Below are 133,320 nucleotides of genomic sequence, written 5' to 3' on the forward strand. Positions count from 1 at the left end.
GAAACATGAATTGTATGGCCCATCTGTGGTTGTGGCCCTAAACAACCACATAGACAATTTATGCCAGCAACCGGCTCTGATGTCCAGAGCAAATAGAACACATCAACTGGTTTAAAGCAGTTTGCTATTCTCTAGGACTGTATTAACACAGGTGTCCTGGTACGCTTTGCAAAAACCTACCACAACTGTCTTCCCCCTCCTGGACCAAGCACACAGCAGGTGAAATGACAGTTGCTCAAGATAACAATTTCAATTTGTAGAATGGACCTGTTTACCAGAAGCCACATGGGGAGTGTAACATACATACTGCCTTGTCTTACCTTTCACACACCTTCCAGTGTGTGATCTGCCATCAATCCAATAGCAGTATTTTTCACTTCCTGACAGACTTGAATAAGCGAGTACACATCCCCCCCGCCTCCTGCCCCATCAAGCTAGGTAGCAAGCTGACTATGAATTTCAGTAGATCAGCCCCGACATTCAACATTCCAATAAACCCCACTGGTGTGAGCATTGTCAGAACAATTACAAGCTTGGCAATTGGAGATCAATGTGTGGTGGACGTGGGCAGCAAAGGCTGTCTCCTTTTTGTAAACATTTAAGAATAAGCCTCTACTTTTAGACATTCAAGAGGCGCTAACTTGTCAATATTGTTTAAAAACACATTGGTTCGACATTGTGAAATCACAATGTGAATGAACAGGCAGCACTCAAGTGAATGCAGACATACATAATACATAAAATCTTTGTAGTTTTCAATGACATTTTTGTAAAATTTCTGCCCTTATTTCAATTCTATGTATTGCAGCATGATACACTACAGTTTGGTGGTATAGTAAGTGCTTACTGCACATAGATTATTTTGTGGGCAAAAGATGGAAAAGGGATGCTATAATGGCACTTCAGCATTCCTGTGCTCCAGTATTTAATTTACGTGACGCTGCTGACCACAGCATTTGACTTTGGTCGAATAAGTGCATTTATATTAATAATCGTTAAGTGGATCATTTTTATTTGTGTACACAATAGTACTGGAATAAACTGTGCCAGGTGACAGCTTGGTCTGCACTAGGGCTGTACTTGCCCTAGAGTTTCTTGCAGCACAGAATACATTTATAGAGCTGTGGGCGAAAGTGGACAGTCAAATAAAGCATAAAATTAAGGGGACTAAAAATATATTTATAAAAAAAATAATTTTAAATTTAAATTATGTCTGGTATTCATCATAATAATAAAGCACTAATGTGTAGGTGGTCCGAACAAGACTCGAATCCTTTGTAAAATCAGTTGCTTCTCCTCTGCAGCCAAGCAAATGATGTACAATGCAACCAATCAGGACATTGTAATCACAGAGGCGGTATCACAGTTAGATGTCGGCATTTTAAACTCAGAAATTTAAGGCAGCATTTGGCCATCTGCTGTTCCAAGACATGTTCCATAAAGAAGTAAATAAAAATGTGTCCATTTAAGGTGGCTAGTTTTGGCAGCAGCCAGGAAGCATTTCTCATAAATCTATGCAACAACCTTGAAAATCTGTTTTGAAACTATGGTGACCAGTGAGTCATTGGCAGGCAGACAGACCAGAGGTGGTTAAAAAAGTGTAGTAGACCTGTCATCTAGTTGGGTCTGAAACATATTGTATTATAATTGTGACATATATATTTGAGTAAGAGGTTAGATGTTTAGCAATTTGATAAGCTTTCCCTAAGTTTGCCAGTAGTCACCGCATTTACTATAGGGCTGGCTAATGTAGGTTAGCCAATAAACTGTGAAGTTAGGTGGGTTCAACGAACAGTTTTTATAATTTTGTCTTATTAAACAGAGGCTGGCTAACCAGGTGAAATTATTGTTTAAAAATGTATGCATTTACTTATTGTTACCTCTGTCTGTCAGACAGTAAGCCCTCAGTTTTTCATGTTTTTCAACACAGCCACGGAATTGCACTACTATTGTACTTGTATATATGCCACTCACACAACATCAGTTAGCAACTCCATACAGTAATAAATGGTCAGAGCCACTGAATTAAGTGGCAGTGACATGGGGAGTGCCAAAAAGTGTGATTAATTGAGTCCTCTAAAGCACTAAAAGCAAGTCAGGCCATTCCAAGATATTGTAGTTTTTGAGACTTTAGCAGTGAATAAATTACTATGGATCAGTTTTTCATGGTGAACAAAAAGTTCAGTTTGAAGCAATTATTTCAATTCTTGTCATGTTCATTTAAAATATGGTATGAACCTTGTGGGACTGTGGGTGGGACCAGAATGAAGCATTCAGGAATGCAGGTGGGAGTGGAATTGAATGGAGACAACCATTTTAGCATTATAACACAACGGTTCCTGTCGTGATGTCAACACAATGCTGCTTTATTGTCTTTTTGTGTGACATTTTGCTCTGTGTTGATGTGGAACAGAGGAACCAACCCCTCATTTCCCCCAAATGCATAGAGTAAGTATCATTTTCTTTGCATCATTGGTGGAAGATGGGAAGAACTGCCGCAGCACAATCCATTTTCTTGTCTCCAGTGTGGGTGGATCTGTGGGTAGGCCTCTTTTTTTTGCCATACTGACATTTCTCAGAACCATTTGAAGGGATCACAGGAAAGCACTGTCAACAGCAGGTCAATGACTTAATAAGAGGAAATGTATGGATGGAGCTGGCCACAATTTTGCCTGCTGCAGTGCGGCAGGTGTCATGGCTAAATCTAAAGCTATCAAGTTTGCTTTATGGATGAGTATTGCTGGATAAATGGGCTACAAAAGAAAAAAATGCTATGTGAGTAAAACTGGTTCTGGTGCATTCAGCAATTTTATTTATGATCTGCTTGGGTTTTAACACAATTCAACCTCAAGCTAGAGTCATGCTTTTGTGGAAGACTTTCACAAAAATCACTTGTGACTTTAAAATATAACATCCCATGGCAATATAGAAATTAATATTGTTAAGAAGTTTCTTTTTTTTAATTACTAGTTTTGGAACAACATTTTTGCACATAGAGGCAGAGGTTTGACAAAGTGATACTCTAGACAATTGTAGACTATTCTGTGCTTCCAACTTCATGGCAACAGTTTGGGGAAGACCCTTTCCTGTTTCAGCATTACACAGACCCCGGGCACACAATGAGATCCATACAGAAATGGTTCTGATGAAATCATGTGGGAGAACTTGACTGGCCTGCACAGAGTCCTGACCTCAACCTTGTCCAACACCTTTGGGATCAATTGAAAACTCAACTGTGAGCCAGGCCTAATCACCAAATCAGAGCCTCACTAATGCTCTTCTGGCTGAATGGCACAAATCCCTGAAGCAATGCTCCAACATATAGTAAAGGAAACCTTCCCAGTAGAGTGGGGGTCGTTTATAGCAGCAAAGGGTTGACCAAGTCTGTATTAATGCCCATCATTTTGGATGAGATGTTGGATGTCAGGTGTCCACATACTTTTGGCCATGTAGTGTATTTTGCCTCAAACACTAGTGAATCAGAGAAAATACAATAGCAGTTTGGACTGATAATTCTAAAATGCTACTCTAAGTAAAAAGCTGTATTAACACTAGAAATGCCAGAGCCAATGCCATCAGGCATTTGGACTTTAAAATGTTAATTACTCCACGCCATAATTTTTTCTCAAAAAACCTGACCAAATCTCAGTACAGCAGAATCTTTAACATGAGCAATACATTGTAAACATGGGGTATGTGATTTGGCTAGCTAGCTAAGGTCAGCTACAAACATTTTTTTCCCCATACACTTTTGATGCACACAAACATATCAATGCTTTAGTTAAGTATTGATACTATTTTTTTTTTATTCTTAATTGATCTGGTTCAAGTTATAGCATCCCAGCTGATGAATTTAAAAGAACCAGAAGATTCTTAATTATCTACCTTAAAGCAGATATGGAATTCTGTCCCTCAGGTGATTCAGCAGTCAGCCTCTTTTGGAATTTCTGGATCACACGTTCTGTTCTCAGTCAGTCCTCCCCACGCTACTTTTTTCTCTAAGAAACTGCCAATATTCGGATTCCTATCTATAAATGCGTATCTTCATCCTGTTCATTTGTCCATAAAACACTGCATTAAGCATCACTGAAATAGTTTGAAATGGAGCTGGTGTGTTTTTTAAATTGTTGGCATGGTGACATTGTCTAAGCTACCACACAGTGTGGAGGACCAGTGGCAACGTCCTGCAAGAAATTTCCCCCGTCTTTCCTGTGAGCACACTACTAATGAGCATGGGATAAAATTAGCATATACAACACTAATTAGCTGGTGATTGATATGTCAGTTGTGTGTGTGTGTGTGTGTGTGTGTGTGTGTGAAATAATGAATATATATAATGATGTCTTAAAATCATCCCCTGTATTAGCATCATAAGTAGCAGGAGTGAAAAGAAATGAAACATTAAAATGCAATAACCATGGTGGTATTGTAAGTTACAGCAGCCAATTAAATGGCTGTCTGGGATAATGACTGGGTGACCTTGGAAACCAAATGGGGAAAAAGGTTGTTTTTTCTTGTGGCTGACATTTGTAGAAATGTCACATATCCAGTGAGGTGTAGCCATGTATATTTGCTAGTATGTAAATGTAGTATCTAATAATATGTCCCCAAAGGACAAAGTCTAAACCATGACAAATAGCCACTCAGCTGTATTGGATATATTGGTGTGAATAAGATATACATCGGTACAACACATCTAATGAGGCCACCAATACATAATTATGTAAAATTATCTCTCTTAAAAGGTGCCATCATGCATAAAAATACTTTTTAAAAATTACATTAAAACATAAGAATCCAACCAGTTTAACAAATGTAAACATGACAATTAACAGACATCATCACCCACCAAAAATAACTACACAGTCCAGATAAAGTGCATACTGATAAGGTGAGATTAAATTTTTTTGACACACTTCTCCACTGCCACCTACTAGTCCTTCAGCCTGTCCCCTGAAAAAATGTGATGGAATGTGTCACAAATGAGAGTAAATCTCTTATCTTTGCTAACTGTAAGTCTGAACCGCCTAACTGATGGTATTGGCTCAAATTCCTTGTAAAGGACATGTAGAGATCTTATCAGCCAATCTGAGGATGGCGGTGTAACAGTCCTGAAGTTGCTGATAGCTCGGTATACCAATGGTTTTTAATGCCATTTTCTGCATGCATGTGATCTTGGCATTTGAGTGTGCAGGCACACTGCTGTATCATACAGGGATGCAATACTGAATGACACTGTGTGACAGATCTTAGGACAGGGTCCACCTGTACTCCCAGGTATTTGTAGTGCCTGCCAGATAGGATTGGTGTAGATTATGGTAGGGTGCGCACAGTAACTTCCTGAAGGTCAAATATCACTGTTTGTTTAGATGGCATTCTGTGACAAGAATGAGTATCACCCCACTGAACCAGTATTTTCACAATATCATAGTACTGTGGGGGTCAAAATTGTTGTTGCACATCAAAGCCAGAAGAACTACTTCAGACTGCACTACTGCACTCCCTCATCTGAGAGTAATTATATCAAGTTCTCAGATGAGGTACAGCTTTCATTAGTGTACATGATGAAGAGTACAGGAGAGCTCACACACCCTTTTTGTGCTCCTGTGTTAGTGATTAGGGAGGAGGAGAGTGAGTTTCCGACCTTTACTGACTATATCCTGTCTGTGCTAAAGGAGTAATACCAGTGGATGATGTGTGGGTTGATATTAAGCCATTGTATTTTCTGCAGAGGGAGATGTGGTTTGATTGTGTTTAAGGCAGAGCTGAAATCAATAAAGAGATTGATATGGAAGAGTGCGGCCACAGAGTCCTCTGTGCGCCACCCATTTCTATAGGTAAATCCAGTTTCCCCTACACTGAGGTCAGTAGTTGGTATGGAACTCCAGTGATGTTAATATCATAGGCCTATAGTCATTGTGCTCTTTGAGGCACGACTGTTTTTTCAGACCTTTTGAATGCAATGGCTATCATGTGAAAGCTGGGAATTTGGTTGCCAGACTGGAACTAACCCTTCCATGAAGGTTTTCAGGAGGTAGGGACTGATATTGTCTGGCCCAATGGCCTTCTGTGTTAAGATGTCAGAACACTTTAATCAATATAATGAAATGATAAAGCTTATAGCTCTACGCAGGCACTGTACCTCCACATGGGGCTTACATAGGAGGTGATTATCTGTATGTTGCCGGCTTGTGCGTTTACTGGAGCAAAATAGCACCTAAGAAATATAAAATATGTTTGAAAAGATGCAAATGTAAAAACTTTCTATTTTATTCATAACGTAGCATCATGATGGCATTGCTAATGTGATTATAAGGTTACAAAGCTCCGTTAATTTGTCTGTAGTTAGCAAGTCCACATCAAGATTTGCACTAGTGTTATCACTAGTGATTTTTAGGTAAATATCAAATTTATGTTTAAAAAATATCAATACACCTATGCCAAAGAATTTGCACATAGATTGGTAAAAATCCAAAACTATTCTCTCTGTAGGAATCCTCCTCTGATCCTCCCTTTCTCCCAAATCTAACAGTTAAAATTTGCTTTATCAGAGTTATTTTGACACTTAACAGCTGCTATTCATCAAAAGCTTTATCACACTGTGGGTTACTTACGTCAGTGGTTTTCTAGGGACAATGGCAATGTCAGATTTTACCTCAAGTTTCTATTTCAAAGGCCAGTAGCTTGAGCAGGGATAAGGAAAGCGGCATTAGGCAATGCAAAGCAATAATGATGATTTATTTATACAGTGTCTTCTCATGTGCCAAAAGTACTTTACAGTGAATGAGGGGAGAGGTAGGCCACCTAGACAACCTACGTTTTGCACTCATCAGAATGAACAGCATCAATTTTCTATCAGGTCATTCAGATGTACATCAGGCAAGGTAGATATGGAAGATTAATTTAATTGGGAAAAATGATGGGCTCAGTCCCATCTTGTAAGGTCTCCAGCCAGGCAAGAATACCGTGCACTGGAACAAGACTAGAAATGAAATGGTTTTATCAGGCTGTATTAACATAAGAAGAACAATTTAAATTGCATTAGTCTGGCCACCCACCATGGCAGAACCAATACCAAAGTTGAGATGGCCTAGAGTTGGGCGATTGTGCTGTCCTCACAAGTATTTTAAAAAAGCAATGTCAGTATCTTTTAAATAATTAGGCACTGCTTCATGTTTCCCAATAAATTCAACTGTGTTTTGCAGATAAAAGAAAACAAACTAAAATAAATGTCAGACGTATCGAGAGAGAAACGAGAGTAAGAGATCAGTTACACCAAAAGCATAGGGCTCTATTTTCTGGGTGTCACTTGGAAAGTGGCGAGCAGTTCTACTGGTGAAGTGGTATTTTTGTCAAGGGTTTTCATGTACAGTAGTTTGGTAGTTTGGTGACTCGCCATGCTCCGAAGTGGGAGGAGAGGTGTCATCGAGGGTGTGTCAGTAAAGATCAATTTTGTGGCTTTCCCAAGCAATGTGCACAGGGTTATAACCAATTCAAAAGCCAGTCAACAGTTTCCGTGGATCATATGCTGTCCAAAGATTTTCCATCTAGATGTTGTACCCAGTCTATATTGGACTCTCTAACATCTTATTAAATTCAGGTTGTCTTAAGTTAGAAGTTAAAGACATGGGGGACGCAGTGTTAATTTGCCAAAATAATTAAAGTAATTGCATTATGATCATTTGTCCTGAGGCACCCCCAGCCTGCCTCACAATATATAAATACATTTAGTTATAATTTTATCAATACATATATTTTTAGAGACATCTTTGTGTTATTTGCTAAAGCAGTATTTCTAAAAGTTTGCAATGTAGTTTTTACATGCAATATTTATTTTATGAACTTGGACTTCTATTGTCCAGTTCATAAAATCATTTTTATTAAAATCTTAATTCACAATGTAATTAATGTTGTATGCATACACACAAGTATATTCAGTTTTCCCAGGTCTCACGTTAAATTATTTACCATGGAAACCATTTCTGGACATGGTATTTTGAAAAGATGAGACTTCAGCCATCCCTGTGACTTGATAAAGTACCAACCTCTCCAACCATGGTAGTAGCCTGCCTCAAAAACCAGACAAATGAGGTAATAATTACTTTGGGCAACATCACTCACGTTCCGATAACAGGAGAGTATATCACTTCCCACCATATGGCCTCAGCACTCAAGCAACAGCCAATCAGAGGACTCGAATTTGCCATAGAGCATTCCTGCCATGATTAAATGGTTCCAAGGCCAACAGTAGCACAGATGATGTTGCTTTGACCGCACTGATATTCATCACACCCACAGATGAGCAACAGCAGCATCCGCTCTGTAGGTCCTCTGCAGAAATGACTTTTTTGTGTGTCCTTTTCACCCCCCTAGTCCAAGGAAAAATGCCCTGGCTAAGGCATAGAAGAAAATATATCTGAGAGCTCTTATTTTTTCCAGTTCAAGAAAATACAAGTTAAAATTATATATTTTCAGTGTTCTCTATTGTATACTGACATAGTAGTGTTCTTACATACCAGTATTCATGTTTAGGGAAGGAAACATTTTCTGAAAAATATTTTGGATTTATTCATCTTTTTTTTTAAAGAAAATAGTTTATTTTAGTTCACTGCTTTCTGAGAATGCGAAACATTCATTATTTACTGCAGAATATACCACAGCACCCTCTGCCCCAGTAGAAAGTATTGGCTGTCAGAAGCGGTCCACTAAAACTTACTCCTCAATGTGTCCTCAACCGTGCTACTGAAATTAATCCCCATAACCTCTAATTCAAATTCCAAACTCGCTTCTGAAACAGACGTGAGCATGAAAAGGATTAAAAAGTCAAAGCGCGGTTTTACACTGCAATATTTTGTCAGTGGCCAATATAAAATTAATGTTATTTTTGTGGCAAAGAAGCCTAAGCCATGAATAATAACAATCTATTAGAAATTAATGGAAAATATGGCTCGTAGCAATGCCTGTTTCTTCAGCCCTGACATAAAGGCCTTGAAAACGAATGAAGTCAGACTAATCCTGTTGAATGAATTATATAGTATAATAATAAGTGAGTTGAGTCAAGAATTCCATCTGACCAGCTTGCATTTGTCTTTTCTGTCTCTTAGCGATCCAATTCATTGTGAAATGTTCTCATATTTTTTCCCAATCCAAGTTTCTACTGAGGCTCGGAAATCAATAGAAAGCTGTATATATTTTGTGAGTTGTTACCCAGGGTATTGCCATTATTATTTTACTGATACCTGCAGCCGAAGCTAGAAGTAGATACAAAGCAATACAAATGTCTTGAGAATCAGGAGGTAGACTCATAATCCAGACCCACTTCCTCCCTATAATCTCCTCTGAATTATTTGCTTTGAAAACAGTAAATGTGCACAATCAATGGGTTCCTCGTTGTGAATTTTCTATTAAAGCTGCCAATGCTTTTGTAGAAATACCTTAAAGAATCTTCATTATTCCTGTATTTTTTCTCCCACAAAACAAGACCATTCAAGAAATGTTTGTTTTGAAGATTTTTCAGAAAATTATTTCAGAAGAGAAGTGTCAGTCAGATACCATAATCCATTCTTCTTGAGGTGGCAGGTGGAGGTGAAAATATATTGCACTTACGAGTGCCTTTCTACTGGAGATATTTCTGTCTCCCTCTAAATCTCTTTTCCCTCTGGGATGAACAGCCAAAAACAGCCATTAAAATATGCTGATACAACTCCAGGTAGCTGTCATTCATCACCAGTTACATGTTTTCCTGTTGTTTTTAATGCAGCAATGGCTGAGCTTGAAAACTATATTGGAATATCTTGGTCTGTCTAGCTGTACATTGTTAACAAAAGAAAAGTTAGTTATAACACTTGATTCATCTATATGTGTATATATATATATATATATATACTTTCATATATTTATGTAAACAAGTAAATTAACAAATCTTTGACATTCAGCAGAGCCAATTCATGTTTGTAAAACATTAATAGGCACCAGATAGTCAATTAACTGCCACATACAAAGATTCACTTTTTGAAAATTATTCACAAGCTGTCTGTAATATTAGAAAATAACACAAAAACGGGATATTATGTTTTCATGTTGCGAGCGAAATGTCAATGATTTGAATGTGAGTCAAATACAGAATTAAAGATTTGAATGAATCATTGTGCAGCTTCCTTACATATGCAGTCTTTACCAAAGCTGTGAGTTGCTTTCATCTAGCATGGAAACTTGGCAGCATTGTATGCTACAATTAATTACATGTCAAACTCAATCTTGCCTGAGCAGATCACCTTGTTGTGGGAATTTAGTTGTAGAAAATGACCATGTAGTTAAGATATCAGGAAAAGCCTTTGCCATGTTGTTACAGTTAAATGGGGCTTGATGTGGAAAACACTTGGAAAATCTTCAAAGAAAGCAGATGGCTGATAGACGCTCTCGGACATTGGCAGCCCTTAAGTAAGCCATCTCTCAATTAAAACAATTAAAGTGAGGTTGGATCGATTAAATCCCATTGCAGTAGTCATTAAGGAGGTCTGAAAAAAAATGTGCTGCCTTGCTTCTACATATTGCCTCATCTAAATATAGTATTGGCAAGTCTGGACAAAAATAACCAGCCAAAATTAAACTTGCAGCAAAGACTTTTTGTTCAGTGTGCTAGGGAAGAGGACGAGGTCCTTTGATCCTTATTGCCAAAAAATACCTCAAAAGTAGTCCTGCCAAAAAATATCTGCTAAGCTGCCTTTACAAAGCAGATTTCTTCTTTTAAAATTGGTTCATTAAATGTCACATAAATCCAGTGGAAAGACATATCAATCACATTAAGGAACCTTTATGCACCTTAGCAAACATGCTGTCAGAACTGTCATGTATTCCATACTTGTCATCGACAGTCCACAATGATTTACAAATTCATACAATTGATAGTAAATACTTAAAACCACAACTTAAATTGAGACAGGAGACAGTTCAATGTTTGGGGCAGTTTTGATATTTTCTCATTGTGATAAATATGATGGGCCTCAATTATCAGTCTCAATTTTATCCGTGAAATGTTTAGGCACACTTTTTTAAGGGAAGTGTTGGGTTTATTAATATTAAAGTGAATATGCATAAGAACGATTATCAGTGCTCAAAACCTTATATGTACAGCGACTCATGGTTACTTGGTATTTTCCAGAGCTAAACTGATACAAAGTAGCAGCTTATGTCAAAATTGAGAACGTGGTGCAAACATTATAACAACTTCAAACTGGCACATTGTGGAACTTGCAGATAATTCACGGGAATTCATGAAAGCAATGGCATGGGCTGTTTTGTTAGTAAAAAAAAAATCACCTAAGCACACTAATACTTCATCTGAGCATAGATTGGTATCTACAGTATATACGATAATCACTATAATACTAGGCATTGACTTGTCACCATTGATGATGTTTATTCTTTCATGTGATGTGATGGCGAGACTTCTGGGACATCCTGTAGTAATGGGTGTTTCTTTAATGTGTGATTTGTGTAAGATGTAGCTATAGATCATATGCTCTACCTCAGGGTTTGACTCTGGGGAGGCACTGTTGACAGCTGCACCGATGTTGCCAAGGCAATGTTGTGAACTGACTCGACACCCCATATTTAAGCAATAAGGTAACGAGAGGGCATGCTATATTTATGAATATAATCACGGCTAAAGGGGTTTGCCTAACAACACCATTTAGCCGTGACTACATTCACAATATAGCACTATCTAATGCATTATTGCTTAAATGTGTCTCAGCTTTTATTAAAAGGCATTTTCATACATTTTGGTTTGACCAGGAAGCAATTACAGCACTTTTTAAACACCTTCCTCCAATTTCAGGGCACCATACCATTTGAGAAAATAGTGTTTCTGATTAGTTATGTGTTCGATTGCTTCCTTAGTGCATGTATAAGAGAGCTCTCAGTGACTAGTTTTGATTTTAGGCCCTTGTAGTCTTGTAGACCCTTGTAGAACATGAGGTTTGAAGTTAGGCTGATAAAAGTCAAGGAAGCTCGAGAAATAAATAAAAACAGTAAGAGACATAGGCCAAATCTTTGGTTTACCAAAATAAACTGTTTGGAACATCATTAATAAGAGCGCACCAGTGAGCTCAGTAGGTCAAGGTAGGTCAAGGAAGAACTTGACAGTTTATTACTGAAGCATTCTTACCACAATGAAGAAAAACCACCAATCACCTGTCCAGCACATCTGAAATACTCTTCAGCAGTATTTCTACATGGTGAGAACAAAGTGTTTAAATACCCTTAAATAAAAGCTGAGAATCTGCACTTTAACCACAATTGAATTGTTTGATTACAAATCTAAAATTGTGATGTACAGAGCCAAATCAACAAAACTTGTCTTTGTCCAAAACATTATGACGCTCACTGTGTGTGTATATTCCTTTTGCTTTTCCTCCCAATACCAATACATATATTCAGTGTTATGGTTACTGCCATTAATTTCTCAGTTGTGTCTCAACAGCTAGTTATGTGAGGGCATTTGTACTGTTTAACCATGCTGCTTGTATTTGTTATCAATTTAATTCGGTGTTCATTCAAACATACTAATATCACATGTTCTTTGCAAAAGTCTAATAAATCAGATGTAAAATAGGAGTACAAAGATGTCTGACAAATAAATATATCAATTCTGTGAAAAATTGATTAAAAAAAAGGTTTGTCACGTCCAATGCCTTGTGCTTTGATAATGTTTTCTCATATCATATCTGAGATGTAATATACATATTTAAATGAAAGGAAAGTTGAAAAGAAAAAAAAAAATTAAGAAAAAAACACCTTTTGTATTTTCTTGGTAGGCATTTACATCATTCAATTTTAGAAAAAAGAAATCACTGCAGTGTGGTTTTTAAACATTTATATTCCATTGGAGCTTGAAATTAATCAAATGTTCTGTAGAAAGAAGCCCAGACGTATTTTAAAACTAACCAAAGGGGTGTCATATTTTTGGAGCTGTAGAGTATGAGATATTCCCGTATAAGAATAAATGCCTCGCTTCATGCTGTACGCTAATGAATGCAGACACATTAAATTTGGAACTTTTGTTAAAGGACTTTTTTATTGTGTAACCCAGCTCTTTTTCTAATGCCTTGCTCAAGTTTTTGAACTTTCAAGACTCTACTTTGATAATAGACAATACAGTTTATGACAGAGCAGCACACCCACACGGTGTCAAAATTTAACTCTTCTGTTTTCATGGTGAGGGGAAATTGGCACAGTTGTAAACAGATTTTATTGGTTGTTGGTTTGAGTGCAAAGTGGCCAATCAGTCTGGCTTTTCCCTGTAGCCAACTGCTAATTCCCTCCCCATCCACCCAACAGGAGGAAACGGTCCCATCCGATGTATCTAACTGCTGTACTCTGTGCTAATTTGTGTTTTGTGTAGCTGTATATTCAGTGTTACTGCTCACTGATTATTTGTTTTTCTCCCCAATATCTCAGTAACACAACTGAGAATGATCAAAATATACATAATTGGCTAAGGGACTGCGCACAAGTTTATAGTTCTTTTTTATTCTTCTTTATTCCATTACTGCTGCTACCATAAGGACTATAAACTTGTGCACAGTCTCTTTTGGCCAATTATATTTATTTTACACTGGACTAACACTAGTAAATACAGCCTATGATGGTACTGGGTTTTCAGTGTTGCTGTTTCTAAATGAATCAGAATGAACATGATAAAGTTAAAAATAAAAACTCGGATGGACAATATATCTTAGATATAGCCATTTTTGCACCTCATCAATAGCAATCACTATGTGTGCACTCAACCCATGCTTGCTTTCTTTAATAATACATTTACTGTAAAAAATAAAAATTAAAATTAAAAATAAAAATCCATCCAACTAGTACTGTGTTTGCTGCCTGCAGCTGATTTTCAGCAGTTTTACTTGCAAGACTGTGCTGTCCTGTTCTCTACCCCACTTTAGCTGAATGTGCTTATAGTAAGTCACCCTGGATATCTGTCAGTGAAAGTCCATGCATTTTAAAACTAGCAATTTTTGTGGAAGAATAAAATGTTATCAGTGTGTGGGACAAAATTACCAATACGTTTGCTTTGCACAAGACCAAAAATAGAGGCCTTTATCTCCATTTTCATTAATGCATGGATTTGGAAAGCCCAGAAATACTAAGGCCCATCCCATCCCTGCAGCATCCTCTGTTGATTCAGCAGAGCACATACTTTTGAACAAAACATGTGCAGCTTGGCTCTACTTCTCTGGTTCTGTTGGAATGCATTTAAATATGAAATAAAGTGCTGGGATGGGGCCCACATTGTCTTGTGCATGCTTGCTTTACTGTATGTTTTACTGCACCTGTTTCTCTGGAAGGCCTCATTATCATCCGCAAAAGGCATTTACGGTTTCATTTTGAGTCTGATTTTTGTTTTTCCCCAATATAATTTTATTATTTTGCCAGTTATATTCAAGAATAAAGGCTGTAGATGTTGTATATCAAGGGGTTCAAGGGCTTTTTTATGTTTTACCTGACATGCAGCCAAGCTGTTAAGCATGATTTGCAACATCCCGACTGCAGCAGAGAGGGACAGTGGGACAGGGAGGCAGTGGAACCTGTTTGGTGACCCGTGGGGGAAAGCTGGCCAGAGCACAACAGAGAGGCCCTGGGCCCAGCGCTAGAGCTCTGCTATGGAATATAAACAGAATCCAGAACAGTCTCATCCACGCCTGATCTGTGGAGAAGCATAACTTCTGGGATTTCCTTTGGAAACGTGAATTGTTTGGCTATCAGCAATTTTCCCCAGGTAAATGATACAAGGACATAGCTGGGGTGGTGTTGGGGCTTCCAATGAAAGTATCCTTCCCAAAGTTTCGGAACAGTTTGTCAAAAGGGAACAAATCAATTTTGTGCTTAGCCTACCCCTTGTGAAATGAATTCCTGCAGATGTGACTGCAGCGGTGTACTGTATTCCATATATGCCACATATAATTTTAAGCTATTTAACTAAATCCAGTTAAGGCCAGGTGATGGAACTGGAAGGGGTGGATTCCAGGCAAAATGGTCCAGCTGTTATATGTTCTACCTGAGCAGAGATGCTGTAATTAATCAATGAGAATCTCACAATGTTTACTTTAATCAGAGGGGATAAGCACCAAGGCTATCTGGGATCCCCAAATCTGTAGGGTTTATGAGATAAGCAGGAGAGCAGCTGCTTACTCCCAGTGAAATGATTAAAGCTTGCTGTTATTACCCCCCCCCCCCCCCATAAAAAACCAGGCCTCACTCAACATAAATAGTTTTTGGAAGACAGAGCTTTGAGGTCTTATGGGGTGCATATCACAGGAAAAAAGGTTTTGCACTATCATAGCACATAAGTGAAAAATAAGTAATATTTGAGAACGTTTGGTGTTAAATGGGGCTGCCTGCAGGATTATAAACTGGCCTCAGCAGATGTTAATTTCAGAAAAACATGTGTCAGGGCCTTAGCCTGATGTAAACATTACCAGTGAATAGGATTTATTGGGCTTTGAAGACACTTTGTGCTGTCAGCAGTAAGAGGCTCAATTTGCACACATCGGTCATACAAGCTCACCAAAACATTGCCTGGACATCACAGTGTCTGCAGTGGAGGCAAAGGAGGGATGGTTATGCAGGTGACAGAATGAGACAGAAGGCGAGAGGTGGGAAAAACTGTAAAATGAAATAAGAGAAAGAGGATTAATTTGCCGTTCTCAACAGGTAGCGTAATCACATCTGTGGAATGTGTTCCATCACCATGGAAGGGGGCCCGAGGTTAACAAGTCGGCTTCCCATCTGTCTGCTCCCCAGGGCGGAGTGAGAGAACCCGCTGCCGCTCCACCGATAACAACGGCTGCATCTGCATTCCGCATCCCACCAGACACTCGGGCAGAGGACGGATTCAAAACCGAACCCTCTTGCCCTACCTTTTAAAAATGATTTCATACGACAGCAAACACAACAAATAATAGTCTTGCGGTGTCTCGGAACATTCAGGGGAGGGAATAACACATTTTAAATTCAGTGTCTTTGGCTCCGTCTCCTCTCTCAGAAAGCCTCCTAGGACAGTTTGTGAAGGTTTTTTTTTATTTTTATATTTTATACCCACAGCACTGTCACTATTTTCAGCTGCTGTCTAGAAAAGCAATGGACACGGTAGATCACAATTCTGTCAGCTGAAGGAAAAGGGCGGCACTCTCAGTCCTTGGTTAAAACAGCCCACAGTAATCACTGATATTACCAGACTGAAAACCTCAGAGCTTTAAAAGCAGTTGCAACTGCTTAGTCTGTGCACACTTGCATTGTAGCATGATTTTAAAATCCATAAGGCATAATATACGATTACAAATATGACACAAGCTCAGGCTCACACCAGTCTGAGCCATATTATGAGGCAGGTAATGGACAAAAAAAGGAGTCAACGTGTCTGTCTATGCTGACAGTGTTAAAGTGCACTGGCTCTGTTGCGGGGCGAACCCTCCTCAGGAGAGAAATGACTTTACTGTCTGCACCTTGTCAGCGAGGGCTGGATGTGCTTGGAGTATAAATGACGCCACTTGCTCTTTCATAACGCCAAGTCAGACCGTTGGGTCACCTCACTTGTCCTCAGCGCTTCAAACAGCCTGGCCCCAATCATAACGTGTAAAGTGCAATATAACCTGTACTTATGCTTCTAATGCTGGGAGCACAAACATAGAAAGACTGTCTCTGCACATATCAGAAGTAATCTGCAAAAGCCACATGATGGCAAATTTAAACCCATTGAAGAGTAGGTTTTTTGGAATGTATTTCCAAAATTTTAGGTCAGTGTTCTCAAACTCTGTAGCTTACAATTACCAAAAGTGATTCTCAAATTCATTTCAAGTGTAATTGGTGGTAAGGTGTATGACTTGATAGGTGCATACAAGTATTTGCATATGCACAAAATATTTGCTGTAAATATCAATAACCAAAGGCCACCTTACTTTAGTCAAGATCACAGCATTAAGCAAGGAAGCAAGGGTGCTGTTTTAGTCCAATATTGTTCAACTTGTACATTATTGCACTGACAGAACTGCTGGATCATTCAGCTGCCCCAGGCCTCATTTTCGTTGACACTGAGGTAAAATACTCTTATTCCCAACCAAAGAAGGTCTTCAACAATACCTGGACATTCTCGAAAAATACTCTAGAGATGGGCAATAGAGGTTAAAGGAGCAGTTAATCCAAAAATGAAATGAAGCTATGATTCCACTTACCCCCAAGTATCTATCCAGCAAGATAGAAAGTTTTGCTGACATTCCACAAGTTTTCCAGATATCCAATGGAGCTCTCCCCAGTGCGATGAACCTCAATGGGAGAGTTTTTGTGGTGCTCAAAGCACCAAAAATTCAAGCAACTCAACAGCAACATCTCTTTCCAGATATAATGCCACTGTTACTCATGAACATCCACAGACCTTGTTGTGCACAATTTTATCGAAAACTACTGTTTGGGAGCGAGGATTATTTGAACATGTTTTTTACTGAGCCATTTCCCAAGCCTCTGTGATGCTCACATCTGGAGTTATAATGCCTTAAACCTCCTGAATTGGTGAGGATTGGCCAGACTTATATGGAGTCAATTAGTATAATGAATAGAAATCATACATTCTGTATTCTCTTATTTATCACAATGACTAGCCTATCTTAAACCTGACAGTTTACTGATTTAAAATGACCTTATGCCATGAAAAGCAGGGCTGAGCACCATGGTATTATCAAAATTCTAATGAGACCAAACATGAATGTGATAGGCTGTAATTCAGCACAGTTAAATTAAATACCTCTACAAGATGGAAATTTACTCCTGCTTTTAACAACAGATGTGATGGTTGTAAATTCCAAATGCCAGGCCACAATAACCAGTTCTACACAGATATTAGGTCTTTCACAGTTAATGATTTCTACTGAATGTCACGGATTGGCAAACTTAAAATGGGAAAAAGGAAATCCTGACCATTATAACAATCTGCGTGCCGACACCCTGTAAACAGCTTTGTCTTCTGCTGTCTCTTCAGAGACTAATAGACTGTATGTCTAGATTAAGGAGTCAGCTTGACTTTTAATTTCCCCAAGGACATTTCCTTTGATGTTTCTTGAAGAGAGAACAGGTGGCATTGTTAGAAATAACATAATAGTGTATGGGCCTTGATCAAGTTTTCCCTATCCAATTACACTGTTTCTTTCTAAGGCCATATTCTAAACACTAGATATGACTCCACATTCTACTAGAGCACACCAACTGTGTATATCCATGCAAAATCACAACCAAAACCAGTATTCTGGAGTGTATTGTCAACATTGTTAAAATAATGTTGAAACAATGTTTTAAAACAAAATTGACATAGTGAACCAGAATATTGGCTTGCTTTGGTTGAGACTCACTGCAGATATACACAGTTGTGCTTGATTCTCAGGTGGGGCATTGCTTTTGTACCCTTGAGCAAGGTACTTAACCTTACTTGTTTCAGAAAATATCTAGATCTAAATAATAATAATAATAAAATATCTGCAAATCATTCTGTACAAAAGTGTCTGCTAAATGTTTAAAATGTAAATGTAATGCTCACATTTCCAGACCCAGCCCTACAATTCACATAATAAGCAATGTATTCTGGAACTGGAGTAATACTGTAATGCATTTTGTCTCATTTTTAATCAGTGTTTTCATTATTTTCATGTTGTGCAGTTATATGTTATTCCGGGCGTTCATGACTATGTATTCTGTAAGGGTTTAAATTTAATTCTATTTAATTTTGTATTTTCCCCATGTTTTCAATTGATTGGGCCTATATATTCTGATACAACATCATAGTTTCTGCTTAGATACATATCATTGCACGTCCAAGAGTTCGTAGTGTACATGCTTTGAATGTCACAGCCCCAACCTCTTTGAATACTGTGACTTTTTTCATCCATTATGCCAGTGTATAAAGGTAAAACGGGTCTTATTTTCCTTGCTCATTGGAGACTCAGGCTAAAATAATCATATTTCTGGGAAGAGTGCAGGAAAAATGAACCTTGGAGCAAACAAAAGGTGAAAACGATCCCCTCGTTTTGCATCAGGTTCCTCAAAAGCGAACTCTTTCTGACTGTCGCATGTCTGCCAGCCAGGGCTCCAGATGGCAGAGGGCTTTCCACTAGCGACAAGCGAATCATCAGTACCATAACAGGGTTGGCTTTCGCAATTGGTCAGTGTTGTAAGACAGTTGGCTTTTGGGGATTTTGGCACAATTGAATGATCAGAACTCAGAGTTAGCTGCAGGGAGTTTTGGCACAAGGCCAGAAGGAGATCAGCCTCAATGTGCTGAAATCAGTGAACAGAATTTCCAATGCCTTAGAAAGCCATGCATGACCAGGGGCCAGAGGTAGTGTGTGTGTGTGTGTGTGAGTGGTGTGTGTGTTGTGTGTGCGCGCGTGCGTCGATTAATGAGCTTGTCAATGCAGCTATGCCATTGTAACATTGCCCAGTACAGGCAGGCATTCTACATGAACTCTGCTTTGTTACCCAATTTTGCAAATCCATTTACTGAGAATCTCCAGGAATTGAAGTCCTCTACTGCTTCCTGCAGACCTTCCTCCATTCTGTCTCTTTCCATCTGAAAAAAGTAATTAGTTTAAAAAAATGTATTTAATTTATTTAAAGACTTAAATAATAAGCTATTATAAGATTCAAAGTTTATTTCATGTAGTCTAAGGATATTTTGTAACAGTAGCAAACCAAATTTCAATAAAGGTAAATATGTATTGCTTAAATCAGTGAAAAGTGTATTAAGGTCCCAAGAGTTAATAGTTTTTATTGACTAAATTATGCTACTGTAAACTGCATGTCTCCAAGATGGAAGTATTTGTTCATTAATGTACATGCTACAAAAATGTGCAAAAGGTACAACTGAAAAAACAAAAAGTGCTATTTCACAAAAAGAAAGCACAAGCTGCACAAATGTTTCAATATCATTCAGACCATCAGTGCCCCCTAATGATGAGTTACTAAAAAAAGTTGGTCCTGGCAGGGTTCCCACTCTTTTCAAGACATCATTTTCCAATGAGACCAATGCCTGTAATACAGATCATGATTACAGGGATTGGTTGACTGCGATTATGGGGGCGTTCTGAGATTTGACCTTTTATGCTGCACTAACATTGTTCCGATACCACAAGATTTTGACCACTGATAACCAAGAATTTCTTTAAAAATTTGATGAATCCAAAGATGTGCAAGAAAGTGGAGTAAGGCCAAAATTTTCAAAAAATGTGATTGAAACAAATACACAAAAAATTTGGAATGTCCCGAGTACTGAAAAGAATACATTTATGTGTGTCTAGTCATGTGTTCACCGGCACATGTGGAGCAGAGGACAAAAGCTATTCTGCCCTGGAGCAAAATATGAACCAGCCTGAAAATCAGGGGAATGGCATGGACAAAAGGCTACTAGAGTTAGCTATGTCTTGCTAATCTCAGTGTACCTTTGCTTTCTAAATATACAAGACCATAAATCAACTGAGTATATATTTGTGTGGGAGAGAATGCATGCACAGATCTCAAGTAAAATTAAGATGGATTGTAAGAGTAATGTTAGTAATAGAGTATAAATTAGCTATGCGGTCTAGGTGGTTGTAGCTAACAAACAAGCTACGTGTTATAATTTGAACATATAATTAATAATTCATCTTGGGAGACTGAATTTTCCCAAGCTAGCTAACTTAGTATATCAAGTATCGATAGCTAAGGACGTTGACTTATATCCAATATTATTTTTTGCTAGCTAGTTAGCCAAGTTAAGGTAAAACCACAAATATAACGTCGTTATGAAAGCAAACTAGCTAGCCAACGTTATCGATAACATTACATTATGAAAGCAAATTACATAGCTAGCTAACGTTAGCTAGCTAGCTATAAATGAGTATAACCAACCAGAGATAATCTAAAGCCGCGTTTCGACTAGGGTCTAAATTTAGTTCCGGGGGCTTTATTTTACCCCCAAAAAAGTTCCTGCTCGGGGGGTAGTACTTTCCAAAAGTACCGGAACCTTTGGGGTGGGGCGCAAGCGCTGAAAATTTCTGATTGGTCGACTACTTGCAGTGTTTTATTTCTAACCGCCATGTTTAAAAATCTGCAGCCGCAAACCGATTTATTTTCATAATAACTTCAAATCAAACTTGTATGTTATGCGGCGCAGTAGCCTAGTTTTGGTTATAGCCTGCCAACGTCTTGGAATTATAACGTGTGCCCTTCTGTTCTTTTCTTGCTTTAGTATTTGTTTTATAAAATGCTAAGCATTCGTGCTGGGACAGCATATTACGTACCAAAACATTAAAACGGATTAATTCGGTTGCTGAATATTTTCTTCCGGATTGTGTTTGTTAGCCCGTTGTAATTGACTCAAAACGTTTGATACAGTTATGTGAGGTATGCGGTAGTTCTGCGTAATTCACATTGGTGATACAGTAAAAGCAAACTGGAAATCACCTTCCGCACTTTTTGTCAGGGTAAAATAAAAGGTAATTCTAGTAATCGTCCCTTTAGCTTTTTCAGACTGCCGTAATTTTACTCTGCCATTCTTCAATTCCACAAAAAGACCAGGAAGACTATGGACTAATTTATGGTGCATGGTTCGCATCTGGAGGGCACACTTCGCTGCTGTAACTGTAGCAGTAACTTCGAAGGAAAGCAAACGGTGGCTGTACCACTGCTAATTTTAATTTTCACGCAAGTCCGAGTTTTCATTCTATTCTTGTCATTTTGCGATTATAATTGACGATGAGAAAGTAATCAAACAGCAAATTGTTTACAATGTGTGCATGTTTTCTGCTGTTGTTGCTAGTTATATTGGAAATGTGAATGCATTCTGTCGCCTCGGATGTCAAGACATGAAAGTGAATGTTCGCATAAAAACATAACGAATGTGTTTGAGAGGATATATAAAACAGTTACAATCTGACTATTAGCCTGTTATATCCTATTTGTTGCATAACAACGGTCCAAGTTCAACTACCAACGACAGTTTTGCTTGACAACGGTAAAATATGCCCAAACGGCTGCAGAAGAATATTTCAATTCCAGGTGATTAAATCGATAAAAATCAATAAATACAAAAGTAACCATATATAGTCATTGTTGGTAACCCGTTGTATATAAGTGGAATAAACCCCTCCGGGCTGTCCCAGTTATTAGAAAATAATGTAGGCTACTTTGGTGGTAGTATGGGGTTACAGAAGAAATCATAGGACAGATGGACCGACGACAACGTCGCTTTTTCATACGTCAGTGGGCTAATTTGCCTAATCTTTGCGGGACTTTAGACCGCGGTGGAAACACAGACAACCATGGGCTGAAGGAACCTTTTAGTTCCTTGAAAAGTAGTTCCTGGGACTAAAAGTTCCGGGTACTTTTGGTGGAAACGCGGCTTAATAGTCCTTAAAAGGCACTCTAATAAGTGAACCTAACGTTAGTCAAATATTCGCGTTGTCTTGCCTGTAAGCCAGCGGCACAAACTGTGGGTCATTTGGGGACCCATGGAGTTACCCATGGGTGGCCAAATATGATTTAGAATGAGCTATCACAGCAATCTGACTGACAGTAGGGAGGGTAAAACGGAGCTTTAGAATGTCACCAGCAGTGTATGCGCGTGAGCTCGACAATACATTTCTCACAGAAAAGGTAGTTTGTCACCTTTTTTTTGTTCATTACAGTGGTGATAGAAGTGACAATAATTAAGTGGTGCTGTGCTGTTAGCCTTTACTGATCACCGTACAAAGGTTAATGTGAAGTAGCTAGCACAATAAAAAGCACTAACCCATAAAAATGTACTTTGAATGACACTTGCTCGATCAAACGGTAAATCTGAAAAACATTCGATTATAGTCAGCGGCACCGAAATTTTCATTCACACCCTCAATATACGGCAAAAGTACCAGTAGAACATTGAATTAAACCTTTTAAAGTTATATATTTTCTGAAACGTTATTGATTCCGCTTGGCCACAGTGAGTGAAACTACGTGATCTGAGCGTATAGTTTCTATGTAAATTACGTCAGAAGGATTCAGCCTTGTTGTTTGCTACCTAAACTTCACAGCACACTTGTAGCAGGACAATGTGTCCAGTCCAGAGACTGTCAGATTTTTTTACGGGGCGCGGAAAGGGGAGTGGTTACTGTACTTGTGACGCACTAAGTCGATAATAATCTCAACCGGCTGAAAATAGGATGATAAATTTAAAACGCATATTTCTCCAAAAATTAAGAACGGACATATTTAATACTTTACGTTGTGTTTCTTCAATGCCTCTTGTGCAAATAGCACATAAAACCGAGAAAGTGTGAAAACCACCATGTTACTCCTTTAATAGTGTCTTGACATGAACTGTAATGTCAGGTTCATGTTTGTAGGCCACTGTAGCCTATATGCAATTACTTGTTCTTGAAACTTACAAACTATTTTGCAGCTTAAAATGGGCTGACCATGTGAGATCTGTAACTGGCTATGGAACAATTTGTGGGCTCAACAAAATGTAGTGATTATGAAAAGGCTTCAGTAGTCACTGTCGCCTTTAACGATGGAGAAGCCAGATAAGCTGTCCCAAATTTCGTCATGCCTCCCCATTCTCTCTTTTCCTCCACATACTGCTGGGTAGGAGATAAATGGTAGTGGGGAAGTGGAGTAAAGGAGGTGAGGAATGAAAAGTACTGACGCACCCTATGTCTCACTGAAACGTGGCTGAAAGCAGATGAGAACTTTTCTTTAAATGAATAATCTGCCTTGTTTCATATATAGTCAAATCTGTCTTTGCCAAAGAGGGGGTGGTGTTGCTACAAATTACAATGACCTAATTCACACGATTCCAAACGTGTATTAAATTAGATTCCTTTGAAGTGCTAGTCGTGAACCTTTCTCAACTTGATGATGGTAGGAACTGCCTTTTTTTTCTCAGCCCATAACCCAGACCTCCTGGACAATACTCCGTCTTTATTCATGACATACAGAATTTCTTTCTCACTCAGATATAAGCTATGGCAAAGTGGTGATGTTATGTGATGTAATTTTGCATGAAAATGCAGATGACCTTATATCTGCATTGATGAATAACATTTGAGTAAGTCCTCAGTCGGTCGGTCATTCACACTCATTATTGCAGTCATACTCTAGATCTTTTCTGAAGACTTGGTGTTGATGGTAGTGAGGTTGTAATTCACCATGTACAACTGATGTAGATGATCCATTTAAAAGTAAAAAAAAGTTATTGAAGAGACTCGCCCCATGGTATACTGACCATATGCGGGCTCTTAAATCAAAGTCTTGTCAACTGGAACTAGTGTTGAGCAATTCACGTTTTTTTGAGTTTGGTTCAATTTCGATTTGGTTTTGGAAATTTAATTTTTTTTTTTTTTCAATTCATTTTTTTTTTGTGTGTGTTTTTGTTTAGTTGTTTTTTTTTCTGAAATATGAATACCATCAAATAATGTCATTTGAAAGTATTTTGTCATATTTTTTTATTTTAAGAGTAGGCTTAAAACCTACCTCTTAAGTCAACCCTTCAGTTAGCCATTCATAGCTACAGAATATCCTGTTAAATGGTCAAGTTAAGGAGTTTATATATTTAGATGCAGATAACTAGACTACTGAGTGGACTGGGGCAGACTAGCAATACTGCCACTCAAGCCAGCAGGACCCAGATGTTCACTTATAAACCTAGCCCAGGGCAGTGTACTCTCAAAACAGATGCGCTGAAAAAACTTTTTTTTTTCTTTTTTAACACACCTCTGTGTTCAGAGTGTGAGTCCCTTTTTTGGAGCAGGCATAAACACGGTGTGCCACTGTGCAGGAGTTCTGCAACACAGTAATTAAAGCGCTTCATCCTGTACACACACATCATTGATACTAGAAAATTGGTGGAGCAAGTATTAAGAATACCTGTATTAAGAACTCAGCTCTCTGCTGTGTTCCAGAAACTGCTCATGTGCTCTCTCTATATAATCAAGCAGTTCCCGGTGGTGGTGTAGCTTCCTTTTTCCTGTATAAAGGGATAAAAGCATTGATTAAAATGTAAAGTCTTCCTTTGAATTTTGCTAATTGAAAATTAATTTAGTATCTACTGTTTATAACACACAACAGTTATGGGAAGATTAGACTATATTTGAATATCGTCTGGTCTGAACTGTACTTTATAATTATACTGATCCATAGACAATGTACAATCTAGTGCTACTGGGACTCCCTTCCATTGGTACTAGTACCAACTAGTTATCAGGATTAGTAAATGGTCTCTTGAGAGTGGGTAGTGTGTCTTTTGGAGCCCACGGTGAATGAAAACATGTGATGTATGTCACGAGTGAACCCATGAAAACTAAATACCTGAGCCTGATATCTGTGTTTACAAAATTATTTTATTATTTCTGAGCATAATTTTCATGCCTGTAAGACTTTTAGAAAGGGGGTCTCCATAATGTACCTTCTAGCTAGATGTCCTCATGACATATAAAGAAGTGTGTGTGTGTGTGCGTGTGTGTGTGTGTGTCTGAATTAAAATTTACTGACAACTTGACTTGCAGTTATTTTGACTTTACTGCTACTATTTTTGTACCAGTTTAACTGAACTACTAAATAAAGCAATAATCTTCACTCATGTTCCATGTCTTCCTTCACCAAAAATTGAGCTAAGTGATTGTTGCAACCTATAATTAATCTGATTTGATTTTAAAAAGCAGTATTTTAGCATTCATCAGTGAGAATAATCCCCGTGTGAATATTTTCGTCTGATGTCTGACATTCATACAGGAACGAGTATATATACATTTTATAACTTATCGTATATGCTATCAAGATCACATGTTGACAGAATTAAACACACACACACACACGTAGTATTGAAACCAGAATTCAAAAAAAGCAGTCTTGAATTAAGAAATTTGATGTAGCATTTATAATTAAAAGGGAGAACACTGAATATGGTGCATCATAATCATGATTTCACAGACTCATATTTGAAATGGCATACACATACTTATTGAAACAAGCAGATGTTTAATCAAAATTACTTCATCAATTGATGGTGCATTTGCATTCCAAATTCAAATGAGGAAATGTTGCACTTGTTCACTATTTATTTATATGTTTTTGTCATTCAATGTGATTCTTTTTCTCTTTTCATTGACCCAGTATGACTTGTTTTGTGTAGGGCATATATTTAATTAGATCAGATTAATGTCAATATGTTTGTTTCAGTGAAATGAGGTCTGATTTTCAAATGAGGTCCATTTTCCACAAATCCAAGATAGCCCAAAGCCAAAAGGACACATTAATATAGTGCATTATTCAGAATATTCCCTGCTCATACAAAAATACATTCATAATACTGGTAAGAGGATTAGCAGTTCTGTAATATATAGTCTATATGTCTACAGGCTAAAATCCAGAGGTGATGTATTTTAAATGGATATTAAAAATTCACATCTGAAGTACTTCTTTGCTAATAATATCTCTTTCTAATATAATGAATAGACTAATTTGTCTACATTGCTGACTGTTTCTGTACATGGGTTGTGTAGTCACCCTGTCAGCTACTACTAAAGTATTAAGTGTTACCTTCAGTCAGATCTATTCTCAGTATAGCCCAGCCAATTTAAAGGTATATGCAAAACAAAAGGGGCCGATAGGCTGTGTGTGTGAGCATTCTCTGGGGGGGAGGGGGGGGGGGGGGGAGTCTGCAGGTTGATGATGATATTCCCTTCAGGCAATGTCTCAAATAGTCATTACTCTCTTGCCTCTGCATTCATCTCATCGCACATTATCACCAATCTTTCCTTGTGCACTTAGAATGTGCAGTTGCCATGGTCACCATTATGGCAATAGTACACTGATAGTCCATGAATCCGGCCTGTCCATGACCCTGCAGGAGAACTCTTGGGGCACAGAATTTTCATTGTAATACTTAATTTTTCTGATTTGAGGTACGGGCTTCAAAGGGCCTCTGAACTTTCACTGGATTCTACTTCAAAGAACCTTGAGCACCAGAAGAGGGCACTTCAATCTTTTAGTGTTGTGTGGTCCAGTCTGAATAATGCATGTTGAGGAAGCATTGTTTGTTTCCTTTTGTGCGTGTTTTTCTGAACAAATCATTCTGATTAATCTAAAATGTGAAGGACCTGCATTCAAGTTCAGATCCGCAGTCCTTGATGATGGACATTTCGAAATGTACTGCCTTTTTCAACACCTGGCATATTGAGAAAATGTGGAACATACCTTGCATATGCCAAAGCATTTAATGAGGTCATACTTTATACTGTTTCTGTTCAAAAGGCCTGTGAAAGCACAAATGACACCCTTGTGATAATGGTCCCCTTTACTTTAGTTCTGTTCATTTCAAAATTTGCTGAAATTTTTGATTAGTCTGCACTTTGCAGTTGAGAATTGATGGAGTGGAAAACTTTCCTTTAAACTGATCATTGGTCTCTGCCTGTTTTCATTCATTTCATTCAATATTGTGACTCCTGTAAATATTCTCTGAGTATAAGTTCAATGCATATACCTGTGTTTCTGCTTAACTTGTGCCAGAAATTCATTCAAAAATCAGCCCTTGTTAATTGCATCCACATTAGTAAATTCACTGGAATACATAATCAGCCAAACTTACCTCTGTCTGTTTGCACAATCCTCCCTTAAATGCATATGCATTATGGAGAGAAGCACACCTTGCTATGACACATAGATGACATGCATACTGAGCTTCCAGCCCTGTGCACCTGTTTGATACATAAGACATAACTCATTTTAGCCCAGAAACATATATCAGCAGCTGAAACTAAGTTTGATTTCGTAAATCTGGCTCAATATATTTGAAAAACATATTTTGCTAAATGATGCTGCTCTAGAATGATGAGGACAACAATGGTAATGTTTAGTCTACATTAATTAGCAAAATCATTGGAGTGAGGAGATTGTGTACTGTACTAAATTTACAAAATAATATGCAGTGTGTGTGAGGGTGAGAGTGAGATGGAGAGAGAGAGCAACCAAAAGTGGTTTAAGGAAAGGGTCTTAAGTGCCAACCATAATGTCTGTATGCAGGACTCTAAAAGGCATTCCTCATTTTCTCTCGGTTCACTGGCTCAGTCCTCTCTGCCTCAGTTGTAATGGCCATAATGTCAGAAAAAAATGAACAAAATAGAAGGAGACAAGTGCAGGATCAGCACCCTAGTCTCTCTAAAAACCTGTGTCCTGTCACATTAGGTAGTTAGTACCCTAAGCTAGTTGCCCTGCATTAATGCAACATTTCTAATAATTGGCTAGCAACTGAAGAAAACATACAGCACAAATTATGGAAACACTGCATTTCTAATCAGATTTAGACAAATAATGCAATATTTTGCAACTCTTCCTGGCCTAATAAATGTAATCTGTAATGAATGCAATATCAACATAAAACAAAAATTAAGAATAAAAAGAATACTTAGGGGTTTGCCAAAGTATGCTCTGTGCCATATGTAAAAGAATACGTTTCACTCAAATAATTACAAGTCATTATGAATACTTGAAATGTTGAATTCAAGAAAATATGTTCATTTTATATCCAAGATGCCAAAAATATAATGCTCTCTCAGTTTGAATAGGCACAAAACCACTGCCTGCTTTGTAAACTATGGAATTGTTGGGATACCTTTATCATGGTATGTTTTAAATAGTAGAGAAAATCTTTTATATCCCTCGAGGCCTTTCCAGCTTTCCCTGTCCTGTACTTGTCAAAGGAGATATTATTACAGAAGGGCAGTGAAGCATATTTTCTGGGCTTTGCAGCAAAATGTGGCATAGATCTGATATTTTTTAGGCCCACTTATGCTTATAAATGTAATGTAAATATAATGTATAGTTTGACTTAAGTGATGACCAAAATTAACATGTAAACTGTATTTGTGATAAAAGAAGTACTTGTAGGGAAATAGTAGTTTAGATTGGGGTAGGGTTGTAAGGGGTGACAATGGCTGGTTGTGTACTACTACTTCTAAGCTTTGTGATGCACCAGTTTTAAAAAGGCCAACAGAATGCTGACCAACAAAGGTTATAGTGATGTTATTTATGTCAGATCGCACATACCACTGCATACCATTGTGTGCAGTTTGGGGAACCTCACTATAATAAAGATGTAGAAGCTCTGCAAAAGGTTTAAAGAAGGCCAGCCCAAATTGGTTCCTGGTTTAAAAAGTAAAAGTTATGAGGAAATATACTTTGTCTCCTTTTATTGAGCTTAAAGAGACTAGGGGGGATTTGATTGAGGTTTTTAAATCCATAAGAGGGATTAACAAAGAGAAGTTCAATAGATTTTTCTGTTTGAGTTCTGTCAGCAGTACAAGGGGGCATAGGTGGAAATAAGTGAAAGGTAAATTTCACAGAAATATCAGGAAGTATTTCTTCACAAAGAGTTGTCATGTGGGGAATATCTTGCCAGGTCATGTATTTAAGGCAAAGACCCTAGGGGTGGTCAGAAAATACTTTGAATTAGACGACAAAACCGGAAACCTTCCTTCAAATTAACTTCAAGGAAATAAGGACAAGTCTAGAATAACCAATATTGGACAATAAAGGAATTATCATGCAAAGACACAAAAGCAATGGCTCAATAGAAGGTATATGGTTTTTTTTTTTTTTTTTTTTTTTTGACAGCTGGATTCACCTGGGCTTACAACAACTCACAATAACTTTTGAGACTCAACACTATCAGAAGATCCAGAAAGCAATTTTCTCTATGGTAAGTGAGAAGTCACCTGACTCAGCAGACTTTTTCACCTTTTTCCACCTTTATGTATGAGAGGTTATTTAATTTTTTAATTAATCTTAGTCTCTCTTGAACTCTGCTTTTATGTCTCGCTTGAATTGTATACTCATTTAAAATGATTACAGGTTTAATGTGAAGCAATCAGCTACATTGATTTGGAGTTTTTACACTGATGTTCAAGAGGGTAGACCACAATCTTTCATAGTTTAAATGCTTTTTCTATTTCAGCAGTGATTATGCAGGCCTAATACTACATTTTATCTCCTTTTTCTTCTTAGTTCCTCTGTGGAATCACTCAAAAGGATTTGTAAGCTCTTTTACTGCAAATCACTCATAAAATCAACTAAAATATGGTCTTTTCCTTGGTTTTCACAGTTATGCTGATGATAATACAAAGTCAGAGCATGATTCATGTAATTCTTTCCTTTATAAGATAGTCCAACTAAAAGTAAGACTAATCACTCCTGATGATGTAGTTGGGAAGAACTCTGCTCTGCAATGAAGTACATTAGTATTCATGCTTTCAGCTATTTGCCGTTATCTTCATTTATAAATCAATCACGGGTACATGTGTGGGTATTTGTCCTTGTCAATCAGGCAAGTTAGTATGTCAATGCAGAGTTGCTATCTTTTAGTCTTTATCTTGAGACAGTGCCACAGACATTTCTGTGCTTTCCTGGCCTCAAGCCCCCATGGTTCAATGCCTTAACATCTATACGATGTTGGCGAAATGCTTGATAGGAGTTGGACAATGCAAAAATATCCAGTTTTGCCAAGTGCGGGAATTTAAATAGGTGCATTTCAGAATTTATGAAAATGAATCAGCATTATATCTGGAGCAACTTATAAGTGAATACATAAAATTTTGGTAAATAACAGAAATTAAGTCATCAAGATCACAACTGGTGGTGGAAATTTATATATAGGCCTACAACATAAGGAACTGGCATAGGAAGTATAACAGTGAGAATGAGAATAAAGTGCTTTAAATCACAAATGGGTTTGAGGATATAGTGTTAGATTTAACATAGACAGGACTTTTGGTACATATGTGCTCTTTATTTCAAGCTTTGACCCATGTCTGTACTGTATATAATTTTGGAGATGATAGGGTTTATTTAAGATGGGGGGTTCTTACAAAAATCCATGGGTTTAAGGGGGTTTAAACCATTTGTAGATTACATTTTGAAGTTGGGTTTGTGTGGAAAAACTCATACAATACATAAAAAACACATGCACATGTTATAGTATTGCACCGCCTCTGTTACAGAGTATGTTGTACATACAGTACCCCAGGCAGTCCATAACTGTGGACTAATGTGGGCATGGTTATGATTTCCATTTGAATCATTCAACCATTCAATTTTAAGGTTCTGCAAGGGTTTAAAACAATTACCCATGAAATGTATTTAAGAAAGTCAGTCTACAAAGAAACTTAATTTTAAATTCTTACTTGTATTTTGCAAATGTCAGCCAAGAAAGTACTGTGATGATGCACATCTTTCATCCCCACAAATCTCACAATGGCACCAAATGAAATAGAATGTTTTTGAAGTTTCGTTAGAGTAAGTCACAGTCTCTTACTTGAAGAGTACTTTAACATGAGTTTAGCTGGTATTGCAATGATGAAATACATACACTTAAAAAGGGCGCTGGTCATTTTAAACAGGCAAGGCATACCATTTGAAACATGTATGCATATATCATAGCTCTTGCCAAAGCATTCTTTCCAGACAGAATACAGTTAGTAGTTATTTTGAGGCTATTGCAGATAAAAAAGTGACTTGCTGTCAAATGGAGGAATCTCTCAGTGAAATGTTATTTCTTTGTGTGAATTTGAGGAGCAGCACAAAATTTCAGTCCCTGTGATATTTTGGAGAAATGTGTCATCACATCAGTCAATGACAGAATGTGCATCTCCTTGCAAGCCTGCCAGCCTGTGCCATACAGCCACTACAGATGATTCAGAATGTTGTTGCCCAACTTGTCTTCTTCTTTCTCATCCAAGTTCTCACATGTCACACCACTGGCTACCAGTCGACGCCAGGATCGGGTTCTAACTCTTGACCCTGGCCTACACTGCAGCCAACAGGACAGCCCCTGCCTACCTATAGAGCATGATCCACTTTGCTCTGCTGCAGCAGAGCGATTTGCATAGCATCTAATGATACTATGTACTGTAAAACACAAAAACTTGAATTGAGACAAGCTTGCATTATTTGTCCACCTGCACAATTGTGTATTGTCACGTTCATATAGATCACCGCATAACAGATGCCACGAGTGACTGCTCAGAATTTGTTCGACGTTGCAGAAGGTGCCTGTGAAAGCATATCCCTCCTACTATGCACTAGCTCCTTACCACTTGCACTCATGCAGAGATTAACCCCCTGTCTGAAGTAAATGTTGGTGCTATCTAGCTTGGTTAATTTTCCCTGATGAAATCATGTAAAAGGAGAACTATGGATCTGTCTCTGACTATTGTCAGTTCATTTGTTTGTTTGTTTATTATTTTGTCTGCTACAAAGTGACCTAGAATTGTGAATATCTTCAACCAGACGGCCAAAACTAGACTTGGTCTTTGAAGCTCACCTCCTGGTCTTGTTGAGAGACATTGCTCATTAGCTCCAGTACGGTTGGCTCCAGTAAAGGTGTTTCAGCCACCTGTTCGTCCATCCATCCATCCATTATCAATGCCCGCTTATCCTGGGCAGGGTCGTGGGGGTGCTGGAGACGCAGGAATAATAATAAATAATAATACATTTATTTTATATAGCGCTTTTCATGGTCTCAAAGATGCTTTACAATACATGAATACATACAATTAATCATACAATCATACAAAAAAAAAAAAAAAACTCACTACTGAGTCACTGTATCTCACACGCTCAGCAGACGGCCATATAAGGGTTTCCGTTTTTCCATACTGCACAGTCTCTGGCTCCAGTTTTTACAACATGGCACCGCCCATAAATTTCACTTCAATTGGTGACATCACCGTGACTTTTTTCTACAGTCTGTGCCTACAACACTCCCTCTCACATGTTATTGCTGATGGCTCAACCAATAAAAACAGCTCAGTGATTTGTATGAAATAAATACACATTTCCTTGTAAACAGAACAGTCTGTGCAACTATTCAGTGGAAACATGCTAGCATTTTACTTTTTCAGAGATATTAGGCTGCCAGTGTAATCGGTGATGTAGTGAAAAACACTGTTTACATTTGAAGAGAGCGTGTTGATATGCTACGATTCTGATTTAGAATCCAGTGGGCATCCACATAAAATTCACAAACAGCCAGCATTCATCATCTCATACACCTGGGATATGCACCAAACAAAAGTCTGCACATGTATCATGAATCCCATATTGGTTTTTCTCAGGTACATTTTTTCTTCCTTTCTTTCTCTTGTTCCTTGATGTTTTCTATTCTTTACTATCAGTTGTTTAGTGTTTGGTTTGGGTCAAATTGACCAGTGAATTTTGAGAGATGTATTTAAGAATCAGTGACTGAGCCAGTAGGAATTGATTCTTGTTTTGTTTTTTACTCATCATCTGTATTTGCTTTGTCTTTTTACGTGTGAGTTCTTTGAATATAATAAGATAAAGATTAAAAATAATTGAGTGTCAGATCAAGACAATAAATATCAATAATCTAATGCAGGGGTGGCCAGCTCCGGTCCTGGGGAGCCGCAGGGTCTGCGGGTTTTTGTTTTGACCTTAAATACAACAACCACTTACACAAAATAAACCAGGTGAGGTGAGTTAACTATGTAATCAACTGCTTTAATTGATCAATTAAGTGCCGAGTAAAAACAAAAGCCAGCAGACCCTGCGGCTCTCCAGGACCTGGGTTGGACACCCCTGATCTAATGCATGAGAACATTTTTTTAATTTTTCACAAATTAACATGATTATGAATTGTTAATAACAGTTTCACAGTGCTAATGAGCAAACAGTACACAAAAGGTTAAGGGAAACTTTATCAAAACACAATTGCCATTTGTTTCAATATAAAATCAGTGGGCTGCACAGGGGCGTACTGTGGATGAAAAACATGCAGTGCCATGAAAAGTCTTTGCCCCATTCCTGATATCCTCTAGTATTATGTGTCACAATGAATGGTTTCAGATCTTTAGACAAAATACAATACTAGAAACTGAGTAAACAAAACACATTTTAAAATTATTATTTAATTTGTTTAATGAAAAAAGGTATCAAACACCCATATTATCCAAGTGAAAAAGTAATTGCACCCTTAGTTCCTCCATCAACCAAATAACTGAATTTAATTGATAATCAGATTTAGCTGATTGAACACAGCCAAGCTTGATTGCAGTTTGCCCTGTTGAATTTAAACCTCCCTCATATCGAACCTTACCGTCAGAGTAAAGTAGTCACTACAAAGATTTGTTAAAATACATCAGGCTGGAAAGGGTAACAAAGCCATTTTTAAGGCTCTGAAACTCTGGGATGGAACCAAATGGAGAATACTTGGAATGGTGGTGCTGGTTGCCTGCCAAAATTTCTTCAAGGGCGCAGTGACAACTCATCCAGGAAGTCGCAAAAGATTCCACAAGAACATTCAAAGAACTGCAGACTTCTCTAGCCTCAGCTAAGTTCAGTGTTCATGACTGCACAATAAGAAAGAGACTGGGCAAAAATGGGATTCATGAGAGAAAGGAAAGAGAGAAATTGTGACCAGTCAAGCATAATGGTTATGGAACTGAGAAACGCAGGCTTGATTCCCAGGGTGGGGCACTGATGTTTTACTGTTGAGAGAGGTACTCAATGAAAATCGCTTCAGTAAGTGTCCAACTGTATAAATGGATGGTATGTGAAACTTTAAGCTGTAAGGTCTGGATATCAGCATCTGCTAAATACCTGAATGTAACATACAGTAATAAGATCTGGATCTACCTTCAGAGCACATTTGCCACTTCACTTTGGTAAAAACAGTAACCAAAACATTAACACTTTTTCTGAGAAAATGTCCTGCCTAGCAAGCAACTCAAATTGTGAATACAACCAATGTGGTGCACAGTGCATCTATCCCATTTTATTGACTTTTACATATGGATATCTTTATAAGTACTACTGTAGATTAGTCACAACACCCTTTCAGGGGAGAAACCTGCTTAAAAACTGGCATTGATAAAGTTACTTATTGCGATCATCATTTGAATTATTTGGTGACACTGGGTCAATAATATGCCTCCAAAATATCTCCACTCTGACCAGTATAATCAGTGCCTCTTTACTACCTTCAGATAAGTATACATTTTGTGTATGTGAGTAGCAGTGTTATTAAATATGCTCTAGCATCACCTGGGTGCTGAACATAAAAATGTGCAATCATTAACCCTCTTCATGGTAAGCATATAAAAGCATAACCATTTGTCTTTGTTTGGTGTTCGCTTGATCTTGAGTCATGCATTACAGTTTGAAATTATTGTAACTTTCATATTGTAAAAATTATTGTAATTGACAATCAACTTTGCAAGTGATGAGCTCCGGTGTGGATTTGTTTCAATCACTCAGTAGAATGATATATTGTTAAAGATGATACTGCACCTGCCAGACACTCAGTGTGGCTGATTTGAGTGTCTGGCTCTGCAATTCAGCAAAGAGGAAATTTGAGGTGTACTACATTTGACTTGCCAATTTTTCTAAAAGATTTCCCTTATTTATTATCAATGTTATTAGCCATGTCGCTCATTTAACTACTGTTATATTTGGAAAGGTTGATTTAAAAAAGGTTTTCATCTTAGTATTTCCCTAAGCACTATCCCAGATCCTTTATCCTCCAAAAGCAGAAGGAAATTGTGCATGAGATAATTTAAATGCATTTTGTATTTGTAAGTTATTTTCTCTGAATAAGAACCGCTGTTTTGCACATCAAAGGAAATGTCACATAATTCAATAGTGCCCCAGTTTATTGGAATACTCATTTTTAATATGAATAAATGCTTCAAAATAACTCTGTAGTACTTGAAATAAAATTGTCTGCCGTAAATTGCAAAGAAAGCTAAAACGATATTCACATAAGTATGGGCCACCATGTAAACAAAGATTTTTCAAGCAAGGGTGGTGAATGATGTATTGTCCCACAGCATCATCAAACCCATTAAAACATCTGTTCAATGAGACAGTATTGCAATAACAGGAGAAAATATGGGAACACCATAAAAAGGAGTCACACAGGCTTCAGCAAAACAAGCAAGGTAAAGGGACTTTGGAATTCTCTGCAAGCCTTTGAGTAGGGATGCATTCTGCATGCAAAGCTTCACCGGCTTGCAACATGCATATAAATATGTCACAAGGATATAATCACCTTGCTTGAAAGTAGGATGATGGGAGACTTGGCGAAAGTCAAATGCTGACTTGTGAGTTGCAGGTGCATGAGCACTGACATGAAAAAGGTACTGGTGTGTGTGTGTGCATGTTTGTGTGCAGAGGTGGGTGTGAGGTTATCTATACCTGCTTATCCTGAGCAGGGTCACTGGAGCCTATCCCAGCGTGCATTGAGCGAGAGGCAGGAATACACCCTGGACAGGTTGCCAATCTATTGAGGGTACACACACCATTCACTCACACCTATGGGCAATTTTGAGTCTCCAATTAGCCCAATTGCATGTCCTTGGACTGTGGGAGGAAACCGGAGTACCTGAGGAGAACACGCGAACTCCACACAGAAATGCCCCAAGCTGAGATTTGAACCCACAAGCTTCATGCTGTGAGGCGACAGTGCTACCCAGTGCAGTACCATGCCGCTCCCACCCAGGATACACTAAGATGTTTAGCTATTGAATCCATCCTATTCACAGATATCCCATGTATCACATCACACAAACTTTGTGGCCAACAACTGCTGGACAAAACAACTGAGTTAACCTCCAGAGCAACCATTTTACATCATCAACCCAAAGTACATTGCACGTCTAAAATAATGGCAATCTCCATTGGTCAAAATTTCTATAAAAGGCTTAAAATTTCTATTAAACATTTTTTTTAAATAACTGAAATCTTTTGTGTGGTTTTTACAACATATTTCCATAGTTGAGGGCATTTACAACATGTTAAACAAATCTCACCTACAAATCTTAACAGGTGAGGTTTCCTTTAACCTTTCCTCTGTCTTAACTGGTTTACATAGAAGGAGACTGCAAGTGCTTCGCCAGTAGTCTAGATCAGTATATGGATCGCTGTCCATCTTGGTAGATGTGGACATGCCTCTGACTTTTGTAGTCTGCATAGATGCAATTGTGTATCTTGCTACGACACTAGTGCATAGGCGAGTGACTATGGAGTGCAGATATCTTGAGTTCTTTGCGTATGTTAGGACTTTAAAACTAGGTGTGCAGTGGTAAAAGTCAGAGGCAGAGGCAGGTTAAAGTGCATGCAGCTTATTAAGTCTCCTCAAATCATCCCACTTTTCCCTTTATATACCCAAGGATCAAAGGAAACCCCAAGTCATTAAATAAAGAAACAATCATAACAAAACAGTACATCAATGATCCTGCTTGTGCTACCTCAGCAGATTAACATTTGTAGCTGAGACACCAACTTGTTCCCCATGCCATTGGCTTTCCAACAATACCAAACATGAATGCACTATATTATGTAGAACCTTAAGGTGTGCATAATGCTGATTCAGTTGGATGTTTCGCAACTGAGCACCACCTCTTTACCACACCCTGCTTAGCCGCTTAATCCAAAATAATCCACACATTGCAATTTAGTGGTCATTGCGATCAACCGCTAGCACAGCAAAATGAATGCAATTTGTCTTCAATTTTAATATTATTTCCATTTAGTTTTAAAGCTATACGGCCTGGGGAGGGTGTAGACTACCACATGCCTCCTCTGATACATGTGGTGTCACCAGCTGTTTCTTTTCACCTGACAGCAAGGAGTTTCACTGGGAGAGCGTAACACGTTAGGAGGTTCACGCTATCTCCCCCAGATCCCCTCCCCTGCTGAACAGGCGCCCCGACCAGTAGGAATCAGGACTCCTACCCTAAACGGCTTCCCACCCACAAACTTGTGTGCCAATTGTGTTCATAGGAACGTCTGACCAAGTCAGAAGTACCGCTGCTGGGGATTGAACCCCGGCAATGGTACTTCTACGGTGGTAGGCGAGTGCTTACCTCTACACTAGTGGCACGATCTTCTGCGTGGGGCCCCTGGTTGTGGCTGTACAGTGAGCTAGTGAATAAGTCCAAGTATACCAAAGAAAAAAGACAAGCTGACAGGGCTCCTTCAAGAACTAGAGTTAACCTTGGCATTGGTAGCGCCAGCTGAGTTTAGCCAAGGGGCTTGAAAGTGACGCAGAGTTGGCTTTTTTTCTGTTGGACCTGTAAGTAACGTTACTGGCAGCGTGAAGCTCATAACAATTATCTATAACTATCGAGATAGCTATGTTAGGTGGGGTAACTTACTCTGCGTTAGTGGGTGGGGTTTAAGACGGTGAAGGAGACTTCTTTGAATGTAAATACAAGCTATGAAATCCCACATAGTAGGCCTTTAAAGCCAACATTTTCATTTCTGTTTAGTTTCAGGTTTTCACACAAGCTTAGTTTTGTTCATATTTTAATTTTCTTGCCTGATAGCAGTATCATTCCATTTTAAGAAAGATACCAATTATTTGCAGGGAGCAAATAAGATACATTTTTTTTATCTCACCTTCTGTTTTATGCACGTTACTGTCAGATTGCTAATTATTTTGCTTCACACCAAAGTCAAATGATAATGAATATTTATAAATTCTTCATGGAGTTAATTTATTCTGTAGATTAGGTTGTATGCTATCACCCTGCAAGGACATCAAGTACTGTTCCCTGCCACTAGAAAGTAAGAATGCAGATGGCTGGTGTTGCTTTTTAATTCCATATGTTGAGATTCCCAACATCAGAATGGAGTTAACTTCATTTAGTCAACTTTCTTCACCAATTTTCTTTATACATAATCTATAATCAAGATGCTGAATGTTATACAATGGAAATGAAAAATACTTTACTTTTACAACATTCCACTATTCACAGCTTAATTATATCACCAACTATTTATTCAACACAGTAATTACATGCTTCAACATATATAAAGTTCTACCAAACCTTTATATACAGTATGCTGATTCAAATTATACACAGCATCATATCTAGAAAGGAAGGAAGAAACAATATATTATAAAATAAAATGACTGGTCTGCTCTCCAGTTTCCTTAATAATTTGCTAATTAATTGTTAGACACGAAAAAGCATTCCCCTTTTCACATAGTACCACTATTGAAGGGTATAAATTGAAATTTTCAAATACATTTCAGCGGGCAATTTACAGACTGTGGTAACAGCCTGGGGGTGGGAGAAGGGACATAGGGTCTTAGCCCATTGTATAAATAAATTAAAGCTTTTCTTAACGTTTGCACAGCAGTAGATGGGGAGTTTTGTTTTTTTGAATATATTTAACAAGTGTAGTCATTATTTAATACTGTGTAATCTTTATACACTACAGCAGGTATAAATAGTTGTTATTATTGTAGTGCTGCTGCTGTTTTCACTTTTCTTTTTTTCAAAATGAATTAATGGTGAAAAAAACTTTGCTGAGAAATGTAATTACTGAACAGAAACTAAAAAAAGTGTTTGGGAACTTTATTGAATCTAATATTTACTTTCCAGGGGGCTGTATCACAAAAGTAACTCATCTTAGTTAAGCCAAGTCCAAGTTAGCCAGGTCAACAAATCCTAGCCATGGCAATCACGGATAATAGGTATCACAACACTGGTTATACACTCTCTCTGAAATCATTTTGCAGTATTACCAGCCAGTTTTTAGTGGTTTTTAGCCACTTCACATTTAGTTAATCTATTTACAGTGTTTGGGTCGATTACCTCAATTCACACTGTCATTCTACCGCAATCATGGGCTTATTCTGCAAGCAGTTTGTTAGTCAATTGTTGTTCTTTTTAAAACACAAGCTTGCTTGAGCAGCCATATCACCAAAGCATATAAATAACCCAATGTTTATTGAAGGCAGTGTATGAATGGTGAGTTTGTTTGCTTGCTTGACAGCCATCCCATCAAAAACCAAATACCATCTGTTATAGAACCAAATTTGAAAATCAGTTCTAAAACTTTCATTCAAAAATCAAATACTCTCTGTTGTAGAACCAAATTTCCCTTACACATAGTCTTACAATATCTGATTCTTATTTCATTTTTAAATGTAATTATTAATAGTACCAATTGGACTTCAGCTAGATGGTTTTGTGTACAGTTAAGCTACAGGATAATGCCATATTTTTACCATATTCATGTAACCGTATTTCAAATAATACTAATAATAATAATAATAATAATAATAATAATAATAATAATAATAATAATATCATACCAGGGAGTCAGGAGGCTTGATGTTGTTGAGTGCTTTGCTGTGGCATTTTTCTGCTAAAGCTTGTTCTTCCACCAAAGCTTAAATATACAGTACATCTGGTGATTTTTGAAATGTTGTTCTAAGTCACAGCTGCAGTCAGCATTTCAGTTTTCCTACCCAAGTAAAATTTCATCGTCTGAGAACTGTCAGCTGCAGTCAAACATTTTGTATGTACAGCTCATCAAATTTCAAAAGTTAATTGTTAGTTAACTCATTTTCATCCGATGAAGGCACACTTTATGAAATGTGGGGACATTGTTGCAAATCGCTGGTGGCTACTCCCATTCAGAGCATTAAGGGGCTCTATTTTGCTACAATATATCCAAAGAAGTTGACATGTCCCAGCCTTGGCTGGGGTTTTCAGCTGCGTTTATGTTTCGTTTCATTGCCTATAGTAAAAGAAGCCTAGTATTTTCCTGAAATATGCAAACAATCATCACATTTAGAGTTTCATTTATATATCACAATTTAAAAATAATTTGTCACCATATGTTCAACTGCATACCCTTGCCTAAACCCCCACAAAGACCCTAGGGAAAGGCAAGAAAAACTCCATAGATGATGCCATATGCCACACAATAGGGAAAAAAACTTTGGAGGTACCAGACTCAATAAGAGTACTCATATTACCCTGGCTGGCTGGACCCAACCTGGTCATAGGCAAGTGATTTTTTTATTTTTTAACTGACCATCTTACTTATGTAAGTGAAACTTAATGTTGACTTGATGAGAATGGATTTCAACTCCTTATGCTGCATTTTAGTGGAATGAAAGACAGGCAAGGTGTTGTGTTTGTTATTTTATTTGTTTCTTAATTATTAAACATTTTCTGATGTGGCTGGTACTGCATAATAAAATGGAGGATATGCTTTTTTTTATTATACAACTGAAAGTTCTAATAATGCCCTTCATCAATTTTTTGAAAAACTTTAGTTATCCTTGTTTTGTCCTTACATTATGATACCACATGAAAATGGTCTACCTTTCCAAAGAATAATCAAAATACATAAGCCTAGAGATATGATAAAATCAAAAACCTTCCCAGTGCCTGGAACTGTCTTCACGTTAATTTATTTGGGAGACTGCCTGTCCAACTCAATTGATCACACCTTACATTGGTCACAGAACTCTTGTGTGTCAGTTACTCTCAAAACAGGTCAATACATCCTAGGGAATCAAAAAAACAATCTGATTTATATGATTCCATCCTTATCTTTAATGCACCATATCAGATATGATAAGAATTTCCTCATGCCATGTTTAATAAATATAAACTAGCTCATTCTGACATCTCTCAAACAACAAATTGTTGGATCTTTACATTACATTACATTACATTCATTTGGCAGACGCTTTTATCCAAAGCGACGTACAAAAAAGTGCATTTTCATGATCGTAGACAACTGCTGAACACGGGTTCAGTAAGGTACAATTATTTATTTTGTACAGCTATTTATAGCCGAGAACAATGAACACTATTCTGGTCTAACATCTGCAAAGCCAACTAGGCAATCCAACTAGGATCTGTGCTAATTCCATATAATTCTACTAAAAATGTTCATTTAAAATGGTTCTGCTATTTGAAAATACCAGATGCTCAGGAGATGCTCTTTTTTATATGAAATGTGACTGAGGGATTGTTCACATATTACTTTCACAAAGCAGTTTCTATATTTTGAAGCATCATCAACATATCCTTCATGCCACTCTGTAGAATGACATAACAGGACACTTAATGGAACATGTACCCAGTGTTCCCTTTGTCATGACACGATATGGTGTCAACCTCCTGCAGAGCATCAAATTAGCTTGTATGCAGGGCCGGCGAGGCGAGATTGGGGGTGGTGGATTTGGGGGGGGGGGGGGGTGCATGGCATGTAAGCAGCAATTGGCAAGGGAAGGGGTTTCAGTGACTTTCATTATCATTATCACAATGCATTCCATTTTCCTTTATTTAATTTATTTATTTTTTTGGAATTCAAGCAAACAAGCCTTATGAAATAAGGATCAACATTTATACTCATGACGATAAAAGACAAGAAACAGATAAAGATATGGGCTGAAAATGTTGGTGCCTGGGCTGGAGTCTATTCCTTTTTTGAAGGGAGACTGTGCTTTCTCATTGAGGGGAATCTGTTTGCCTGTCTCCAACATTACAATTACAACTGGTTTAATACAATGAATAAAGTAACATATACTCCAAGTGGGACAAATAAGTTTAAATATGCAGTTTATTAACTTAGGAATGTCATCCTAGTTGACCTCTGCAGTATTGGGAATATAGTCATTGCTGGATTTAACATTTAACAGAACCCCAAACTCTTAGCAAGAAGATGCTTTAATGTTAACAGCTGTCTGACAAAGCAGTCATAACCCACTGTGCCAATCACTTTTCATTATAAGAACCACTTCCTTCCACTTCTGTGTTGAGCAATGAATAATTATGAGAATCTTTTGTATATTGAAACTATATTGAGATACAGCCCAGAATAAATCCGACACTACATGTTAACATGGTCTGAATTTTCAGTTTTTATAGTTTTTAATTGCTTAATTTTGATTGCATATGACATTAAAGACCAATTAATTGAATCCCAATCTCTTGTCTTTACTTAATTATTTGAATGCCACATGCTGTGTGAACCTAAATAACTGATTTACTCTTTATTTTTTTGTTTCCATTACTGTTGATTCCTTTTTGAGGAATTATTTTTCACTAATTCTATTATCCATTTTCGAGTGTGGAAATAAGCAGTAGCAATAACCAAAGCACATCTTGAATGTGTATTTTTTCTGACATACTGTTACGATTAATGGCAAAAAGCTCACTGGATGATTTTAATAAACTTAATTACAGAATGAAATAAATAACTGAAAGCATTTTCTTTCAAACCTCTGTAATATTCAAATAACATGCCTGTTTAACTCCTCAGAAGACCATGTGATATATCAGCATGGTGCCCAGTTTCATATTTTCCATGGTAAGGTTGAATGGAGAATGACTTGTCATAAGCTGTAGAGATATGGGCTTGTCCCTGCCTGGTGGCTCTTAAATATGCAGTGCAGGCACATATTCCAAGTAATTATGACACCTGTGATTGTCTGCTGAGCTGCATATGGTGGGACAGTCACACCAAGGATGAATAATTCAGCCAATGTAATCGCCTGCAGTTAAATGGAATCCAAACTCTCAGCTCTGTAAAATGCAAGAAAATGGAATGCATTCTATTTTCAACAAACGCATTAGAAAGATTCTTGTTAATACATAAGTCATCACGTATAGAACCAGCCTAAGGTCGGGATTCAATCAAAGTTCCGCAGTCGCTTCAAGGGCAAATGTGATTCAATCACACAAAAACAAAACTTTACAGATTGATTTGATAAAGTTACCTTTTTTTGTCATTGTGAGAAAAACTGCAGATGTTGCTTACTGATGGGTAAACAACATATTTAGTTTCCAAGGGAAGATATACTGACAGTCACTGGAAACAAACAGTTTCAGTTACAGTTGTTTGAACAATCTGAAGCCCTCCCTAGTAATAAATTAGTTCTATACACAGAATAGGCCTATCCATTGCCAGTCATTTTATGTTATGTGGGTTTTCATTTTCAATGCATGAAATTATAGAACAAGAAGTCTCTCTTCTGTATTCTTGGAAAAAGTGATGGTTGCTTGACTGTTAAAATATTGACAAATTACATCTTTCCTTCTGCTACATTTCAGACTGAAATATAAATGTGTGCTGTGTAATGATCCCTAGTTAATTTTCAGTTGATCAGAGAAGCAGAAAAAATGGCTACATTAAAAACAACGCAAAGGTTTTTTTTTTTTTTTTTTCAATTATGAGTGATCCCAGGAGAGGTTAAGTAGTCTATGATTGTGTTAATGGTTTGTTCTGAAATATGACTAAAAAGTCATATTCACTAAAAAAGAATACACAAAGACTCCTTGATGTGGATGTGCAATGTGACAAAAACATTGTGATCATTTTTTGCAGTATATTGCTTGATTTCTGTATAAAATATGAGCACTGACTCCTACCAGTTTAAAATCACATATACATGCTGTGCAAAAAAAAAATAAAAAGGCCCAATTTTGTTTAATTCAGACCATCGTCTTGGGCTCTGTGACGTCTGGTAATGGTATTTTTACATTACTTTTTTTACAATTATCATGTCTGACATTAAACTACCTCATCGAGTTTCTTGGGGATGTAAAAGTATGTTAAGAACAGATGGTATGCAGGCTGTTCATATTATGTTGTAGTTATATGCTAATTATTAAGTTTATTTATATTTCACTTTGTCACGTACTATAAGTCAGTGCAGTTATCAACCTTTTTGATTTAGTCTCAGTTGGGTTTCTGTAGTCTTTCAATGCATCTCAGCAACAGTTGCTTGGAAACCACTTACAAGTTGCAATCACTTCCTCAGTTGGCACTCATTTTGTTTTTTTTATTTTTTGATGCATGAAGGGATTCAATTGGTCTATATGTAATTAAACTCCTACTGTTTTATACCTTTCTAAAAGAAACTGATTAGTTCCATTACACGAACATTGATCTCATGCTTTCAATAATTATTGCAAAAGCAGATGGCCCCACTGTGGGAGGGTGCTACACTAAGAAAATTAATTATCTAATTATTTAATTAGTAGTCAACCAGAAATGTACTGGTTCTTTCATGAAGTCAGTACACCACTTCTTGCATTTAAAAAGTTAAACTACTAGTAAAATATGATGTTTTTGGGGCTGCAATAATTTATGACTGTATTTGTATTCACTTGCATTCAAGTAGCATTCTATTAGAGAATTATTTCCCATTCATATTGAAGAAAAAAATTATTTCCATATGCTGATTTCTTTTATCTGTGTAGGTCTATCCATTTGCATGTATGGGACATTTAAGGATGAACAATATATAAATGCAATATGATATATGATATACGAAATTATGGGCCCTGTGCTGTCTTCCAAGGCCTCAGTGTAAGTTGTCCAAAAATAATTATAGCATTAATGAGACATCGTGATATGATTTTTATTGCCATCACAGTGGTCCTTATTTTCAAACTAATCAATGTTTCTTCCAGAAACATGTTTTTATTTATTAACCTTGACACTGACTGACTGGCACCTGTATGCTTCTTGACACACTTTTTTTTTTTGGGGGGGGGGGCTTTGCCCACCACCACCTGCAAAGAAATACTAAACACAAAACATTGATGATAAGGTAATTAATAAATGAAAACATAAACAGTAACTGAAGGGAATGGTTATGACCCCTATATGAGCATGGCTTATTTGCAATTTAGGCGTTTAGCACTTATCCGGTGAGTCTTACACATCTTACATTCTTTTATATAAAGTCAGGACAACTCACATACTGTTGGCTAAGCAGCAGGGTCATCCTGGTCAGCTGTCATTACATTTGTGTACAGAAAACACAGGAAATTCTTCTGTATAATTACCTTAAAAGGAAACACATTGCCATATGCAAGTATTGCAAAATAGCAATACCTGAAACTGCTGGGACAACATACAACTTTTACCAGCATTTGAAACGGAAACACAATGAGTGGTACAATGAGAGACGTTACCCAGTTCGCTATAGTTTGCTAGGACACACTGCCTCATGGGTAGCTGTGCAACTTGTGACCATAGCTAGGACTCCCAGTACAATAGCATTAATATTGAGCAACAAAATATGATTTAACAATGTAGTAACCTAGGCGTAAATTAATTTAGCTGATGGCTAGGCTATTTCAGGCTTTACATAGAATAGGCGGTAGGCCTACGTCTGACTCTAAATTAGTCGATAGTCTATACAATGTAGTTAACACTAAGTTGGAACACTCCATACTGCATGAATGACAAAGCATTAACTTCCATAGAGACATCCCCAAATGAATTTGCCTTTGTAATTTGGGTAGAGGTTTATTTTAGGCAATCTTAAATTGTGTGTGTGTGTGTGTGTGTGTGTGTGTGTTTTAGATTTAGGGAGTACAAGGCAGGACAGCAGACAAAGGATGTATGATTTACATTCCCCACGACAAAAAAAATAATAATTGCATCAAGCAATTGTTAAGTACTTGATAACTGGCTGTAGTATGCCACTTTCAATCATTGATAATGAGCACTTGAGACGATTTCTTAGAGTACTGGACCCTTAAGTATGTCCCTACTGGCAGGCAGACAATATCTGAAAAACATACCCCTGGTTTAGTTGGGGTGATGAAACAAACCATCATGGGGAAGCTATAGAATCAAATGTCAGTTTCAGTTACTGCAGATACTGCACTGGGTCGCACCTTGTGCTCTTTTTTAGGTATAACTGCTCACAGTTACAAGACAACAAATGGTGGCTTTGAATTGGAGTCTTTCCTTTTAGACTGCTGGCATTTCACTGGTTGGCACAGTGCAGAGAACTGATGAATACGCTATCACAAACGAGATTGACAACATTATTACAGATAATGCTGCCAATATGAAATGCACTTTCGAAGTCAAGATGCCACAGCAGTCTGAGGTATACACCATGAACACGTGGGAGGATGTGTTGCCTGTGGAGGAGAACACAGATCTACTGAGAAACAGACAGTGACTATATTGTGCTCATTCCTTACACTCCTTATTACGCCTTATTAATGATTGGATGAAGGAACTTCAGACCATTTTACTAGCCATTGCATAAATTTAGCATCCTGCTACATAGCACCACTCCATTCAAAGACAAGTTTGAGGCAGTGTTTGGCTCAGGAAAATCAATTGATTCCATTCAGCCTGTGAATTAAATCAACTGAATCAACTGTTCTTTGTCTGATTCTTAGACCATTTTCTGAGGTCACGGAACTGACTGAAGAACATAAGTCAGTCACTGGTTCCAACAGTTTTAGACCTGAACACTCATCTGCTCAAGATGGAATTTAGCAGAAATATGTGCTGCCCATTAGCCAGGAATCTTCAAGAGTCTCTTTTAAAAATATGCTCAGGAATATTTGTGAAAACAAAAATGGGAGATAATGTGGGAGAAAAGTTATTTTAGTATTACGTGTACTTCCTTGCTGCTATGATGTTTGGCCTCAACTGAGTTGATTATGCAACCAACAGAATGTACAAAGGATGTTCAATGGAAATGGAACATTGCAGAAAAAGTTCAGAGATGATCTGAAGAAGACACTCACAGGTCAGTTTATCTTTTTTGTCTTCTAGCTAATGATGGTCGATTACTAACAACCTCTGTTGAGGTGGATTTAGATGCTTACGTCTGCCCTGTGCTATGAATGTATTTTACGCGTATAACCCGGTAGAAAATATGGGTTACTAAATATTTTTTGTTAAAAAAAAAAATAATAATAAAAAACAAGTTAACCCTCTCTTGGCCTATCAGAAGTGCAAAATAGGGAAGTCCCGCCTTTAATTGATTTTTGAGTGACATCTCTGGCATACGTGACCTGCGTGATCAGCAGTGTAGCGAGGCTGAAAAGGCAGGAAATGTTCGTTGAATAGATCGTGCTGAGTTAAGATGATAATTTGATCAGAACATGATATAAATGGCTAAAACTTATCCAGTTCATTGTAGGAAGGTTTATGCCCGGAGTTGAGCTGCAGGGAGTCCGTCTGAAGTGGAGTTTTCACATTCTTTTATTCTTGGTGAGTGAGTTCGCTTTAGCTTGCTAACATGTCCACTCTTTAATGTGAAGGAGGCTAGCTCCGGTTTGCAGCGCTACGTTAAATTCGTACTCAGTTCATGGAACAGGTGAATTAAGTTGTTGATTTGTGCTGCCGCAGTATAAATATTGGTACATGTATTCAGTAGAACGTGTGTTATGTTTACCATTCGATAATTTCGTCGAATTAACAGAGCTGTTCTTCGTGGTTTTGTAACTTAAACTATGCTAGGCGAACGCCACATTAAAAAAAAAAAAAAAAAAAAAACCGTAGCTACGGCATTTATTTAGGTTAAAACCTGAACATGTTTCATGTTGGTGACTAACTTACATGTTAATATAAATTTGAAGTTGAATAAGCTAATTTAGTTAAGCACTTATTTTAGCTACATAAGATATATTTTTTTCAGGTTATTTCATGTGTTAAAATGAACTTCCAATTCATTTTACAGTTGAATAGTGTACTGTGCAGTTAAAGCGTATGGCATTTTGGGCTGTTTCGTGAACTTATTGAACTGGAGTAGAACAGATAAAGGGCCTATAATGTTATTACCCAAGTATTATGTTGTATATAACAGAAGACTGTAAGCCCTGTTTTGTAATTCAGGTCAAGTCTTTTGTAGACCCTTGTCTTTTGAGGAGACTGTCACCCTGGTCTTTGACTCGATCTTCTGAGGAGGGAAAGGAGTACACTGTTGAAGAAATCAGTCTATGGCTGATCCGCGATTAGTGATGGCGAGCCACCCGGCTTGATCTTCATTGACAACTGAACGCAGAGGACAGAAACATCATCTGCTGGATCGACTGAACTTCTCATTGTCACAACGTTGTGGTAGGACTGTATCCATAGATATTCACACTTACATTCATCCTAAGGGTGCACCAAAGAAAAAGACTTTCAAACAAACGTACACACTTGTGAAAAACGCTTGTTTATTATTTTCTTTTCTTTAAAAGGAGTTTATTGATGTGCACTCATTATTGTCGAAAATTGGTATGAGCCTTGTTTTCTGATTTCACTAAAGTGAACAATTTGGCGGCATGGATGTAGCAAAGGCAAAAAAGTTTAAGACTATGAAAACATAACCTCTTGAGACTTCTTAAAGGTTTTATTTTTTTATATCTAAATCTATCTTATAGCTCTGACGAGCTCTTGATACAAGGAATAGCAGTTTGCAAGAGCTAAAAAGTTGTTTTAGATGTACTTTAAAACCATAAAAGGTGTGTTAACCCTTGTATTGTTTGTAAATATTGAAGCAAAATAGGCCTGTATTTTGAGTTATGGTGGGGTGAGAACAATTAAAAGAGCACATGGTCCATCTAGAAGTTCTATCTTAAAGAATAGAGGACTATATAACCAAAAGTGATACTCAAGAATAGTTAGGCTACATATTGCGCTTTAAAAGGGACACTCTTCTGCTAAATTAACTCAGTTACCATGACAAAATAGTACTTAGTTAGAATTTTTTATCTTTTTATTTAACAATATAATTTGAGCTGGGTCCACATTCAAAGCCCTCTCTCTCTGTCTCTCTCACACTCAATGACAGAGTTCACATGCATTGTCCATGCAAAAAAAAAAAGGAAAAAGTGAGAAAAATGGTTTTAAAGATTCTGTTCTGTTACATTCTTAATTCTACTGAGAAATATGAAAAATACAGAAATTTCTGAACTAACTTAGATGCTTGATTAATGTATTTTTTATTAGCTAGTTTTATCTTTATTCATTTCTGGACACTGCAGCAGCTTGTGAAACTGCTCCTCTCGTTACAATCATAATCGTCATTAGAATGCAGCCCTCTTTGTCAGCTGTAGCAACTGTAGCCTAACTCTCAGTTTTGCTAGCTTACTACATTCACAAAACCTTAAAAATAAACACTTTCCCTTTTGTTTTCATGTGAAAAAAATCACCATGTTGTAGTATGGAAATGGAAGTAGTTGAATCACTTTTGGCAATTTGCCAACATTTTGCGGCCGTTATAACTAGCTCTAGATTAAAAAAAAAAAAAATGGTAGGCACGTACGTAGCTCAACTGGAACAGGTTCGGCTTCGGCTCAAACACTGTTTATTTTCAGATAACGTTACATATTTAACACATTTATTTGTTACTTGTCCGATCAGACAACTGCATGAGGCATTGCACTTGCCCGAACAGAGTTAGGATCCGCCAGTTGTCATCACCGAAAGATAGTTAACGCCAGTGCTTGAGATGGGCAGGAGCTGTTGGGACTTGTATATGAGTACCGACTCTTCTTTTGATTACCAACATTAATTTATTTTAAACAGTATGTATTTTGAGGAGTAGGTACCGGCACTTATTTTGGTCCAATTAAAACACTAGTTAACACTATGGTATTTTTGTAATATTTGAAGCGTCGCTACCTACTTTTTCCTTGTCTTTCGGTGGCTGAAGAAAAAAAAGTGACGCTTTGACAGACCGTGCGACCTTCGCACGCTGCAAGTCATCCGACCACCTCAGAAAGGAACAAACACGGTGCGCGCGGCCTAGGCTCTTTAGGAAAATAAATGTGGACGCGACAGTATGGATTTGAAAGCGCATTTAGGCAGAAATATTTAGAAAGTTTAACTTTTTTAATTTATGAATTTAATATATAGGCTATATATATATTTTATTTTATTTTTTATATTTTTTATATTTTTTATTATGGTGTGGCGGCAAGGATTTTGCCGTGGGGCCACGCCACGGCAAAACCTTACCAGCGGAAACGTTGGGTACAAATGCCTGGGTTTATTTAAGCCATTTACCAAGTCTCTGTGATGCTCACATCTGGAGTTGTAAATCCTTAAATAGGAAACCTCCATAAATGGGAGAGAATTTGTCAGGGCTTTGGTGGGGCTAAAGGGAATGGGAGATGACACTAAAATTGGGTTATCACATGTTAAATCAAAGACACAACTATTATTAAAGGTGCAGTATGCACATTTGGAGAAACAAGCAGGCAAGGTCTAGATTTACTACTCATTCCCCTCAGCTCTCCCTCCAAAGCCCCTCCCTTCAAACACATGCATGCCTGCTGCCTGAAATAAGAGTACTGGAGAGGGAGGACATACGTGCCCCATTCTATCATAAGAATTCTTAAATGTTCCGGGCTGCTGTTCGGCTAATCTTGTTAAGATTCTGTGATAGTGTTCAGGTGGACCCTGTGGTCTGGTATCAAATTTGGACCTTGCCAGTGTTGGCAATGACCAGCAGCCCCACAGGGCAGTACTGTAACATCACTCAGAGATAGAGGGATCTTAGTCAGCAGGACTGATGCATGATGTGTTGCATCATGCAGCAATGACCACTATATACACTTCAGCGTGGCCCAAAGCATTAAACAGTTGCAGGACCTGTTTATAATCAGTGCCCTTCTTTTATTTGATTTACAGTAGTAAATAGTATTAGCTGTCCTTTCTGTTGATGCCTGTATATTTGTATTCAGATTCACACTTTTAGGAGAGAATACATGAATGTTTTACTTCATTTATTATTTATCTGTTCATAGTTTCCTGTGCTTATTTCATACCATTAAATCAGTTGGGAGTCATTTTAGTGTATTTCCACAGCATTGCACGACCAATTGCAGCAGTGCTTTTTCTTGGAATCTGAATTTCAGTCAGCTTATGACAGGAACCGAGAAATGCAATTACCAAAAGTAAACACACCTGTTCCACCAAGAAAGAAATTAAGAAATGTCTCGAGCAAGTGGCCTTCCCCTCAAGGTGAGCTGTAGGAGATGACTGCAGAAACTGAGATTTCTCAAGGCATAATCCAAATTTGTATGTATTTGGTGCCTCAGCCTGGGAACTCAGAGACTTGTTCTTCCTCCAACTTTATTTCCCCTCTCCGCTTAATATTTAAGTGCTGTATGATAAAGCATTCATATTGCCCTTAATAGTTATTCATGCAGCAGAACAGCTGGTATTGGTAGTGTATTGACGGTTTTGTTTTTTGTTTGTTAAAAAACATCAAAAAGAGGGGTTTAATAGCTTTATCATTTAATGATTATGCTAGCTAGCATGGTTCAGCACATGCTAGGATATTAATGAATGAGATGATATGAAAACATTGACATTATTGTTACAGTTTTATCCAGAAAAAATCAAAACTAGTTTTGTTCAAATGGTTTAGTTTAAAAAAGTGTATTGAATTGAGTAAGTGTTTCCAAATTAGCTATCCATTGCCTAATGATGAATTGGCCTTGTTTTCTATTCATTAAAGGTACAATGTGTAGGATTTAGTGGCATCTAGGAGTGAGGTTGCAGATTGCAATGAACTGAATACCCCCCCTCACCTCCCTTCACCCTTCCCTTTGACGTAGGAGAAGCTACGGTGGCCTGTAAGGTCCAAAAATTATGTCATCATCTACAACAGCATCGAGTAGCCAAGTGTCCGGTGATGAGGTTCCTTGATATATTTATAAATTGTATTTAGTTATTTAGTTTGCAAAACTGTAGTACATATCTTACAAGTAAGATAGCAATTATGATTGTTAATTGTTCCGCATTGTAGTAGCGTTTTATTGCTAACGTTAGCTAACGTTAGCTGCTTTGCATGGTAAATCATAGAAAGATATGATGCGTCACAAAAACTATTATACTACTAACTAATGCTTACATTACAGTGTGAAATATCCTCATTATAAAATACCACTAACCTATTTAAAGACACTCAATCTAAAAAATAACGTATACAACTGAAATATTTTGAGTAATACATAGCAATGATGAAATCTTATCTGTTTTCACTAGAGACAGTAAATCAATGATATATTTCTATCCTTCTGTCTTACACCAGAAAACGGTGTCAGCTAGGTCTGTCAGCAAACATATGGCTTCGCTATTCCCAGAAGTCCTCAATAATAATAGTATTTTCCAAGAAATTACGAAAAATCATTGACAACGTTTCGTTGGGTGCAGCGTCTTTTACTGCTACCACAGAGTGAATGCGTAAGTGAATGCGATAAGGATAAAACGTTCGATTACGCTGACCAATAAAACGCTATTCCAAAAGCAAAATCAGACATGTTATACATCACTAGAAAGCTTATACTCTCACCTACTGAATAAATGTATTGTCAATCAAGCCAGACTGTACTAAAAAGGGCCGTAAACAACGTGTGTTATTACGCACAGCTATTTTGGAAGGTACCCAGGCATCACAAATGCGCATACATTTCACAAACGGATTGTCCAAGACAATATATGACCGCTTAGTCTCTTCTTTCTTCTTCTTCGTCTTCCAACTGGTGCATTCGCGCCACCCACCAAAAGTAAAAACATGGAGAAAAAAAAAAGCAAAAGGCCCTCTCTAGAGCCATTTGTCCATTCTGGGCTACTGTAGAAACATGGAGGTGCAACATGGCGGCCTCCGTGGAAGAGGACCCGCTCCCTATGTACATATAAAAGGCTCATTCTAAGGTAACGAAAACACAGCAATTCTTATTTTCTTGGGATTATACACTAATTAGAACATATTTATGAGTATTATGTTCCATTTCTGCCAAGTCCGTTCCGCTAGATGCCACTAAATTCTACACACTGCACCTTTAATTCAGTTTAAATTTCTTACCTGAATTGAAATGTAATTGACTAATAAGTCTGCTAAGCATTTTAATTATTTCTTCATTTTTGTAGCCAGCATGATAAAAAGCACTAATCAAAAAATGAATAGCCAGCCCATGTTAGTAGCCAGCTCACACACAGTAAAGTTAGTAATCTGACTGCTCTTCAACTACAAGAATGACGCTTTCTTAAGCTTCTGCAGTTTGTCATGTTTTTTATACTATACATTGGAGGGGCTGCTGCTCTTGATAAGTGGTAAAGAAGGATTCATCAAGGTGTTGCGCTGCTTTATGAAATGTAAACAGTACAAAGCATGACTGTGTTGTTAGCTATACATTAGCAAGTCTGCTGAGCAGTATTTGAACTATTAAATCTGAAATCTACAGTATGATTTTCATAATATTTTCTAATGTAATCATAATTATAAACATAATAATTACATTGTTAAATATATTATGCAGCAATGATTTCATACATTCCAAGTAGTTCACCCACTGAAACCCATGGGGCTAAGACATGGACATTTCTGGAATAGTAATGACTATTGCCTAATATTAGGAATAGTATTTGCTCAGTTTTCTTGCTGCAGTGTATGTGCTTTTGCATGAAGAATTTCCTGCAAAATTTCACGAATGACTGCCTTTCAAAATCTTAAAAATATGGTTTTCCAGTTAACTGAATGTTTTTGTGGGCGTGAGAGGGCAACGGAACCTTGGGTTGAAATAGAAAAAGCCTAATCTACAATTCTTTCAGAATTGCTCAGCCAACCCCATGCACTAATCTGCTGAAATCTAGTGTTAATTTTACTCTAAATCGATGTTTACTTTCTTCAGTGGTGGCAGAACTCTTTCCCTTGAGTTGGCGGCTGCTGTGGGATTTCAGCTGCTTGTGCTCCATTCCAGTGCTGATGGCGCACTATTCTTGAAGGCCTGCTTGATGCACCCGGGCAAACTGCTCTGGTAATTGCAACAATTTATATAAATGGGGAACTGCTGAGCAAGCCCCCCCCCCCCCCCCCCCCCCCCTCCAGAATGGCTATCAGATCTGACAGGCTTAATGTGTGTTAAAACGCTCCCAGTTATATTAATGTCCTGTTGCTTGACCGGTGCTGCTTCATATTTTCTCCAAAATCCCGACCCCTGACTCGTATGTTGTGCATAGGACACTGCAAGGCCACGTGCCACGAGGGGAAAAAAAAAAAAAGAGCAAGAGACAGATGATGTACAGCATTGTGTGAATGCATATTTACCGAGAGCTTCTGGTTTCACTTCAGATGTGTGCACCAGAGGGACATGTAGTGCTATTAATTGATTTTCTCAGGGTTCTCCCTTCCCCTGATAGGTTTGGATAGAAATTAATTGGATTTGCTGTTTCATTGTGTATTACATACTAGTATCTCATCAAATTTAAGGGTTGGGCTAGCACTTAGGCTATCTTGTAAGAGTTGCAAATTTCTGCTGCTTCTGTTAAATTTTAAAATGGTAATTAACAAGCAAAATAATTTTATTTTGTACAATTTAAATAACACTTACTTGACTTTTTGTATCTCACTCTCTGTTTCTATGGAGACAGTAATAATAATGTAGGTTTGCGTTTTTTATAAGCCTGAATGAAAAATAATGGAAAAGTACCTTTGTCCTTAGTAGGAAGACAAGGTATCTGGGTACCTTGTCTTCCCAACCTGAGCAAACTAAGGCTGCTCTTTTTAGGGATTATTAAAATTACGGCTTCCTTATAAGGCTTTGTAATTTACTTTTCACTTAGACTGTATTTCATTTACATGTTCTGTTTTTATTCACCTGCATTGCATCTTAGTGCTTCCTTATCTGAATGATTTTGTTTGCCATTTGCTGCTTTCATCTCTTGTTTTTGAAGTTCTTTGAACTCCAAATCTGAATAGCGCTATAAAGCAGTTTTGTTGCTATTGTCTTTATTACTAGCTGTTTTTGTGAGCATTAGAGTTGTTTGTTTTTTTATTTGCTTCCAAATAGTATATCAAAGGTTAAATGTTCCATCCATACATTATCTAACCCACTTGTTTTTCTGGTCAGGGGCACGGGGGGGCTGGAGCCTATCCCAGCATCACAGGGCGCAAACACCATTCACTTACACACTCATACCAACCAGCAATCTAGACTCTCCAATTAGTCTAACCTGCATTTCTTTTTGACTGTGGGAGAAAACTCAGGCAGACACGTGCTTTGACGTGCAAACTCAACACACAAAGGCCCCTCCTAATAAGATATAAGTAAGATTGTACTGGGATCAAATTTTTTTATTTAAAGCCGTATTCTATATCTGTTCACTCAGGCAAATATTGCCATGGCAAAATATTGCAAGTGCTACAGTTGTTATTGCAGAAGGGAAATAACAGAAAGTGTCAGCATTTATTAAAGTCTTCTAAATGGCACTCTTTGTGGAACTCAATTAATAATGAGTCATTAAAATAATTGTTACCCAGCTGCTTTATTAAGGTGAAATCTGTAAATGTCAAAACATAAAAATCACTGGCCTGGATTTAATGTCCTTTATTTTGAATAACGCTTAAATGCAAGTAAACTGTGTTTCTTTACAAACACAGTTTGGAGAGTACATTTTGGTAATTGCTGAACTCATCAAACTGTTTTTGTGAAGAGAAAAACTAGCACTTGAGTTTAATTGACCATAGTGGATCCAGCCAGTTTCGCATAGATGTTTTAACCAAAATTGTCCAGGTTATGAGCAATTTTGTTTGCTACATTTGTATTTTCAGATTATTAGATTGTAAAGGTACCCCTGTCTTTATTTTGGAAGTAGCCAATTGGTCAAGGTTCCAACAAGAGAACGCTTTGCCCTTTAAGGTGTATGATCACATGTGTTCTTAACTGAACATTCTAATAATGATGTAACAATCATTACTGGTAATTGAAAGCAATGGAGATCTAGAACATTGATTTTTGAAAAAAGTGAACGGCTAACTTGCTAGTAGTCTCGTTGCTTCTCTGTAACATCACCTGCCTTCAAAGTGCCAAATTCGTTGCCTTTTAAGTTTCCTTGTTAGGACGCTATCGTTGGAGTATGCTGACTTTGTTGGCAACGAGACAGCTGCCTTCCGTTTAAGACATAGCCACTGCTTCCGCAACATCATTGGAGCTGATAGCAGAAAAAAATTTAACTACATGCAAGGCTCATTTTATTTGCAGATATGGCTTTTCTCATTTATGCTGAGAGCAAAAAAATTATGCGCAATATATTTTTTAAATTATTTGTTATATCATTAATATAACCCTGGACTACACACTGGAGTCACTGCTGTCGGCATCTGGATGAGATAAGATAATAATTAATAGTGGTCATTAATAGCCAGCAGTAACTCAGCGGGAAGGACACTGACAGTAGTTTCTGTGAAAACAGCTTCAAATACGGGATTTTGACTCAATGATTGGAGGAATGCAATGCTAGTGTGCCAGTTTCCTAAATTATTTAATGTGACTTGGCCCTGTGTTTTTTCACTCTACCATCTGAATAGCATACGGTCATTATAACTTTGTGTTGCATGAAGAGTGTCAAATGTCAATCATTTATAGTGGAAATAATCTGCAATTCAACTGTGGTATACTTCAGAATTGTAACTGCACTGCATCCAGTGCTTTGGGTGTCTGAAACACATATCATGAATAAAATGCATTATTATTATTATTATTATTGTTATTATTATTTTGTTCATGAAATTGTATTCACAAACAAGATTGTTTATTCTTTTATATTGTGAAATAAACTATACTTTTAATTATTTGGCTAAACGTTTTTCTGACCCACAAACATACAGTACATTAATGGGACAAACGTGAAAATAGATCTGGAAAGGTTTGTAAGATTCAATATCCATTTAATAGTCTGAAATATTTATCATTTTTGTCTGTATTTATGGTTCTTGGTATAAATGTCTGTTTGTAAATGCAAATGTTACGCTGCTAGACAAATTTCCCTATGAGGATAATGAAGTATTCTGTTTATCTATTTATCAATATATCTGCAGTATGTAACAAACAATATGTATTTTAAGTTGCAAATATACAAGAATTTGTACATTTAGTGAAATGAACTGGACAGCCAAGTATAACCATATAAAGACATATAATTTCTGCAGTAGGCTATATGTTTTCATCAGCTGTTTAAAACATTCATGTAAGTCATGTCTTTTATCATGCATGTTTTAATTAATGACTTATACACAGTGCTTTGTAGGCCTGCACAGCATGGCATTTTTGCACGTTTTTGTTGAGATTTCATCTTATTGTACTGTGTTGTGATTAACTGATAATAACAATAATGCATATAAATCTACAACCATAAGATAATTAAATATAGAGAGACATATGGTACATACACATGCTATCATTTCAACTTTGCAGTGAGCTGAGTTAATTTATTTGTGAAGAGATGCTTAAATATATCACTTACTCCTGCCCTGCAGGCCACCTGAAATGGGGGTTTTGAAAAGATCACAGGCCTCCTGAGTTTAGATTCCAAATCAGTGATCAATAAAATGATTGAAAAGTCACAGGTGGTGAAAAGTTAATGATGATCATGAGGATGTTAATCTTGGATTAGAAATCTAAACTTTGCATTGATTGTCTTCAGTTTGATAACTGATGTATTATCTATGAAATTAATATGTTGTGGTGTGATGATCCAGAGAAAGGGAGCTACTCTTGATTGTTCATCCTGTGATATTCATGTGTATCTAATTATTTGGTGTTCAACGATGTACTGAAGTTTGGTGAAAGCCTGTTGAAATAAGTTAATGTTTTTAAATAATTCTTTTTTTAATGTGTAATAAACAGCAGAATTTTCTGAATTGACTGGCCATAAAAATAGCCTGTACAGGACTATATAGATATAGGCTAATTCATTTAACTGGATGCTGCCTGCTGACTCTTATTTTGTCGTACATGACAACAGTTGCTAAAAAGGGTGGGACTTGTAGACCTCCCAAATGTTAAGTTAGCTCACTGAAAATATCCTGCATGTGCAGTTGCCAAACTGTACATACACTATATGACCAAAAGTATCTGGACACCCCTTGGTCTGGCCCTGTTTTTCTTAGTTTGGGCTAGGCCCCTCAGTTCCAGTGAAGGCTCTTCTTAATGCTTCAGCATAATCATATTCTAGACGATTCTGTGCTTCTCCAACAATTAGGAGAAGGCCCTTTCCTGTTTCAATGCCCCCGGACACAGAGCAAGGTTCATATAGAAATGGTTTTGTCAAGAATAGTGTGGAAGAACTTGACTGGCCTGCACTGAGCCCCGACCTCAACCCCATTCAAACCTTTGCGATCATGTGGAAAGCCGACTGCGAGCCAGTCCTAATTGCCCAATCAGTTCCCAACTTCACTAATGCTCTTCTGGCTGAAGTCCCGGCAGCAATGCTCGAACACTTAGTATAAAGCCTTCTCAGAAGAGTGGGGATTGTTATAGCTACAAAGGCTATACCAATTCCATATTACTGCCCTTAATTTTGGATGCAATGTTGGATTTCAGGTGTCCACATACTTTTGGCCATGTAGTATAGTGGGTTCAGCGTGAATTCCCTTGCATAAATGAGAGTAAATTGTTGTTGTTGTTGTTGTTTATTTATATATGTTATGGAACTGTACATGCATGGATGAGTGTGTGTGCATTTATCTATTCATGATGCATTGTGTTTTTATGCTAGGTGTGCCTGATATTTTTGTGCAAAAACTGTTAAAAGCAAGTGCTCATAAACGAGTAGACATTTCTTTTTTGTAAAAATGAACCTGTTTTTCATCTGTATTTTTGCCTGAAATTTTGTATTTATCACAAATGTATAATTAGAGGTTGGAAAAAATGCTGTCTGTCTTCGAATATGGCTTGTTTGTGAGAGTTGAAAATGAACTGGAGAAAGTGTTTATCTGAATGCACCAAGCACAGCTCAAGCAAATAGCCCTCACAGTGGTTATAAGTTTTATGTACATCCAGCCATGGCAATTTCCTTTCCATTTTCATAGGTCCACCTGGGTACCTTGTACATTCTATTTGGAAAATGCAATTTTATTTCCATTTACTTTGCAGTGTATTTTCAATGGGATTTAGGCTATTTTTTGACATAATTTACACTTCTCTCATTTTAATATTTGGTCATTCTCAGTGGTTGAAATCCTTAGCTCAATGAGTATTAGCTCAATATTCTCTCCTAGGGAACTCAGAAATGCTTTTGCACAGAATTCCTGGCCATGGGACCACATCTGCTTTGCGTATAGTGGAAATCACAAGAGCTTTGGAATCGCTAGCCCATCTGAACGCACCCTCCCATTGAGCACAGTCTTGGTCTGATCAAGGTACGTGGTGCTCTGTCTCAGCAAGCAGCACTGTGCCTTCAAGAAGGACATGATCATGGCGCTAAACTGTCAATCTAACAGTCAGGAGGTTCTTTTGAAAGATGTGAGTATAATTTTCTGATACAATTCCCTGAAGTGCATAATAGCAGAAAATAATTAGTTAGGGCTATTAGTTTCAGCTGATGTGGTTATTATAGCTACCATATGTTTATTATTACCTGTTGTATTATTCTAATGTTGACTAAATGTATCCAATGAGAAATAATCTAAACACATTCATATAAAATGGAAAATATATACAGTAAATAACTGTTGCCTAAGTATGTATTTCTTTTTGTAAATGTCATGAGTGGAAAATCAGGAATCTGGAAAAAGACGGTTTATTATGATTAATTATGATGGCCATTTGCACGTTCAGTCTCTTTTAAATATACTGTAATGCAATCATTATGAGAGAAGAAAATATGAAAAGTTTTATTGCAATTTTTCTGTGTGTGTGGGTGTGTGTGTGTTTGTGTGTGAGAGAGAGAGAGACAGACAGAGAGAGAGAGAGTGTGTGTGCGTGTGTGTTCGTGTCGTGTGTGGGTGTGGCTAATGACTTTAACAAAGATGACTGGTATTTTTGAAATGCATCCAAGCAGCAGGATATAAAGTGATAGATGTCAGCTTGGGGACTGAAAGCTCCTTTTTAAAGAAAACTTGGCTCTCGCATGGCAGCATGCTTTGTATTCAGTGGTCAAGCTGTCAAAGCATTAACAAATAAAGCTGTTAATAAATTAATACATTTCAAATATTCATGTTTACACCTCAATCTCCTAGCTGTGATGATGCTCTGAATAGCAAAACAAAACCTGAAGACCTTATGGAATTCATAACCTTAAAGGAATTAAACATATAAATGCGATATCCTGGTTAAACAGGCTGACTCACAGTAGAGTGGAAAGAAAAAGAGGCTCGTGGCATCAGAGGTTCTGAAGTAGTGTGGAAAATGTCTGCATGTGTGTGAATCTCATAACAACACAGAAACTATGCAAGTGTAATTTTAGATTTCATACCCTGGAAATGTAGGTTTCTTACAGTATGTGTGAAATTTAAAATTTGATTGCATTATGCCCACACACACACACAAACCAATATAAAGCCACCAAGTATCATCATGAATGAGCCGACAGAAAGCATTTCCCATCATTTGAAGCACATCCTGAAGTTTTACTCTCAATTTGTTATATCGAGTGGGAAGCAGTACTGTAGATTTTGACAGTATAAACTGCTATGATGGAAAAAGCATCTGTGACATGAAGTTACATTCAAAATCCCCTGCAAAATGAATGAGAAAAATGAGAATAGCAAGTAATATTTACCAAGGCTGCAGACAGCTTTAAGATTAATGGTCTTTTATAAGAAGTAGCCACATAAACTATTTATTTATGTAAAAATATGTATATTGGAATATTGATTTTGGCCTGCAACTCCCTGGGTTTTAAATCAGTTTATTAAACTTAAAAGACACAAGGTTTCGGACACTGAGTTCCTCAATCAGACATTTGTGGCAACACACTATCAGCAGCTGTTAGGTTCAGTGAACTGTGGGAGATGCAGGCTAAAATGTTTTTTTCTATATTTTTACAGTTTCTGTTGAGCACTATTTGCAGACCTGTAGAGTTATACATCAGTGTTGCAGTGCTACCATAATTTTGGTCTATTTGTATTTATTTATGAGGCGCAAAAATCGGTGCCTGTGTTGTGTAGGGAGGGGCTTGTTAGGGCTGGCTAAAAAGTGAGAAAAAGCAATATAACAACATGCCCCTCCCTACAGAGAATAGTAATTCCTAGAGATCCCTCAACTCCCTCTATAATTCATTGCCGGGGAAACAGCATGCAATATTTAAGCCATAAACTGTCTGTATATTTTCACTGGAAGTCACCTACACTCTTCTGCAGAATTCAAATTCCATGCTGAGTGAAGTTTGTTCCTCATTCAAGTTTCCATCCCTAAACCAGTCCTAGAATGAATGTGCCTGGAGTTGCATTTTTCCAGACCTGGATAAAAATCTCAAACTGTTTTTCTCCCTATATTCTCTCTTTGCCTCATTAATCTTTCCAGGGCCTAGAATTGTGCCAAGGCATCCGCCACCATCCCCCATGCTCACACACGCACACACACACACACACACAGACACACACACAAACACATCACTCAGCTGAGCAAGTGAAAAAATCCCTGCATGGCTAAAACTTTTCCAAAGGCTTATACTATGCAATGCATCATTATTATTGTAGAGTACAGCCTTGAGAGTTTTGTACTTCGCACAGCCATTATTTGTACAAGTACTGCCAGTCACCTGCAGTTGTGCAGATGAGGACAAAGGCTAAGAAGCTGATGTTGTCTGGACAACCTTTGTGTGGGTTCAAAGTCAGGGTGAACAAGAGGCTGAAAAATCTCAAGGCTATAGACATTCTAGCCATATCCACCTTGCACTTATTTCAATTTTATTGGTTTAACTGTTCCTTCTTAGATAAATAATGTGTGAATGCCTAATAAGTTTGACCTCACTGATGGTCCTTTGCATGTTGTATGAATCGTTTTCTGCAATTGTGCTTTGTGCAATATCTATCATTTTAAATGTCTATTAAATGTACAGTCAAGTTTCCATCTTGACAACAATAGGTTTCTATTTCCCTTTGGGAATGAAAAGTGATTGACTGACAGAGAAATCTTGTTTCTAAACAGAAGTCCTGGAGCATCCATCCTGCACATCATTACCAGAAAGAAAATGTTCATTAGTGCCTTTCTTCACATGTACTTTCCAAACCCTTATTTTCACAGGATGAACTGAATATTCTCACTTTATTTCATCTACCTGCGTGGAATGCCTCCTTCAGGAAGATCTTGAAGGATCTAAACCATGCTCCACTTCATGCTCTTATACATCTTCTCAGTGTCATCCTCTGAGACCCCCACACACTTTTCCCCTGCTTTGAACTTTGTGTGGCTGGTGCCTCTGCTGTCAGTGCAATATTGTGTCAGATTACCAAGCTGTTGCCAATCTTGCCAGTTATCAATTGTATTGCATGTCTGTGTCTGCATTATAATGGATGCTGGTGAAAATAATAAATTGAATATGTGTACAATATATAATAGTGGTTTGTTTTGTCATGCTCATGATAATCAAGTACTAGCATGCTAAGGAATGCAGGTAGAATTCTGTGGAATGTTAAGCAAAAGTACGGCAAGCTTGCTTTGAGCCACCCAAAGTGTGCTCTATAATTTTTTCCTATGACACATGAGATGTATATGCAATGAGCAAATTGTAGTGCTACTCATATTAGCTCAGTTCAATTTTTCTGTTATCACTCTATTTCATGTTTCATTTAATCCTTCCATCTACAAACCGTCATACCTCAATGGCAGATTAATCCATCTTGGTGGTGTTCTTCCTTTGAATTAAAAAAAAATGCTATAACCATGGGTTTATAAACGAGATGGAGGTTTTAAAAAATTGTCACACTATAAATTATACTATACTGATAACTTAACCTCAATGTGCATTCATCATGTCACTGAATAAAATGAATAAAAGGTCATAAACTATTGCTTTTTTTAGTTTAGCAATATGGGAAAACACACTCCACAATCCATCAAAGCAGCCTTAGAATGATGCTCTGCTGATGGCTCAATAGACATCAATAATACGTGTCACAAGATCATATGAGGCAGGAAAAACTTAATCATGTGACCATGGTTTATGAATCACCTATGCTAACCTGACCCAAGATTGTTGTTTTAATATGTAAGCATAATATGTATGTTAATACAAAATTTCTCCTTCAGTTAAATTAAAAATAATCAATCCTCGGTGTATGCAGAAATAGCATTCCTAATAGCTAGAAAGGCATGACTGATCTAGAAAACAAGCTAGGCAAATGTACTTCTCATCAAACAAAACAAAACCTTTCCTTGTTAAATCCAGAATAAATACTACTGTTAATCAGTAATACTCTATTGCAGCCATTTTGTTAATGTCTTCATGCTGTCATTGTGTTCTGTATATAGTTTTTTCCCTGATGTTTACAGGGTTATATATCTACAAAATGCTCAGCAAGGCATGTTGTTTGTGTAATACAGTGCAGGTATTATAAGGTGACTCGTTACTGAAATTAATGCATATCTGTTGCCATTCTTGTATTCCATTTAATTTGTTTCCCCTTTATGGATCATTAATTGAGAAACTATTAAGCAAGATAAATTTAGGAATTAGATCCAGAAAGTCATAACAAAGCTGTATTAACCAATTATTCCTGCAGTGTCAGTGGAAGGTTACTACTGTACTTCATTCTAGTTATTACACAAGGTAAAGAAGGAGAGATCAATCTCATGTGATGCACATCAGATCAATTTACCTACTTAATGCATGCATGAAATTCAACTTTGAAAAAATGTTCAATATGTATTAAATTGCTAATATTAATCACTTACGGCCCACTACATTAAGTTCCTACAGGGCCTAGAGGAACTAATGTCAGAATTGGTTGAGGCCTTGAGTCCATACACTGCAGTAACATCAAGGAAAGTAAAATAGCTAAATTTCTCAAAAGGGGTCTGCTTATGAAGATTAGTAGCTAAGTGCCCTGTGTTTCCTTGCTTCTTCTGGAAGGTTGAAGTTGGGACGGAGAAAAAGAACAGGTACCGGGGCTACCAGCTGGGAGCGACCGTATTGAGCCTGCTCCTCCTGTCACTGACCCTCTGTGTGTTCAGCATGAAGCAGTTCTGGTCTACCACCCCCGGACGGGTAAGATATATTTCACTCATCCGTTATTTCCACTGTGATGAGATTTTAAAAAATGAGATTAATCTCTGATCCGAAGAAATCGCAACCACCCACACAAGATAAAACAGACCAAATAGCTACCAAATTCAACTTTGTTCCTAGGGCTGCTGATATCCAGGTCATGCATGGTTATGCAGAATAGAAACACATAAAGCTTGCTGTACCTCATGAAGGCTATCCATATGTGGCATTTATCAGGATTTCATTTCAAATTCATGATTACATTGCAGATTCAAATGGACAATTTAGTAAAAGTGTCTGCAGTTAGCAAATGTAGTATTTTAATGAAAAGGCTCAATTGCATGTGACACACACACAAGGAAGGAGTGGAAACATTTGCTAAATATTCTAAAGTGTCAGGTATATTCACAGACTGACATATATAAAGATGCAGTAGGCAATGTTCTGAACAGTCGCAGTGAACATTTTTCACTATCATATCGTCCATTGGCCCTGCACGCAGAGAAAGAGACACCCGCCCACCCCGGACATCTCACGTGCATCCACGTTTCTAGCTATGACTCCTCAGCCAGCAGGATTTTAGGATTACGGACTGGCATAGCTACACTAAAAATGTCAGCTTCAAAAGTCCAGGTAAATCAACTGAATTATTTTTGCTGTTGCAGTTGAACAATAACACAATAAAACATTTTCTATTTAGTCAGCTGGCCCAGTAGCTAATGAAGGGATGGTTTTGCCAAATTCAGTCTAAAGTTAGCTATCAACTTGATGGGTTGCGATAGCTAACAATAGCAAAATATATTATACATGTAAATTGTTGAACAAGGCTACGTCTACCCCAGACTAAAAGTTACCCAATACATCTTGCACCAATTCTGTGCTCTGCTGGTCATTTTAGCTTTCTGGACATTTGGACTGTTTTGACAGCAACATTCACAAATAGCTGAAAGTGCAAGGTAAATCTTAGTGTTGATTGGCTATGAATTGAACCAACCCATCTCTTTGATTGGTTCACGTTGTACCCCTTTATTCTGAAAGCAAGAGCTCGGGGTGCATCCCTGATTTTACAATGCAGAATTTGAGGGTATAAACACAGTGTATGGTGCTGGATTTCTCTCACAGTAAGCCCGTTCTGTGATTGCTACCAATTCAGCATGACTGTTCCCTGATGTCTTTCTAAAAATAGTTACCTACTGCAGGTTTAACTCATTCCATATAGCTTATTCTTATTATTTTGTCAATTCAAATAAGTAAATATGTGGTGAGTATGGAAACATTATTGCATATCCCGCATAGCACAGGCAGTTCTCAATGAACCAAACCTGCCAGGAGTGAGAACAGTGTCACTCAACCTTTAAGCAAAATATTTTGCCTTGACAGCATGCACATACAATGCAATGCGACTGCTTGGTTAAATAAGCTTAATTAACAGTTGCCAAGCAATTTGGTTTGTGGCGAGGCATCCGCAAGAGTCTCCTGTCTTATTCATTATTAGATCTGTCAGTCCTGTCCTTATTGTATGCATCTAGGCACCAGCTCAGTAAAATTGTTGACACTGTTCCAACCAGTTTCCACTGCCTGTGGACGTGTAATTGCTATTGGCCGTTTTGACACTTGGATTTCATACCAATTTATCAGCTTCACCCGAATTCAAATCATTCTCCCCTAATAATTGGAGCGTCTTCCCGGCTTGGTCATTCATCTCGCGATTTGAGCACCGCTCAAGTGCTGTTTTTCTGCACTTCATTTCGTCAAACCACATTTGGGCATTAAACAAACCGACTCAAGACCAGAGCTGAACTCAATCAATAGTTCCAAATACAAACAGCATTATTAAGTCTGTGTGCTCTCTCCATTTTCTCCCTTCTCGTGAAAGCTGTCTGAATGAGCTCTTCCATCTCTTAGCCTTTGATAAAAGCTCAGAAAAAAAAGACAGAAATTAGAAAATGAATTGATTGGGTCTTTTTGTGAGATAAATTCATTATTTCTCTTGCCCTGGCAGCGTGAAGTGATAAATTACGTTGTTCAATGTGTTTTTGGGCTTGAGCATGAATTGTGTTTTTGGAGCTGTGATTTGTAATATGAAAAGCCAGGATACTGTCCTGTTCTGCCTCATATGACGCATGAATACTTGTGATTGTGCATCAATACATTTGGCAGCATATTTATTTTACTTGCAAATATTCTGCCATCCTGTGATTTAATTAGGCTTGTGACTTGTGTTGCAGGTTCAGATCTGTAGTGAAGCACTGTTGGTGCTTAAACTGCATTTCTAAAGTATTAATTAAATATCTTGCAGTATAATTTTCCTACCATGAAACTCTCACCTCGATCACATATAGGTTTGAATAACACTGTATGTAGTGAAATGGTTGGCACTCTTTGGGTGGAATGGTTGGGATTTTTAAAGTAATAAAACACCTGTAACCATGTGTAGGAAAAGTGTTAGGAAGTACGTTTATTAATAATTGTTTAAAGGGGGACTGCACCCACAAAATATTTTTTCCCCATTATTCTATAAGCCCATCATGAATATGTCCCCCCCAATTTCTTATTTTTTTATCATCAGCTGTTGTCTAGACAGAGCAATTCCAAGTCTCTGAAAGCAATATTCTCCAGCTTTCTGCTGTTATTTCAACACCCACATGCGATGCTCTACAACTTGATTTGTTGGGTGTTACCTGGGGTAGAGAGGGGCAGTGTGGGCATACATATTCAAATTATTTCAGCCATATCAGCAGCGCTGCTCTTTTCACACCTAATTATTATGACCGGGATCTCCGTTCCGAACTGATGGGGACAACCAAGAAAAAACAAGAGAAGGACAGTGTGGTACCATTTGTGTTGGTTGACTGATAGTCTGAAAAGAAGATATTATAACTTAGCTGCTCTAAATTAAGCTGCCTTTAACTAAGCTGTTTAAATTATTTAATGATAGCATAATAACATTAGTTAAAAGTAGCTTAGTTAAAAGCAGCGAAGTTAACATAACGTTACCTAGCTTACGTTGTTTCTTTAGGATGTGATGTGATGTGTAATGTTGCTTGCTATGCAGTTACACGTCACATCACACCCTGAAGAAACGAACATACAAATTGCCGTTTCTGACAAAGCCTCTTACTGCTAATGAAACTAATCAGTAGCCTACTTAACGGTGACAAAATGGCTAATTTACTACAAATATAGATGTGAATTTATCCAGGATCCCAGAGTTTTCCAGCTTTAGCCTCATGTTTAATGGCCTGAATCCACTTTTTCTCCTCATTGGCCTGGTCTTTTTACACAAGAAGACATAAAACTTAAAATTGGGTTGTCATTTGTGCAACCCAACACACAACAACATTTTGGCATTTTTATAATCTCTGTTATCCAGTGACTGCTAATACTAACCCTATGGAGCGCAACAGTTTGTTTTCTCCTATCTTGGGGGTGTGGCCTATTCTTGCCCTGTCTCTATGCTTGCATGTGCGTAGGTGGGGACAGCAGACAGTAGACTATTTGCATTTCCCACCCTTTTTTCTGAAAAAGGCAAAGGGGAAGGAATTGCGGTGGCTCTTGGGTACCCCAGGCTTGACTCACCCTCGAAACTAGCCAGATAACGTGCTTCGCATCATCTGGCTAGTCTAAATATGCAGAAATGGTGGTTCTGCTCTATAGGATGAACAGATTTTTTCAGCATATTAGGGCCAAATAACATGGAAAAATATAAAAAAATACCTTTTAGGTGCAGGTCCCCTTTAACAAATCTGCCATGCCTGCCATAGGTCAGCAAACATGGTGTGAGAACAACCAAATACCAAATACATCATCTTAGTATACACAGTATACACTAGGCTGCTGATATCTCCAGCAACTAAGTGGCATATTTCCCAGATAAAAATAAACACTAGTAATAGTTTATCTTCATTAATACAATAATAATGTTCTATTAATAATACAATACAAAATTGTGGCAACGCATTGCTGCCACACTGAAAAAAGATTTTACACTCAGTATATCGTTATTACAGGAGGCTTTTTTGTTATAACAAGAAACTTATAATGATAAACTTTTCTTGTGAACAGAGAATCATTTCTCATTATAAGGACAAACCAGTATACGGCTTTATGAGAAAAGGACCCCATCATAATGAGAAACTTTCTTATCACATCATGAGAAAACTATCGAAAAGGATATACAGAATTAATTCGCTGAAGGTCAATAATTTGGGAAATGGCTCGTATGCATGGCTTTCCTCTTCCTGAAATAGTCTTATGGTAGGTACCTTCACACCAAGAACAATAACTGTTACGATAACTATAATGATTTTGGCAATAAATTCATATCAAGCAATCAGAATGCATATGTTCCCACTACATTAACTATAAATGCAGCAAAAAATAACTATAACTATAAATGTGGATTGCTCACTTTTTTAATGCAGGCACTATGATAAAGTATCTTCAGGAAATCATAAACCATTCTAAAGTGAAAAATCCTTGTGCCGCATCTTTCACTGGCAGTTGAACATTCCATGACAGACATCCCAGCTTCCTGCATACATTACTCACCTACAGTATGGTATTTTATTCAAACAGTTTGAACGAGAGTTTTTAAGTTGTCCCGCTTGACAGTAGTGATCCTGATTTATAAAATTGCCACAATAAAAGCTACTATCTGGGCATGCATTGGTAGACACCTGGATATGAGGTTCCTTTAATGGACCCAAATTTGCCAATTGTGCTTTTTTGTATAGTTTAGAAGTAAATAAGTACAGTAGTATGAGATCGATGAAATAGTTGTCCTCCATCTTCCGAATGATGCTTCTCAGAACAATACTGACTGTAGAATATTATGGATTGTGGGACAACATCGTAAAGTGTGTACTTGTGAAATTGTGTATGTATGGTTATAGTTGTTGTTACTGTTTATAGTTACAATGCCAGGTGTGAAGGTAGCTTTAGACTAGTGTTGTACATTTTGTGCTTCAAAATATATGGTATATTGGATTTCCGCATATTGGTTACCTTATTCCCTGTAAGCGCTCATGTTGCATGACGTCTGCAGGATGAAATCACATTCATCGCTAGTATTTAGAGTGTTTGCGCACTGGTCTGCATTGCTGGGATCGCTGTTTGATGGTAGCCAGGGCTACATGCCAAATAACAACACACATGCCTTAAACTTAAATGGATATACAGTCGCCAATGCATTGTGTTCCACAACAGTCAATAGAATGTAGGCTGTCAAAGTACAGCGATAGTATATGAGGTGAATTAGTGCTCTGTATATTCACACTTCGGGCACATCGGGATTCTGGAATTACAGTAAGTTGTTATGTTGGTATACTATGACTTTCATGTTATGTTGCTGATTACATATTAATTAGTGTCTCAATGCGAACCACAATGTCAGGTTCATGTTTGTACACGCTAGTGTAGCCTATATGCAACTACTTCTAGGCTATTTGAAACTTGCAACTTATTTTGCGGCTTTAAATGGGCTGACCACATCTAAGATCTGCTATAGGCTATGGGACAATTTGTGAGCTCACAAAATATAGCACTTATGATACAGATATTTCATCAATAATCAACATTGACTTTAATGAAGGAGAAGCAGATAAGCTGCCCCAATTTTCTTCGCGCCTCTTTGTTCTCTACATTCATCCACTCATCTCCACCCCTCTTGCAGGCAGCAGGCAGCCATTTTTCTCCAAGCATTCATGGTTTAAAGATAAATTAAATTAGAGGTTAAACCTGAGATATCAATTTTTCATATTTTTGTGAAATTATAGTTTAAACACTATCCTAATCAAACTTATTCTAATTCATAGTAAGCACTGGGTTAGGGACTATACAAATATAGCACATTCAATAGTTATTGGTCTGCAGGTGTAATGTTATGAGAAAAAAAAATGTGCCAGTATTCTCACAACTGTGTTCCGCAAAAACACAGCATTCGAACGGTCATATCTCCAGGAATATTTTCTCAATCTCATCAAGTGACACCTTGTTTTGTAGCTCTCACTGTCTGCTTTAACTAGAGATACAAATTGTCTTGACAATTTACTGTTAGTTAGACATAGGCTAATTGGATAATTAATGTAATATATTTCATAAAAACTGTCATGTTTGAAATAATAAATGCTTGGATATAAACCATGGTGTTCACTGCATTTCCATTGACATTAAGCATTCATCAGTTGATCTTATCCAGAGCAACTTACACAGCTTATACAGTAAAAATAGTTACAACCCACCATCAATGGGAGAGCAAGAAAGCGGTCCGTTCTTTCAAGTAGTTAGTTCTCCGATCACGACCATAATGTACACAGTCAATCAATAACATCCTATGAGTAGAAGTTTATGTGCATTTTATTCTTCTTAAAACATTCACTTTATTATTCTTTGTATTGTGTTGTAGTGATCTTAAACAAAAATATACAGAAGCCTTTCTGTTTTTTTTATAATTATTTTATTAAAGTCAAAATATTTAAAACGAAAAAACATCTAATTAATCAAAAACACACACAGCAAACATGCACATGAGTGTTATTACGTGAAAGGTATCAAGTAGACAACAAGCACAGATATCATTACTATATTATGTAAAGTTACTATGTATATTATATTATTTCATGTAAGTGAAAAATGCAGTGCGGTACATGTATTTAATTTGCGTTGAAAAAGTCTGTTATGAACTGACACGTTGATACAGTAAGTTTTGTCATAATATGGTTGGCATGCATTAAAAATTTTATCTATGTTGATGTACGTTTCTGTAATATTAACACTGACAATTTCGAAACCATTTGTACAATCAGAGTATGTACTAGAATACACAAGTTAGACCATGTCAGAGTAGCCTTAAAGAGAGAAAATCAATTGGGAAGAATGACAGTGGTCAGTCATTGCAGTTGCAGGTTCCCAGAGGCGGTTGCTTGGACAATTATTTTTTACATACAATCCATTTATAAAGCTGAATATTTGCTAACACAAGCAGGTTAAGTACCTTGTTCAAGGGTACAACCGCAGCACTCTACTGGGGAATCAAACATGCAACCACATAAATTGCAAGCCCAGTTCACTAATCATAAGCCACCGCAGCCACCCTCAGCAACTCACAATGAGTAGTTCAGCTGCTCCCCAGAAAGGTGCTTTGCTCTCTGGGATTTCATAGGGTTGGATGGCTTTAGGTCTTTGTGCTTTGTCCTTGCTAAACATTGTATCACAGAGAGCAGACATCTTTTTTAACTTTAATAAAGTGTGATCAGAGCCATGTGGTGCCTAATTTTCTGTGATATCTGTCAGTGGACTGTAAAAATGATGAGTTACCTATGCGCTTTAGGGCTTACTGAGGCTTTCAGTCTACTTATAATTGGGAGTTTAAGGCATGTTCTCTGGGTTCTTACTGTAATCAAAATAGATTCAAATGTTCCGCGGTCTGGTGGTCACTCAAAGAAAAAGAACGGTTTAATGGAAGAAATATTGAAAAAAATGTCTCACATTTGATGTCAGGAGGAGGCTTTTACGAGCACTTTGTGGTAAAGGGTGGAAAAAGGTGAGTGGGCTCCAATATTGTGACTTGTGTGTGCAATAAGACCACTGTTGCTGTTGTTTTCACAGAACATTTAACATAATTTTCTGCTTAGTGTATTCATCCTCTCTGGAAATATTTATCCTTTCACCTCCATTTTAAACTCCTGAATTACAATATTAAGCTCTTGGCTTGTTGCCCAGTTTTGAATGATTGACCTTCCTAGCAAATTAAAGTCAATGCTTCAAGATTGTTCGTGGAAGTCTGCCCCCCTCCCCCCCCACTGCGGTGACAAGATCTTGCAGAGTGGTCCCCAGTATCCCACTTTGCATAAACCTCAACCGAAAGGTAATTTGTTCAGTGAATTGTATTTCAATATGACATGGTTGCCAACTGGGACCTTCTTTTAATTACTTGCAAACATATAGCGTTACAGACGCTTGGGGACGATTTAGAGTTTGCCATCATTTATCTCTTTGGCATGTGTCAAATTGCCTGTAAAAGGTTGGTACCCACCTCCTCCTGGCTCAAAGTACCTTTTTTTTGCTTGCTACAATCATAGTCTTAACAAGGGGGAATTCTGTTTTTTTGCTTCTATCATTGTTCTGATTTCTCACAATCTAGTGTATGGCTTAATATATACATGTTTGAGCAGCTGTGTCTATGTGGGTGTCTGTCTAAAACCAGGTTTTGCCAGAAAAATACATTTTTCTCCACAGTATGTGTGTGTATCTTGAGGCTTAGTAGCAGATAAATCAGTCATTCATCTGCTGTAAGATTTGTTGGAGGATGTTATTTCCACTTTTTCCTCCATCTCTGTGAAGACTGAGTCTTACTAGTTCCCAGCTAGTTGTCCCCAGAAACCAGTTCAAAGCACCTGACTTGCTTGTTCAGAATAAAGCAGATAGCTCCAGTTTTTATGCAGTCCCAGGTTTTATGTAGCTAATCATTTATAATAGCTCATGATCCATGCAATGCAATAATTTCCATTGTGTAGCTGTTTTTACAAATGGGCTCTTATACTTAAGGACATTAGTTAACTTAACTAAACTGTTCAGTTCGGTGAACATTATCTAATGAATTTCCCGAAGTGGTTAGGACAGCAGAATCATTGCCTATTTTCCGACCCACAACTGAATCTTGGTTCCCCTAGCACTCCCATTGCTTTGTATTAATTCAGGTTATGATATATTTATGGATTTTTATGTTTTTTGTCTTTTCCTTCTTTGGGCTTTTTATGGATGTTGCCCATATGTATTTAGAGTTTGCATTTTTTGGGTCTTGGTTAGCATAGTTAGTTTGTTCTAGTGATGTAGTGATGCTGCATATTTCCTCACTGGTCTGGGAATGTTAAAGTTGTTTGGGTTTAGCACTATTGTTCCTATTAATCAGGGGAATGCACTTATGTTCCTTTTACTCTATGTTGTATTGCTCTAGATGAGTGTCTGCTAAATTAATGTAATGTCAACCCGCTTTTTTATTAACTATAATGATAACTGACTTTTTCTATGTTATTTTTAAATGCATTGTTTGCAGACCATACTTAAATGATGGTATTTTCAGTGTATGGGATTTTCTTGGCAGTTTTCCAAATTATCAGGGTGGATACAAAATTATGTGCAGTTTTATGGCACTGCTTTGGTTTTTGTGGCCAAAAACATCATTGTGTTCTTATCAGATTCCTTGAGCTTATACTTTTGGACCAGTATGTGTTCCAGTCACATTTTTGGCGGCATGTTTCATCTTGATCTGAAGCAGTTACTCAGTGCCAACGTGAATCATCTTTTTAAAATCCTTTCTAAATGTCAGTCTATTGTTAGTTAAGGCTCCCAAACACAAAACGAATTGCATTCTGGGGGCAGAGCACAGGTGTGCTGCAATGTGATTTTAGAAGTTAGATTCTTGAAGTTAGTGCTCCACAGATCAGCAATCCACCTGTTGCGTGATGCCAAATTCAGGCATTTTCTTTCAATTCAGTCCCTACATTTATTCACTAAATTAATTGTAGATTATTTGAGTGGCATAGTCAGGAATTAGAATCCCCCCCCCCCGACTATGCTACTCAAATAATCTAAAATTAATTTAGGGGGTTTGAAATACCAATTTATGAAACATTCAATTGTTGACTGTTAATAATCATCTGCGAGCATTTGTATTTGCAGGGGCTCTCCTGTTTCTTTTCAATCAAATTGAACATGTTTCTCCGCATAACTCTGGCATTTCAGGGGGGTTCACCAAACCCCAGCCCCCCCACACCCACCCCCCAGCCATATCTCTAGTATATATTTAATAAAATGTTGAATACTTGTGTTCTAGAGGTTTATGGTCGAGTGCCCATGATGGCGGTCCTGAGACAGTTCAATTAATGATTGTGATCTCTGGCACTTCTTAATCAGCTCTGAGAGTAATCAGTCATGACATGCTTCATTATTGAGTTACAGATGTGCTCTCTAGTTTATCATTGGTATGCATGAAAATGCATCGCAGACAGAGACTGCCACTGTGGGTTGAATAGAAATGTTTATATATTTCATATTATCTTTACACTTGGATATGAATACAGATGATCCCTGCTGACATTTCCTTGCTTAATATCCACCCAATTTTATGTGGTCTTTTATATTAACACCACTGGTCATAGGGTTCTATGGTAAATCGACTGTGATTTCAATAACCCAGCTCTCCTAATGTCCCAAAATACTGCCTGCCTGTGGTGGAGATGTTAACAGCACTAATCTGTAGCAAGATGTGAATGTAATAACGACTTATTGTAGAGATAAACTGTATAAAGAGTAGTTTAGCTTAGAGGATAAACAAAATGCAATCTCTTCTGTTTTTAAGCAAACTCTTGGTAATAATAAAAATGAATGAAGATTGTTTGAATGAAGCCCTATCATGTAATCAAACAGCTAGTTCCTCATCCCCATGGGGAGCCATCGTTGTCTGTACATAATCACCCCCGATTTTACATTGCAAGCCTGTTCATTAAGTTTAAGCTCTGTTTACACTTCTGTTGGTCGGCTGAAACAAAACTCTCAGCATTCTCCCAGGCTTAGTTTCTCGGCCTGCCACGGAGAAAACAACTAGAAAAAAATAAGCAGTTTATAAGGGATCTTGGATGGACTCTGTTTGCCTTACAAATCTGGTGCAGAGTCGCATTGCAAGGCAGTGGGGTCCTGCCACCACGGTCGTGTCCTCTCAACTGCAAAATGAAAACGCCGCAAGATATTGTGGGTGAACTCATCCTGTCAGGAGGAAGAGTTTCGCCAGCACAGAAGAGGAAAGGAAATTAACATGTTTTCATTGATATCCTACTTCTCAACCCCAGTGCCTTTGGTCCACAAATTTCTGTGTGAGAAATCAATGGACTAGACCGTCAGTGCCCGGGCTGGCAAACCGCCTTTGAGCACTGCTGCCAAGCTCCTCTTGTTTCTTTTTGCTTCTGGACAGTGTGCAAGGCACAGCAGAGCTGTGAGCTGGGTACTTTGACTACATGTTTTTCAGTTTCAACATTTCCTCAGGCACAGAAAATATACAATTGTCTGTGACTTTGTTGGCAACAACTTGTCTAAATCTTCTCCCTTTGGGTAAATTGTGAGCAATGTTTGTTACAGGATGAATACTGTAGGCCCATAGAGTAAGCCACTTTTATTCCTTTCTCTGGATTTGTTTTAGTTGTCAAGTTTTCACTCAACACTTAAATAACAAATATTGTCACAATGCACTACTCAAGAATCCCACAAGGTCAGGAACTGTTTTTGTACGTGATGGTTGTTACTCACAACTCCATCAATGTATAAATAAACTCTCGTTACTATGGAGAACAAATGTCAAGTGTACGCTAGCTTTTTAAAACTAATCCGCTTACATTAGCGGCAATTGTCCAGTCTAGGGTGGCAACGCGTAGTGTAGTATATTTCAGGAACTGGGCTTGTAACTGAAAGGTGGGCACTGGCATTGTGTCCTTAACCTGAATTACTTCAGCAAAATATACAGCTGTATAAATGGATTAAATATATGTATGTCCGAACAACAACTAAACCTTTTAAAATGGCCACAGACTCAATACCAATTCAGTATAATTTGAATGCCACAGCATTCCTAACCATTGTTACTGACCATGTGTTTCTCTTTATGGCCACAGTCTGCCCTCTTTTAAATGGATACCTCCTGCAGGATAATGCACCATGTCTCAAGCTGGTTCCCCAAGCATGCCAGTGACTACAGTTTACTCCAATTGCCTGCACAGTCCCCAGATCTCAATCCTATAGAGCATCTTTGGGATGAGGTTGAATGGGAGGTTCACAGCATGATAGTGTGGCCGCAAAATGTGTAGGAACTGTAGGATGCCATCAAGTTGCCATAGACCAAAATTGGTGAAATGTTTCTAGCACCTTGTTGAATCTATGTCACAAGGAATTCAGGTCGTTCTGGAGGCTAAATGGGTCCTATAAGGTACTAGATAGGTGTACCTAATGAAACCATGCACATTATTATTGGAGGTGTCTCTATGGCATAAGTAGCATACCCCCAAAGTAGGTGCAAATATAATATTTGGAAACTGACTCAAGGATGACCTCATTTACCAGTTTTTAAACAAAACATCGCCTCTGAGGTTTTTTGAACATGGAAATCATGTGTGCCGTTGGTTTTTTATTTTTAATAGTGTTCATTTGATCTCAGGTGGTTTTGTGGCCAATTAACTTTCATCCTGTGCTGTGCTTTACAAAAAAAAGCATGTGGTCAAAAACCACGTGTTCCAAAAACCATTAAAGTAATAACTATAAAAATAATCCAGTTATAAGATGAGAGTGGAAAAAGGTAACCTATGCTCTTTCAAGCCGCATGTAATGTTTGCATATATGTGAAAATTGTAGTTCATATTTTAAAAAGGTGATAATGTGAAGATAATGTGAAGACAAATTACTCAATGTGTCCTATTTTCTTTTCACATGTGGAAATTTTAATTTGCATGTGAATATTTTAATTCACATGTTAAAAGGTTAAATTCTCATGTGAAGTTGTGATTTTCACGTGTGATTTTTTTCTATAAGGGTATTGGCCAAGAAAATGTCATATTTCATATTTTTGTCATGTTTTTATTTCAAATAATAGCTGGTGTTCATTCCTTTCAAAAGTCTGCAGATGTGTCTTGTCATTCCCACAGTCAGGTTTTCAGTCATAACCATCTTATTTTTGTATTCTAAAGATACTAGAGCCTCAAGATTTTCAAAAGAGTCAGAATAGACAGCTTGTGAACTGAGAACCTGACACCTTTGATCTTTACATCTCAGAAATAAAAGATGCAAACAACACTGCAGTTAGAATAATTTGATTTCTTACCGTAAAAATCCCCATGGGCTTACTTGTGAATGTATTCCAGATGCATTGACAAGTTGGAAAAATATGACCCATTTGACATTTTTTAAAATGGGTTCAAAACAGGGATGCTGTTGGTAGATATGTGCATATACACATTTGTTGTTTGGTACAGTGGATGTAAAGAAGACGCATAGATGCCTTGCTTCAATGCGGAAAAAAGAAAACATGTACAATGACAGCAGCCCCTTTTGGATGTGGATTATTTCATCCCTTTCTAACTAAGTTCGTTGTACTTTCCATGAATTGTTTTATTTTGTATGTGTCAGTCAGATATTCCTTGCATTTTACACATTTTACGCATATTGTCTTGTATTTTCACGGTGTAAGGGTGGCAGTTTCAGTGATTACAATTTTCCTCATCCAGAAAGAACATGTCTCTAAACGCTATATAACTTTATTTTGTACTGTTCTGGAATGGAGGTTCTGTGAGTGGTTTTACAGAAAATGCTAATGTTTTTGGGATTAAACATTCTTTTTTTTCTGCCATTTTTCTCCCAGTGTGAATCACGGTCCTGGTCAATGTACTGTCCTCTGTTGGTCTGGGGAGGGTGTAGACTACCACATGCCTCCTCCGATACATGTGGAGTCGCCAGCCGCTTCTTTTTTCACCTCACTGGGAGAGCATAACGCGTGCAGAGGTTCGCGCTATCTCCCCCAGATCCCCTCCCTGCTAAACAGGTGCCCCAACCAGTAGGAGTCGAGCCGGAAGTACCGCCGGGGATTGAACCCGGGTCTCTGCGGTGGTAGGCGAGTGCTTATATACTAAACATTCTTTCAGGTATAAATGTGTTTAAGAAACAGAAAAGGGTTAAAAGGGTTTATGAATCCTTATAAATGTACAATACTCTGGACCTTTCTGTATAAATGACATATTTACTTAATTAGTTTTGTATTTGCTAATAATGAGTAATACATTGACAGCATATTACAGAGTACCTAAAGTAGTTTTCATTAATTTTTCAGTTTTGGTGGATTTGGCGTCATCTGTGGTGGTTGGTGGTCATAAAAGTTAGTTTCAAATGGAACGCCAAATACCAGAGTGCCATTTGAAACTAAGCTATTAGGAGTACATTGAGCACTTATTTTTCTTATAAGGTAATCCAACAGTAACATATTTTGGAGTAAGAAGAGTGCCCAGAGACACTCACTCTTTTGCATTCAGCATGCATGTTCCATTGGAATTGTAACACCTGACACCACCAGCGGAAAATAGCAGGGGGAATTTCAGAATGGAAACACATTGGATAGATATTTCTGTGAATATGCCAGTGTGAAAAGTAATCACATATGGCATTTTTTATATGAAAAAAAGGATTGTCACTTTAATGTTTATATTAATTTATGACTTCACATGTGGATTGTATGTGTTGTATGTGTGGATAGTATGTGCTGTAAGTAAACTGATATTTGTCGCAAGTAAGTTTTTTGCGTAGTCTATTTATAATTATCACTTGCCCCCGTAAGGCACTGTTGAATTGTTGAAACAATGAACACTTTGTTGTTTATTTCTGGATTCTGGGAATTAGCAATTACATGAAACTGAAAGGTGAGTGTGCCAGCTGGCATTTGATTTGTCAACGCTGATAAATGTTCAGCATTCTATAAATATAAGATTACAAAGACTGAGATTGAGAAGCTGTAGAGAGAAGAGGTATTCTGTGTCTAGCTTGAAGCCCTTGTAAGGACCACACAGTGCAGATACTTTTACGTCCCTGTGCATTCAATGCGTCTGGTTTTTGGAAGATCTCCCTGCAGCTAACACTTTATGGTGTTCACTGGGGCTCTCATCCCCACAGGCTGGCCATTATGATAATGAAAGGAGAGAAACACAGGAGGTAGCTATTGCTTGTCTGTACAGTTTGTGTTTTATCATTATTATTCTTGTATAATTTAGCTCAGCTTTTGTCCAGCATTTTTCAGCCTCCTCTTATTTATATTTTTACAATGGTATCACTTACCCTCTTAAAGTCTATTGGGACATTCTAATTGACTCATTTGTCCTTGACTTCCATTAATGCTGCTATGTTCTTAGTGTTCAAGGTTCTATTCAATGACCGATGAGTCTTTTACAATTAGTCATGCTTTTCGTAGTTTTGCTTTCTCTTGTTCATATGCTGTTCCAGTGTCGGAAATACATTTCCTGGTGTACACCTAAAGCAGGGGTGGACAGTGAGGGCCGATCCATTTCAGGATTTCACTCCAACTTTTGCCCAAAACTATTTAATTAGCCCCAATCATTTATATTGCCAGATATTTTTTTAGTAAAATCATGAACTGTAGCTGCAGACTGTCCATGTATCTGTGGTGAGAATGTTTTTGTGGTCTGAAATTGGAGTGAACCAGTGCTGGTGTATAGAGCTGTGGGGTTGGAACAAAAACCAGGGCACACATCGGCCCTCCAGGACTGGAGTTGAGCACCCCTGAAAGGCATACTATGCTGGATTCTTTATTTTAAAATATTATAAAATATCTATGCTAAGGTATGTCTATGATGCACTGGCAATCTCAGTCTTTACAGACTTTAACCAAATTTGTGCACCTTTTATCTGTATTTGTTATTCTAAAATGTGTTCAGGACATTTCTGGGCATGGCACTCTTCTGTGTGGGGAGGGGTGGCGTGGCTACAGAGCCTGCGGTTTGGGATCAGATTGCCACAAAGTTGCTAGTATGCTGCAATGGCAGATACTAAGGGGCCTAGAGACAATGAAGTAAATAAGACAAGCCGACAGGGCTTGTTCAAAAACTAGAGTGGAATGGAATTACTTTTCTTCGGTGGCATCGGCTGACGTTCACCAAGGAGATGAAAAGCGACGCGGACGTGGCTTGTTTTCTGTTGGACCTGTAAGTAACGTTACTTTTAGCTAGTTACCTTACAAAGCCCCCCCCCATGGAAACTGCTGTTACTGTTTATAGTTGCAACATAGCTAGCTCAGTAATCTACATATATTTCAATCAGAGCAAATGAATTTGATACAGCGTGCATGCTATCTAGCTAACAATACATGTAACCAATTTCACTAACAAAGCTAGCAAAGTTGCTAACAACTTTGAAACGGATAACTTGAAAAAGTAATTCACTTTACAAGTGTATTAGCTAGCTATGATTGACCTATGGCCTGCCTATAATACCTATTCCACACGTGATTCTGTGTTTATATCCCAATTCTAGCTAAATGTCCAGGGGGGTATTTCAGGAAGCAGGATTACTGAGTCAGTTGGATAACTGGGCAGAATAAAATCCAGAACAGCTCTTATTCAGTCCATGTTCCAGATTTGGGAGGGCTCTGAGTTTTACTCAGTGCAGTTATCCCGCTAACTCAGTAATCCTGCTTCATGAAACATGGCCTAGAATAGCTAAATACCAAACGAAGAAAAGCACAAAATAGCCGCACCGGTACTACGGAGTAGCTACCATACAATGTTCCTACGTGCTAAGGGCTGCACTCAGTGTAAAGATCGTTACAACACTGCATAATTACTGTTACCATCTAAATGGAAACGTTCATGTTGCTAAAAATGCTATTTTCAATATCTCCAACCACCTCACCTCTTTGCTTGACATTTTGCTTGTAGTACTCAAGGGTGTGTCCTCAACAGAGGTGTGGGTGGGGTTGAGACCTAAGGAGGTGTGAGTGGGGTTTACAAACACAGAGTCTACAAGGGCCACACAATCCTACATAATATACCATTAAGATGGTGGCTAAACATTTGAGATGTACCGTACCATACCATACACGGTGGCATGGAGACATAACTCCTGGAGGACCGTTTGTTTTTACGTATGAAGAAGCTCCCACCTTTTCCTTCTTGCCAGAAGTCTGTGGTCTTTTTTTTTTGACATGTGATGAAACCATACCTTTCAGCTGCACCTCTTTTGCAGTTTTGTCTTTATCCAATAATAAATACAGGTTTCCAGATATGCATCAGTTTCTCAAACAGTTCTGTTCCAACTGATTTACCTCCTGAACTCCCTTCCCCATCCCCTCTTTCCTTCCACAAGAATATCTGGTGCAGCTGAATCTCCAGATTCTTCAGAAAGCAATAAAGAATAAAAGATGTCTCCACGTAGGAAATAGAAATGCATTACTCAAAACCCATTCAGGAGGCAAAATCATTTAAGCTTAATTAAGAAACAATGACACATGAGTAATATCTAATATATTTACCTAATTTCTTGCAGTTTTAAACATGTACCTTTGTCGTTTAACATTTCTTTTGGCCTTATCATCCTAATTGATTTATTTACCTATTTTGTATTGTTTTTAGAATGAAAGTCCATGTTAATTTCTTTCCATTTCTGTTAATGCATGTCTAGGTGTCCCCACTGTGAAAACATTGTCTCTGCTAAATCGCACAGAAGACCAAGCTGTGTCAGACTTCAAAGTGCTAGGCCAGCTCCTGTACTTGACTAATTTTGCATAGACTTTTAAAATGAATGTGGTGGTAGTGCAGTATAATGGTAAGGGAAGTACAGTGGTAGCATTGAGGTTGCAGCTTGATTCCACCGTGGGATGTAGCTGTTGTACCCATGAGCCAGCTGTGTTACCTGAATCGCTTCTGTGAATATCCAGCTGAATATGTAAGGAATCTTATGCTGCTGTAAAAAATAACTTCTGAGTTAATGTAAGAGTTGCTCTGGATAAGAGCGCCTGCCGAAAAAGCACCTTGTTGAGACCTGTAAAAAAAACCCAATATTTTTTTTATCTGATGCTGGGCACTAAGCCTCTGGCCTTGGGTTACATCTGCAGAAGAGGAAGATCCCTTCTTCACATGCACTATCCATTGATCATGATACCTGTCTTCCTCACAGCAAAAACCCAGAGAACTTCATTTTAGCAAAAGACGAAGTCACACATTCACTGCATCCTGAATGTAGTTATTTATTATCTTTGTCACTTGAAATAAAGAAGGCTTACACCAAGAAAGCAAAAAATAGTTTTGAACATCACTTTTTCTTCATTTGAACATACTAGTGCCTATACAGCTTTAAACCCACGCAGCAAAATGCCCGGTGTTAATTCAACACTTAATAGATAACACACATCTTAGAGTGGGACCAAATGTTGTCTGTTAAGACTTATATGTTAAGAGTTCCATTTGAGCTAGTGGGTTTTCTCCTGTGACAGGGCACTGCCTTCTGAATGGATGATTTAATAACAATTTAGGAGGTAACTACCAATACCTTTCATTTGAGCTTGTGTAAATTGGTAAACCCTGCTTATTGCAATTAACCGAAGAGGATCCATAACACAAAACAGTCATTTATAAATAACTGATAAAAGGCATACATATGTTAAGTCTATATTTTCAAACACATTTATTCTGATGAGTTCACTGTCCAACTCTAAATCAGTGTATTCATACCTGGCTCACAACATAGACTTTAATAGTAAGATTAATTTTGGATCTGCACAGATATTATTGAAATTGCAATCTGAGAACTGGCCTAAAATCTGCATTTGTTTTCATTGGCTGTTGTTTTATCCAGTTATTTTGTTATAACACAAAAAGACATAACTAAACCTTTTAATTGTGTTGAGATCTCCAGTGTATCACAGTTTCTTAGAAAATTGAAGAACAACCAGAAAGCAGTTAGAAAGTCCTTATATTTTAACTACCCTTGTACCTTTGGCATGGTGACCATAAAAAATTATATAAAATTATATAACTGATCTTTTGTAGCCCTTTTTAATGCTAAGGGACTATCCTTTTTAAAAGGTCACCATTAATTAAATTCTCTCAGCTTTGTGTAGGTGTAGTGATTCATTTCACTGAAAATAGCCAAAAGGCAAGTCTAACTTTATGGAGCCATTGTGCTAAAATGAAATTCCTGTACGGTATTGTGAGAAGGCAAAGATGTACATTCTAGCTTTGGGTGTTTTTTAAATGTTCTTCAAGCTATATGTCATTTTCGTTAAATTGGTTTGGGAAAGTGTATTGGTTCGGTAAATTTGTTTTTATGTTAGACAACATTGCACATGCAGTGCCCTCCAAAATGTTTGGGACAAAGATAGTTTTTCTTGATTTTGCATTAAAGGGTATTTTTTATACATTTTGTTTCAGAGAGGGCACTGTATAATGCTAATTTATGCTGAAAGTCTGATGTACAGGGTAGGGAATTACTTCATTTTAGGGAAACCCCAACTGTAAATATTGTAAAATCAATTTGGGAAAACAAACATGTTTAGCAATATCATTCACACAAATTTTTATGACAAACATCAAGTGAAACTGACAACACACAACCTCTAAACCTCTGTGCCCTAAATAGAAACCCTTCTCTCAAAAATTTCCAGAATAGACATCATTTGAAAAGCCTTTGTCAAACAAGTATTTGGCTGATTGTGACCTAATTGTGGTTTATTTTCAGAGAAAATGTAGGGATAGAATGCTGTTTGTAGAATGCAGTAAGTGAGCCAGGTTTAGACCTACCAATAAAACTCCCACCCAAGCCATGCAAGATGGAGCTGTTGACATTCTGCTGTTTTATATAATTCCCAGGACCTCAGTATCTACTGCACATTTGCAGATGTATCTCATGCAGTGCAGCTCATGTTCTCAATGGAAGACAGCAAAAGCATAATTCAAATGCTGCATGTCTTAATTAGATGAAAATGGAACATTAAATCAGGAACAATAAATAGCCAATGCATGTCGTAACCCAGGTGCCCTAAAGAATATACATTTATTTTCAATTAATCCATTTTAATCTAGATATTTCATTTTGTATAATTACTTTCAGAGTCACCCGTTTCATCCTTTTTATAGTGCAGTATACGCAAATTGAAGTGTCCAAATGGCATGGCATTTCCACTTAAAGCTCATACGAGTGTCATTTTTTTGTCATTTTCAATAAATTAAGTCTTTGCAACGACTTACAAAGTAATTTCAAACAACGTAGTCATTTGAACTACGTAGTAAGTCAAAGTTGCTAATTTAACTGTTGTTCTTATACAGTTCTTTGGTTGTTACGTAAACACAATAATCTCTGGGAACGAAAACAACATGCAAGTATGCTTTGATGTGTTCTTGATATTCTGGGTTCTGTCAAGTACATAAGTACACATCAGAGGATTTTAGTATGTACTATGGTATGGTTTACTATGGTTTAGTATGTATTATGGTTTAACCAATATTTATTTTAAGTGTAAGCCCAGTGAAATGTCATGGAGATATCTGAAACTATGTAAACGACATTAGTCATGCTCAGTAAATACAATTTAAGGAAAGGGGTCAGTCTGCTTCCTGAACACCTTAAGCTGTGGGGGGCAGTTCAAGTTAACAACACAGGGGAGAGTAACTGCTCTCTCAGCTCTGTCTGCAAGAGAAACAATATCAACCACTGTGACCGAATGGGTTGTCGGGATCGTCACTGTTTGGCTATGCCACAGTTCCAAGGGGCAAATGCAAGTCTGTTTCCTGCTTTGCTCGTGCAGCCCACGGGGACCGGCGTAGAGGTCATGGCTTTGAACCTGAACAGAGCGCACTCTCCGTGTCGGTAGCCTGTGGCTCAGCTGGGTCTTGCATGCTTATGCCAATGACACCCCCGGTGTGCCATTGTCCTTGGGCCGCTCTCGGGTCGCTCTTTCGGTGAGAGCCGGCCGCATGCGTCTGCTTGTTAACCACAGTTCCTTGTGGTGACATCCTTCCCACGGGCAATGAAAACAGATTAGTGAAATATCACTGCCATCCCTTCTGGAGAGCCTCACATGCCCACTCATTATTCCTGTCCTTGTGTCGACAGGCTGATGTACCACAAACAGCACAAAAGGCAATTAAGAGGCTGTAAACATCGTACCTGTCTCTGTGGCTATGTCTGCCTGGTCCACCTTATATTGTGTCACTGAAGCAATAAAACCTTCTGAAACCACTCTAATCTAAACTGTAATGAGCAATGTTCTCAGCTCTCAGCAAAATCACAGAAAGGTTACCATGCTTACAGTTAAGAAGGAAAAGTTGTGAGTACACATATGGAGAGCAACTGATAGAAGTAATACTATAGATAAAATACTACTCCTGTGCTGTGTCATACATTTTGCTTTCTTCACAAACTGTTCCCATAATCCAAAAACAAGAAAACAAAATTGTGGCAACAACAACAATTGTTCGAGACAGACTCATTCTGCTAACGTGCTGGCTTTCAGCATTACCTACTCTGGTTAGCAACAAGCAGAATATTTTTCCCCAAATTGCTCTCCTTTCTCACGTCTTAACCCAGGTGGCCATGTGACACGAGGATACAGCCATTTTCAGGGCAGAAAATTACTGTCGCGTGTCTTTCCTTTTATTTTTAACCTTTCATTTGGGGCTTGTTGTTACAGCGCCCTGAAATCAATTACAGGAGGGACTAGTGGAGTTCAGAAGGGCTTCAGGAAGCATTTTCCTGATAAGGTTTTTGTTCTCTCTATCAAACGTGTTCCATTGTGCACCAAACTGGCTCCCAAGGGAGATGAGTGGTTAGTGATTGCAGATGTAGGAGGAGGGAAAGATGATAGAAATCAGTTTTCTGGGGGGTCAATATAACAACTTGTGTCACTGAACTGCACTGAAGTGCTTCAGTTTTGCACCGCAGATCTGCCACCACCTTCACCTACCTATAAAGGGAGAAGGGCTTCAGACAACAATGCAGCCGAGACCCTAGATCTGGCCAACGGCAGCTCGCTGAACGCCAGGGACTCGGATCGCCGACCGGAGCTACCTCATTCTCTGTCTCTCTCGAACGCGGCTCTATTACAGACGCTGCAGCTCGTATTGGCATGATTTATTGCCTCGGAGAGCACGAGTCCTTTAAAATGGCTGTGATTAGTCATACATGCTTTGGAGCTGAAAAGGGGACTGCGGAGCTCATGAAAATTAAGTGCAGCTGCAGATGGTAGGCGGCGACAGCAAGGTGGTCAAACGCAAGTGAGCAACAGAGTCCCGCCCGGGGGGGGAACAGGGAGGGAAAAATGGGTCATTAAAAACATCTTGAGGAGAAGGGAAAATGGAATATGAAGCAAACTGGAGAAGTGCAAAAACCTACCAGAGTACTCCTGGGGACAGACTGAGGCACTTAAATCAATGTCAGATAGGCCTAGCTTTTCATTTAATATCATGGTGCCTGAAATGGTGCACTGTTTTATTATAATATTTAATTTTTACTTATAACATTCGGGTACATGCTTCTTTTTGTCTCCTACTGTTATATAAAGTGAAGTTATTGAGGAGGCAATAGCAGTCTCTGCGGATGCACTGCTTTCAATGTGCTGTGATGCCTCAAAGCTTGGAAGGGGTGGATTGCAATGTGTTGCTCAAATTAAAAAAGAAGCTTCTGTGCTACTTCAGTTCTAGGGAGAAAGCAGAAATGATAACTACCCCCCAAAGTACCATAGCTAAATTCTGTAATATTTACCAGATGTGGGACCAGGTGTGAGTTGTGACCAAGGTTTATGCTTTTGCACGGCCATATACAGATTGCGTTTTGATGGGCCGGTAAAGCGGAGGGGACTATTGAGCGCACGCCAACAAAGTGCAACATTTTGTGACCGCAACTCAGAGATCACTGGAAATGGCTGTCTTGGTGGCACTGGAGCCGGTCTGAGAAGCTGTACTGCCATGTGCTTCTTCCTGCTCCCCCTTGTCATTCTTGATGTGTGAGAAGATTAAACATTTCCATCCCTCTCAGGTCACTCGCTCAGTACTCCCATACACACAGAAAGTAAATGGGGCATGCCTTCCAGTTTCTTTTGCACACACGATTGATGCGGACACAATTAGCTCCTTCCCATCCTTCAAGCTCCCTTCAGAGCTCTGTTTCTGGGGCTGCTGTTCAATGTCCCTCCCAGTCAAAGCAAACACCTTTGAGTGACCTTGAGGAGCATAGATTGGAGGTCAAGTTTAAATCAGTGCACTCCAGTTGAGCACTTTGTCCATCCATGAGATTTTTCTTAATTTAGCAGTTGTGGAGAAAATGTAATTTATGTGAGCTCAAATCTGAATTTTTTTATGCCAGTGTTCAGTTAAATGCATTTGCACTTACCATTAAGTCCAGTTGTATTTAAGTACACTGATGGCGTTCCAAGCTGAAAGTACTTTATTTCATTTTGCACAGGTTTATTTACTGCACAATTTACAACCTTTTATATAATTTGTCATTAAAGCTAGCATTTTCTATTTCTGTAGTATCTCTTACTTACTTTTAAGGTTATTTTCAGCTGCTGAAATCAGTTTGTCATGCATGGGAGACCTTGGGGATACTTTGGTCCAATAAGCAGCATACAGGGGCTTCTTTCTTCTATTTATTTAACTCTCACCTTTCATCCATCTTGCACAAGGTCTTTTAATAGTCTGAAAGTAGACTATTGCAACTAGTAAGACTACAACCTGCATGTGAATTAAACGTTTACGCTTTCCATCTAAGATCATAGGAACCTAAGACCAGTTGCAGAAAAGCCATTATGCCGTTACACCTGACATTTGCCTGATGTCTGAACTTGTTAGACCACAGATCAGACATATATCCAGCAATAGCCCGACGACATCAGTTGTACCAGCTAGACTTTGGCAGGTACTAATTATGATAGATGTTCACATGCAAGTCTGTTGCATGAAAATGTGTGCTCCTAATTCGCATACTGCGGAACTAGCTTGGTTTTCTTATAAAATGCCTGAGGCAAAGCCTAGAAGAAAACCAAATGTTTCATTCTTATTGATTTGTTTGCTCAAAACAAAGATGTAGGCTACTATTGTCCAAATGTAATAATTCATACACATATCAAAAGACAAAGAAAGTTTGTATTGTAATTACTGGGGGTGCTACCTTCAATGCAGAAAAATAAGGAAGCCCCCCCCCACCCCAAAATTTGGACAGACATGTTTGAAAGGCAACAAACCGAATACTCCTCCACTTCTCAACTTCAAAGTAGCCCAATTATAGCCTGATGGCACTCCAATCAACCCAGGTGAAAGAATAGAGCAACTCAGGGGTTCTCAACCTTTTTTTGTAAAAATATAAGGCCAATTGTATAGAAACCTGTACTGGCATAAAAGTAAAATCATTACACCAGTATCTGTATCAGTATCAATATCTGGACAAAATCCCAGCTGTTAGATTCACACCATTATTTGTCCGATATTTAAAATGAAATTCCCTGCCTATGATGGACCCAATTTATCGTGTCACCACAACTGCTCTGCCCCGTATAAAAGGCAAGTTATCATGTTGCCGTCATGTAATATTGGACATGTACGTGATCATACCATGAATGAATGGGCACGCTTAATGTAAAAAGTTCTGAACAGCAGCAGATTGGCCACATTTCACGTCAATCATGCATACCTGTCTGTCAGGCAGAAGCCGTAGGGAAACAGGATGAAAACGGGAAGAATTAGACGCATCTACCAGCCTGGCCTCTGCCATCGACCAGTCGATCGCGATCGACGTATTGGACACCCCTGGCTTACAGCAAACGGTAGCTTTCTCTGAAACAAACTATCGCTGCCAACCTACCTGATGATCAACAAAATAGGAATAATAATAAAGACTCAAACCAATTGTTTGTATTTAATGCATTTTATTTTCAATTTTCTTAAATCTGATTGTTAGATTGACTCACTGAAACTCCAGTGTTGCTTGTCTGCCGCTTCAAACGAGATAAAAAAAGGTGGTTCTGACTGCTGGCCTGATTGGACTGACGAAATTACCATCCTCATTGGTTGAATGCAGTCAAGCTACAGTGGCCATTTCAGCACAAAACATTTGACTCAAAACCAAGACTATTTTCTCAATGCATGTAATATGAAAAATATCTGAATCTTTTTTAACGTTCAGAATTCTAAAACAAACACCCCCTTTTAATTTTTAACGCTCCCCTTTAAATTATTTTTGTCTCCTCGCCCCCCTTCATCCCACAAACGTCCACTGGGGGGGCAGTACCGCCCCTGTTGAGACTAACTAACCCTAGACTAACTGATAGCCTCCTGGTGAATGGCTTTTGGTGAATGCAGCCCCCCTGTTCCTGTAGGAAGAGGGTCTTTTGGCGGTGAAAGGGGCAGAACACTGGCTAGGTCAGACCTTATTTGGGCATACAGAGGAAATTGTGTAATGTGGAAGGCTTGCTCAGGATTGCATTTAAGATAAGTCTAAAGGGATACTTAAGGAGAATCTGCTTAACAGTTCTTCTGGCCCCGTAGTCCTCTCATTTGTGCATTTTGGGCATACATCAGCACTCTCATTGCGTTCCTTTTCTTTGTCTTATTTGGTTAGATTGTTTGTCTTTTCTCCTCTTAGAAAAGCGGTCTTTATTTGTCTTGCTTTTTAGATAAAATGTTTACCTTTCAGCATCGTTGCAACTGCCTATCCTTGGTTATCGCCGACTGTTATATTGTACCATTATAAACTGTTTTCCCTTTTTCAGCTCATCTAAAGGACGTGATTTGCATATATGTTGACCAAAGTGTGCATCTCTGTGCGCCCCAATCAGCGTATTTGTCTTCTATACGGTTTAGGGGTAACACCGTAATACGGGTTACTCACTGGGCATACTGATAGTTTCACTGACTGGAAATGCAGCTGCTCTGGGACAGATGTTAGTTTTAATGTCCAGATGGATCCTAGTATTATTTCATAAAAATAGTAATTGGGTCATAGACCGGGATATTTAGATGGAGTAAAGTTAGTTAGGGCTTCCTGGTTCAGCTTTTAGTTTTGGTACCCGGACAAACATATTTTCCAGGTTAAAGTCTCTGATTTGTGGCACAGAAATATTGTTTCCGAGATTCCCAGATGAGTAGCATCTTTACTTGCTAGGATAAAATGCCTTTGTGTCTGAGAACAATTAGATGAATGCCTGGCAGCAGTAGATAGTCTTGTACTCTGGGGTACAAATCTTGCCGCCCATTATTTCAGCACACCCCAGTCAATGCACATACACACAAACCCATATTCACACAAACATCCACCTTACCGGTTTTAAAGTTAATGGAGTCTTCCTCCCTGTGACCCAAATAAACCTGTTTTCCTCCCTGTGACCATGTCTAAATCCTTACAACATGTGCGCCTCCGACACGCAATGGCAAGCACACACAGTGGAGCAGAGCTTGCAGCATTGCCTGATACCACTTTGATTCTGCATCTCTCAACTGTTTCATTTGAAACTGGTTTGATTTTATTCAGGATTATGTTATTCTCACTATTTTGAAAGACTTTGTATATGTTTGGAACTTTGTGTAAGAAATTACAGAACAAATTGTATCCCGTATTGATTCAATTACATTTTATTCTTCAATATGGAGCAATGTGTTATGACCGGTGTACACCTGCTCCCTGTTAGGTGTAGATTTTAGTCGTGAGCATGTCAGAAATTTTTTATCACCCAAACTTGTGCAACTGACGTAGAATTTACACCTGAATAAACATCTGATGTTAACACCTAGTCTTGGGTGTTAACTTTGTATCTAATGGGCCCCTGGATCACAGCAGCCAAAAGCTGTAATTTTATGCTATCACTGTTTAATTAAAATTATTTGGAGAAGCTTGAAGGCAAAGCCAAGAAAAAATATGTATCAGATATTCTCTCTCACTAGAATGACAATATATAAATGTATTGTCCTACTACTGTGTTGTCAATCCAGACAAGAAACCAAATAAGTGACATAATGTGCCCTTTAAAACCTTCTTTGCAAAATATATCAAAAGAAAAACAAATGGGGCTCTCTATGACATTGAGCTGTGTCATTGTATTTTTTGATGTATGTATTTGAATGTCAACAGAAATAACAGATTGTTTTTGAATTGGCTTCTTATGTTCTGGGAAGATTGCAAAGGACAGAACAAATGTACTGGATTAATATTGAGGAGCGTAGCGCTTTGTCGCAAGTTTTATTCAGCTAATTATCTGCTCTTGTGTAACTACGTTCCTGTTACTGGGCTTGTCAAGTAGGGAAAGCCCACTGTTGTATCAATGGCCACTGGACACTGATGCCATTTACCATTCTCACCTATTCATTTGAGGGCCATTAGTACGAGTTGAAAAATAAATTATTTTTGGTAGACCTCAGTGAGTTATTTTTGCAGTGTATGGACTGTAAGTTATTTCTCTGTAGTAATATTGGCAAGTATTTTCTGATGGTATAATTTTTAGGAGGCAGGTCCACATGGTTTATCTGAACTTGGTGCTCTGACTGTTATGGGAGCCACTGGGTAATTGTTCTGGTGTTGAGGGGATGTAAAGATGATTGATCTCTAAAACTCATCCCAGAAGAGTGATAATGTAAGGTACCGAGTAAGCACTGTTTATATTGGCTTCAGCAACATTCCAAGGCTCTGGTGAAAAAGCATCCCGTCTGCGGGACACAAGCTCAGACAGTCATTCAGTCAACGACAGACTCTGTTCTACTTCTGTTCTGTTTTTGTTACTGCAATAACAATGTGCTAATTTGCATAGTGTATATTGCACAATCATCATTTAAAAAACCAATGAAGCAATATACTCTTCCTGCAACATTCCAACATTGTTAAAACTACATAGACTCCATTTTCATGAGAAAAATACAAACAAAAAACATGACTTTTCAATTTTTTCTTTTTTTGACAAAAGACTATAGTCTTACCTTCACTTTAAAACCAACAGAATGTGTATGTGCTTTTTTTACCAATAAAAGATATTTTTTAATTGATTTATCTACGTTTACTTCCTTATTTGATCTCTCATCCATTTTTTTGTTTGTTTGTTTTTTTTTTTTAAGAAAAGTAGATTTTTTTTTCTTTCAAAAATGCTGTGAAACAGCTGCTGGGTGGCGTATGAATGAGCCCTGCAGACTTGGATCAAATCCGGACCGCACCAGTTCTAGCTGTGGCCGGTAGCGCTATAGGACAGCATGCAATTGCCAGTTACATTGCCCTGGGTATGGGAGGCTTCAGTCAATTAGGGTTCTACGCTGTTTGACGACGCCTGCTGTTTGATTGGCCACCCATGGACTACATGTGAAAGCTGCATATGTCTTCCTCAAACTCCACTCTATGTGAGCTCAGCTGTACTTACACTGTGATGTGTAAAGGAACCTGCTCGTGACATCCCTGCTTCGGAAGAGAACTACGCTGCCCTACAAAGCTGCAGTAACTACGCAGAGGGTAAAACTGAGAAAAATGGCTTTAAAGTATTTTAACTGGCCAGCCAAATGGGTTACAGGTATATAAGAGATATTGCACTAATTGTACATGTATTTATGAGGTGATTTTTATGCCCAAAAACCATGACGGCTGGCCAGTTAAAACACTTTAAAGCCATTTTCTCAGTTTTACCCTTTGCGTAGTTACTGCAGTTAGGCTTTGTAGGGCAATACGGATGTCTACACTTTCCTGATTTGGCAACGGAGCTCACACATGAACAGAGCTGCGATTGCAAACGTTTGCACATTCCAAATTAGGGTGGGAATTGGATATGTGCAGCCCCATTTTGTGCCAAATTTTCATTTATTTATATGTGCAGGTTAATCTAATGTGTATGGGTTTTCAGCCATGTTAATGGACAAACCAAAGATATATAATTTTTCCATTGTTTTCACATTTTGGAGATGAGACTATGGTCTTAAGTGTTTGGAGTCACACATACAAAATGTATTTCACTGATAAATTCCATCCCTAAGACCCTAATTCTGGCCCTAAACCCTACTTGTAGCCGAAGGAGCAGAGGTGCCTTAAGGGGAGAATAGCATGGTATATAAGTGGGAATGTATTTTGAAGTCAGAGCAAATTGTTCCCCATGATGCCAGTACATTTTTCATTTTATTTTTGTTTGCATGCTTTTGTATTCTGATTGGATGGGTGGATAGTCAACTCATGGGGGGGGGTGGGAGGATTGGTCAGGCGGGGCAGATGATTCCCTCGGCCCTGACTGACAGTGGCCCTCTAACTCTTGTGGTCATGCGTTCCCTAGCTCGGAAACATAATCCTTATCTTGCTTCAACCTAAGGTTTACTGTTTTGCTAACGCTAGCCCTTATTCTGACCCTAAAACCTATTTTTAGTCCTAGAACAGATCTCACATGTGTGATTTATTCTAATAATAAAGCAATAAACTGTGTAACACTGTCTCTTACTTGCAACTTTATTGAATCGTGTCAGTGAATGACAGAGGTGCCTGAAACGTAAGTCAAACGTAATTACTTTTCCGTCACATTTCAGATATCTCTGGCTTGTGTTAGTCTTAGAACGAGTGGTAAAAGATCCTGTTATACAAACTTCTCATAATTAGTCCCATGATTCGTGGCCAGCCAATGACATCAATACAGAATAAAGAATTCACCATTGTCTCTATGCATAGAAGTGCAAATGATATACAATATAACCATATACAATGTAAAGAACATCAAATCATCATCAAATCGAAGTTCCTGAAAACATCAACCAAGTGAACAACAAATGAAACGTAAAAGATGTAGTAATATATTTTTATTTGATGTAAAATAGTGTCATTTATTTTATAAATTTCTTTCACCTACCTGCAATTAATCAGAACATCAATCTTTTGTAACCCGACCTGCCCGATCCACAGATAAACTGCAGGATCCACTGATCTTCACTCAACTCCTGGTCACTGACTCCCACCAGTGTGACATATTGCAGATAATTCTGATTTGTGTTTATGCAGCCGATTTAACACATTTACGCATAAAGGCATTGAACAGCTCTGCCTTTTGACGTACCTTGTGTAATATTGCAGGATCAGAGAGTGCATGGACCAAATAGCTGGGAGATTTACCTTGAAAAAGGCAGTGCTTTTGCGTTAAGTATATTGATGTCTGACATTTTCTTCATTTTAGTCAGCGACAAGCATAAGGTCCTTAATCTTTCATTTAAAAAACACGAAAATGAAAGCAGCCATGCACCATAAAAATACAAATAAATAAATACACATAATAATGAAAGTCTAGGTTTTAGTCATTTTTGTAATTTAATCTACAATGCTAGGATTTTTATTTTTGTTCGCTTTTTGGACTGAAGACTGCAGTCTTATGTGTTTTGCCATTTTTCAAGTGAGGTAGGTTTTTCCATCATAAACATCTGCAAACATTTTTTTTTTTAATTAAATAATTTATTTATCTCCTGTACAGTTTCTCATCAATCAGAATGGAAGAGTAAGTCCATAGATGCACTACCCCTTCAGTCCTTAATAGATCAGTTCTTCATTTTTTTCATTTTGAAAATGTCATATTTCCAAAAACCTACTTGCAACAAGTACCAGTTTACTTATAGCACATACTGTCCAAACGTGCAACTCATACAATCCTCGTGTGAAGTCATAAAAACAGTAAAGTGTCCATTTTTTCATATTAATATGTGATACTTTTTCATGATGGAATTTTTTGTAGCAATGTCGATTCAGTGCATTTGCATTCTGTAATTGCTTCTCTATATGCTGTTTTCCACTGGTGGTGTTGGGTGCGACAGTCTTTCCAAGTGTGATGTGATGACGCACGCAGAGGAACTTGCATGCCGAATGCAAAAGAGCAAGCACCTAAAATCCAAAAAGCATCTTTAAAATTAGGTTTGATATATTGCTCAATATTAATTTGTCAAACAATGTCGTTGATTGCCTCTTGGCAGTCAGACTGCCAATTTTAACAGAGACAAGAATTTTGTTTTGGCACCAAAGAAAACCTACCAAGTTTGGTAAGCCTGGATTAAGCCACCCAAACTTTCAGTGCAAATCAAAGAGAAAATAACAAAAATAAAAATAGTCAAATAAAGAATCTCAACACACATGGTGTGCTTGGACCAGCAAGAACTCTGTGTATCATTGCACATATGCTATAATAGACACAGCACAGTGGTACAGCACTGTGTGGTGCACTGTGTGGGTTAGCCAAGTATTAACTTATATGACTCCGTGAGGCTTGTGTTTTGATTCCCTGCCATGACACGGTCTGTTTTGTGATCCCATCTCTATCTGCAACTCTTTCTGCTTTCACCGTCTCACTAAGGTTAAAACATTTATAAAGAGAGAAGAATGTCCACTATCCTTTAAAAAAATAATAGAACAGTGAAATGGAAAAGCTTGGAATGTAGCTTTATAGTACAGTATATGTGAAAGCTTTCATCAGACTGCAGTAGGTAATGTTAGCTGCTAAGATTCTTTTCCTGTTGGAAAGCATGCAGAAAGAGCCATCATACAGGTAAAGTAGATAATCTCTCAAGATTGAAACCAGGCCAAAAAGAGAGAATATATAAGCCAAAGAAAGTGTTGTGTATTGCGCCAGCATTTTAAAAAGGCAGAGTTTCCGTGTGTTTTCTTTGTATTGACTTATGATGAATGAAACCAACAAAAAACCAAATCATTGTTTTCCTTAGTATTGTTGCCTTTTCAAAATCACAAAGCAATTCTGATGGGGACCCCTGCTCCAAGTTCTAAATGTGAAATTTGGAAAATCCTGTTTTAAAACAAGATTTATCATTTTATAAAGCACAAAGATCTGAGTGAAAAATAATTTAATATCAACAGGCTATTTTTGGAATACCAGCCAGATGTCAATGCATAGGAGCTTAAATTAAGCTGGACCCCAAGATTAAGATGTGGCAGAGATCTAAAACTGAACAGAGAGGAAATGCCTAGAGACTAATCATCGCATTTGTATGCTGTGAATGTGCATTAAGGGTTGAGTTGACTATCCACCCATCCAATCAGAATACAAAAACATGCAAGCAAAAATAAAATGAAAAATGTACTGGCATCATGGGGAACAATTTGCTCTGACTTCAAAATACATTCCCACTTATATATCATGCTATTCAACCCAGCAGATCTACAATAGATCAACTGGGCTCAATCTTTATTTCCCCTGTGAATGAACTCTATTCAGCAGTAAGTCCACGTATATAATTTTATTGGTCTGTAATGTCTATGCTCACTGTAAATCTATTTGTATTAATATTGTTTATGTTCATCCTCTGATTGTTTTTTAATGTGAGAGAAGTCCTCAAGAGAATGAGGACGTGAAGCTTTTTTCCATAACTGATCTAACAGGGGATTGGAGCTTAGAGCAGCATTTTAAAGCCGTCCCATTTTAACATCACAATTCAAGCTTTTGTCCTGGTTTCTTTTGTAGTTGATAGCTTCTTTTGTAGTTGATAGCTAGTTTGTAGATAACCAATCAAGATCTGAAGTTAGGATGTTAATCTCTGTAATTATGGTCAATTGTAGATTTTAATTGAACCAAAAAAATTGGGTTTTGTGAAGGAAACAGTTGCACTGGCCTTTATTTGCAAGTAAAAATAAGGACAAATGTTGATTCAATGTAGGCCTCTGTCTTAGTCCATCCTGCCAAACAGATGGCCTGCATGCCAGCTCTCATCTCCTAAGATGAAGTTGACATCTGGTGTGACTGGAAAGTTCAGCCAGAAACTGGTGAACAGCAGTTAATGCCATTTATGACTGAATTCCTTACTCTCTTCTATGGATTTGTGAATGATACCTTGCTGTCACTGTAGACCTAAGGAAATGGAATATTGTTGATATTACTTTTCTGGGGTAGCTCTCCAAGTGGGAGAAGGGTGACAGGCAGGCTGGAGATGTGAATTTGGCCACCTCAGCATGTGTAGTGGACACTCAACAAATGTTTGAATTACCTTTGTGCTATAAGAACCCTCTGTGCAACTTCTCAAGCAGGCTGTTGTTCTGTCGTTGTTGCTCCTGTTTTGGGGGCCACTGACACCCACTGAGATGTGTTACAGCATGGTCCGTCAATATTTGGATAGTGACACAATTTTTGTTGTTTTGGCTCTGTACACCAGGTTAAAATGCAGACTGCCAGCCGTAAAATGAGGGTATTTACATACAAATTGGGTGATCTGTGTAGGCATTCCAGCCTTTTTTATATGTTGTAGTCCCACTTTAAGGTACCACAAGTAATTGGACAAATTAACATAATCTTAAATAAAGTCATCATATTTAGCACTTGGCTGCGAATCCTTTGCATGTAATAACTGCCTGAAGTCTGCGACCCATAGACATTCCTAGATGCTGGGTGTCTTCCCTGGTGATGCTCTGCCAAGCCTGTACTGCAGCTATATTCGGTTCCTGTTTGTTTGTGTGAGGCTTTTGCCTTCGGTCTTGTTTTCAGCAAGTGAAACACGTTAAATTGTATTCAGGTCGGGCAAGAAAATTCCACTTTTTAGCTGCTTTAGCAGTGGGTTGGGTTCATTGTCCTGCTGCAAGGTGAAGTGCGAGCCAATAAGTTTCAAGGCATTATAGGACCTGAGCAGATATGATATTTCTGCACACTTCAGAATTCACCCATGCTGCTGCCATCAGCATTCACATCATCAGTAGAGAGAAGTGAGCTAGTTCCAATAGCCTCCATACATGGCCTACACTCCCTTTACCTTGTTTCGCAGATAAGGGAGGTGTGCTTTGGATAATGAGGAGTTGCTTCATTCACTTTGTTGCATATCCTTTGCATGCAATGACTGCTTGAAGTCTGTGAATGATTTTGGAGGCATTTTCTTGAGCATGGAAAGATAAGATGTTCCTGTACACTTCAGAATGCATTATGCTGCTGCTATAAGACTGGCTCACTTGTCTTTAGTGATCATGTGAGCCAGTACCTGTGGCAGCCATATGTCCCCAAACCAAACAGATGAGGTGGTATGCTTTGGACCTTGGGCATTTGCTTTTGTCTTCCACACTTCGCTCTTGCCATCACTCTAACAACTGAATCTTGGTCTCATCTGTCTGCAAGATGTTTTTCCATGATGCTGCAAGCTCTTTTAGGTACATCTTAGCAAACTGTAGTCCGGCCATCATTATTTTGAGGTTAATGAGTGGATTACATCTTGCAGTGTAGCCTCTGTAGTTCTGTTTGTGAACAGTCCTCTGTGGACAGTAGTCACTGTCTCATCCACGACTGCCTACTGAAGAGTACTTACGATATGTTGAACGAGTGTTTGAGGGTTCTTCTTCATTATGGTGAGAATTCTTCCGTCTGAGGAGAGGTCTTTCTTGGCCTACCAGGCCCTTTGTGATTACTGAGCTCACCAGCACTCTCTTTCTTCTTGATGATGTTCCAATCAGAAGATGTTGGTAAGCCTAACGTTTGGCCTATGTCTTTGACTGTTTTCTTATTCCTAAGCCTCATAATGGCTTCCTTGACTTTCAATGGCACAGCTCTGATCCTCATGTTGACAAGTATTTGATTGCAAATGTAATAATGTGGAGCACAGAACCAAATCAAGAAAAAAAACAGGCTTTGCCTCTGTCCCAAACATTATGCAGTGCCCTACAGATACTGCAATCATCCATGTCACCGCTATTTCAAGAATTTCAGATATATGCTTCCAAAGGGTAATGATCCCAAAGATTGCTTCAGATTATGACATTTGTTGTTGAAGCACAGACCCTGTAAGAAGGTGAGCTGGTGAACTTCAACGGGAAGGCACACAACGTGAGCTGTATTTGTGTTGCCGTATACTAATGCTTAGAATAATAAGAGGAACAAGCTCAGTCTAATTAAAGATTTCAATTCTAGCAAAAGTTGTCAAAAAGGTCTGAACTAGTTTTACAGTTATATTAAACTACAGTGACTAAATGTCCTTTAGAGAACAGATGGTGGATTCTTTTCTTGAGGCATAATGTTGGCATTGAAAATGCTAAACAGTTTCGGGCCAAATCCCTATCAAGTGTTAATGGCCACATTGTTATAATAATTCATATTGATTGTGTTGTTTATTTTGCTAAATTGCTTTAGCTTAATAGAAATGCATGCAGATTAAATAAATGCTTAAATAATACATTGTTTAAAAACCACACCCAAACTAATTACATTTTCTAGGCAAGCCAGTTCTGACAGAACAACATTTTTTTTTCTTCAGGGAGCGTAGTGTGATAAGTAACTGTAAATTGAAATTATTTCCTATGGTCATATCAGCTTTCAGAAATGTGAGGGAAACAGCCATTTTATATGCTCTATCCAAGGGGATAAGCAGTACACAAAAAATGCAACTGACTAAATTGTGCTTTGCTTCATATTTAGCTAATTGTTTTTAATTGTTGAGCACACAGGGACACGTTGAAACATAGCTCAAGCAAAAAATATTATCAATTTTATTCCCAGTAGGATATTTGTTTTGTAGCATTTTCTTTAGAAGAGCACCTCCATTTCAATAAGTAATATAATACATTGAAAAAGGTGTCTGTCTGTCAGGTGCTGTATCCAGCTAAAGCACCAGCTCTTAATACAGGGATAAGCGCCACAGTCCAAAACCAAATACTGACAGTGCCAGCTGGGACCAGCAATCCAACAGGGGCATCACATACATGTCTGGCAGTTGTATCACCGAAGTAGAGAGGATTCTCTGGACCAGTGTTTCTCAACCCTGGTCCTGGGGACCCACTGCCCTGCATGTTTTAGATGTCTCCCTGCTCCAACACACCTGATTCAAATGAATGGGTTGTTATCAGGCTTCTGCAAGAGCTTGATGACAACCCATTCATTTGAATCAGGTGTGTTGGAGCAGGGAAACATCTAAAACACGCAGGGTAGTGGGTCTCCAGGACCAGGGTTGAGAACCACTGCTCTGGACCAATAAACAGTTGGTGCATCAGAGAATCAGCGTAGATGTTCGAACTGTTTTGAATTGATGGAGGCATTGCCCTACTAACTACAGAAATGTTAAAAAGAGAATACAGAAACAGTAAAAAAGTGACCATAATTTTAGTTTTAAAGTCATCCCTGGGCTATGTCTTGATATACATGTTAGAAAGTAAAAAATTTAACTCCAGTTCTACTACAGTGCAATATAATTTGCCTTGAAATGAAGGCTGAACCATTGAGTAAATTGCATAATGGCAAAGAAAGTTCTTTGTCCATGAAGTGCTAACTGTGAGCCATTCTGTTCTTCAGTACTGTACCTGTGGCTCACTCAGAAAAAAAAAAAAAGTCAAAAAATCTCAGACACCATTGAAAATAGTCAATCGGCCGGTTGTATCGCATTGCCCATTGTGCCACAAATGTTTGTGCATTCAGAAGCATGCGACTCTGCCTCAAGGCTGACACTTTGCAAAGAAGGCTAATTAACTCGCATCCTTATTACTTCTGTACACATTCTTCTGTACAAAGTCTTTTGTCTGGTTGTGGATGCTAGAAGCTGCAGTAAAGAAACTGTTTTGGAGGGGCCAGAGAAGGCCTTAACAATTAGGAGAGATGGGGAGTGTAGAGAGGTTCTTGTTCAGAGGATAACTCTTAGGTCCTGTAATTTGCAAGTATTTTGGTTCCTTTTAAAGTGTATGTCACGCTCAATCTGGACACTTCATTTTCCAAATGTCCTCGTGTTTTCATTTAAAAATGTTGTGTAAAAGGTTTTCTCTGCAAGCCTGAGTACAAGCCTGATGGAAGTATAATATTCTATGCGATTACAAATCAATAGTTCTGAAGACCAAATTGCCTCCTATTTTTTATTATTTATACAAGTCTGCAAGGATGTTTAATGATTGGCAAAGAAAATGTTCCCGCTGAAGATATGACTTTCAAAAAATAATTACAGTCATTTCCTTTTATTCCTGCTGGCTTTGCAGTGTGTTTTGGCAGGTAGAATCCAATCACATTTTGAAAATGCTAATTCTGAAAGCCGTCCGTGTGTACACAAGAGCTGCATAATAGACAAATGAGAATGCTTTGGTCAGACCATCCTTGAAGGAAATCTCCCAGCCTCGCTGACCCGTTGTCACAGATTCAAATGAAATACATTCAGTGGGTTTGAGAGTTATTAAGCTGAAGTAGTCAATATTAACTATTTCCCTTTTAAATCAATGTTTGGCAGATGCCTGTATGTTTCTTTGTTAAAGCATCAAAAGCAGTCTAGGTCCTGTTGGATGTCTCTTTCTCTACTGATTGCCTTACTATTTTTGATCCCAGTTCAAGGAGTGGGTGGACTTTTCTCTTCTCTTGCACCATAGGCATCCTACACAAAAATCATATACAGTTTTACAGTTAATGATGCATAGTTTAGTTTATGCCTGCTTTCGCTTTTCCAGGTATATGACCTTCAGTATAAAGTGGTGTTGGATGGTGCCGAGACAGAGAGCATGATGGAGATCGACCCCGCCCATCGCATTGAGATCTTCAGGATGGGAAATGGGAGCGAAGAAGTCCTGGAGATTCATGACTTTAAAAATGTGAGTTTCACGCCCTCAGTGAACAAAACATACAAATAATGCAGTGAGTTCACACTTCCTGGCAAATATTACCCACACACCAGCAAATGCTCACTTAGTAGTTTATTTTATCATTATATTATTTATATAACATTTTTACTAAAAAGGTCAGTATGCTTATTTTGGTCAAAATGTTGCACCCTGAATAAACCACAAGAGAGAATTTGCTGGTGTGCAGATATTCTTTATTCTTTCATTCTATTGCTCTGAAACTGGCCAAGCCAGGTGGATGTGCATACACCATGTTTTTCTGAATATTATTTCCTTGCCAGAGAGGTTCAAAATTTGTAAGGAAGCACTCATGATTTCCTTTAGAGTAGTGCAGTAATCCTACTTATAATGTGAAGCATTTAATTGTATCCATTAACATTTTATTTAATAAGTGCAATTTTCTAATGCTATGTACGTGACATGATGAGTTTATTTTCTACAACTGGGTATTTACTTAAGTAATCCAGTTTGAACTTTCTTTAAGGGTACAATGGAAGTTACACATGTATTTGATAGTAATCTGCAATCTGCTGGTCACAAATCCAGTTTTGTAATGAAACTACAAATTTGACATCAGTGTCCGAAGTTATACTAAAATAGCTTGAACAATTCCAACTGAAGCCAGTCCCAAATATATTCATCAGTCTCTTTGTGCAATTCCCCACCCGCATATTTTTGGTTTTTATTATTTTATTTGACTCTGTAAATATATTGTAAATCCAAGATTACAAATAGCATTACAGTAAGGGGCCTCAGGACAACACAATTGTCTTCCAGTATCTCAACACTGTGTTTGTCAGGAAAGTGTACACAATCGCATTCTCACAAGCCCATTGCTGGGTTCTTGACTATCTACTGTTCAAATTACATCAGTCAAAACCACAAATAATTGAGCCTGATTCCAGGAAAGCACAAACTTTATTAGTGGTTGTACTAAGCGTTCACTGGGGAAAGGCTCCAGAATTGGTCGGCCTGAAGAACCGATGCCTCTGATCATTGCGTACTCCAAAGCCCCTGCAAAATGCAGTCTCCAAGTGCTGTGTTTGAGGTGTGTAAATAGGGAAATAATCCCGTCTGGAGGACAGGCGGGATATCTTGTTTATTATTGCTGGCTAATAACGTGGGCTCTCTGGAGAGTATGCTAGTGGAGGTAGGATATTGGAGCATGGAACCTTTCAAAAACTAAGGAAACAAGAGAGACTTCATTTGACATTCAGTTGGACCCATAAATATAAAACAGCATGAATAGGCCTAAATCTAACAATGTGCTGTTTATTGTCACTTCCTCTGTTCAGTATGTTTGTCATATTAACAGAAATTCAAATTTTTCTTCTTAGTAGGCCAAGAGAGTTTTTGAAAGGTCTATGAGTATTAGACTTAATATGAGTCATGACTTACAATGCTGACTGATGGAGAGATGTTTGGTTCAATATGGAGCATAAAAACATGTGTGACCATCTTCAAGTAAACTATGTGCTGCCTTTGAGGTACATCAGGAGTGAAACATGCAGTCTTTCACCTTTGAGGGGCAAAATTCAGATTCACTTTGAAACTTGTGAAACCTGTGTTGTGAAACAATCAATAGAAAACGGCTCCAGTAACCAGAAGCAAATTTGTTAACAAACAGCAATTTTGTGTGGCGTGTAACATAATAGTTAGGAAGCTGGACTGGAAATTCCAAAATTGTAGGTTCAGTTGCCTGGCAGGTGCTGCTGCTATACCTTTCAGTGAGGTATTTAGCCTGAATTGCATCAGTAAATATATCCAGCTGCATACATGGATTGTAAATGTACCAAAGAATGAAAGTTTCCCTGGAGAAGAGTGTTTGCTAAATGCCTAAAATATATTTACTATGAGGGAAGCTGGAAAGTGGTCTCGAGTAAAACAGTTTTTGGACAATCCCCCTTTGCTTTCAAAGGTACTCAATAATGGAAGGCACTACCAACCAAATTGTACATAATATATTTTTATGACATACTGAATGATAAAGTGAAACACTAAATGATAAAGCAGAAGTTCATTTTTACTAATATTTGTCGACATATTGCATCTGATGTCATTTTGCACCTAATCTGTATTTATTGCTCATAGTTGTAACCCACTATGTACAATGTAATGTATAGTATTACAAGGTCCTAGTTTGTATTTTTAACATCGTCAACAGTTTTATTTTGTAAACGTTATGCTGCTGAATAATTGTCCATTTTGCCTTTTTGTACCATTTAACTCAAAAACTGGGGATGGTGGTTTAAATTTAGCCTTGGCTGTAAACCTTAGATGCAGCATGTCCATTTCTTATTTTTACTTTGTAACAATGCACTGCACTGTACCAAAAAAATAAAATAAGTAGGAGCTCTTCTGCGTGTCTCTTTTTGTCAGCCTGCATAATGACAGCATTGTGAAATCTGGGGGGTCCAACCATAGCCTTTCCCACCCTCGCAGATAACACTTGTTGTTTTTGTTCCGTTCCTCCAATCAGAAAAGTGTTCAATGGGAACGCAGTTTGCCTATGCGCACACATTAAGTGGAACGAGGACGTCGTGTTTTTTTCACAGCCTTTTTTCCAATCGCCTATCCTTGTAATGAAGTGCCTCTTCTTAATTTTCTGGTTGAGCGATCCCGGCAATCTTTGCCTCTCATCGCTTAGAACCGTCCTTCCCTTAGACCTGTGCCGCAGACGTGTTCCGTCGGAGTAGACTGGGCTGGATCTCGCCGTAATGCATTTAGTTTGAAACGTAGCAGCTTGTATTTCCGTGAGCACAGATAACGATATGTAAATGGGTTTTTTCCTTTAGAATCGTGGATATGAGTGGAGGAAATTAGGTGCTTGTGTGTTTATGATGCCGGTCGTTAAAGTACGACTCTGGAGCCGCCTCGGAGGTTCTGTCAGGAGGCAAGACGAGACTCTTTATCCAAATTAACTCTGATTAAAGAAGACATTAACTTCCCATCACTATGTAGATGTAATTAAGTCCTCATTGAACAGAGGTGAATTCCATGGCACTGCATGCCCTGACACAATGTTAAAGTGACTGCAGCAAGAGCAAGTAAAAAAAAAAAATCCAACCTTTTCTTTTACCATCAATTGAATATGGTGACAGTTAAGTCGCAGAATCGCAGAGCTGCTTCATCCGGCTCCCCAGCCAGAAGCAGAAAGTAAACTGGAAATAATTCCAATATTTTAGCTGCCATGATGACATTTTTTCCACTACTTTTTCCACCAGAGACAGGGATTCCACATGGCAGTATGGAATGTCTTTTCAAGATAATTTCCCTCTGCTGCAGTAAAATATGTAGAAAGAGCAGCTCTTGCAGTCAAAAGCAGAGGAATGTAATAGATTTATTTTGTCCTTCTTGGAGAACAAAAATACTTACAGTAACATTCAATTTATACATAAATGTGTTTTTTTTTTCTTCATCTGCAGCCAGGCCTAGCTGTAACATAAGAATAATTATATATATCTTTGATTGTACTTTCAGGGAATGACAGGGATCCGGTTTGCTAAACAACAGAGATGCTACATCAAGAGCCAAACCAAGGAGCTGCCTGAACCAACAGCAATGGAGCCCGAAGACACCGAGATGCTGGTATGGTATTCAACTTGTTCCCACGGCAACGGGCTGTGCTTTAAGACACATCTCACAGCAGAGTTTTTAAGAGTATAAAATGACAAGAGATTCAGCTCCCCTTTTATGGAAGTCCTGCTTCAAGTCTCCATTGATTCCACAAAAATCTGCCCCTTTTTCAATAGTACGGATTGTATTACTGCACAGGCTCAACTACAAGGCGCAGCAAATGGCACACAAAAGATTAACTGCTGCAACTTGTAAGAACTAGGAATTTTGTTTTTCTGATTTCCTTCACTAAAACAGGAGGCATACTCATTTTATAACATTATTTATGCTTATGTTAATTGATCTGCCATTCACTAGCCTGCTTAATGTAAATAAACCAAACCCATTGTTTTAATGATTTTTCATTTTCATGGCGACTAACTAGGAAGCGTCCATTAGTCCATTAGGGTGGTTTACAATTTAATTGAAAATTTAACGTGGGTCTCTCATTCCCCAGTTTTGCCGCAAGTATACGGTTCACATAAGCCAGTAAGGCTTATGTGAAAATTCTGTGCGATGGCTGCAAAAAGCCACTGTACACAGTATGCCCTGCAAAGCAATTACAGAGAATATAGGGACTGATGAAGACTTAATATTGGCCCTGGTGGAAGTGGCTGTTAAAAGTGAATTGGTATTCTAAAATGCTTGCACTCTTGTTCAGTCTATGCCTTTGACGGTGTTTAGAACAAATGCTACTGGGACAAATGTTCTTATGTAGTACTTATTGCACAAGTTGAGGTGTGCATAATAGAAGCCAGCACTACAGAGTGCTCTGACAGTCTGAGGTACCTGGCTTCTTGAACCAATATTCCTTTTTAATCATCCCCTCTGAAAGACTGAGATACTAAAGGAAGAGATGGGATGTAGGTTCTCCTGAAAAGGAAATTGGAATAGGGTTATCTGAGTAAATATCACTTGAGTCGGTCATAACACGATCTGGCTTTTTCTGTCTGTCCATCTTCTAACCCTATATGAAGATCTGGAGGGGCATCTCACACAAATCTAGTTTTGTTCCATGAGTTTATTTGCTAATATTCCATCAACCAAATCGCAAAATTGAATGGTGTTGCAGAACAACTGAGGAAAAAACTGAGGTTTATGTATGCCTAACTCTTCAGAAATAAAATTTATGTCACTGTATTTGTGAATTAAGATTTGTGAGTCAATTTCCACACAACAAAATTTCAACATGAAAGAGAACCAATTACCCCCCACCACCAAGAAACTATATTTTATATTGAAGGGTAAACTGCCATGGTTTACATAAAAGATGGGCATTGAAAATGTAGAACAAAAGGAACAAGATGTAAAGGTCTTTGGATATCTTTTGACTGTTTGTGACCCCAAACTGTGCTGCTTTGTGGATGTAGAAATTTACTTTTTATTTTGTTTTGTTTTACTGTTTTGTGTTCTTGGGTAACTGGACACCAAAAGCCTTTCACAAACGTTTTAGCTTTATTTGTAATAGCTGCATTTTTACTACAGTGAAGTACCATTCCATCTGTAGTTCTTCAAGATCTGATATTTTCAAAGGCCAGTCCATTGTCTTTCCCAAGAATAAAGTCTACAGAATCGCCTTGTACTGCAGTACTATTTCTTTTTTTTTAAATCTCTAACAGCATTTCATTCCACAGCTCTTCATCTCTGTGGCCACTGAGCCTCAGAAAATGTTTAAAAAAGAATTATAATGAAATTTTTTAAAAATCTAATTTCTTTCAATGTGGCTCAAAATTAATGATCAAGTGCATGGCAGGTAGACTGACAAAAACCCCAAATGTATCATTTTCCTTCCTTTAAATGCCTAATCCATGTTTGCAGACACTAATTGACTTGCACCATATGTCCCCTGCCATTCTTATCTTATTCTGTTGTGCATTGTGTGTAACCTAATTAGATTTTGCCGTTTAGATTTAAAGCACAGCTGTGAAATGATTCAGTGTAGGAGGACCTGGTAGAGCACTTGGGTTGTGCGAGAGAAAGAGAACACTGCATTATGCATTATTGATATGAATAGTGTGTGTGTGTGTGTGTGTGTGTGTGAGAGAGAGAGAGAGAGAGAGAGAGGGGGAGAGAGAGTAACAGAAAGTTGGCAGGTCATTCTCAGACATGAATCATTATTAAATACATATACGCATATTTATTATACGGCATACAGTTGATTTTTCTTCAGTCCTGGTGTGCTACATTAAGGCATTAACAAATTCTTTATGTGTAAAGGAATTGGGCATTTTCTCAAACAATTAAGCAAACATTTCATTAAACTTTTTGGAAATAACTAAAATATTGCAACAAAAAAAAGTTTCTTTTGATTGCTTTTATGTAAGGAACTCAGAAATAAGCTCTAGGGTCTAAAAAGTGCCAACACAGTCAACACAATCTTTAATCTGGATTCTGCTGCACACGCGAATCGCATTCAGCGACTGTAATTGTGAACCACTAGGGATGTCTTGTGTTTTTTATTTAATAAAAAGTAGGTTTGCTCAACTTTCAAGGTAGAGATGACACATTTGGTCCTGTGCTGCTTTGTTTTCAACAAGCAGGAAAGAGACTTGATAAACCAAACGGTTTTAAACAAGTAGCTAATTATCACTCTCTCTTTCGTCATTTTCAGTGCTTTTGTCTCTTTCACCCTTACTGTCATCAGCCCACAGCAGCACACAACATTTTGATTCAAGTGGCAATTCTGGTCTTTTCTCTGCCTCTCAGTTCTCAGCTGTGGCCCCCAGGAGTTTCTGTCTCCTAGGACACCACAGCAGTAACCCATTAGTATCAATTTCATTCACACCCCCGCTAAAACAAAATGAGTTCAATGAATTCAATTAGTTCAAGCACAGTATATTCTACAACTGCATGCTATGTGATATGTACAGGCCAGATAATTCATATGAGAATATGTCTGACCAGTGCTGTTGTCAAATGAGTAGAATCCTCCCTTTGTATACTTGACTCAAGTACATAGAATAGTATTTGAGGCATGATGAAAATAGACTAGCAAGGTGTTAAAATCATTTGTGACTGAAAATGTTACTCTAATTAGCGTTTTGATGAGTCAGCATATGTCAGTGTTGCCTGGAAGGTGTTTCCTGCTCAGCAGTTATAAGTTAACATTGTGTGATAGGGTGATAGGTACGACAGCTGCTCAGCACACAGTAAAACTGCACACACACACACACACACACGTATTATATATATATATATATATATATATATATATATTGTCGGACAAGCAAGGATTAATTAAGAATATGTTTATCTTCTGAATCCAGCGGTTCCAACAATCAATGTCCTTGTTAAGATGTTCAGCACTCTGAATACTGAACCAAGTGATATTGCGTGCTAGAACCCCTCACTTTACCTACATGTAAAATATATTTTATGTGATTTAATTTAATAATTATTATTTAAAATGAGAATGATCAATTCAATTGCCAAATTCATTGATAGGTCAATCTACAGTGCAATGGTGGAATCAACCAACAAGTCAAAACAAGCTCTATACCAGGTTTTAAGATTAAATAATTGAATTCAATAAGTAGCAGTCAATTATAATGAATTGAAAACATACATTCTTTATTGAATGCAGGCACACTACTTCTAAATTACACAACAGAAGGCATACAGCAAAACATTAAACAACTAATCTAGAAATACCAGAAAATAGAAAGTGAGAGACGGATAAGAGAGAGAGATAGAGAAACGGATCAGCCAGACCTTGCCAAAGTATCACCCACTTCCAGTATAAGTGCCACAAGGAAACCAGCTAAAAACACACAACCAAGGAACCACCACCAAAATAAAAAGAGGAAAACTCTTCTTCTTCTATGCTCCGAAACCAAACGCAACACAACAACCTTTTTTCCTGTGGCAATCTTAAATACCTTACCCAGCATGGCTTGAGGATGTTTTGCCCTGATTGGGTGATGCTGAGTTAAGGTGTAGGATTGAAGGGAAGGGGGGTCAGACTAATGTATGACAAGGACTGGCCTACCTAAAGATTGCATTTAAACTTAAAGAGGACATGGGAAAGGGAAATGTTAGGCATGTAGGGTCTCCGACCCCCAAAATGGTGTCCTGTGTCATCTGGTTTGTCTCTTCGAAGGGGGTGAGACCCATAGATTGTCTGCCTAGATTAGGGTATCAGTAGATTTTATATTGCCCCAATCATATTTGCTTTGATGCTTGTGACGGGGAGGCCAGGCCACATTCTTATTCACTGATTCCCTCTCTAAGGCCAAAATCTAAACACTACATATCCTACAATATATATATATACACACATACACATACAGTGAGTTCCATAGTGTTTGGGACAAAGCCATATTTTTTATCTTGATTTGGCTCTGTGCTCCATAATTTTTGATTTGTAATCAAACAATTCAGATGTGGTTAAAATGGAGATTCTCTGCTTTTATTAATGGGCGTAAAAAAAATAACATTTTGGTTTTACCGTGTAGAAATAACAGCAGTTCTTATACATAGCCCCCTCATTTTGGGGTGCCATAAAGTTTGGGATGACAAATGTCACAGGTGTTTCTAATTAGTCAGGTGTGTTCACTTGCTTCTTTAGTGCAAGCATATGAGGGCTTTCAGTGTCTAGTCTTGATACTAGGCTTTTGATTGTCTTTGAAGTCTGTTATTTTGTCAGCATAGTTGTGCCAATGAAAGTCAATGAAGCTAACAGTCAGAGGAATGGGCCAAACCTTAGGCTTACCAAAATCAACTGTTTGGAACATAATTAAGAAGAAAGAGAGCACTGGTGAGCTTCAGACATGTTTTGTGTGAAGCAGTAATGTCACAACTGAATTATTTCCAGTGTTACTCTAATACTCCCTCTTTGATATCATCATTCCTCTTTGCAATGTTATGTTTTTGTACAGGACTCTATCTTGGACTCGGCACAACATGGCAGTAACCCAGATGCAAATGTCTTTGCTGTGTTACAGACAGACACAGTTGTCATTTTCCCATTCAGCACCTATGCAAATGACCTTGTGGGAAGCTTGGTCTTAAAATGAGGTGTAGTCATGTAAATTGTCGGCATATTGTTTTTTTGTTTTTTTGCAGCTGCTGAAAGTGCTATGAACAACCAAAACCTTGTCTTAAGTCATGTCGCAGTTTCATTGTATCGATTTGTCACTGACTACAGTCTGCGTTAATAATAACGATGGTAACATGCTGTATAGTAAGTCTGAAAACAATGAAAGCTACTACAGCACCTCAAAATCATACAATCATCCACATTACACTGCAAGTACAATGAGAAAGGGGCATTGCAGTATTTTAGTAAATATGCATAAAACAGAGCATGTGCAGTAATCCCAATGTTTTGTGCTTTCTCAGCGCATAATACTGAATATGAAAGCTAAAATATTGCATGTACTGTAGCTTGTCATCAAAACCATGGCAGAGCAAATAAGATGAGTTTGTGCTGGAGAAGCTGTGATGAAGTTTGGTATTATGGCTGCTTTTAAAATGGCATTTCTCTTTTTTTGTTGCCTCTCACCTGAGAAGTGACCTTCTCAGCTCCCCAGAGCATCATCTCAAGCAAGATATCAGGTCATTTTCCAGCTTTGAAGTTAAAAGTCCTGTTTTGGGGAGATTGGTGTCGTAACCCTCCTGCTTGCTTGCAGTGGAGGCGTGTTTTGGTTTTTTCCCAGTTAAAAGTGCCAATTAAAGACCAGTTGAAGTTTGCTCTGCTCTTGGACTTGGTGGCAGAGGAGCAGATTGGCAATAACTCCAACGGCTCTTTTAATCAGTTGTGATGAAGCTTGGGCGTTTGATGGGAAATGTGTGTCAATGGTTTGGGTAAGTACACAGCATGGCAGATCGACTGGATGTGCAAGATAGATAGTCAGTATGAACTATCACAGTCTGTCTGCAAATTATTTTTATATCATAGTAGTATAATTCAAAAACATAAGCACAGTTGACACAGGTTCACATTGTAGCCAGATAATTAAGTAAGGCACTGTTAAGCTGTGGACAAGGACAAAGTCATCTTTGTAAAAAAAAGAAAAAAAAAGAATGGTCAAGGTAATTGTGTTCTGTTTATTCTGCTAATTAGCAAGGGACAGTAATGGCATTGCACATGTATTTATAAATGCATAAAAAAACAAATCCCCCTTCTTTGGGAGGACATCACCAAAACACATGCATATATCTCTATTAGACAGAAATGATACGCAATGGCTATCATTAAGCAATAATTGTTTACTTCACAGCTCATGAGCCGGAGAATCAGCTAATTAAGGGTATTAATACCAGTGTGCTTAGACTGCATGAGGAAAATATGAGGGGAAAGGGTATTCCAGTTTGTCCCTTTCTGACAGATTGTACACTGCAGTGGGTCGTTACAGAGTTGTTCCATTTTACAAATGAAATTTTAACTTGTTGCCAAACACACATTTGAGATGTAATGGTGATGTGTGTTCGAAGGTGTCTTTTAATGTGTCCTTAATGCCAGGTGGAAACACATGCTAAATTTCACATTTTGTATTTCACTTTGGTATAACACAAGTCATTTTGTGGAGCTTACCCCATGGTGTTTGCATTGTGCAGAGACAGCGCACTCCCAGGAAAACAGAGGGAGGAGTGTGCTGAATGACCAAAGACACAACTTTTTAAAAATATTGCACTTTGTATTTATTTAACTACTTTTCCATTTTGTGTTTTGTCATGCAATTTTAGGGCTTTTCTCAGTGTTCCTGCAATATGCCTTGATACATTTTCCCTTAGCCTATATAACAAAACCGCTATAATTTAGAAATACAAACATTGAAATCGGTTTCGTAATCTTTATGAAATTAGGTCGCTGATGGTGCATAAATCGATGCTACAATGCTGGATACGTCTGACGCAGCTGTCCATCGGTAGTTGGCTCAGTAGTAAAAAACGTGACCTTTTCAGAGTTAAAATATTACAGGAACAGGTAACTAACACTACCTAGTAAATACTACAGAGCATCTACTACTTAGTACATACTACCTAGTACGCTCTGACTATGTGTACTATGTAGTATGCACTAGGTAGTATGTACTAAGTAGTATGTGCAATGTAGTTAAACACAGCTTTAAAAAGCTAATTACCTATTGTTAAACTGCATTATTATTGATGTCATTGTAAAGTAATCATTTTAATGCTTTAATGTCTCAACAATAGCAGTACCAGTGACTATAATGGTACAAATCTGGAATTTTTGGCATTTAATACAGCGTCCATGTTGAACTCCACCCACTTCCGGTTTTTAATCCGAATACAATACAATTTTTTGGTTGAACAAATACAGATACAAATACCAATAGTGCCATCTCCCTCCATCCCTAATATATATATATATATATACTGTAGTTTGCTGAGTCTTTATTTGAAAATAGCTCAAATGCAATCACAGTTGCTGCCATTTCTTTAATGGTGAATATCTATTTCCCTGGTTCCTTCAAATTATGTTGTTATGTCTTAACAAATACGTCCTTTTTAACTTTATCCTGAAGTTGAATCAGTAATTGTCAGTCTCCAAATCGTCAGAGCTACCTCTGCATCAGCCAGACGCTTGCCAGTTCTGCGGCTGAACCTCAGCTGATCCTCTGATGCATTGTGCCTATGAGTACTTCTCACCAACAACTCATTAAGTTGTAGCCTGTAGATGTTTGGTGTTTTGTTGGGAGGAAGTAATTAGTTGTAAGTTAAAAAATATCAGCTGACTTAAAAACATCCTGCAGGGACTAGGCCAGTTGTTTCCCTTTTCCTGTGGGCAAACTGTCATAGTTCCAATGTCAATGTTAAAACTTGAATCTTCAATTATAGGGTCCAACCTGAGCTCTTTATGAGCACCTTCACCAGCATAGACGCGAGTAGAATTCAGCAATGGCGTGTAACTCATTCACTCTTACTGGCCACAGTAAGAGTGAACCACAGCCGAACTCGGCGCTGCATATATTAATGTGTGTAGGCTATACCGATTCTCATTGCGGCTTCAAAGTTTTGTTTAATGAGACACCACGCCAGTGGAGAGCGATTTAGATTCTCCAGTTTTGATTTGGAAACTCGGAAATGACAACTACTGCAGCACCAAACACATAAAACAACAATGGTTCAGTAAAGAAGCATGAACTTTGACCACAGACAGTTCTGTAACTTGGGCAGATGTATGTTCATGATTTCAAAGTCAGTCAGAGCACAAGTCTCGAATCTGGATGGAATCTGGACATCTAGAGGGGTGGAAATCTAGGTTGAAGAATGTTTTGACATATGTGGACTAGATTTGATCAATTTAGCTCCAATTTAGCTTTTACCCAGATACAGCCTGGTTATGTCCAACCCACTAGAAAACTTTCACTTTTCAACTAAATCTAGCCAGGCTTCACTGGACATCACATACTGCTCAATACCATCAGATATAGCTGGTTCTCCTCGGCTATAGGCAAGTAATAAAGTCATTTTTATGTTTTTTTTGTTTATGTTCTATCAACATTCTTTTAAATTGTGGATACATATACTTTGCACTGACACTTGGAGAATATTCATGGCAAAGATCTGCAGTGCAGTGTTTGTAATATAAATTATCTTGAAGCACATGTTTTGTTAAAGATAAAATAAAATTTTGATTTTTAGATAGATTTTTGTACTCGCTGTGACACACACGTGGATACATACATTGTCCTATTACTTTTCACTAGGCTATATTTATTACTTTTTTTTGGGGGGGGGGGGATTTTGGCTGGGGAAAATACTGAGTGGATAGTGACTTTGGGAAACCACTATGCACGGTGACTGGTGAAGCAAAAAGTTAATGTCAAGCTCTGTCCTGCAGCCCTCAAATGTTCTGAGGCCTCTGACTGTCTCTGACTCGGTGTTACTGCACTGTTGTGTTGTCTGACATAAACCTTTTTTGCACTGCATTTCATTGTTGTTATCTTATCCAGTTTTTCTTGAAAAAGAGACTGTATCTCATGGGACCTCCTGAGAAAATAAGTTAAATAAGGAGAACAGGCTTTTCTGTGTAGCTGCTTGGCACACCGTGTCTTGAGCCTGCTTGTGAAATTATTAGCATCCTGCTCCTCTTGAAACACTATTAGCTTGGGATGAACAGAATCTGAGGCGGTGGGGATTTCGGAAAATGAGGCGATACTTGCAAACACAAGCTGTGCGTCCTCTCTGACCCACAGGCGGACGATGCCTCGGTCGCTCCGTCAGAGGAAATGGAGGTGTGGGTCCCGTCTGCCGAGCCCATCGCCGACCGTGCCTTCCTGCTCGACTCAAAGATCTCAGAAATCTGCCAGCACCTCCCCGTGCACTGGATCCACCCTTCCCCTCTGAAAGGTGAGCCACAGTCTGCCAAGGCTCAGTGTGATTCCATATTTACATATTTTAATGTTTGACAGCTTTGAAGGACAAACATAGAAACTCCAGTTAGCTGCACTGTAACAGTAAAACGCACAGCATATCTCCACAAGAGCGAGTTTTTGATGAAGGGAATATTAGAATTACAGTCAAAGAGTTGTCCTGGATACTCTGTTACAAGGGTCACATTATTTATTGTGGACCACAATGACTGTAATAAAGGAATGATTTGGCTCTATATTTCACAATTTCAGATTCACATGTGGTTAAAGCGCAGATTCCCAGCTTTTATTAAAGAAATCACAGCACTTTTTATATATAGTCTGACAGACTGTCAGTTTTTAGTGAGTAATTTTACAATTTGGCCATCATTGCAATGTTTGTAATCCAAATTAATCAATAATAGAAAACTGTGACTCAAGATCATGCTTGAGTCTTGTTTAAATAGAAATATGAACGTGTCACTCAGAACAGAAAAATGGACCAAACTTGTTAATTTGCTGCTTTAAGAATAAGCATTCATTTCAGGTCTGCAAACAGAGATAGCTTGGAACTGAAACTCGGTGGAAGTTGATCATGCTTATTCAAGGTTTTTACGTATGACAGCCATTGAGCTTGTGACATGAGCAGAATTGGCTCAGCCTTGTGTGTTTGCTATGACAACTGAAGTAGAACAAGCTATTCTTCACCGTACTTCAAAGGCCATGTGAAATTCTTCCAAGAAAAAAACATCAACACTCATATCTATTGGGTATTGATATGACATCCAATCAGCAGCAAGGCTATGCAGCATCAATGTGATGCGTTTTTTTTTTCAATCACATGGAAGCTGCTTCTGATTGGCTGTCATATCAAGACCCAATAGACAGGAGTGATGTTTGGAGGTTCACAACCTCATCAAGTATTAAAGAAAAAATAAGGAAAGAAAGCCTCTACACTGCAGATGACTGTCATTACGTGTAAAAAAAAAATTCCATAATCATCCTTATGGTTTATCGCCCAACCCAAGTTTATTTCCTACGTCACAGCTACTAAAGGTCAGGCAGATAGCTTTGTTGAGACTGACTTGATTGTCCACCCGAGTCTCTCTTCAACTCCATCCATAAATTTGGCCTCCCAAATGAATGAAATGACCGCAGTAATAACAGTTTAAAACCCATGAGAAAGGAGAAAGGAAAGTGCCGACAATTGCCTTGAGCAGCTGGTGTTAAACACATTTAATGTGAGAACGACAGATGTTTTGAATAAAAGAGAGGGGAAAATGATGGAGCACTTATCAAATTTCACATTCCCCTACGGCTTTGCAGATGTGGACTTCCCAGACACCGAGAATGCTGAGGAGATGCCGAAGGTCAGAGGTCAACGCCAGGTCAGGGATGTTCTGGGCCACCAGACCGTCAATGACTATGTGAGTGCATAACTGAGGAAACAAACCAGAAGGAGGCTGGGCTCTATGTAAAAACGGCCTCCCTTTGTAGAAATTATTAATTGATGCCCACTTTCATGGAGTGCAATAGGCTTTGTAGACCACAGGGCACTGAAAGTGCTCTATATATATCAGTTTAAGTAAGGCTAGTTCAGTTACACAGCTTTAATTTCTCTCATTTTAATGGAGAGGAATATTTAGCCTTCAAAGACATCATCTGTTCCCTGTAGCCCAGCTTTGGCCTCTCTGGTCTTGTCTTAGATTTCTAGGCCACGAGAAGCCCGCATTTTATGAGAAATCCTCCCTGAGGTTACTCATTAATGAATGAGTGAATTTATTAATCTTGCCTTAATTATCAAGGTGAAACCCTCAGGAGGATAAACACCTCTTTCAGCATGTGAACTGTTGCAGTGTAATTCGTCATTGACTGAGGGCAGCCATTTTCCGCTGCCACCTTCAAACTGCAGGAAGCCGGAAGAAAAGCTGAATCTGTCCATTCAGTTCATTGAGGTGCAGAAGCAGTTTTTCATTTGTTGTAAATTGCCCCTCGTGTCTTCAAAACGACGGGCACATCTTACCAATCGCTTTGCCTCAGTGACTGCCAGACCAGGGCTACGAGCGTGATATGGAAACATGCCCAAACAAAGGGCTCTGAATGTTGAAGAAGCTTCAAAGGGCATGATGTAATCTCATTCATGATAAAAACACTGTAGTGAAGGGGATCTAGGCGGCAGGCATATAGATGAGAAATCTGTGGGATCTACATGGTTTCATCCATTGCCCACACGGGCTTGATCAACGCAGGTAATTAGTATTGGCCTTTGAAGCCATGACAGGAATTATTTCCTCTTAAATGTGTCCATCTTCCCTGAAACTTTGAAGCTTAGTGTAACAGGGCAAGGCAAAGATTGTATATTTAATATTCAACACTAAATATATGAAGAAACCTTAAACAGCCTATTTACTCATGCACTTAAGTGAGGAGATTGACGGCCACTCTAAGGTCTAAAGTGTGACAGATTCATTATGTGGTATTAAAACACTTAATGACACTGTACCCCTCTTCTATCTCAGCCTCAGTGACAGTCGTCATAATTTTTATTTTTACTTAGTGTGTGTATAATTATTTCCCCTTGGGGGTAAATGGCATTTAAAATTTCTCATCTTGACCAGACAGGTAATCCACAGTGGTCTATTGGCAATTTGAAGCTAATCTGCTGCAAGGACAGTGCCCTGGTTGCATATTGGAATGATAGCGTGGGTATTAGTGATGGTCCGATGTGGGGGGGCTGAGGATGGTTCTACTGCCTATAATTGGAGTCCGAAGCCGCGTCGACACCAGCGGGTAGACAGGTGTTCTCGACCTTTCTTTGAAGGCACCTCCCCTTTCGTCTCCAGCCAGTGCCCACACGCGGAGGGATGTATTTATATTTAGGGATGTCTCTCCCCCCCCACCGTGTGCTTTTCATAAATAATCATTAACACGTCCGCCATAGAGGTTACAGGAAATACGAGGTTGACCTTTCGCCACGGCGGAGCATTGAGCGCCGGAGTGACCCTGGACATCTTTCAAACTGAATAACTGTCATCCCGGAGCGGGAGAGGAATTGCGCTGCGGTCCTTGACCCACATACTGTTTGATGAGCCTCGGGGATGATGATTGGGCCTTCTTCCAGTGGCCGCTCGGACTTGTAAACTTCCCCCCCGGCTGGAGCGTCGGCGAAAGGCCGGTGTGACCCGTGCTGCCCAGGGGCCGGGCTGGCACGTGGACCGGCACGGCTGAGCAAGCGTTGGCATTTCCCGGGCGGAAGTAGGATCGGGGAATCGGGAGACGGGGGGGGCATGATGCGCATTAAGGAAGTCAGGAAGCGTCTGGCTGGGTCCCAACAGCACCTTCTCTGAATAAGCGAGGAAGTGAGTTTGGATGTGGGCTGATTCGGAAAACAGAAAATCTCGATGCACAGAGTGAAATCTGGACGCCGCGGGAGTGAACTGCAGACGGGTTGACGAGTTTTTATCGAATGATTGTGCAAACTTTTCCACTCGACAGACTCATTCATATTAAATGCTTAATATTACGCTTCGGGGATTGGCTCATTTTTAGCGTGCGGCCGAAAACACAATGAGCGATGGATTAATGGCTTCCATCATTAATTAATGCTGCTTGTTTATAACTGATTGGGGAGATTTCCCATGGTGCTCAGTGCTGATCGCTACCACATTCCCTCGCAAATTGAAATGAAAGTACTGCGTGATTTATGCCGCCACTCGATGCTATAAATGCTATAAATATAAAAGCTTCCATTTGTCTTACAGTGAAACAGCACTACCATGTTTTCTAATTATGCGTTGAATGAATGCGTTCACTGTTTGCAAATGAAAGCTTTGGGTGATATGACTTGATGTTTATTTCAGGTCTAATGTCAGGAGCAATAACACAGTTGCTGTTTGTTTTTGCCTTCAATATGACAACCACAAACTTGACTAACATAATATATTTCCCAAAACAGGAATTTTTGCGTTAGGTCTCTAGCTATAGTGTGCATTTACTTTTGCAGCTTGATAAAAATTAACCAAAGTTAACAGAACACTGCTTGTATAAAAATAACTCTTTAAACATTTACGCATTGCAGATTTGAGCAACTAGGCATCTTATTCATTTATTCATTGGAAAGAATCATAAATATAATTTATTTTTCATTGTAAAGAAATGCCTACTTTTCTCTTCTTGTTTCTTACACTCTAATTCCTTATTTGTCTCCCTTGCATACAAGAAACATGTATCTACAATGCCAACTGTGTGTGCTCTCAGATAGGTTAAAAATGCATTTCATCACTTTCTTCTCCATATTTTTGCCACGTCTCATCTTTGAGTAAACTCAACACTGGGGCCTTTGTGAGAAGATGTATTTCTGATATATTTCTCTATGGAGATGTCATAGCCCAAGTAAGTCCACATGATTGAACAAGGAGCATAACCCATAAAAAATGTTTGTTTTCAGTGCCATGGTTTGGTCAACTCACACCTTAATAGACAGAAGTAGGGTATTTTCATGAAAATATGTCTGAAATTCAGGGCTTGATGTAGGTGATTCAGTTCCACAGTACATGAGCATTATTTTGTGTTGAATGTTGGATTTAACCTCTACGCTGTGCATGCATATGACAGTTTATGAATTTCAGTGTCCAAGAAGGAAACTGATGCTTTTAGGCCTTGACATGACTACATGAAATGTATCATCTATTACATTGTTAGTTCCTGACTTTTTGCCTCGCATGTGGGAAAAAATTTGCTCTTGATAAAAGATGAGATCTGTGGAAGAGTGTGAAGACATAGGGAATCCAGTAAAACATTGAACTGTACATTTAGGCATTTAGCAGACGCATCCAGAGTGCCTTACACGGATTACATGTTTCTACATACAGTCAGTCCACTGATACAGCCACATATTTACTGAAACTGTTCAGGTTGTGCCTCGCTCAAGGGTACAATGTCGCACCCCCACCCCCCCTGATATTCTGCTAAAGCTGCCTTTGTTTTGGCTTCATTTGCCCACAGAATGCATCACAAATCTAGCCGTGGAGGGAAAATTTAAGGGTTTTCATTAGCCGAAAATTATCCCACTAATCGCCTCAGGATTGTCTCATTCGTTTAAAGACAAGGTTGCGAGGATAGGCAGTTAAGGTAGGGAAGAGGTTTAATTTGTATTAAGAAATTAAGAGATGATGGTAGGATAGGGAGTATGGTGTGTAAGTGTGCCTCTGGGGGGGTGCGATACAGTGTAATTATCTTGGTGGTAGTTCAGTAATGTCAAGCTCACTTAATCTTAAAGTACCCAAAGTCGAAGAACCTCAGGCGCACGAATGATGGAAAGGACGGAGGGCAGGGAAGAGTGATGTCTGCAGGCAGAAATGAAAAGGTCAAGGGCCTGATATAATGTTTTATGCTCCGGTGGCTCGGGTCAAGGTGAAATGCTCCTCATTCCTGCCTTCCCTTCGGGCCAGGGCTGTCAGAGGCGTTTTGTTCCGTTTCTGCATGCGTCACCCTTGTCCTGGAACCCACGCCGTCACCCAGAAACCGCAGCGTTTAGCTTCCCGCGTTCCACGATGGACGCAGAGGCCATCGTCAGACGCGGCGTAATGTCAAGCTTCGTTTTTTTGAAAGCCTGCAGTTCACCGTGAGTGACATAAAAGGGGAGGCTTTCAGCTTATCCAAACAGCTTACACTTTAATCGTGAAAGGGAAACAAAAGCAGAGCTCCGGTAACCAAGACAGTTCAACTTGCTGATGTTTCATCAGGTACAGTGTCTATGGTGAGGTCAGTATGGCCAAGGGAAAGACATCATCAGCAAAGGGCAGCATTGGGTGGAAGTAGTCCAGCATTGAGAGCAACCTCTGATAAGTTAACTATAAGTTACTTTCTGGGACAAGAGCAACCAGTATAATACAAAAAAATGGGTGACTTCACAACTGTGTTTCCATTTTTTAACACTACCTGTATATTGCTGGATAAATGTTTTATTATTGGACTTGTGATGCAAATGTCAATAAAGCCTTGTTGAACGCAATTTGTAAAAAATATTGTAACTTGTGAATATAAAAATGCAGTCCAAGCTCTGCCAATACCCAGTATGTATCCCTATATTTAAGCCGACTGTGTGGTCTCCCTTTGCAGAGAGAAGTCGGGATCGAGCTCGACAACAGGCTGGACGAAGGGGGGTACTGCTGCCAGTATTGTCGCCGCTCCCATCGTTACTGCCGTCGCTACCACGAGCCCCTGGGCGGCTTCTGGCCCTACCCGTACTACTACCAGGGCGGCCGAGTCATCTGTCAGATCATCATGCCCTGCAACTGGTGGATCGCCCGCATGCTCGGAAGGGTCTGAGGAGGAACGTCCGGGTCGGGGGTCCTCACTGCTAAGGACAGCGTTCCTGTGGTCAGCCGTGGTGTTCGACACTACTTCACCTTAGCTTTTGTTTTTGGTTTCTGGTGCTAATTGGTGCTACAACAGGAGGGGGGGGGGAGTGCTTCTGATATCTATCACTTCAGGCTCTTCAAAGTCAAGTGGTGCCCGTGGCGCACCGACAAACTCGAATAACCACAGGCTTTCAAAGCATCTTGATACTCAGTTCTTTGCTGTCAGCTTGCTAAAGTGTTCCTCGTCGCTCCCTTTCACCAAATAGGAAAGAAGTGATCATCAGCTATCTAGCTTTTCATATATGATCGTTCACATTTAATTTACTCTTGAATGCAAAACTAGCCTTTTTTTATTTGCGCATTATATTCGTCGTCATGGCTTGTGCCCCATTGCGTTTGTGCATGATTTAATATGTTGTAATGACTTCTGAAATAAAACTTCCATTTTTTATTTGTCATTTTCAGTTATGCTGTCATATTTGAGTCTGCAGCCCATGATTTTTAATAGACAGCATACAGACAGGGAAGTTTTTTCTTTTGAAATTTATCACAGTCAAATTTAGAGTACTGTATAAAGGCAGAAAACTGTCTATCATGTATATATTACTCCTGCATGATAGTAAGTGTGAGACTATTTATGGAGACATTTAACAGCATGATGTCTTTTGGTCTTTAATATCTTTTTTTTACTTGGGCAAGTGTAATTTTGATTTTTAAATGAATAATACTATTAAAAGATAATATCAGCTATATAGTTTGTAATTGTTTTCCATGTCAAACATACCACTTTAAACATGTCTATTTTTAACATTTCTTGTCTTTGCTGGTTTTGTTTAGGACTATCATTGTTACCATTCTCATTTTTATGGTTATTAGAACCTTAATCCAAGAAAAGTTATACAGCTTGCTAATTAAATATTATCCATTTCCCAGCTGAATATTTACTGAAACAAAGCAGGTCAAACACCCTGGGTCCATAGGCAATGTCCCATCTGGGAATTGACCCTGCAACCCCTAGGTTATAAGCCTGTCTTTAACCTCAACCTGGGGAACAAGGGGAAAGGCCCCTGCAATGTATTTTCTAGTGTGAGTAAAATGTATAAGATGACATTTGGAAGTCTCCTCTTCAGCAAGATAGAAGTAAAAAGAAACTGTAAGCACATGCCAGGTAATAATATAATAGAGCTTGAGTCATTAGGTGTCATTAACCACATGACAACTTCAGACTAGTACCTTACAAGAGGGTGATGTAAATAATGTATATACATGTACATATTCAGGAATTCAGAACATCACAGGGATTCCTTTTAAAATAGCGTATCACAGGCTAATACATGTGAAAAAGGAATTAAAAATGACACTTTATAGTACTTTATACACTTTTTTATACACTTTTATTTAAACAAATAATCTCAGATATTTGGCAGAACAATAAATACCAACTTTATATCCATCAATTCGAAAGCGCATTACCTTTTTTTTTTTTTTTTTAGAAATCAGTGTTCTCTAATATGTTCAATTTGGATCTGTTACGGCAGCAATGATAGGGATTAGATTGTGGAGTATATGGCTTATATACAGGATTGCTACCTGTAAGCATTAGTAACCACTATCAACCACAAATTTGTCTCTCTGAAAAAGGGATGCAAATGATCTGGAATGAAATAAACTTCACCAATTTTACCCTGTTCACTCATAATGAGTCCATGTAGCCCTCATACATCAACCCTTAAAATTGTTTCTTGCATTGATTATGAATATACAGTAGAATATTTGGGAATTGCATCAGTAGTTATGTTTATTTTCAAATGCAGTTTAATGTAAATATACAGGAAATATGTAAAGTATAAAGAGTCAAGTGAAATTCCACACTGCTTCTCGCAAAGTATAAATAGGGATCTTGGGTACATGTTGCAAGCTGATGCAACTTGAATATATTTTGTGTTTGTGTTTGTGTTTGTGTGTGTGTGTGTGTGTGTGTGTACAGTGAGCTCTATAATGTTTGGGAAAAAGACATATTTTTTCTTGATTTGGCTCTGTACTCCACAATTTTAGATTTGTAATCGAACAATTCACATGTGATTAAACCTCATTCTCAGCTTCTGTTTAACCCCTTTGTACTGATGCCAAATCTGGGGAGCCCTGGGGAGACCTATCTGTTTCTTTCTCCTTAATGGTGTCCCAAACAGTTGAATTCAGTAAGCCGAAGGTTTGGCCTATGTCTCTGACTGCTTTTTTTCATATTCCTCAGCCTCATAATGGCTTCCTTGACTTTCATTGGCACAACTCTGGTCCTCATGTTGACAAACCCCAAAAATAGACTCCAAAGGCAATAAAAAGGCTAGAATGAAAACTGAATACTGAAAGCTGTTTTATACCTGCACTAAGGAAGCAATTGAACACTCTTGACTAATTAGAAACACCTGTGACGCCATTTGTCCCAAACACTATGATGCTCTGAAATGGCGGGACTATTTATAAAAAGTACTGTAATTTCTACATGTGAATTGTTTTATAAGTAGACAGTAGAGAGCAAAATCAATAAAAAATTTATTTGTTCCAAACATTATGGAGCTCACTGCATATACTCGCTCGCTCTCTCTCTCACACACACACACACACACACACACATAAACACCTGCACACTTAATTTTTTTATTAAATGTTTTGATGGGCCGTTCAAAGGTTCAGAGGAACTGAAATAAGCCAGTGCTCTAGATATGAAAGCATCTGTCTATTAACAGTGTGAGACCATTGTGTCTGCAAAGGACTCATATCGCCCATCTATCATAGGTTGTCAATCGAGTGAGGTGTCCTTGATAAATAGAAGCTGTATATTTTCCGCCTGATTTAATTGTCAATTGAGCATTCAAACAGCACATGGAATTTCTGGTGCCTGAGGCAGTCACAGGGTGTTCTGTTGAAGCCAAGTCACAAACATGAAGGCAGACTCAAGCTCAGTTAGTGAGGAAAAGTCACTAACCAGTTAGGGTGGAGGAAAGTCACTGGGCAGATTCCTGGCAGTTAATTGTCACTGTTGGTGGCCATACTGAGAACACAGTACGCAGGACGCCAAAAATGGTTTGCATTGAATGAGACTCATCCATGGTGCCATTCAGCATTTCCACAGGCTCTAGAATATTCCATAAAAATAGCTGGTCATTTTACACTGCATACAACTTTGAATGTGTATATCTAGTTAGGGCTTGAAATATGTTTTGAGGGGATTGGGGGGAAAGTCAGGCATTGCAAAACAAACACGTCAGGTGTTTCAGTCGATGTACTGAACATAGATAAATCAAATGTCCAACAAGGAAGACTCATAAACGACGATAAGGTCAAAGAAAAAAACTTTGTGAGGAACTACCTCAGGTGCCCTTTAGCCATGTGATTGATCAGTTTGCTGGAAGAAAACTGCTCGACTAAAGAACTGAGGAACACAGGGAGGAAATATAATGGTTAGACCTACAGAGCAGGGCCATATTTGCCATGGCGTATTAGAAAAAACCAGCATGTCCACATCCATCCCTCACGTTGCAGCAAGTGTGTTCTCATGCTGGGCTTTTCTTAGAAGATCAGACATCCCTTTTGCCTTTGTTTTTTGTCCCCAAACAGTTCTTACCATTAGGTTTTGATGAAAAAGAAACATTTCAATAAACAGACATGTATATTCACAAGGATGAAGCGTGACTGAAGAGCGTGGCAAGTTGATCACAGTCAAAATGCACTATGTGAAGGTCTGTCAAATATCAATTCTGTTATTGCTATTCTGTTACACCCATCTTCATACCATGCATTCAAAGAAATTCCAAATGAGTTATTTTTGAGACAATATGCTATTGCCATCAGGAAAGTATTTTATGGCCATGACAGTCTGATCACAACAATTGATACAAATGCAAGTAGTAGACAAGCCTGTGCGGTTGTTGGGATAGATTATAGTATGGGCTTTTAAAAGATGAACAATTTACACAGCTTTTGCATTTTTTACATAGTATCCAGGTATACAGTGGGAGTGGATATATACTGAAGCAATGCAGGTTAAGTAACTTGCTCAAGAGTAAAACGGCAAACCTGCATCCTTTAGGTTACAAGGTCAGTTCCTTAACCTCTACACTGCCGCCTTATCAGTAGCAATTAACGGGGTCTGAGGATAAGCTCACCAAACCAACTTGACCTACTTTGAGACATGAAACATGAAACAGTAGCAGAAAATGTTTCCTGCTGCTGCGCCATTTTTTTTAGTTTACACATTTAAATTGGTTGCCCATTTTAAAAGAAGACTGGAGAAAATACAAATGGTAAAAATAATAATGTTATCATTCTTAAAGGGCATATCCTCCACACTGGCAAAACATTTCATTTTTTACCCTTTTGTCCGGGATATATTTTGACTGCAACCTTTGAGAAACACGAGCTCCTCAATCTCTCACTCACTCACTCACAAAATCATTACTTACTGTGAGAGTTGGTGACTGATCGCCCATCCACACCCCCCGCATGTTATATGCTCATGGTATATTGCTTTCAATTAAATTCCTCTAATCAGTGAAATAGAAACCATCAAGAGGATCCCGAAACAGTGCACTTGGAATTTTATCGCTTTAAAAAGGAGCCATTTGGAGACAGTGTGGTAAAAACCGTGGAGTGACCGAGTCTCGACCCATACTGCTGTGTAGCCAAGGGTTCGATTCCCAGCCCTGACACTTCTGGACTCTGATTTCATCTTCATCTGTCTTCCTCTCTGCTTTCCCCATCATAGTAAAGTGAAAAAATACATAAAGAGGGCAGACTGTCTGTTCTTTAAAAAAATTAAATAAATGGTCCATTTCAAATGATGATTCAAAGGGCTGCCTTCCATTCTAATGTATTGCTTTTTTTTTCGCTAATGGTTCAAAATGGCACAACTCTAAAACTTTTGATTAAGGCTCACTTACATGCACTTAATAGATTATGAGTGCATTATGCATAATTAAAAATACATTACTGTCAACTAGTCAATATTAATAAATGTTAGTGAATGTATCATTAACATGGAGGCCAGGAAGACCAGATTGAGAAAACTCCACAGTTAGTGTGTTTAGATGATATAATGCACCATAGCAAAAAGGAATATTCTCAGCTTCCATGAGATTTTTCAATCTGACAACACAGGCCTCATTTTATATGTGATTCTTATTTATAAATGTTGAACTAACATTGTATTTAGGAAGTGACGTGCAGTTATTAATCCTTTGTGACACAATAATAATTGCGCTATCATCGAAAGAGTTACCCTACAGTCTTTATTAAAGAGTTGTTTAAGTGCTCTTTCCAAAATCCTCAGATGAACTGTAGCGTGTTGATGAATTGCACAGAGGGAACTACATAATCTCATGTCAGCACTACTTACAAGCCTTTGAAATGGTGAAAGATGAGGAAGGCCCAGAACACTGTCTGCCATGCTTTGCCATCATGAGGAATATTCTTCAGCAAATAGTCTTATGAATGTGTCATTATGATCGTTTATGAATAACGTTCACCAAATTAAGCATTTATTGAAAAAGAAATGGTTTCAACAATAGATAGGTTAAGATGGTGCCCCCTGTTTGTGGAAAGCAATCATCATTGCACGCTGTTTGAATGCTTTGCAAGGATATGGTTCAAAGTTTAACTAGACTACAACTATGTACTGTCTTTGCACAGGCAGCGAAGCTTTGCAGAAATATTGACATCAAAAGACCCAGTAGCCAATGTCATTCAGGTCAATCAGCTCTGTTCAAGAGAACTGTTCTATTCATCATCACAAGATGCCTCACTACCATTAGTATGATCTGCACCTCAGTTATGTGAACAGAATCACTCTATTACTTTGCCTTATTGAGTAAACAATACTAATGGAAAGCTGTAATACATTTAATCCAAAGCATGTTTTCATACATTGACATTTTCTTTGTGGACAGTCACTTTCCATTTGTTTAGCATCAACTGTGATAAGACACCACGCCACACAGAATCATTCAAAGCCCATGAGAGCACATTGGTTAAAAGGAAATTGCCAGAACCGCCTGGGGATTGTTCAGCAGTGCAGACATGAATTCACTGCTTTTGCTACTAAATCAAAAAACTACATTTGAGCTGTTTATTATTGTTTTCACGGATTTATTTATGCATTCAAATTAGAATTTTATTTTAGCAGGTTGCTTTATTCCTGAGGGTGGCTGAGTGAAAGGAACACGCACACAGACAACCCTGAGGTGATTGAACAATGAAATCCAAACATTTCCTGTCTTCTTGCTTGGGGAGTAGGGTGTAGCCCCACTGCCATCTTGTGGTCATGGTGGGTACTACTAGTAAATGAACAAGAGTGAATGGTTTGTGGGGTACCTGTCATGCACATACATATTAAACAGCTTCTCTAGCCATAAAGCACAAAATGTTGAATTCTTTAGTACTGCTCTTAGTAGAAAAAAAAGCCACTACTGAAATAGCATGCAAGTAGTGACTAAAAATTACTTCCATAATTTTTCAAAACCCAAAACAGTTGTATATTTGCTCTTGGAGTTCCTCATTCTCTCTTCCTATATCATGTCATAATAGTATCATTCAGTGCTCACACAAATGGCTGTTTTACTCTTGAGCATGAGATTTCTTTGTGTGATTCCCTGCCAGGATGAACTTGTATCAAGTATAAGCCCCTACTGCATCAAGCTTGAGGTTGGATGCAACTGACTCCTGGTGTTTTGATTTGGAACTGCAAAGTCATTTAGACCACAGACCTGAGGATGTCTGTTCCACATCAGCCGCTTTAAGAGGAGTGACTGCAGTCAACATCCACCCAAGAAACCACTCACTATTCACTAGTTCATGTTCTACATTAATAGCACATTCTTTGAGCTATTTTTGAGGCTGAACTGACCTTAAAGAATCCTAGTGCTGAGGAGAAAAGTGAAGAAGAAAAAAATCTACGGCTTGTGACTTAATAGGCCATCAGTTTCATCTCCACATCAGAGAATTCCGTTTAATCAAAAATGTCTCAGATCTGGGGCACATTTCTGTCCCCATTTGTTCTAACTAAAAGTTATAACATTGTACCAGTGCTCACAAATTGAGTTACTGAAAGTACAGACATTAAATGATAAGCCTGCTTCTTTTAGCAAAGCAGACTAAAAAACTACAGATATGAATATTGCATAGAGTTAATGAATTACTAAACTAGCCGTTAAAAGGAATTACAAGTCTTAGTCCATGAGGCGATGGAGAAGCTATAGCCTTGCTTTGTCCCAGGGATGTAACATTGTGTGCTCTAGTGCTGTATGGGGGGGAAACAGACCAGACATTAGTAGCCTGGCACTGGTTTCAGAAAGCTCCGAAAGTCATCATTCACAATCCCACACTACAGTAGCGTGGCCCCTTTTGATTCTCTAATGTATTACAATCCCAGAAAGGTCATGTTATGTTACTCATGTCACAATGTTCATTGATATTAACTAGAAACAATCCAAGCTTTACAGAACCAGATTTTCTTCAAAAGAAAACTATCAGGCACAATTCTCAGCACCCTTCTCCCTGTTGACTGTCCACCCCCATAAACCCCTGACCCCCATATTCTTGAAGTCACAAGCTGCACATGTCCAAATTATATCTTAGTGAATTTTCCTTTTTTGATTTTTATAGTAGACTAAATCCTGGAAACCCTTCCATTTTTACACTTGAATCCCTTATTGATTCTCCATGGCATACATAGCTGTGTGTGACATAATGTGACCTTAAAATTATATATCATCCTTCAGTGTCTAATTAAGGATGATTAACAGCTCACGCCTATTCAGAGGTTGAAGAAAAGCCAGCATACACAGTGGGGCCCCAAGATTGAATTTAAAAGCCCCTGCCTCAGAGCAATGTACTGTTGATATCCCAAACAAGTAAACCCAGAATGGCAATTATCCACTGACTGTGCCATGAGCAGCAGAGCTCTGGTAGACCTGCACTAGGCCTCCTGGAGAAGGTCTACTTTTTTATCACATTACCCAGGCTGTACTCCCATGGCATCACACACATTTAAATAGCAGGCATTCAGTCTCAGAGAAGGATGTGAAGTTTTTAGAGTCATCATCCTTTCATTATGAAAATAATGAAACATATCTGACAAACTTGAGAAAGGATCTTTATAAAGAGGAGCAATTAAAGTATACAGCTACTCATGTTTTCAGTAATATATCATTTGCTCCATAGATACCCTCTTCCAGGGTTTCTATTTTTAGAAACAGACAGCTGCAACATTATATAGAAATAATTAATGCAATACACGTTGACACATTAGTTATTAATATTTATCAGTTTTATTGGCAAGGTCCCTTAACATGGTGTTTATTCTCACTTTGTACAGCTGAATATTTATTGAAGGAACTCAGGTAAAGTGCCTTGCTCAAGTTTACCTTGGCAGTGTGCCACATGGGAACTGTATCCAAAATAGCTGCTGATGTATTGCTAACAGTTATATTAGTAGACAGAAAAAAAATATCTGAGAAGAACAGACATAATGTTAAAGGGTGCACTAAAGATGTGATTTTTTGATTGTCAATGGCTGCTATCTCTGCTCCATTCGTAGTACCCTCTAGCAACATTTTGTTTTCCACCAATTGCTATTTTTTGACTCATCTGTTCGGACCAGCACAGGAAATGGTAAATGGTAAATGGACTGCATTTATATAGCGCTTTTATCCAAAGCGCTTTACAATTGATGCCTCTCATTCGCCAGAGCAGTTAGGGGTTAGGTGTCTTGCTCAAAGACACTTCGACACGCCCAGGGTGGGGTTTGAACCGACAACCCTCCGACTGCCCTTCGACTGCCAGACAATCGCTCTTACCTCCTGAGCTATGTCGCCCCCGAAATATTATTGGGGGCGACATAGCTTTTTTGTGATTGGCTCCTGTCTGTGTACACACAGTGCCCTCAGTAATGTTTGTGACAAATAATGTTTTTCTTGATTTGGCTCAGTACTCCAAAATTTTAGATTCATAATCAAACAATTTACATGTGGTTAAAGGGCAGATTTATAAAGGGTATTCTTATACTGTAGATTTTGGTTTCACCATGTAGAAATTACAGCTGTTTTTGTCCCATTTCAGGGAGACATAATGTTCGGGACATATTAATGTTATGTAAATGAAAATAGTTATTTCCGCTAATAATAATAATAATAATAATAATAATAATAACTAGACAATTCCTGCATAAATTGTGAAGTGTGGTTGCTGCCAATGCAAAGTCGAATTTGTGCAGAACAGATAAGTAATTATATACTTATGAAAATATTCATTACATAATAATATCTAGACAATTTTGGCTAAATGGACAGTGATGTTCGGTTCTAATGCAAGGTAGTTGATATGGTGTTCAAGGCAGTGCTAGGTGTTCTAGGTGTTGCTAGGGTGTTGCTAATTGATTGCTATGGAATTCTAGTATGGTTGCTATTTAGGTGTCTAGAGTTGATATGGTGTTCTAGGGTTTGCTAGGGTGTTCCGTATCGGTTGCTAGGTGTTGCTGGGTGTTCTACAGAGTCTAGGCATGCTAGGGTGTTGGTTGCTAGGTTTAATAGGTGTTTCATAGGTTGCTAGTGTTAGGTGTTTGCTAGGTGTGTATGCGTGCTAGGTGTTCTAGAGGTTATCAGCTAGGGTTAGGGTAGGTTTAGCATAGTTAGTGTTAGGTTACAGTGGCTAGGGTTAGTTGGTGTACAGCTAGGGTCTTAGGGTTACGCAAGGGTTAGGATTAGGGTTAGTTAGGTTACAGCTGGGTTGGATGTTACAGGTAGATTAGGGTTCACTAGGTAGGGTTGCTAAGTTAGGTTAGGTGTTACAGCTAGGTTGGTTAGTTACGGTAGTTAGGGTTTAGGGTTACAGCTAGGTTGTTAGGTTAAAATAGCTTGGGTTATGTTTACAGTTGGGTTAGCTTTAAGGTTAGGGTTACAACTAGGGTTAGGGTTAGGGTTGGGGATACAGCTAGGGTTAGGGTTAGGATAGGGTTACAGCTAGGGTTAGGGTTAGGGTTATAACTAGGGTTAGGGTTGCAGCTAGAGTTAGGGTTAAAGCTAGGGTTAGGGTTACAGCTAGGGTTAGGTTAGGTACGGCAAAGGTTAGGATTAAGGTTTGGGTTACAGCTAGGGTTAGGGTTCAGGTTACAGGTAGAGTTAGGGTTAGGGTTACAGCTTGGTTTAGGGTTAGGGTTAGATTTATAGCTTGGGTTATGGTTACAGTTGGGTTAGCTTTAAGGTTACAACTTGGGTTAGGGTTAGGGTTGGGGATACAGCTAGGGTTAGGGTTACAGCTAGGGATAGGGTTATAGTTAGGGTTAGGATAGGGTTACAGCTAGGGTTAGGGTTATAGCTAGGGTTAGGGTTGCAGCTAGGGTTAGGGTTACAGCTAGGGTTAGGGTTGCAGCTAGGGTTAGGGTTAAAGCTAGGGTTAGGGTTACAGCTAGGGTTAGGGTTAAAGCTAGGGTTAGGGTTACAGCTAGGGTTAGGTTTACAGCTAGGGTTAGGGTTATGCCGAGGGTTCGGGTTAAGGTTAGTTTTAGGGTTACAGCTAGGGTTAGGGTTAGGGTTACATCTAGGGTTAGGTTTAGAGCTAGGGTTAGGGTTGAAGCTAGGGTTAGGGTTAGGGTTACAGCTAGGATTAGGGATAGTATTAGGGTTACAGCTAGGGTTAGGGATACAGCATGGGTTAGGGTTAGGGTTACAGTTAGGGTTATTGTTAGGGTTACAGCTATGATAAGGGTTAGTGTTAGACGTTATAGCTAAGGTTAGGGTTAAGGTTGAAGCTAGGGTTAGGTTAGATTCATGGTTACAGCTAGGGTTAGGGTGAGTGTTAGGGTTACAGCTAGGGTTAGGGTTAGGGTTGAAGCTAGGGTTCGGGTTAGGGTTACAGCTAGGGTTAGGGTTGAAGCTAGGGTTAGGGTTACAGCTAAGGTTATGGTTAGTGTTAGGGTTACAGCTAGGTTTAGGGTTAGGGTTACAGCTAGGTTTAGGGTTAGTGTTAGCGTTACAGCTACGGTTAGGGTTAGGGATACAGCGAGGGTTAGGGTTAATGTTACAGTTAAGGTTATTGTTAGGGTTACAGCTACGGTAAGGGTTAGTGTTAGGGTTATAGCTAGGGTTACGGTTAGGGTTGCAGCTAGGGTAGTGTTAGGCTTACAGTTAGAGATAGGATTAGGGTTACAGCTAGGGTTAGGGTTAGTGTTTGGGTTACAGCTAGGGTTAGGGTTAGCGTTGCAGCTGTAACCCTAAACCTAGCCTGACGAGCAGGTCTCTTTTTTCACTTCGTTCAACAGAGCCTGGCCGATGCCTTGACCTTCTAGGCATAAACAAAGGAGGCAACCTTCCTGGGATAGTTGTATTTTCCCAACCAAACAGAGTGTTTTGGCCAGGCGTGGTCTAAAACATGCACCGGAAAACATTAGCGGACGCAAAGTGTTCCACAGACGCGCATCAGTTCAACACAATTTGGGGAAAATAATTGTATTGATTGTAAAGGGCAAACAATCAAAACCATTGCTTATTCTGGCGATTTTTCTAGGAATTAATTTGATAGCAGACTGCATACCGTAGGCCACGCTTGAAAAATTAAACTTTTGCCAAATCCTGTAGGCAAGCAAGCGAGTGCATCTCTGTTCGATAACAGCAAATCCAAACATACGTGCTGAAGGACCTTCAACAATGTCACACCATGTTTTTAGCAAGTCTGTGATATAACAGAATTAAAAGCTTCTTTGAATTTGTCCATAATTCTGTTTTTAGCAGATAATTTGCGTTAGCTCAATAGCTGAGGTGTTTCAGTCGGGACTTAGATTGCAGCAAACACAGAGTGTCAGGGGCGGGGAGGGAGACTGAGACAGACAGTTTGATTAACCAATAGGGAAACTGCCGCTGGGAGCCAGCGGAGGAGGCCCCTCCCTTTTGCCAAAGAAAGTACAGTCCAGTAAGTCCAGATAAACCTAAACCTATCTGTAACCCAAACCCTAACTGTAACCCTAACCCTAACCCTATCAAAATCCCTAACCCTGACCATAGCTGGAATACTAACACTAACCATAACCCTAGCTGAAACAGAAACCCTGACACAAATCATAGCAGTAACCCTAACGCTAACCATAGCTGTTAACCTAACCCTAACCCGAGCTGTTACGCAAAACCTAACCATAAACCTAGCTGAAACCCTAAACCAAAACCTAGCTGTAACTCTAACCCTAACTCGAACACAAGATAAAGCTCTAACCCTAACCTTAGATGTAACCCTAACCCTAACCCTACCTGTAACAAAAACCCTAACCCTAACCCTAGCTGTAACCCTAACAATAACCCTAACCCTAACCCCAACCCTAACCC

At 38.4% G+C, this 133,320-nt stretch overlaps 1 protein-coding gene and 1 long non-coding RNA gene across 4 annotated transcripts; one reads left to right on the top strand and one right to left on the bottom strand.

The window, feature by feature from the left end:
• Positions 1-47,681: 47,681 nt before the first annotated feature.
• On the top strand, positions 47,682-121,422 carry tnmd (tenomodulin). Of its 3 annotated transcripts, XM_064350548.1 has the most exons (8): positions 47,690-47,868; positions 48,493-48,717; positions 64,450-64,584; positions 101,491-101,631; positions 105,142-105,249; positions 114,441-114,594; positions 115,923-116,023; positions 120,717-121,422. In XM_064350548.1, exons 3-8 carry the CDS (start codon positions 64,552-64,554, stop codon positions 120,924-120,926), a joined length of 747 nt encoding a protein of 248 aa, XP_064206618.1. In that variant the 5' UTR covers positions 47,690-47,868; positions 48,493-48,717; positions 64,450-64,551; the 3' UTR covers positions 120,927-121,422. The 3 variants fall into 3 exon arrangements, with proteins under 3 accessions (XP_064206616.1, XP_064206618.1, XP_064206617.1); XM_064350546.1 differs by lacking the exon at positions 48,493-48,717 and having other exon boundaries at positions 47,682-47,868; XM_064350547.1 differs by lacking the exons at positions 47,690-47,868; positions 48,493-48,717 and adding an exon at positions 59,672-59,897.
• Positions 49,833-50,595, bottom strand: LOC135263018 (uncharacterized). Its single transcript, XR_010332369.1, has 2 exons — positions 50,313-50,595; positions 49,833-50,271 (listed from the first exon to the last, which is right to left on the bottom strand). It is a non-coding gene; the product is annotated as an uncharacterized LOC135263018 (long non-coding RNA).
• Positions 121,423-133,320: the final 11,898 nt, after the last annotated feature.

The sequence above is a fragment of the Anguilla rostrata genome, chromosome 9 (assembly GCF_018555375.3).
Source record: "Anguilla rostrata isolate EN2019 chromosome 9, ASM1855537v3, whole genome shotgun sequence".
NCBI classification, from domain to species: Eukaryota; Metazoa; Chordata; class Actinopteri; order Anguilliformes; family Anguillidae; genus Anguilla; species Anguilla rostrata.

Excerpts from the sequence above, each read along its gene's own strand:
- tnmd (XM_064350546.1), top strand. The coding sequence starts at position 47,806 with ATGCCCGGAGTTGAGCTGCAGGGAGTCCGTCTGAAGTGGAGTTTTCAC. Across the intron at positions 114,595-115,922 it reads CCACCCTTCCCCTCTGAAAG|ATGTGGACTTCCCAGACACC; the intron begins GTGAGCCACAGT and ends ACGGCTTTGCAG. Across the intron at positions 116,024-120,716 it reads ACCAGACCGTCAATGACTAT|AGAGAAGTCGGGATCGAGCT; the intron begins GTGAGTGCATAA and ends CTCCCTTTGCAG.